This window comes from Mobula hypostoma, chromosome 21 (genome assembly GCF_963921235.1).
Source record: "Mobula hypostoma chromosome 21, sMobHyp1.1, whole genome shotgun sequence".
In the NCBI taxonomy this organism is placed as follows: Eukaryota; Metazoa; Chordata; class Chondrichthyes; order Myliobatiformes; family Myliobatidae; genus Mobula; species Mobula hypostoma.
The window spans coordinates 23,844,749-23,966,820 of record NC_086117.1 but is presented as its reverse complement, the minus strand read 5'-3'; the positions used below and the strand labels follow the sequence as shown (position 1 = coordinate 23,966,820).

General features: G+C 41.8%; 1 protein-coding gene and 1 non-coding gene across 5 annotated transcripts; both read left to right on the top strand.

The window, feature by feature from the left end:
* Positions 1-35,098: 35,098 nt before the first annotated feature.
* On the top strand, positions 35,099-110,929 carry prrc2b (proline-rich coiled-coil 2B). Of its 4 annotated transcripts, none has more exons than XM_063073635.1 (33): positions 35,099-35,492; positions 50,296-50,474; positions 51,730-51,907; positions 52,669-52,765; positions 52,908-52,986; positions 56,539-56,682; positions 62,461-62,705; positions 63,001-63,092; positions 64,611-64,756; positions 65,239-65,326; positions 66,001-66,175; positions 68,222-68,570; positions 69,500-69,678; positions 73,890-74,145; positions 74,670-74,880; positions 75,546-77,696; positions 78,834-79,054; positions 80,742-80,890; positions 81,611-81,788; positions 85,914-85,996; positions 88,007-88,234; positions 88,659-88,898; positions 92,484-92,570; positions 93,306-93,407; positions 93,971-94,163; positions 95,597-95,706; positions 96,040-96,167; positions 96,252-96,486; positions 100,458-100,637; positions 102,281-102,372; positions 103,013-103,118; positions 107,115-107,333; positions 108,554-110,929. In XM_063073635.1, the coding sequence occupies exons 2-33, from the start codon at positions 50,357-50,359 to the stop codon at positions 108,749-108,751; spliced, it is 7,257 nt and encodes a 2,418-aa protein (XP_062929705.1). In that variant the 5' UTR covers positions 35,099-35,492; positions 50,296-50,356; the 3' UTR covers positions 108,752-110,929. The 4 variants fall into 4 exon arrangements, with proteins under 4 accessions (XP_062929705.1, XP_062929704.1, XP_062929706.1 ...); XM_063073634.1 differs by having other exon boundaries at positions 35,099-35,507; XM_063073636.1 differs by having other exon boundaries at positions 35,099-35,875.
* Positions 83,116-83,201, top strand: LOC134360121 (small nucleolar RNA SNORD62). Its single transcript, XR_010021264.1, has one exon. It is a non-coding gene; the product is annotated as a small nucleolar RNA SNORD62 (small nucleolar RNA).
* Positions 110,930-122,072: the final 11,143 nt, after the last annotated feature.

The following is a 122,072-nucleotide window of genomic DNA, read 5'->3' as shown; positions in this document are numbered from 1 at the left end:
AATAAGCATGACTATTTTCTTGTTTATAGTCTTCATGCATTAAACGTGTTTGTATTCTGTAGTGAGACTGGGTGGATTATTTCCGTGTGAAGCTTTGGTTGCATTCTACTTTATGCAGTCGTATACTTGTGTGCCTCAGAAAGTTCTCAAGTATGTGGCAAGGGATTACCATTAAGAACAGTTATTGCCACTGTCCAAGCAGAGTCCGCTTGCAGTAAACTGATTTCCATTTGGTCTGCCTCTGGTGGTGTTGGTGGTGAGGGAAAGGATACTGGCCCAGGACACAAGGAGAACTTCCTGCCACTGAAGGAAGAAAGAGCTCGCATTTCGAAAGCACTTTCCACCACCGCGGCATAGCCTTTAGCACTTCACAGAAAAGGTAATTTCTGAAACGGATTCACCAGCATTGAAAGCAGCAGCCATTCCTCCACAGCTTACCCCCAACAAACTTCAGTACAATAATTGTTTTCTGGGAATAGCTCTCTGCTGCTATTCAAAACAGTGACCTCAGATTGCAGACGTTTGATTGGAGTTGAGTAAACCCAGCCTTTTAATATTCATTTGTAGGGAAATACTGTCACGTACAGGATTCTCCACCACCACACAACAGCCCAATTTGGAAATATGTCACCCTTCCTTCGTTGCCATTGGATCAGAGTCCTCGTAGTCACTGGCCAGCAGCACCACAACCACCGTTTTCACTCCACATCCATGGCGGGCTAAGAAAATGGCTTGCTCAGGATAACAAAAACTAATCTCACAAACTAAAACTTCAGTTCCAAAACTTATTGTACAGAATCCATTTCAGCTCAATATTGAGTCATTAATCCTGGTTTGAACAACCTATGCAAGAGTTTCGTGTACAGACTTTGGAGAAGTCTAAGGCTGTAAAATGTTTTTTTTTAAAAATAAAAGATCTCAAACTATTTCTGAAACAGTTTATTATGAAATATAATTGCCTCCCTTGCCCTAACAGTAAATTACAGCTTACATTGATTACTATTATAACTGTACAGTGTGATCAAAACAAAACACTGGATATAAAAATTAAAACAGCCAAGTCAGCCAGTGCCCGGTGGAAATGCCCTGCAAAGTGTGACTCAAATTTCAGATAAGTGCAGCTAAAATTATCTTAAAGCACTCCCACCCACCATAAACAGGAGCTACTCTGACATGCTTTTGCCCTTAATCTGACAAAGACTTGCTTACTGCCACGCCCGCAGTTACAGACCTATGTTGCCCCTGGACTGGGAATGCCCCCAGATTCCAATTCACCTGTTCAAATTCCTCCAGCGTTTGGCCTTCCCCATATCTGTCATCTTTCCCAATCCTCTAAGATCTCTCACTCCTCCAGTTCTGGACTCTTGCACATCCCTGTATTTCCTCACTCCACCACTGGCAGCCATGGAATTCTCTCTCTAAACTTGTCTGCTTTCCAACTCTCCTTTCTCATCAAAAATCATTTAAAACAAACTTGCTTCTCCAAGTTTTTGGTCCTCTGGTGTGATACCTCTATAAGTGCTTGGTCACAACATTTTAAAGCCGCTATATAAAGGCCATGTCTCAAATTGGGTTATATTGACATCAACAAATGAGGAGTGAGAAGGAGATGGGGACTAGTTGTCCAACTCTTGTGCTGCAAGATTCCCCTTCAGGTTTGGCTTTCTATAATCAAGTGACCATATTTTGCAGGTTGGGGCGCTGTTGCCTCTACAGTCCCTCCCTTTGGGACTGCCCAGTGGCGCGGCTAATAACGCCTCTGCCTCGTGGCACCAGAGACCCTGGTTCAATCCCGACCTTGGGTGCTTTCTGCATAGAGGAACCACACAGATTCCGCCCAGGTGCTCCAGTTAACTTGGTCAGAGTAATGAGTAATATATCGAAGAGAATAAAAAAAGTTTGCTTGACTCAAGGTTTGTCAGTTAACAGTTCCAGTCACCTTCTGGCTGGTATGAAAGATGCAAATGGACATGTTAGCTGACCGACGGCTGGAACGGGAATTCATATGTCAAAAGCTCTCACAGATCATCCAACCGCAGTTGGCAAGTCACCTGCGTGGTCACTGGTTGATATCATTTGGCTCATCACAGGCCTGGAACAGGGTAAGACATTTCCTCACAGAAAGGACAGGCAGATAGGTGGGCCAGAGGAGCGGTCAGCCTCAGAGTGCAGCATCTTGACTGGTCAGCTCCGGGACTGATAGAACTGCACAGGTTCCCTTCCTCAGGTAGGTGAGGGAGAGATTCAGACACACCAAATGAGGTGCAGAAACTTAATTGATTTGTCACTGTCACTGATTTGTTGTCTCTTTTTGTGCTGAGGAGTTTCAACGTTATTGTTAGTGGGAGTTTGCTGGGCAAATAATTGGCTACGGTCTTTCCTCCCTTTCAATGGTGACCACATTTAAAAAGTATTTCACTGTAAAGTGTTCTGGGACATTCTGAGGTCACATATAAATGTGAGTCTTTTTTTAAGATGCTCAGATTTATTTTCAAGCACAAGATTTTTTCAAAACAGACATACACTGTCTTCTAAACCTTTAATGGTAGTGGATTAAATTACATTGATAGTTTACAGGCATGACCAGACTTCCTTCTGGCTAGTGGGCAATGTTGAAAAATCATTACTTGTCCAGACAGTGACTGAGTATGACTTGAATTGTATACACAATGAAACGTCAACTTTGGCCAATTTTTTTCTACCTGTCATTGTTCTTCACCAGGCAATGTTATTAATTACATTTCCCAGAAGACTGTGGTTGACTAGTTACTTGCAGTTTACTAGACAGAGCTAGCAGGCTGAAGCATCATGGTCTGCCTTTGGTGTCCCAATTTCATTAGCCCTGATGTTGACAAGGAAGTGAGGAGGGAATAGGAAAGCTGGAGGTCTCTTATCATCGTAACATCAGGATTGTGTTTGAAGAATTCTTGACGGGTCCTCTGCCTGCCCGGCCGAAAGTTGGAAGGAGGAATATGGCAACTGGCAAGAGCATCTGTGGGAAAGGAAGCTTTACCTTGGTCAGCTGGTAGCTCTGACCACATTGCAACTCCTCTGTCATTCATACAGATCTGTGTGGTGGCCGCAGGTATGTCATCATCACCGAGCTATCCGGGAGGAGGTCACCCAAGACTAAACAGAACAATGGAGCAGTCCTGAAGGTAAAGTAATTTCAGTGTGTCAACCAGCCCTTTTCAAACCACATCAAAGATTTCCTTCACTTGAAAGGTACAAAGGCAGCAAGTGCATGTAAACACCAGTACCTCCATCTGATTTCCCACCTCCTTACACACGGTGCCTAATTAGACAGCCATTGACCACTTGTCATTGGGTCAAAATCCCGGAACTCCCTCTCTAACAGAACTGTATTTGTTTCTTCACCACTGATTGCAATGTTCCTCAACAGGGTACAAGGGGATTCCAATCTCACGTCTCAAATGGATTTGCAACTTTTGTCTTTAACATGTTGATTCATCCAATGTCTTTGAGAAATAGTGGTTTGTGTTTCCTGGAGGAGTTGTTAAGTCTTTTGTTATTCACCTCTATAAGTCATGAAGGGAAGCTTAAAGTGTCTCTGGGCCTCTCGCTATGAGTGTAGTGTCCAATATGATTCATTATGTCCTGTTATAGTTATTCAGGACAAAACATCTCAGCAATGAGGCAGTTGCTATAAAACACCAGACGATGACTCATTTATCATCCCAAAATGAATCCAGTCATCACATTCACTGTGCTGTTTTCCAGCATTTGTCCCTGGCTTATCGCATTTCACGATTTCTGACTATCTTTACTCAGAGAGTTTTGCTTTCAGCAGAAGCTAACACTTCTGGAGTATGTTTTTCCCTGACCCTTAATTTCTGCACTATTGTTATGTTTGTCCATGGTTTAAATCCACAATTGTGTTAGAAAATTACCCTCCTAATCCAGCATGTACTTTCTTACAAAGGCCCAACATAAAGGATGAGAAGTGACAGCCAAAACCTGTTAGCCTTCCGATGACTCATAAAAACTAGCAATTATTCAAAGGAACACTCCAAATTTTATAGTTCTTAATTCATACAATCAAGAACCATACTGTACCGAATGTATGGTTCTTGTAGAGCCATCCAGTTATCCCCATTGCTCTCCTCTTCCCCCGTGGTTCTACAATAGTATTGACACTTATTGCAACACAAGAGGTGGTCAGTCGGTCCACTGGGTCGATGCCATCTCCTAGCAGAGCAATCCCATCCATTCCACTGCCCTCCTTGTAGTTCATCAGCATATCCCCGCAACTAATGCCCATTGACTTGATTATTTACTTCCCAGTTAGCTGCACCAAGGGATAATTTGCAATGGCTAATTAATCTACTAGCACATCTTTAGTGAGATGGGAAGAAATCTATGAGGTCTCAGAGGAAACATACAAACTCCACCCTGACAGCATAATTGAACCCAGCTCCCTGAAATTCTGAGGGAGTTTGTAACCAATGCAACCTATATTTATCTATTTCCCTGATGGAAATTATAATGAATCTAAAGTATTGCCCTTTCCAGATCCTAACCACTCATTGAGTGATTGTTTAAATAAAAACCTTCCTGGAGCCTTTTTCACCATAAGATAAATCTATGTCATCGTGATACTAACCCTTCTACTTGTTTCTAAATCCCAACTTGTCTACAAAAGGCTGTTTGCCTGTATTAAGTATTCCTTTAACATTCCCTGGTCCCAACATTCCTTACCTCTGGTATCATTCCCATAAATCTCCTTTACAGACTTCCACAGACCTTACAACCCTTCTAACAGTGTGGTATCGAGCTGGGGAGACATCACCAGCCATTATTAGAGCTAAGGGTGGGGAACCCCATGGCACATGTGCCAAAAATGGTGCATGCAAAAATTCTGTTGACACTCAGCATGCGGTGATGCCCCTTGATTCTTTAAACCCTAAGAAGATATAAAATGATCAATGCTAAATGATGCAGCAAATGATGTTATACAACTCAAGAGCAGTGAGATAATTTTACAGGAAATGCTCATGCTGGTTTGGCATCAGCTAGACATTGTGATAGTATGAGACATTGGATGATATGTTTTGCAGACCTGGTGAATACATCAGCATTTGGACAGCAAATGGCCACATAAAATTGTTATTTTTAAGTTGTCTTTTTGAAATATTCATATTAATTATTTTTGAACAGCTTTTCTAAAATGCTTCTTTTATTTCAATCTGTGTCTGTTCTACTATTATTAATAGTAAAACAATGATACAAGTAAATAAGCAACAGGACTCATCTTTTTTCCCCCTTTCAGTCCATAATTATTGTTATTAATTCATTAATCAATGATAATCTTGTCACAAAATTAATATGGAATACAAGACATTTTAGAAGATTATCACTGAGTTGGGCACACACTCTCAAGAAGATTCTGCACCTCTGATCTCACCAATGATTCATTAACTACATTGCTTAGTTCACACAGTTCTTCCTGCATTGTGTATACTTTATGATAATAATTATGCTTTAATAATTACCATATCTTGGTGAAGGCAGCCAACACGAGCATAGACATTGTGGTCTGAGGAAAGGACGGTTTGAAGATTATCACCTCACAGTCCAGAAGTCATTTGTAGTGTATTGAATATTGCAGAAATATTTGAGTGATATTGTAAACATATTGTTTGATGAAGCATTCATTGTTGTTTATATTTTCATTCCGGGTTATATGTTAAAGTATGTGAATGGCATACGTCATCATGCCACCATGACATAAGTCCGTGTCTCACTAAAAGCAAAACTAAGAAGCGTACACGTTATTCTGGGCTGCGTGTTCTTTCGATTAGTTTTATGCTTTGGAGTTACAAAACATAACAGTGGCAACAAGGAAGTTTTAAAATGAACCTGTTGAAGCACAGAACCTTTTTTCTTCACAAGAAGAGAGAGACGGATTGAGATTTTTAAAATAGTGCAGCATGTGTCTCCTCAGAAAAGGAGAGAGATAGTCAAGTAAAAAAAGGCAGAAAATGGACGAGATTCATGGGTTCAGAAACAGTGAGTACCAGCTGATAATGATAATACATGTTTTTTAAAAAGCAGAAGTGGCTGGTACATCGGAAAGATAGATATGTCTGATTGCAGAGCTGTGTGATACATATTGAACAAACTGAACAGTATTTTAAAACAAATGGAATGGCTGATAAGAAATAAGTGCTAGTTTTGCTGAATATAGTATAGTTTGCTTAGAAGTTTAACTGCTACAACCAAACCAGCTGATATGAGCTTTGCTGATATCATGAACGTAATACAGGAACACTTAGAACCAAAACCATTGATGATTGCAGAACAATTTAGGTTTCATAAGTGGAATCAAAAGGAAGGGAAGTCCGTTTCAGCATATGTGGCTGAATTGAAGAAATTGTCCCTGAATTGTTACTTCAGTAAGGTGCTTATTAATGCACTTAAAAATCTTATAGCTTGTAGAATCTTACAAGAAATCATTCATAATGTGTCTCCTAACTGAAGCACAACTCACATTTAAAAGAGCAGTTGAAATTGCTGTATCTATGGAGACAGCAGACAGAGGTGCAATTGAGTTACAGTCAGGAACGAAAGTGAACATGAACAAAATTGCAACGTCTACCTACCTGACTGAACAGATTGTGTTACCGTTATAGCAGGGGCTCATATACACCAGACCAATGCAGGTTTAAGGGTTGGACTTGCAGATAATGTAACGAAATAGGACACATACAAAGAGCATGTCAGGCAGACAAAAATAAATGGACTGCATCAGGAAGAGAAAAAGCCAAGTTGCATTTCAAAAAGAGCACTGATCTGTATACTTTTGACAAAAAAAAATCTGACGATGATGAAAGTGACACAGGACTGAGTAGCCTTGAGATATACAATGTGAAAATTAACAATAGACAAGCAATATGGCTTACAGCAGAAGTGAACAATAAATTAATAAAAATGGAATTGGACATTAGCTCGGCTGTTTGAGTCATTCCATAAAATGAGTTTGAACAGCATTTCAAAGATACTGGGCTGAAGCCTGCAGATATCCAACTAAGAACATGCTACAGAAAAGAAAACTCCTGTGGGAATGATATTCATAATAGTGTAATACAATATCCAGCAAGCTACATTGGGCTTCTGTGTTGTAAAAACAGGAGGACTAACATTGTAGGGCTGTGATTGGTGACAGGACTATAACTTGACTGGAGATCCATCCACTATTTGCATGCCACATCCTCTGCCAAAGAGTCAACTGAAAGCAAGTTAGGAAAGGTGCTGGATGATGCAACAGCAGTGTTCAAGGATGGCACTGGAAAACTCAAACATATCAAGGGTAAAATAGTGTTAAATTAAAATCCCATACTGAAGTTTTATAAAGCCCATCTGGTTCCTTATACCATCCGTGGTAAAGTAGCCAGTGAGCTGGGTCCACATGGAGACTGAAGGAAGTTTTTCCAAGGTTGAGTGGAGTCTAGTGGTCACAGTAGATAAGAAGAATAGGTCAGTCAGGATCTGCAGTGATTTTAAGGTCACCATCAACCCAGTCCTCAGAGTAGATCAATACCCTCTGCCCAGGGTAGAAGATATCTTTGCAAAGCTTTCTGGAGGATAACACTTCAGCAAAGTGGACTTAGCTGAGGCCTATCTAGAGATGGAGATAGAAGTGTATCTACTGTAAACACTCACAAATGGCTTTATCACTATAATAGGTTTATTTTTGAAGCAGTATCTGCATTTGCACTCTGTCTGAATGCTAAGGAACAGGTGCTGCAAGGCTCCCCAGGCACTCACTATTACTGGTTAGGATAACAAGGAACATCTACAAAATCTCAAGACAGTTTTAAAAAGACTAGAAGATTATGGGCTCAGAGCATGACACAACAAGTGCAAATTCTTTAAACCAAGCATTACTTACTGCACTCACACCATTGATGCACAAGGACTACACAAGTGTGCTGAGAAGTGGTGAATGCCCCAAGGCCAAAGGATGTGTCACAGTTGGGGTCCTTTTTAGGATTTGCCAATCACTGTAGCAGGTTCCTGCCAAACCTGCCTATTGTGCTCCACTCCCTGATCTTTATACTACAGATCAAGAAGAAATGGCAATAGACAAAGCACTGTGAGGTGACTTTCTAAAAGACAGGAAATGGTGACATCAGACACCCTACTCACACATTATGATCCACATCGTCCAGTGAAGCTGTCCTGTGATATCTCACCTTATGGTGTAGGTGCAGTCATGTCACACGTGATGAGTGATGGAAGTGAATACCCTTGTAGCCTTTGCGTCACATCCCCATACTGCTGCAGAGAAAAATTACGCACAGATTGACAAAGCGGCCTTGAGTTTGGTTTGGGGTGTAAAACATTTGAACCAGTACTTATGTGGGAAACAATTTACCCTCATTACTTATGATCAACCACTAGTGTCCATTTTCAATACACAGAAGGCTGTTCCACGAACACTAACAGCACAAATGCAGAGATGGGCTCTGTTTCTTGGAGGACACAATTACAAGATTGAATTCAAAAGGACAACGAATCGTGGAAATGCTGATGGATTGTCTCATTTACCCATATAAAAGGAAATAACCAAAAAATGTACAAAAGAGGACACTCTTCTTGACATATTCTACCCACTGCAAATCAAAAGTTTCCCTAATACAGCAGAAATGATCCAAAGGAAACCAGGGAAGACCCCACACTGCCTCAGGTCTTCATGGCCACCCAAAATGGCTGGAATGTGCAGCAGAAACTCCAGATCCTCCACTTGCCCTTGATGGAGGTTGCCTAATATGGAGATTCAGAGCTGTTCGACCATCCAAGCTGAGAGCTAAAGTGATGGAGGAGCTACATGTTGGTCATCTAGGCGTGGTCAAAATGAAAGTGTTGGCTTGAAGCTCTGCCTGGTGGCCTGGGATAGGTCAGCAGATTGAGCAGCTTGTCACGCACTGTTCAGGGTGCCAATTCATCCAGAAGATTCCAAAAGCGGCACCTCTCCATCCCTGGGAATGCCCCTGCAATGCCCTTGCAGAGGATTCATGTGGATTTTGCCAGACCATTCATGGGCACAAGTTTCTTGGTAGTGGTGGATGCAGCGACAAAGTGGCCATAGGTGTTGCCAATAGCCTCCACTACAGCCTCACGCACAGATGATGTATTGAGAAGCCTCTTCTCAAGGACCAGTTTTCTAGAACAGTTAGTCAGTGACAATGGACCACAGTTTGTTGCAGACCAGTTTCAGTCATTCCTGAAAATGAATGAATTGAGACATCTGCACCATACCACCCTGCTACAAATGGCTTGGCAGAGAGGTTTGTCCAAAGTCTAAAGAACACACTGTGAGTGATGTCAGCAGAATACACTACACTGACACTGAAACAGAAGCTTGCCAATTTCCTCCTCGCATATCACAATGCAGCACAGTCCACAACCAACGACCCACCAGATATGCTGTTCCTGGTCTGTCCCTTGCATTCACACTTGGATCTCCTCAAACCCAGTCTCAGAAGGAGTTTGCAGGGCAAACAGCTGAGACAAACTGAGGGCTCCTCAAACAAGGAGGTTCGATGTTTCACTCCTGGACAAGCTGTTCCGACGAGGAACTGCAGAGGTGATCAAAAGTGGGTACTTGGAAACATTAAGGACCAAACTGGACCACTCTCCTATACGGTGGAGATTGTGTCCGATGTCATCTGGAGATGACACGTCGATCAGTTGAGGAGAGCAGCCTCAATTGTTGGAGAAGAAAGGTGCCCAGAGCTGTCAGAACCACTTCCTGCGGTCCCAGAGTCAACTCCTACAACCACCATGGTGGAGGCCCCAGAACCTGAGATTGTTTCACAGCCACAAGTCTCACCTGCCAAGCAGAGTGAACCTCCCTTGTCAGGAAAGATGTTATCCCAGAAGAGTAAGAAATCCTCTACAGCAATTAAATCTTTATGCCTTAATGGGACAAGTTAAAATTTACTATGCAGTGGATGTCTGTATAGTAGATATATATAACTAAGCAGTTAGTTACATATAACTAAGTTTATAACTAAGCACGGAGGAGTGTGATGTATTTAATATTTCAATAATATTTGAGTAATATTGTAAATATATTGTTTGATTAAGCATTCCTTGTCATTTCCATAATTCATTATGGGTTATATATAAAAGTATGTGAATGGCACACGTCATTACACCACCATGCCATTAGTGCGTGCCTCACTAAAAGTAAGACTAAGAAGCATACACGTTATTCCCGACTCTCTGCTTTTCTTTCAAGGTTACAAAGCATAACATCACGCTCTATCGATCAGCAGTGATCCCTGACTTCCTGCAAGCCTGTTAGGTTATCCACAAAAGGCGCCTCAAAGCACTACTGTCATGAAAGTTGATGCTTTGCAGCAGCTGTACACTGCAATAAGTGAAAAATGACTACAAGCTACAATAAGAAATATAAACAATATAAATAGTGCAAAAAGAGAGTAACATAATGAGGCAGTGTCCGTGGACCATTCAGAAATCTGATGGTGGAGTTTCTGCAACGTTGAGTGTGTGGCTTCAGGCTCCTGATGGAAGTAATGGAAAAAGGGCATGTCCTAGGAGATGAGGGTCCTTAATGATGGACGCTGCCTTCTTGAGACATTGCCTTATGAAGGTGTCCTCAATGGTGGGGAGGCTCGTGCCTTTGCTGGAGCTGGCTGAGTTTACAAACACCTGCAGCTTTCCTTGATCCTCTGCATTGATGCTTCCATACCAGACGATAGTGCAAACATTCAGTAGGCCCTCCAAAAAGTGCAAAAGGCAGCAGGAGAGTGCAAAATCCTAAAAATGTCCACCTGTCCTAGTTCTGTTTGCTCATTTTATCTTGTCGCTGCTTTTGGGCGACTTTTGAGTCAGGACAGCCCGCAGATGAGCAAAGAGCTGAGCTGAAATTGGCCTTTTGATTTTGTGTTTTATATTCTGTGTTTTTCCTTGTTCTTTGTTTGTTGCTGTTTGCACATGGGGGTGGGGTGGGGGGGTTGATATTTTTCCTTGAACGTGTTGGTTCCATGTCTCTTTGTTACATGGCTGTCCGTGAGGAAGACAAATCTCGGGGTTGTATACTGCATACGTACTTTAATGATAAATGTACTTTGAACCTTTTCTCCACAAGTGTTTACTGCTCACCTACATTGACTTTAGAGCCCACGGAATGGAATGGAAGTAAATTGTCCTGTCCGGGGGTCCTTCGGCAGATACCAATAGAAATGCAAGGAGTTTTGCTTTATGCTGTGGAATAATGGGTGTATCTGTCAAATGCCACATCACCCACCCCCTGTGTTAATTAGTGTGGGGAGATAATTGAAAACACAAATCTTCCAATTTTATACTTATGGTGTGAGCTTCATAGACTGGGAAGAGAAAAGTCTTTTGAGGTGTTAGCATACAAAAACTGTGCACATTCACTTCATTGTAGAGTTTTAGGATTTCCCATAAGAAAGATTTCACGAAAAATGTATGCAGTCATTAAATGCTCCTTCTACAACAGCAGATTTTTACTTGCATAACACCTTGCACATGCCATTATATCCTAAAGCACTTAGCAGCCATGAAGTACTTTTGGAGGACAGTTATTAGCGTGGATTTGTGGCACTTAGCTCCAGTGGGAGTAGCTGTGCTCATGTTAATAGCCAGATGATGTGTTCTGTGGGAGGTAGGTGAGGAATAAATATTGACCTCCGGACCATGGGGAGTACTCTCATGCACTTGCTCAGTCTAGTTTTGAGGGATGTTTCACTTGTGTCAAGAGCAGGTTGAAAATGGCACCTTCAACAGTGTGGTTTTCAGCTGGGGATGGTTCCTGCTCAAGTGGGAGCTTGAACCCATGGATTTCCAACTCTGAGGCAGACAGGTCCTTGACTAGTCAGGGCGTCAAAGGTTACGGGCAGAAGGCAGGAGGATGGGGTTGAGATGGATAATAAATCAGCCATGATGGAATGGCAGAGCAGACTCGATGGGTGGAGCCTAATTCTGCTCCTGTGCCTTAAGATTGAACGACAAAGTACCTGAGGGACAGAGGCTGGTGATACGAGAGGAATGGCCCTTCCAGACCAGCAATTTGTGGAGAGATTGTCCAGGATTCCACTGTGGTTTACATTTTAAATACTTAGAGGAACGTGTTTGGTTGGAAACAGGAAACCAGCCTTTGAGTGACTGTTCTTTGAAGAGAGCCAGATCTCTGTTTGAAAGCAAGGAATATATAGACAGGTCACACTGTCTTCCGATATCTTGCTGAGAGCTTAGATTTCCACATCAATTGGCCCCACACTGATCAAAATTTAAAAATATAGATGCTTACATAACATTGTTGAGAAGCTATTCATCTGGACAGTGGAGGTACTCCCAAGTAATAAACCATCTTGCACTTTTGATGGCTACAGACGCCGATTTTCCTGTTTGGAGACACAGACACGTCATCCATATCACTTTTGTAAATTAAAACTGAGCCAACTGTGTCATGTGGCTTAACTCTGGAGTCTGTGCTGAGGTGACTGCAAAAGTGCTTTAGAAACTGTTATTGACTTATCCGTTTCCTTGGGCAGCAGTCTCATTCCTGCCCACTCCCACCTACACGTGGCAGTGGGGTGAGGGGGTGGTGGTGCAGAGTTTCGATTTCAGGCTTGGGAACAAATGCAGCGCACCTTAGCAGTGGAATAGTAAACCCCACACCTTTCAGAACCGTCCTAAAGACCTGCTACAATTCATCGTGAGCACTAATGTGGCACGGCCTAAAAAGTTTTGCGCACTTTCTGAGGGTCAAATGCAAGAACGCTGGGGTTCGAGGAGTGTTGGTAGAGGAGGCTGCTCTAAGTACTAATTTCCTAAAGATCAAACGTATCCCAGCCATGGTGACGCCAAACCTGATCTGATCTTTTACCTTATTGTCACCCCCTTGCACTTGACCTCTATTCCATTATTCATTTGAAAACTCCCAGTTTTGAATACATCGAGTCTGCACAGCCCTCTCAGGCAGAGGTTTCCTGAGGCACCACACCTTTCGTCTGCTGAAAGGCTGACACTTTACCACAAGGATGGACACACCACTCAGGGGAAACAATATCCTACATCTACCCTTTCAAACCCTTGAAGAATTGTGTACATTTCACCAAAGTCACCTCTCACCTCTTAAACTCTGTAGAATATAGGCTTAGCAACAGACACAAATTGCCGGAGGAACTCAGCAGGCCAGGCAGCATCTTTGGAAAAGAGTGCAGTCGACGTTTCGGGCTGAGTACTCTTTTCCATAGATGCTGCCTGGCCTGCTGAGTTCTTCCAACATTTTGAGTGTGTTGCTGTGGATTTCCAGCATCCGCAGACTTTCTCTTGTTTGTGATTAGAATATAGCCTTAGGCGGTTTAATCTCTCCTCACAGGACAATCCCTCCCACCCCAGCAAACAATAAGATGAACCTTTGTTTTGCTGCCTCTATATGAAGCATCTTCATCCTTGGGTGAGGAGACCGGACTAGTACCATATCTCAAGCACGGTTTCTCCAGCGCCTGTTCCTCATGCCCTCTTCCCAGGGCATCTACACTTCTACATTACCGTTCTCCTGCAACGTACCATTTGCTTCCTAAATGCTTGTTACACTGATATGTTAACTTCAGAAGTGATTTGTGTAAAAGGACAGCCACTCCCCCCCCTCCTTCTCAGCACTAAGATTTTTAAATATCTCACCACTTAACGTAAGGTCCACTTTTCACCTTTTTCCAGCAAAGCATGACCCCACATTATTTTCCACAGCCCCATTAGATCACTCTCCCCCCCTCAAAGCCTCCTTGCATCCTCCCCACACTGCCAGTCCACTCAGTTAGCATCGCCGAACCCGTACGTATTCCTTCACTGATAGAGGTGATGCACAGATGGGCCCCAGTAGAAATGCCTGCAGCAACGCACCAGTCACAGCCTCCCAATCGGAAAATAAACCAAATATATCTTCTTTCTATTTCAAAGTAAAATTATTATTGAAGTACGTACTGTGCAGTGCCTGTAAAAAGTATCCCCCCCCCCCCCACCCGGAAGTGTTCATGTCTTATTGTTTTACGTTTAACTTGGCTTTTTTTTGACACTGATCAACAGAAAAAGACTTCTGTGTCAAAGTGAAAACAGATCTCTACAAAGTTATCTAAATTAATTACACATATAAAACACAAAATAATTGATTGCATAAGTATTCACCCCCCCCCCCTTTAATAAAACACACCAAATCATCATTGGTGCAGCCAATTGGTTTTGGAGGTCACATCATTAGTTAAATGGAGATCACCTGTGTGCAGTCAAGGTGTTTCAATTGATTGTAGTAAAAATACACCAGTATCTGGAAGGTCCAACTGCTGGTGAGTCAGTATCCTGGTAAAAACTACACCATGAAGACAAAAGAACACTCCCAGCAACTCTGTGAAAAGGTTATTGAAAAGCACAAGTCTGGAGATGGATACAAGAAAATTTCCAAGTCATTGAGTACAGTTAAGTCAATCATTGTGCGTCCTCAAAAACTGAGTGACCGTGCAGGAAGGGGACTAGTGAGAGAGGCCACCAAGAGACCTACGACAACTCTGGAGGAGCTCCAAGCTTCAGTGGCTGAGATGGGAGAGACTGCGTATACAGCAACTGTTGCCCGGGTGCTTCACCAGTCACAGCTCAATGGGAGGGTGGCAAAGAGAAAGCCACTGTTGAAAAAAAAGTCACATGAAATCTCAGGTAGAGTTTGCCAGAAGGCATGTGGAAGACTCTGAAGTCAGCTGGAAGAAGGTTCTATGGTCTGATGAAACCAAAATTTGATCTCTTTGGCCATCAGACTAAATGCTAATTTTTGGCATAAGCAAACACTGCACATTATCAAAAACACACCATCCCTACTGTAAAGCATGGTGCTGCTTGCATCATGCTGTGGGGACGCTTCACTGCAGTAGGCCCTGGAAGGCTTGTGAAAGTAGCGCGTAAAATGAAGAAGAAGAAAGCCCTTAACTCTGAGTGGAGTCCTTTTAGCAGGCTTTCTTATTTTTATGAGGCCGAGTTGCTAGCTCGATGTTCAATCCAGCACGGATGGAAAGGGTGCAAGGGAGCCGGCTGGATTCGGACTCGGGAGTCTTCGCTCTGAAGTCCGACACTGATGCCACCACGCCACCAGCCGTCTCAGGGTAAAATGAATGTAGCAAAATACAGGGAAATCCTGGAGGAAAACCTGATGCAGTCTGCAAGAGAACTGTGACTAGACAGCAGATTTGCTTTGCAGTAAGACAATGACCCCAAGAATAAAGTCAGGAATGGCTTAAAAACAGAGTTAGTGTCCTGGAGTGGCCAAGTCCGAGTCCAGACCTCAATACAATAAGAATTTGTGGCTGGACTTGAAAAGGGCTGTTCACTCACAATCTGACTAAGCTTGAGCAGTTTGGTAAAGAAGAATGAGGAGAAATTGCAGTGTCCAGATGTGCAAAGCTGATAGAGACCTACCCACGCAGACTCAAGGCTGTAATTGCTGCCAAAGGTGCATCTACTAAATACTGACAGGAAGGGAGTGAGTAATTATGCAATCAATTATTTTGTGTTTAATATTAGTAATAAATTTAGACTGATTTGTAGAAATTTGTTTTCACTTTGACATGCAAGAGTCTTTTCTATTGATCAGTGTCAAAAACGGCAAATTAAATCCACTGTGATTCAATGTTGTAAAACAATAAAACATGAAAACTTCCAAGGGGGGGGGGTTTGAATAGTTTTTATAGTATGTTACCATATACTAAGTTGAGATACATTTTCTTGCAGGTGAGAAACAGAATGGAATTTTGTGAAAGAACTACACGTAAATGGATGAAGGCTGACTAATATCAATGTGCTCTGTATTTTCTGTCCATTATCCAACCCTCAGTCCAGAACCAGAATCTGGTTTAATATCACTGATGTATGTCTTGAAATTTGTTGTTTTGCAGCAGCAGTACATAAAAATACTACAAATTATGTTAAGAAATATATACTACAAAAATAAATTAATGCGAGCAAAAACCACACCAGTATATTACTAATAATATACATATTGGAGTGAATATTTGTAAATAATGACGCACTCCTAGTGACTCTGTAGATAATAATTTGCTTCTTGGGACACTCTTCAAATGGTCACACACACACACACACACACACACACACACACACACACCCTCCTTCAAAATGTAAACTGTACTAAGATCCCTTGTGATTCCCTGAAGAGGTGCAGTTACTAACTCTGTAGAATTAAGGTCTTGGGGAACATATCTGAACATCATTTCTACATTCAGTGTTGTGTTAAGGCCCAGCTCCCAGTGCCCAATCTTTGCAACCTCATTCAATCCATTAATTCATAAATCATACTCTCTTTTCTAAAGTGAACGCTGTGAAATGAATGCACTAATAGCAGCTTCAATTTTCATTCTCTGCTGGATTAGCTAATTATACGGCAGCCTGCAAATCAGCCAGGCCTATAAAACAGAGAGCAGGCTGTGATAGAACAACTTCTAACCCTATATAAGATGAAAATTAACTTAACAAGCTGTATTGGGTGGGCTTCTCCTTTAGAAAGGAGTATGATAAGTGGACAAAGAGATTGACAATAGCAGACAAGGGAGATCATTTGATCTATCCAGCTTGTTGTTGATGCACGTGGATGTTATTTGGTTTTGAAAGGTCACTCCCTAAAGGGGAACAGAGTCTCAGGGACAAGTGGAAAATAAAGCAAATCCCAAGTGCTCATCCATCACAGGCAAGAAAGCTCCCATCCACGTTTGTAGTATCTTCAACGTAAACACAAATTCTATTTTTATGCCCTTCACTGGTGAGAATTCAAGGAGGATTTTAACACATGATGAGGTTCTCTCTGCAAGATTCACTATGGAAGTTGAGTATTAGAACCAGAGGAAGGGATGTGCTGACGTCTGAGAATACTGCTTCAACACTAAAAAGACAAACTTGTGTTAATACAATGTCCTCACAACCTCAAATAGCCCTGAGGTGCTTCACAGCCAACTACACTGTTCCAATATAAACACAAGTGTCAAGTATAAAGCAGACAGCACGCTCCAATAAACAGCAGTGTGACAAAAACCAGATCATGTGTTTCCAACATAGTAGGTTTAGACACACAGGAGAATAATTCTGTTCTTCTCTAAATTGGTACCTTGCTTCTACCTGAGCTCACCGCCTTTTATGCTCACTTTGAAAGGGAGAATAAAACTACAGCTATGAAGCAGTGGAGGCTACCTCAGTAAATATATTTAAGAGAAGGTTGGATAGATTTGTTTGCATAGTAGGGGAACTGAGGGCTATGGGGAAAAGGCAGGTAGGTGGAGGTGAGTCCATGGCCAGATCAGCCATGATCTTATTGAATGGTGGAGCAGGCTCGACGGGCCAAATGGCCGACTCCTGCAGCTACTTCTGTTCTGATGACCCCTGCAGCATCTGGTGACCCAGTGACCTCTGTCTGGGAGGCGGACGGCAGCCTGTCTTTCAAGAGGGTGAACCCTTGCAAGGCAACAGGCCCCAAAGGAGTACCTGGTAGGTCTCTGAAAACCGGTGCCAACCAACTGGTGGGTGTGTTCAAAGACATTTCCAATCTCTCATTGCTTCAGTGCGAAGTTCCCAACAATCATACCAGTGCCCGGGAAGAGCAGGGTGAGCTGCCTCACTGACTAGTATCCAGCAGCGCTCACGTCTATGGTGACTAATGTCCAGTAGCGTTCGCGTCTACGGCGATAAAGTGCTTTGAGATGTTGATCTTGGCTGGATTTAACTCCTGTCTCAGCAAGGACCTGGAGCCACTGAAATTTGCCTATCACTGCAATAGGTCTACGCAGCCTTGGATCACCTGGACAATATTATGTCAGGATGTTGTTTACCGACCACAACTCAGTGTTTAACACAATCATTCCTACAGTTCAGATCGAAAAGCTCCAAGACCTTCACGATCTGTGCGGATCAGAAACAACATCTCCACCTCGCTGACAATCAACGCTGTCGCACCTCAGGGACGTGTGCTTAGCCCACTGCTCTACTCTCTCTACACCCAGGACTGTGTGGCTAGGCACCGCTCAAATACCATCTATAACCTGGCACTCAACGTCATTAAGACCAAATATCTGATTGTGAACTTCAGGAAGGGTAAGACGAGGGAACACAAGCCAATCCTCACAGAGGGATCAGGAGTGGAGGGAGTGAGCAATTTCAAGTTCCTGGGTGTCAAGATCTCTGAGGATCTAACCTGGTCCCAACATATTGATGCAGCTATAAAGAAGGCAAGATGGCGACTATGTTTCATTAGGAGTTTGAGGAGATTTGGTTTGTCACCAATGACACTCACTAATTCCTACAGGTGTACCATGGAGAGCATTTTAACGGGCTGCATCGACGTCTCGGGGGTGGGACCAGTGGGCTACTACACAGGATCGGAATAAGCTGCAGAGAGTTGTAAACTTAGGCAGCTCCATCATGGTACTAGCCTCCAGTATGAATCCAAAGGAGCGGCAGAGACCAATACAGTTTGGCACCAGCGTCGTTGCAGGAATTGCCAGTAAATGTAGGGACTCAGGGACTTGAGCTGCAGACTTTCCCCCTTTCCCCTCGGGGTCTACTCCTGAAGCCTTCCCCCATGAGTACAGCCGCAAGGCAGCGAAGATTTGAGATCAGAGACTTCCTTCTCTTCGATGAGCTGCCAAGCTCCATCTGCCCGAAACAACTGGTTTTAAGGCACCAGTAACCCTAAAACTATTTGAAACACACACACCAATGGGAGCGTTTAATCGGCAGTGAGCTTATCCCCACTACCTCCCCTCCCCCCTTAGCACCACCCGGCTACGACAACCTTATGGAACCTGGACATATTTTTGGGTTTTCCATTTCCATCAATTTATTCCTGTCATTGGTCACCTAACATGTCAATCATCATAGCTTGCTCTTCCAAGCCAATTAGGTTGTCTCTTTGCATCACAAATAGATTATGGTCCAACTACGGAATAGTCTATCTCCCAGGTGTCGCTCAGAGTAGTGACCTGGAGAATAATCTTTGATCCCCAGAGACTCCAGGCCGTCCTGGAGGTTTGGCTGCTGAGGTCTGGGGGGGATGATTCTGCACGGGAGCCAATGACAGAAGTTGAGGGCTTCTTCGCTGAGGCTGGTTTCAAAGACCAGTGGGCACAGGCCAAATGCCCAGCCAGTTCAAGATGCTGTGGCAAAGGGTGGAAGCCTCTGCGCTCGTCAGTACCATCAGCAGGCTCGGTTTACTCTGGCCGTTGCCCAGCCAGCATGATACTTGCTTGTAAGTTCGACTTGAGTGACTTTATGAGAGGCAGAGAGGAAATGTTAAACCAGAGGTCAGTGGGAGGATGGGAGGCTGACGTCTGAAATTACAATTCACGTGCCAGCTCCTCTCATCTGCCCGATGTATAATTTAATGACCACGGGCGGCAGCCTGCACAAGCTTTGAACTCACTCAACCTGCTGTAGTCGTGGGCTCCTGGCAGTCAAACAGGACAGAGGCAGTAAACTGAAAGAGCATTAAAGATGTTGGGGAGCATCAACAGTAAGGGCACCGATACTGCAATACCAGGACTGGAGACACTGGCTGCAAGGGTGAACCCTCTTAATTTTATCACTGGAAATATTAATACTGGGTTGGCCTAATTCTGCTGCTATGATGAGAACACTAACAATGCACTGGAGATAACATTTCTGTTACTACTCATCCTTCAACATCCATTGAATAAAACTAAACAATGTAATCAATGGGAATATCAACTCTGGGAATATCAACAGGGGAATTTTCCCACTCTGGGTTGCTCTGCTACCCATGCACCCTACCCATCAGCTCCTAAACCACCTGCAGAGGTCTGATTGTGCTGTCTATCTGCACTCCTGGGATTGTTGGCGATGACAACCTGCTCCAGGAACGATCTGGGCTGCAGCTCCATTTCCTGCTAAAACAGAGGTTCACAACCTTTTTATGCCATGGACCAATACCATTAGTCAAGGACCCCAGGTTGGGAAAGGCTTTCTACGCTCTTTAAATATCTCTGACACTCAATAACTTTTATAAACTAAGAACGTTGAAGTAATTAATTCTTTAAAAAAACGATGAAAATATAAAGTTATCGGAAGTCATGAACACACACGCACCAATAAACGTTAAATAGAATTTAAATACTTTAATAATATTGCCAACCTATCCCATTTCCCCGGCTGAAGAGAATGGGGCTTTCAGTCTCAACTCAACTCTGATGGTGAAGGATCGGTGGGACCTGTCAGTCAGTTTGTCTGGGACGCACAGAAATCTGGGACTTGCTTGTGTAGGCAAAGTTAACTATCAAAGAGCAACTAACAGTCCCAGCCAGCAAGATTAGTCTAAAGATTCTATTAAAAGGAACATACAAATCTGGATTCCATAATGGGAGGGAAAAAATATGCAAGGAAATAAGCAAAACTAGAATAACACCAAAATGGCGGCATCTTTGGAGAGAGAATCAGTCACCATTTCAGATCGAAGGCCCTTCAGACATCTAAAACATTAACTCTGCTTATTTTTGAACAGATGCTGCATGACTTGTTAACTATTTCTAATATTTTCTCATTTTATTCAGATTTCCAGCATTTGTAGTTTTTGTATCTTTGATTTGTGGTAAGCCCCAATGAAGCCATTAATAAGGCCCTGTCAGGTTGCTGGAGCAGGGATCCAATCGCGGACCCAGTACTGTGCACGCAGTGATATTAATTGAGTAACAAATCCCGAGATGCAAACAAAGTCAGCATCAAAGTTCAGGCAAAGATCAAAACATCCAGAGAAATCCAAACACCAGAATCCGGGAAACAGGCAGAGTCGATATTCAGACAAACAGAGTACAGATACAAATGCTGGACAGGCTGATGAAAATTCACTGACACAACCTGGCAACAAACAGGTGAAAACACAGGACTGAAACACACTGAGCAATAAACAGAGAGGCAGGTGACAGGTGGAGCACAGGTGGCAGCAATGCAGGTAATAATGAGAGACGGAGTACTCAGTAATACAGGGGCTGGAGTAGGGCAGGAGCGGGGACAGGAGCACATGGCTGGCAGCCAGGGGGAAAACACACAAAAAGACAGCATTCAACTGGAGGTACTGACAGGTCCAGGTTGAATATCATGCGTGGCCTGGCTTTGGACGCATTTATGAGAATCTCAAGGTCTAAGATAGATGCAGCTTGGTTCTGGGTCTGGAACCTGTGTTGAGAAGGGGGACGGAACGCAGAATTAAGCAACGCTGAGCCTAGGCAGCAGAAACCACGGTGCTGCAGAATTGGAGAGGGGGAGGCACGCATGGGGATGGGCAACTCAGAGGAAAGTTCAAAGTAAATTTATTATCAAAGTACATGTATGTTACCATATACAACCAGCGCTGTTTCACGGCTACAGTTGCCCTGTGCCTTCACGGTGCTATTCCCTAGACGCAGGTCATTCTAATTTTTTTTTCTCTAATGGAAATCTGGAGCGATTATAAATAATGGAAAATATTAACTAAAGGAATAGCAACACACATCAAAGTTGCTGGTGAATGCAGCAGGCCAGGCAGCATCTCTAGGAAGAGGTACAGTCGACGTTTCAGGCCGAGACCCTTCGTCAGGACTAACTGAAGGAAGAGATAATAAGAGATTTGAACTTCCTTGAAATTCCAGCATCTGCAGAATTCCTGTTGTTTAACTAAAGGAAATTTTGGTTTGTCAGAAGTAAAACAAATGTTAATGATGAGAATCACCACAATCCACAGATTAGCCACTAGGTGCCACCATGGCGCCGTTTGCCGGCTGCAGTTCCCTGTACCTCCAGCAGGTGCCGCCCTGACGCCATTTCCTTACTGCAGTTCCCTGTACCTCCAGTAGGTGCCGTTCCAGCACCATTTCCCACCGCAGTCCCCTGTGTCTCCAGTAGGGGCCGGCCCAGCGCCATTTCTTGCTGCAGTTTCCTGTCCCTCCTGCAAGTGCCGCTGGCAGCATGGTTTCCCAACTGCAGTCCCTCACTTCTCCAGCAGGTGCCGCCCCGCGCCATTCCCCGACTGCAGCTCCCCATGCCTTCAGCAGAAGCAGATTGGTTTAGCTGGGACAAGCCCTCCGCATCGGCTTCAGGTGCTTCCCGGCGCTTTTCCCGGAATGCAGGTCATCCTAATAAAAAAAACTCCTCAAAAATGAACGTAGGAAATAAAACTCCTCAGCAGATTAGTCAGCATCTGTGCACAGTGAGTCAGTTGATGGTGGTCCACATTCTACATGTCACAATTCCAGCGTTACTTTCCCTTTCACTGCCCTCATTATCTCTCTACTTGCATTTCTCCAGACAGATCTGTGCTGACTTATAAGCATTTCCCCTAGCACCAATGTTATTTGTCACCTGGGCGTAATCACGTAATGGCATTCTTATTATTTTTCACCCCTCCCGCTTGCTATAATGTAAAACATGGTTGTTCGTCTGATTTTCCAGTTTCTGATGAAGAGACGTCATTAACATAAGACATGATCTTTCTTTTTGCCTCTCCACAGATGCTGCCTGACCTGCCAAGTATCTCCAATACTTTATGTTTTCGTTGCAGGTCCTCATACTTCTGCCTGTACGCAGTTCAAAGGGGGCTTCTCTGCGCTGTTTTGCGGGGTGCGATAAGCCCAAGGAAAGGGGGGTTTTGGAATTCACCCTCGGCACAGACAAACACTAAGGAAACAGCAAAGCTCTCGCCTGATGTGCCAAATGAGGTGCGGGAGGAACCTTAACCTTTACCTCACCTGTATTTTTTAAGCGAACACCCAATTAATGCTAATTGTGGTGTCCTAGTTTTGAGAACGTTATGTCTCACGGTGTTGCTGGGCCACGCCACTGATGTTTTGTTAGAACGCTTACGAATAAACCTCAGTTGCTGTCTCTACCCTGGAGTCTCTCTTTCCTCCGCGCTAGGGTTCCGACATTGCCAGCGCACATCGTGACAAAAGGTGCTCGACAAAGCGGTCCCCCACTCTGCGCCGGGTCTCACGACATAGAGGAGGCCACACCGGGAGTTGTAGATGACACTGATGGATTCACAGTGCGAATCTGCTGCCCCTCCTGAAAGGGCTGTTTGGAGCTCTGACTGGTGCTGAGGGAAGAGTGTAGGGGCAGGTGTAGGATTTCACCTGGGTGCAGGGATCAGTGCCTGGAGTGTGATTGTTAGGGAGGGCTGAACATACAGGCCTTGTGGAGAGAACAGTCCCTGTGGAAAGTGGAGAAGGGTGGGAACACACACCAATCCTCATAGAGGGATCAGAAGTGGAGAGAGTGAGCAGCTTCAAGTTCCTGTGTGTCAAGATCTCTGAAGATCTAACCTGGTCCCAACATATCGATATAGTTATAAAGAAGGCAAGACAGCGGCTATACTTTATTTGGAGTTTGAAGAGATTTGGCATATCAACAAATACACTCAAAAACTTCTATAGTTGTACCGTGGAGAGCATTCTGACAGGCTGCATCACTGTCTGATATGGAGGGTCTACTGCACAGGACCAAAAGAAGCTGCAGAAGGATGTAAATTTAGTCAGCTCCATCTTGGGCACTAGCCTACAAAGTACCCAGGACATCTTTAGGGAGCGGTGTCTCAGAAAGGCAACGTCCATTATTAAGGACGTCCAGCACCCAGCGCATGCCCTTTTCTCACTGTTACCATCAGATAGGGGATACAGAAGCCTGAAGGCACACACTCAGCGATTCAGGAACAGCTTCTTCCCCTCTGCCATCCGATTCATAAATGGACAATGAAGCTTTGGACACTACCTCATTTTTTTTAATATACAGTATTTCTGTTTTTGCATGTTTTTTAAATCTATTCAATATATGTAATTGATTTACTTGTTTATTTATTATTATTATTTTATTTAATATTATTGTTTCTCTCTGCTATATCATGTATTGCATTGAACTGCTGCTGCTAAGTTAACAAGTTTCACGTCACATGCCGGTGAGAATAAACCTGATTCTAATGAGCCTGGTACTGGGATCCCATTGCAGATGGCAGAAGTTATGGAGAATCGTGTGTTGGCTCGTTGGGTGGTTGGTGAGGACAAATAGAACTCTTTCACTGTTTTGTCAGGGATGGGGTGACGGTAACTTGCCTGAAATGGAGTAGATGTGGTTGAGGGCTGCAATGAGAGCAGGGGAGGAAAATCCTCGTTATCTTGGGGCGGGGGGGGGGGAGAGAACATCTCTGATGTCCTGGAGTGGAAAGCCTCATCAAGGGAACTGAGAGAAGGGAACTGCATTCTTGCACGTGACAGAATGGGAAGAGGTGAAATCAGGATAACTGTGGGAGTCAGTGGGTTTGTAGAAGATGTCAGTAGATAGCCAGGACGCTGTTTATCAACTGCAGCTTTGCATTTAATACGATCATCCCTCAGAAGTTGGTGAGTTAACTGTCCTTGTTGGCTCTCAACACCTCCCTTTGTAACTGGATATGGACCTTCTTGGCAGAAGGACCACAGTCAGTCTGTGTTGACAGCAACATCTCAAGCTCCATTACGTTGAACACTGGCATGCCCCCACCCCACCCCCAGGGCTGTTTGTTCGGCCCACTGCTGACGCATGACTGTACTGCTAGATCCAGTTCAAACCAAATCAAGATGGTCTCATCAACAATGACAACGAGACGGCTTACAGAGCCGAGATAGAGGGGCCAGCAGAATGGTACAAGCAGGACTTGAGTCTGAACGTGGACAAGACTACAGAGATGATTGTGGACTTTGGGAAGCTGCAGGTTTACCCCCCACTGCTCATAAATGCTTCCTCCATGGTGAGTGTTTGGAGCGCCAAGTTCCTGGGGGGGGGCACATAACCAACGATATCAACTAGTCCCTCAAAACCACCTCCTCAGTTGAGAAAGCACAGCAATATCTCCACTTCCTGAGGAGACTGAGGCAAACAAGGCTCCCTGTCCTCACCGTTCTAAGCAATTTCTGCAGGAGCACCTTCAAGAATGTCCTGACCAGTTGCATCGCCATCTGATAGGGGAATTGCAAGGCATCAGACCGCAAGACCCTACAACCGATAGTGAGGTCTACTGAGAGGATCATTGGGGTCTCTCTTCCACCATCCCAGATATTTATCAGGAGTGCTGCATAAACAGGGCCCTTAACATTGACATCCCTCCCATCCGTCCACTAACCTCGTTGGCCCCTTACCATCAGGCAGCAGGAACCATAGCATTAGGACAAGGACTGTCAGGGTGGGGAACAGCTTCCTCCCCCTAGACCAGACTGCGGAACTCCCTGCAGCCACCTGGGTCTCACCACTTACGAAGCTCCAGTGGCGTTATGCCATTTACTTTCAGAACCAGAATCCAGAATTATAAATGCACCTCATTATTTGTTAATTTATTTGTGGTAATATGATTTTATGTGTTGTGTGTAATGTGCTGTGCGCCTTGGTCTGAAGGAATGTTGCTTCATTTGGTGGTAGACACATCTACGGTTAAAAGGGCAATAAACTTCAACTTGATCGTGTTTCTCCCAAGAGAGGGAGAGAGATCAGGAAAGGGAGAGAGGTGCTGGAGGTAAACCAAGTAGGATGTAATTCTCCATCCCTACGGATGGAAATGGAATGAATTTATAACGGGGGAATAAGGAGAAAGCAAAGGCATTACACAGATAGATGGATACTTTATTGATCCCAAAGGAAATTACAGTGTCATTGTTACAGATATAAATTAGAAAAGAAATAAGAAAGACAAAAATGTTACTTCAAACAGTCTAACAGAAGGGGTCATCACTTCCCCGGCTAAAGTTTGACTCATTATAGAGCCTAATAGCCGAGGATAAGAATGACCTCATATACCGCTCTTTGGAGTAGCGCAGTTGTCTTAGTCTATCACTAAAAGTGTTCAGTCGAGGTGGCGTGCAGAGGGTGAGAATCATTGTCCAGAATTGCCAGGATTTTCCGGAGGGTCCTTTATTCTACCACAGCCTCCGCTGTGTCCAGTTTGACTCCAATAACAGAGTCAGCCTTTCTAATCAGTTTATTGAGCCTGTCGGCATCACTCGTGTTGATGCCATTGTCTGGGATGTTTCTATTCGCGTCCACGACATCCTGAAGTGGGAAGGAGAACAGCCAGAGGTCGTGGTACATATTGGTATCAACAACATACGTAGGTAGAAAAAGGGAGGAGGTCCTGAAAACGGAGTTAGGAAGGAAGTTGAGAAGCAGGACCCCAAAGGTAGTAATCTCGGGATTACTGCCTGTGCCACGCGACAGTGAATATAGAAATAGAATGAGGTGGAGGATAAATGTGTGGCTGAGAGATTAAAGCAGAGGGCAGGGATTCCGATTTCTGGATCATTGGGACCTCTTTTGGGGCAGGTGTGACCTGTACAAAAAAGATGGGTTGCACTTGAATCCCAGGGGGAACAATATCCTGGCAGGGGGGTGGGATTTGCAAAGGCTGTTGGGGTGAGTTTAAACTAGAATTGCTGGGGGGGGGGGTGGGAACCGAACTGAAGAGACTGGGGAAGAAGCGGTTCGCTCGCAAATAGAGAAAGCTTGGAGACAGTGCGAGAGGGAGGACAGGCAGGTGATGGAGAAGGGACGCGCTCAGACCGGTGGTTTGAGATGTGTCTATTTTAATGCAAGGAGTATTATGAACAAAGTGGATGAGCTTAGAGCGTGGATCAGTACTTGGAGCTATGATGTTGTGACTATTACAGAGACTTGGATAGCTCAGGGTCAGGAATGGTTACTTAGAGTGCCAGGCTTTAGATGTTTCAGAAAGGACAGAGAGGGAGGCAAAAGAGGTGGGGGCATGGCACCGCTGATCAGAGATAGTGACACGGCTGCAGAAAAGGAGGAAGTCATGGAGGGATTGTCTATGGAGTCTCTGTGGGTGGAAGTTAGGAATAGGAAGTGGTCAATAACTCTACTGGGTGTTTTTTATAGACCACCTAATAGTAACAGGGACATCGAGAAGCAGATAGGGAGACAGATTCTGGAAAGGAGTAATAATAACAGGGTTGTTGTGGTGGGAGATTTTAATTTCCCAAATATTGATTGGCATCTCCCTGGAGTGAGGGGTTTAGAAGGGGTGGAGTTTGTTAGGTGTGTTCAGGAAGGTTTCTTGACACAGTATGTAAATAAGCCTACAAGAGGAGAGGCTGTACTTGATCTGGTATTGGGAAATGAACCTGGTCAGGTGTCAGGTCTCTCAGTGGGAGAGCATTTTGGAGAGTGATCACAATTCTATACCATAGCATTGGAGAGGGATAGGAACAGACAAGTTAGGAAAGCACTTAATTGGAGTAAGGGTAAATATGAAGCTATTGGGCAGGAACTTGGAAGCATAAATTGGAAACAGATGTTCTCAGGGAAACGTACGGAGAAATGTGGCAAATGTTCAGGGGATATTTGCATGGAGTTCTGCATTGGTACGTTCTAATGAGACAGGGAAAAGATGGTAAGGTACTGGAACCATGGTGTATAAAGGCTATTGTAAATCTAGTCAAGAAGGAAAGAAGAGCTTATGAAAGGTTCAGAAAACTAGGTAATGATGGAGATCTAGAAGATTGCAAGGCTAGCAGGAAGGAGCTTAAGAAAGAAATTAGGAGAGCCAGAAGGGGACATGAGAAGGCCTTGGTGGACAGGAGTAAGGAAAACCCCAAGGCATCCTACAAATATGTGAAGAGCAAGAGGATAAGACGTGAGAGAATAGGACCAATCAAGTGTGACAGTGGAAAAGTGTGTATGGAACTGGAGGAGATAGCAGAGGTACTTAATGAATACTTTGCTTCAGTATTCATTATGGAAAAGGATTTTGGCGATTGTAGGGATGACTTACAGTGGACTGAAAAGCTTGAGCATGTAGATATTAAGAAAGAGGATGTGCTGGAGCTTTTGGAAAGCATCAAGTTGGATAAGTCACCAGGACCGGACGAGATGTACCCCAGGCTACTGTGGGAGGCAAGGGAGGAGATTACTGAGCCTCTGGCGATGATCTTTGCATCATCAATGGGGATGGGAGAGGTTCCAGAGGATTGGAGGGTTGCGGATGTTGTTCCCTTATTCGAGAAAGGGTGTAGAGATAGCCCAGGAAATTATAGACCAGTGAATCTTGCTTCAGTGGTTGGTAAGTTGATGGAGAAGATCCTGAGAGGCAGGATTTATGAACATTTGGAGAGGCATAATATGATTAGGAATAGTCAGCATGGCTTTGTCAAAGGCAGGTCATGCCTTACGAGCCTGACTAAATTTTTTGAGAATGTGACTGAACACATTGATGATGGTAAAGCCGTAGATGTAGTGTGTATGGATTTCAGCAAGGCATTTGATAAGGTACCCCATGCAAGGCTTATTGCGAAAGTAAGGGGGCATGAGATCCAAGGGGGCCTTGCTTTGTGGATCCAGAAATGGCTTGCCCATAGAAGGCAAAGAGTGGTTGTAGATGGTGACCAGTGGTGTACCTCAGGGATCTGTTCTGGGACCCCTACTCTTCATGACTTTTATAAAGGACTTGGATGAGGAAGAGAAAGATGTGTTAGTAAATTTGCTGATGACACAAAGGTTGGGGGTTTTGTGGATAGTGTGGAGGGCTGTCAGAGGTTACAGCGGGACATTGATAGGATGCAAAACTGGGCTGAGAAGTGGCAGATGGAGTTCAACCCAGATAAATGTGAGGTAGTTCATTTTGGTAGGTCAAATGGAGGCAGACGTGAGAGCACGGAGGAACATCTGGTGAAACTTCTGAAATGCCCGCTTTGCTGCCGCTGCTACTGTGTGATTGAGAATCTCCGGAGGGGAAGGCCCCGATCCTTGGCTTTGCCTGTTGCTTGGCGGCCGGGGACGGGGTCAAAGCGCTCGGCAGAGATTGTGCTTGGTGCTAGCTGTCAGAGGGCTGGTCGGAGGCTCGAAGTTTTCGGAGGGACTCAGAGTCGGACTGTGGTCGGGTGCTTCCAGGATGCTGCATCGGCAAGTTTGCGGTGCTGGGAGCTCGTGGCAGGGAGAGTTTTCTTCCTCTTATCATCTGCGTGGGATGATGGGCTATCGGGACTTTGAGATTTTTTTTTACCATGCCCATGGTCTGCTCTTATCAAATTACGGTATTGCTTTGCACTGTTGTAACTATATGTTATAATTATGAGGTTTTGTCAGTTTTAGTCTTGGTCTGTCTTGTGTTTCTGTGATATCATACCAGACGAAAATTGTATCCTTTTTTAATGCATGCATTTCTAAATGACAATAAATGAGGACTGAGTGTCCTCATAATCTAATCTAATCTAAAAAATATGATGGCAGAATATAGCATTAATGGTAAGGCTCTTGGCAGTGTGGAGGATCAGAGGGATCTTGGGGTCCGAGTCCATAAGACACTCAAAGCTGCTGCGCAGGTTGACTCTGTGGTTAAGAAGGCATACGGTGTATTGGCCTTCATCAATCGTGGGATTGAGTTTAAGAGCCGAGAGGTAATGTTGCAGCTATAAAGGACCCTGGTCAGACCCCACTTTGAGTACTGTGCTCAGTTCTGGTCACCTCACTACAGGAAGGATGTGGAAACCACAGAAAGGGTGCAGAGGAGATTTACAAGGATGTTGCCTGGATTGGAGAGCATGCCTTATGAGAATAGGCTGAGTGAACTCGGCCTTTTGTCCTTGGAGTGATGGAGGATGAGAGGTGACCTGATAGAGATGTACAAGATGAAGACAGGAATTGATTGTGTGGATAGTCAGAGGCTTTTTCCCAGGGCTGAAGTGGCTAGCATGAGAAGGCACAGTTTTAAGAAGCTTGAAAGTAGGTACAGAGGAGATGTCAGGGGTAAGTTTTTTACACAGAGAGTGGTGAGTGCTGGGAATGGGCTGCCGGCGACGGTGGTGGCAGATACGATAGGGTCTTTTAAGAGACTCCTGGATAGGTACATGGAGCTTAGAAAAGCTCAGATAGAGTAGATGGGAGCTAGGGGATCTGATGTGTTTGGATTTCCTTTAGCTTATTAATGAAGTCCCATTACTGAACAAAGTGAGACCACGTGACATGTGATTCACAATGAGGACTGAGTGTTCTCATAATCTAATAATCTAATACCAACACAGGATGAATATTGGTTAATAGGCAGAAAACAAAGAACTGGTAAAAGTGGATCTTCACATGTGACAAGCTGTTAACAACAATCAGTTCTTGGGCTCCAAGTATTCAGAAGTCAATTTGGCTGAAATGTGAATCGTTATGAAGCTTCATGCTCTGATTCCAACACAGGGGCCTATTTTTTCCCACTTCTTACACACTTGCGGAAACTTTCACTTTGATACATAGTTGGACATAGACGTTCCCTTGTTTTAATCCACCCTCACCCACCTTCTCAGCTACTGAAAACTAACTTGTTTTCTCTTGTTCCTAGTTCTGACCGAACGTCTCAGACCTGTCACATTTTAAACACAAGTGATTCTGCAGATGCTGGAAGTCCAGAGTAACACACATACAAAATGTCGGAGGAACTCAGCAGGCCAGGCGGCGTCTATGGAGAGGAATAAGCATCTGATGTGTTGGGCCATGGCGTTTCATCGGGGCTAGGAAGGAAGGGGGAAGAAGTTAGAATCAGAAGGTGAGAGGAAGGGAAGGAGGACTTTATAGGTGGGAAAGGTTCAGGGCTGTGAAGAAGAAGGCATCTGATAGGAGAGGAGAGTGGAGCATGGGAGGAAGTGGAGTCAGGGGAGCAGCAGAGGGAGGCAGTGGGCAGGAGAGGAGAAAAGGAAAGCCAAAGTGGGGAATGAGAGGAGAGGGAATGGGGAGGGGGATCTCAGAGAAATCAATGTTCATCCCATCAGTTTGGAGGCAATAGGAGGTGTTTCTCCTCCAGTCTAAGTTTGGCCTCATCAGTCGAGGAGCTGATGTGTCAGAATAGGAATGGGGGTTGGATTTTAAATGGCCAGCCACCGGGACATCCTGCTTGTTGTGGGCAGAGCAAAGGAGTTCGATAAAACCGTTCCCTGATCTACATCACTGATGTCGAGGAGCACCAGGAGCACTGGATACTGTCAATGACCCCGACAGACTCACAGGTACCTCACCCGGACGGGCTGTCCGGGGCCCTGAACGGAGGTGAGGGAGGAGTCGAACAGGCAGGTGTTCCGATTGCGGGGATAGGTGCCGGGAGGGAGATGAGTGGGGAGGGGTGAATGGACAAGTTAGTCACGGAGACAGCAATTCCTTCAGAAAGCCGAGAGTAAGGGGAGTTGTGGAGAACGATGTGCTGGAAGTGGAGGTTCATGGGGTGGTGGGTAAGACCATAAGACCATTAGATGTAGGAGCAAAATTAGACCATTGGGCCCATCGTGCCTGCTCCGCCATTTCATCACTGGCCAATCCAAATTTTCTCCTGGCCCCAACCTCCTGCCTTCTCCCCGAATCCCTTCATGTCCCAACCAATCAAGAATCTATCAATCTCTGCCTTAAATATACATAAAAACATGGTTTCCACAACTGCCTGTGGCAAGGAATTTCACTGATTCACCACTCGCTGGCTAAAGAAATTCCTCCTCATCTCTGTTCTAAGGACTCCCCTCTATTCTGAGGCCATGCCCTCTGGTCTTAGACCCTCCCACATTGGAAACATCCTCCCCACATCTGCTCTATCCAAGCCATTCACCATTTAATACATTTCAATGAGGTCACCCCTCATTCTTCTGAATTCTAGTGAATACAGGCCCAGAGCCATCAAATGCTCTTCGTAAGACAAGTCATCCTATCCTGGAATCATTTTCATGGACCACCTTTGAACCCTCTCCAGTTTCAGCACATCCTTCCTAAGATAAGGGGCCCAAACCTGCTCACACACTCCAAGTGAGGCCTCACCAGTGCTTTATAAAGTTCAACATTACATCCGTGCTTTTATATTCTAGTCCTCTTGAAATAAATGCTAACATTGTATTTGTCTTCCTCACCATAGACTCAACTGCAAATTAACCTTTAGGGAATTCTGCACAAGGGCTCCCAAGTCCCTTTTGCACCTCAGTTTTTTATTTTTTGTATTCTCTCTCCATTTAGAAAACAAGCAACCCTTTATTTCTTCTACCAAAGTGCACGGCCATGCACTTCCCAACACTGTATTCCATCTGACAGTTCTTTGCCCATTCTCCTAATCTGTCTAAGTCCTTCTGTAGCCTCTCTACTTCCTCAAAACTACCTGCCCCTCAACCTATCTTCATATCGTCTGCAAACTGTGCAACAAAGTAATCAATTCTGTCATCCAAATCATTGACCTATAACATAAAAAGAATCGGTCCCAACACAGACTCCTGTGGAACACCACTAGTCACTGGCTGCCAACCAGAAAAAGCTCCCTTTATTCCCATTCTTTGCCTCCTGCCAATCAGCCACTGCTTTATCCATGCTGGAATCTTTCCTGTAATATCACGGGCTCATAACTTGTTAAATAGCCTCATGTGTGGCACCTTGTCAAAGGCCTTCTGAAAATCCAAGTAAACAACATCCACTGACTCTCCGTTTTCTATCCTGTTTGTTATTTCTTCAAAGAATTCCAACAGATTTGTCAGGCAAGATTTTCCCTTGCAGAAACCTTGCTGACTATGGCCTATTTTATCATGTATCTCTGAATACCCTGAGACCTCATCCTTAATAATCGACTCAAACATCTTCCCAACCACTGAGGTCAGACTAACTGGCCTATAGTTTCCTTCCTTCTGTCTCTCTCCCTTCTTGAAGAGTGAAGTGACATTTGCAACTTTCCAGTCTTCTGAACCATTCCAGAATCTAGTGATTCTTGAGAGATGATTACTAATGCCTCCATGAACTCTTCAGCTACCTCCTTCAGAATTCCCAGGTGTGCAAGATCTGGTGACTTATCTACCTCTAGACATGTCAGTTTCCCAAGAACCTTCTCTCTAGTTATGGTAACTTCACACACTTCATGCCCCCTGACTCCTGGAGCTTCTACCATACTGCCAGTGTCTTCCACAGAGCCTGTTGCTACTGTTGCCGAGGTGAGGACAAGTGGAACTCTATCCATATTAAAGCAGTGGGAAGATGGGTTGAGGATGGATGTCCAGGAATTGGAGAAGATGGGGGTGAGGGCAGCATCAATGGTGGAGGAAGGGAACACCCATTCTTTGAAGAAAGAGACCATCTCTGATGTTCTGGAAAGGAAAGCCTCATTGCGGGGACAGATGCAGCAGAGACAGTGGAGGTAAGGAAATGAAATGGCATTTTCACAGGTGACAAGGTGGGAAGAGGTATAGTCAAGATAGCTGTGAGAGCCAGTAGGTTTATAGGAGATATTGTTAGATAGTTTGTCTCCAGAGATGGAAACACAGATTGGTGGGGGGGGGGGCGGGTTGCAGGAAGAGATGTCAGAATGGATGAAGAGAATTCAAGGGCAAGGTGGAGGTCAGAGGTAATGCTGATTAGATCTGGTTCATACCAATGTCTCTGGTGCATACAAGGCTGCTTCCGGCACCCACCTTGGATACTCTGACCTCTGATCTGTTACTCCTCTCTAAATGTCAGTGTTCTGGAATATATTTTACTATTTGTTAATTTATCTGTGGCAATATTAATTTATGAGCTGTGTGTGAGCTTTTGCATCCTGGTCCAGAGGTATGTTGTCTCCTTTGGTGATGCACACGTATACGGTTGAATGCCAATAAACTTGAACTTGCAATTGACGAAAATGAGAAGACCTGCAGATGCTGGAAATTCAAACAACACACACAAAGTGCCGGAGGAGCTCAGCAGGCCAGGCAGCATCTATGGAAAAGAGTAAACAGTCAACGTTTCAGGCCAGTTGACATTTCAAGTCAAGGATTTGAGTCCTGATGAAGGGTCCCAGCCGGAAACATCGACTGTTTGCTCTTTTCCACAGATCCTGCCTGGCCTGCCGAGTTTCTTCAGCATTTTGTGTGTGTGTGTGTGTGTGTGTGTGTGTGTGTTGTTTGAAATTGACAAGCTCAGTGTGGGTGCATGAAACAGCACCTCAATGTGCTTTTCAGAAGTCGTGTCAAGAAAACAACTTCTCCCTCAATGTCGCAAAAACAAAGGAGCTGGTTGTGGATTACAGGAGGAATGGAGACGGGCTAACCCCTATTGACATCAATGGATCTGGGGTTGAGAGGGTGAACAGCTTCAAGTTCCTTGGCATCCGCATCACCAAGGATCTCACGTGGTCTGTACGTACCGACTGTGTGGTGACAAAGGCACAACAGCGCCTCTTTCACCTCCGACGGTTGAGAAAGTTTGGTAAGGGCCCCCAAATCCTAAGAACTTTCTACAGGGGCACAATTGAGAGCATCCTGACTGGCTGCATCACTGCCTGATATGGGAACTGTACTTCCCTCAATCGCAGGACTCTACAGAGAGTGGTGCGGACAGCCCAGCGCATCTGTAGTTGTGAACTTCCCATGATTCAGGACATTTACAAAGACAGATGTGTAAAAAGGGCCCAAAATTGGGGACCTGAGTCACCCCAACCACAATCGATTCCAGCTGCTACCATCAGGGAAACGGTACCGCAGCATAAAAGCCAGGACCAATTGGCTCTGGGACAACTTCTTCCACCAGGCCATCAGACTGATTAACTCATACTGATTTGAGTGTAGTTCTATGTTAAATTGACTGTTCTATTTATTATAAATTACTATGATTGCACATTTAGACGGAGACGTAACCTAAAGATTTTTACTCCTCAAGTATGTGAAGGATGTAAGAAATAAAGTCAATTCAATACAGACAGTTGGAGAGTGCTACCATTGAAGGCTTGGAACATGGACTGTTCCACACAGCCAACGAAAAGGCTGGCATAGCTGGGGCCTTGGTGGGTGCCCATTAATATAGTTTTGCTTTGGAGAAAGTGGAAAGTTGAGGATGAGAACCAGTTGGAGGAGGGGTCTGTAGCCGAGGAAGAAGCGGAGAACTGTAAATCTATAGAGACTGGAATCCAGGGTGAAAATAAGGTGATCAGGGCCAGTGAATTGAAAGTTGTTGACGAGATGGAGAGAAAGTGAAAGCTAGTTGGGAAGAGACTGAACCAACTAACTAATTTTTTTTTTACAGATTTTGTCTATTGGCTGCGTGTTTCAAGCTTTTTATTTCAGATTTTCAGTATTTACAGGTTTTTTTAAGGTTGCTACTCTGTTTTCAGCGGCTAATTAGCCATCTCCGTGTTGATTGCTGCACTGCAAATCATCGCGTTCAGGCGGGAGACGCCACGGCGCCAGTTCCCCGGCTGCAATTCCCGGGACTGTCGCTAGGTGCCGTGACCGCGACTGCAGTTCCCAGAGCCGCCGCCAGATGTCGCCCGGCACGGAGGCTCAGTCTCTGAGCCCGGTTTCCGAGGCCGGAGTCGATTTCTCTTCAATCCTTTTGCTTAGGCCCTGGATCCTTCTCCATCCGCCTCCATCGGGCTGTCTTTCGGCGCCGATCCCCGTTTCCCGTTGTAGTTAAGGCTGCGGAAGCCCTGGGAACGAGCCGAGGTTGGTGTTTCTGAGGTAAAGCGCTTTTGCTAGGCTGCGATCCGGAGGTTTACTCCCGCTTTGTTCCCGGCGGCATCCCGCCGCCATCTTTTCCTCAAATTCCCACAAAACGGAGCAGAGAGTGCGGGGGAGAGGCGCGGGGACCCTTATCTCCGGGAGTGGAGGCCAGGCCGGCCTGCAGACTCTTCTGCTTGATTTCCTGGGCTGCGCAGAACGGAGAGAGGTTGTCGAGTCCGGGCCGACCCCACCGTCCCGTCCGTGGACCCCCGGGCGGACAGGGCCGGGCCGCTGCTGGCCGGCCTGAGCCTAAAGCGAGTCCCGGGCCCAGGGCATCGGGTGCTGGTTGCGAATTCCGGAGCCGGCTGTACGCTCTTTGTTTGGGGGTGAGGAGATGGAGGATCCCGGCCTCCCTATCCGCTTGGAACTTGGGTTCACCTCCTTGAGGCCGAGGGGCTCGGTGTCCTCTTGTCCTTCCCCGCCCCCGCAGCCCCGCTGGGTTTGACCGACCGGGGACGGGGGAGACATGAACAGGGCGAGGGTCGGGGTCTGGGATGGTGGGAGGAGGAAAGGAGCGGTGGCAGGTAACGATGACCTGAGTGTGTTTGGCTTACTCTGGATGGAGGGAGGTGACGGTGATGGCGGGGGTGGGGAGGAGAGGGAAGAGGCGAGTGTTTTGTTTACACTGAGAGATCAGGCGCCGTCTGGTTAATCCGTGGAGTGCGGGCGTCTGGTTTAACCTGCATTGGTATGCGGCGGTGTTTGCTACCCTCTCGGTGACCGATGCGGTTGGTTAACCGTGTTGTCATCAAGCAAGGCTTGGGGATTTATTCAGTTTACCTTCGATCCAGGAGAAGCCACTTACTGTAAATTTTGGTAGGGATTTGTGTCTCGTTTACCAACTGAGGATCTCGGGCACTGGATGGTGTTCACTCAGGATGTTAATGCGAGGTGAAGGTGTGCTCGCCTTATACACGACCATGAATCTGGGGGTTTTAAATTCGTCAGGGGCAACCTTATTAATTCTGGAGGCAGGTGTCTGTGCTCACTCCCAGAAAGGAATTGTTTGGTGTTCCCTGGATCTAAGATGGGAAACGTCTTGAGTATCCTTTGCTGGAGTGGTATAGTGAGTGTCCTTTCAAAATGATTTATACCAAATGGTGTACACAACAGGGATAACCTAGTGACTTTTACCCAATGCTGGGGCACTCTGGTGTGTCCACAACTCATCATGTAGTGTACCATTAGTTCAGAATGGGGCAGTGTGGTGTACCCTTGGTGCATGTGTGACCAGTAATAGAAAATATCTGATTTACTCATCTAATTTGTGTAGCCTTTGATGGTGGTCATCAGGTTTAAGTTCAACATTTAAAAAAAAATCATTACCAAGGTACGTATGCAGTGTGTTACTGTATAGATCATGGAATCAGTTCAAAATTATCTGTCCCAGTTCAGGATGTGATGGTTAATATTGTTCTGGAACTCGGTGGTTTGGGACCTGAGGTTTCTTTGTCTCCTGCTCAGTGGTGGTAGTGAGAAAAGAGCATTTCCTGCATGGTGGAGGTTTTTGAATGTTTTGCTTTCTTGTGGCACTGTTCCATGTGGATGCACTTGTTGGGGAGGGCTTTGCATAATTTACCACTTTCTTATACAAGCCTTTTCCATTCTTGGGCATTGGTGTTTCCTTACCACACTGTCATGCACCAGTTAGGATACTTTCCAATATGCTTCTCCAGAAGTTTGTCAAAGTTTTCTTGTGGGCATTCATAGTAAATACAAGAAACACAATAGAATCAATGAAAGACCTCAACCAACAGGACAGACAACAACCAATGTGCTTTTTTAAAAAAACAAACTGTAAATACAAAAAGAGAAATAATAAATCGGTAAGCAATAAATGTTGAGAACATGAGATAAATAGTCCTTGAAAGTGAGTCCGTTGGTTGTGGAAACAGTTCAGAGATGGGACAAGTGGAACTGAGTGAAGTTATCCCCTCTGGTTCAAGAGCTTGATGGTTGAGGGGTAACAACTGTTCCTGTATCCGGTGACGTGAGTCCTGAGGCTCCTGTACCTTCTGATGGCAGCAGCAAGAAGAGCGCATGGCCTGGATGCTGGAGGGCCACAATGATGGATGTTGCTTTCTTACAACAGCATTTGCTGTAGATGTGCTGAATGGTAGGGAGGGTTTTACCCATGTTGAACTGGGCCAAATCTTCTACTTTTTGTAGGCTTTTCCATACTAGAGCATTGGTGGTTTCATACCAGGCCATGACTCAACCAGTCAAGGTACTGTCCACTGCTCAAATTTGTCATGGTTTTAGACTTCAAGCCAAATCTTTGCAAACACCTGAGAAAGAACTGCTGCTGTGCTTTCTTTGTAATGGCACTTGTGTGCTGCACCCAGGACAGATCCTCTGAAATGATAACACTGAGGAATTTAAAGTTGCTGACCACCTCCGCCTCTGATCAGCCAAAGAGGTCTGGCTCATGGGCCGCCGGTTTTCTCCTCCTGAAGTCAATAATCAGCTCCTTGGTCTTGCTGATATTCAGTGAGAGGCTGTTGTTGTGGCACCATTTTAAATCTCCCTCTGAAATGCTGATTTGTCACCACCGTTGATTCAGCTTCCAACAGTGGTATTGTCAACAAACTTAAAAATGGCATTGGAACTGTGCTTAGCCTCACAGTCATAAGTATAAATTGAGTAGAGCAGGGAGCTAAGCACACAGCCTTGTGATGTACCTGTGCTGATGCAGACTGTGGAGGTAATGTTGTTGCCAATCTGAAGTGACTGGAGTCTGCAGGTTGAAGTGATGAAGGATCCAGTTGCACTTGGAGGTATTGAGGCCTAGGAATCAAAGGTTCTTGGTTAGCTTTGTGGAGATGATAGCATTGAATGCCGAGCTGTTGTCAATGAAGAGCATCCTGATGTATGCATCTTTGTTGTCCAGATCTTCCATGATTGAGTGAAGAGCCAATGAAATAGCATCAGCTGTTGACCCGTTGTGACAGTAGGCAAATTCTCCACCTCCGATCTCCCAGTGATGACTGGCTCATGAACCTACAGTTTCTTTCTCCTGGAGTCAATCAGCTATTTGGTTTTGCTGACATTGAGAGGTTGTTGTGGCAACCCTCAACGTTTTATATTTCCCTCCTATATCAAATCATCACCAACTACAGAAGAATCATTACCAAATCCCCTCATCTGTGAGGGTGTTTAGTTTACTTTTAGCCCAGGATGGCAAGGATGTTGCAAATGTCCAGGTTTGGGAAGTTATCTGGTCTACCTTCAACCTACAGGCCAAAGGACATCATATTCACCCTTGCCTGAGCATCCATTAGCTCTAGGAGGTTGTGGGGTTCCAAGTATTTCCTTAATCTTGGAGCCTGGTGAACTTCATTTGCCCCCAGCCTTGGGCAGATGTGGATACCAAGTTTTCCACTCCCTGACTTTTCCTAATCTGAGATTGATTCCAGTGGTTCAGCCTTGATTGGGAGAACATTGTTTATTCATAACATAAAAATGTGTTCAGCTAGTTTACCATTGAACCTGGGAAGATGGTCTTCTGATTTATCATTTGCCAGTTTGGCGGAAGTAGGGCATCTGGTTTAGCAGATTCTTAGGAATTGTATTGGAAGGAGTGGTGATGGAAGGTCTGTTTTGCCTCTTTTGTGAGGTAGAAACTGACCTGTTTCTGAGAAAGAAATTGTCTAAAAGCATCTCATTTAAACTCGGGGGTTTTTTTTACCCCTGGCTCAGGAGAGGTGTGCCTGGTTTCCCCTTTGAACATGTGAGCTTGCCTGATTTACCCTTGTCCTGGGTGTGTCCACTTTTTTTCTTGATGGGGTTGTCCGGAGATATGGGTGGTGTTCAATTTTCCTTCATTCCATGGGAATGGGATTGGTTTTGCCTTTAAGGTGGGTGCAAGATTTGTGATAAAAGATTTAGTGTGTTTAGCTCTGTCTTCCAGCAAGGCAATTCCATTTTTTGTTAGTTAATATTGGAATTGGAATAATGCTGATTTAGGACAGGAGAGAGCCACAAACCAGTAGTTAGCCTGATGTCTGTTGTGAAATTGCTGGGATACATTTGCAGGCCATTTGGAAAATCATTACACAACTAAGCGAATTGAGCATCATTTTATAAAAAGCAAATTGGAGTGGACAAATTTTTTTTAAAGATGTACTATAAAGATACATAAAAGGGATTCTTGGATGTATCCTATTTGGGTTTTCAAAGGTCATTAAATAGAGTGGCACTGAAATGCATAAGGTAAGAACGTGTTCAGATTTATATTATTGACATGGCTATAAGATTGGCTAATTAACAGAGTCCTTGCAATTGGATTTTTTTTACATTGGTAGGCTGCAGCTTGTGGGGTTCCATGCAATAAGGGCTGAGACCTCGGCAATCTACACTCTAGATGAAGGGTCTGAGTGATCGTAGTCAAATTTGCTGATACTAAAGCTGCTGGAAAAACAAGTTATGAGGAGTTCGTGAAGAGGGTGCAAAGCAAAAAAAGAACAAACAAGTGTGCAAGAGTTTAGTTGGGTATAATGAGAATAATGAGACATCATTAGAATAGAAATGCAGAAATTGTGTGATACAAAGGCTGTCCTTGTGCATGGAAGGGTAGTTTGCAAATTGAGTAAGTAATCGGGAAGTTGGTCATTATTGTAAAGAAGATGGAGTATAAATATAAGAGGATTTTGTTAAAGCTTTATAGGGTTTGGTGAAGCCATGTTTAGAGCATGCCATATGTTTTTGCTCTCCCTGTTTAAGGAGGTGTGTTCTGCGTTGAGTAGGCGGCTTTGGAATACAGGATTATCTTATGAGGAGTGATCGAATACTTTTGTCCTATTCTCATTGGAATGTAGGAGAATCAGCAACATTATTTTTGTAGTATAAAACATTCTGAAGAAAATTGATAGGCTAGATGCCAAGATGGTGTCTTCCCCGCAGGAGAATCTAAAATAGGAGACTTGGTTTCAGAATAAGGGGCTGTTCATTTAAGACTGGTGAGGAGGATTTTCTTTTAGCTAAACTCCCACCAATCTGATCAGGAGTATAACAGTTGCCACCGTCTCATATCAACCAAGGCTAAATTCTTGTGAAGATTTGGAATTCTCCATTCCAGAGAGCTGTGTAAGGTGAATCATTGAGAAAGTTGCAAGCCAAGAATTTTTGCCAACAGAACAGAGGAAAGTGAAGCTGAGGCCAAGAATCACATACACCAGGAGCCAAATAGCCTCTTGTTCCAGTTTCTTAGGTTCTTATTGTATTGCTGTTCTGGAGTTATATATTCTTAGTTTTTGCCTTTGTCACTCACTAATAAATCTGGTTTTCACTGCAATTTGCATTATTTTCATCCGAAGACAAGAATAATGTTGATGTTCATGATCAGTTCATCTGTTTTGGTGATAGTAAAAGTAGATAGCTTAAGACAACCTGTTCCTTGATTTCTGATAGCATAGGTCTTTTAACTTTTGGGTGATGATGCAGACTCCACCAAGGCAGCATTTGAGCTCAGACATGAACTTGGGTATTTGGAATAGTGTCACTCTGCTCTTGGTCATAAACTGTTCCGGGAGTAATTGAAGTACCTTGTCAATGTTTAATTTGAATTACCTTTGACAGTGGAGCAGTCTGTCATTTCCTGCACTGATTGAGGAGTTGAGTAGGGTTTCAGGTTTCATTCCCTTGACTGGGAGATGAAACATGCTGATAATGCTCCTAGTGTCTTTGCACTGGTGGTGTGTTAGGAGAAGGACGGAAGTTAAATCTCTGATCCAGAGAGTCGAGCTCAAGCTCAGTTTCTTCTGAAGGGTCTTTAACCTGGAACATTTAAACCTATTTCTTTTCCTGCAGTTGCAGGCTGACCTGCTGAGTTTTATCAGCATTTTCAGCTTTTATTTTAGATTTCTAGAATCTTCTTTGATTTTCAGTTACTGTATTTCAGGGATCCCATCAGTCCTTAAACCAAGAGTTTTTCTGCTGTGCTAAGTAGATGATATCCCCAGGCACCATTTTATAGTAGAGGAAGCTGTCAACAGTATTCCTGAACTAATGTAACTAAACGCTGTCAGGTTATCTGGTCATTACTTTCTAAAGGAGCTTGATGTGTACAAATTGGCAGCTGTGCTTACTACGTTGTATAGCGAGTACATTGTTTCATTGACTGCAAAGTACCTGAAGCATTCTAGGATTGTGAAAGGCATTGTAGAAATTCAAGTATTTTATTTTGAGTTATAAGTGCCTGTTGAACTTGTCTTGTGCAGCATTGAGGAGTCTTGTTGGTAGCTGCAGGAAGTAATTTTATGGAACACTCCCAAGAGATGCTAAATAAATTAATCTATTTATTTATCACATATGCATGGAAACATGGAGTGAAATGTTTGTGTTAACAACCAGCACAACCTAAAGGTACTCAATCGCAAACAAGATAAAATCTGCAGATGCTGGAAATCATCTGCAGGGTCTTGGTCCGAAACGTCAACTGTACTCTTTTTCCATAGATGCTGCCTGGCCTGCTGAGTTCCTCCGGCATTTTGTGTGTGCAAACTAAAAGTGTCTGGGAACAGTCACATGTTCCGGCACTAACATAGCTTGGCCACAGTGTTCAATAAAACAACAGCAAAGCAAGCCCCTTTCCTTCCTCCAATCCACCCATCAACTCTCACACACAGACCTCAACCTCAGAATAAGCAGCCACTGGCTTTCAGCCTCCAATAGTCTGAGAGGCATTGGGCTTCTGATTTCTGGACATGCCATCCCAGGACTTTGACCATTGGGCCTGGACTTTCAGACTTGCAAACATCAGTCTTCAAACTTTGGTATCGATCTCAGGACTCGTGGATGATGGTTCTCCCGATTTCCAAGCCTCGAACTCTGGACTCATATGGACCTCCACCGGTGGGACTTCCTGACCTGAGAGGAAGTCACTGGCTCTCGTGCCTCCTGCTTGCACTGCACGGACCTCCCATCCCAAGACCCACTGACCTCAGTCATTGAGCATGAGGATCTTTGGTCTTTGCCACAACACCTGCTGAACCGACATGCGTCCGCGGAATCGCTAGTGTTCAACTGCAAAGCACTCTAACCTAGACTCCAGCCTGACATCTAATTCCCCCTCATCCCTGTCCATAAACTCTGATTTGACTCCTAACTCCCTGCACTGTTCCAAAGCCATCCCTATGAACCTACAAAAACAGCTATTCTCGACAGACATCACTGCCGGGTCCATCTGAACCAGAAGTGATGACTGAACTCCATTGGGTTCTGATCCTTATTAAGAGCTACTGGGTAGGTACTTCCTTGTCTCTTTCGCCATTCCATCCAACATTTCTTACCTTGGTGATTCAGTTAACTGTGCATTGTCTGGCAGCAGTAGATTGTGGTAAGCGTTTTTTTTTTGGGAATTTCGTCCTGAGAGGTGGCAATTTCAGCAAAAGGCCTAGCCTTTGCTGGGAGCGAATCCACACAGTCATGGCAACAGAGGTACTGTACCCAGTTATGAACATGATGTCTGGTGCATGCATTATTTCACTATGTGCAATTCTTTGTCCCCCACTTGGTGCTTTTAGTATGTTTTATAGGGACAGAACAAATGCATCTGGCATCACACAGATCAGGGATAACCAAGCAGTCATGACTGCTTTTCTGGAATATTGTTACTTCAGGAGATCAACATCTATCTTATTTGAAAGTTTCTAATGATCCCCACCCACTTTTTTTTCTGACAAGAGGAGACATTCTAGAAGTCTGCTGCTGTGGTCACTCTAAGAGCAAATTAAGGTTGAGGGGAGATTTGATAGAAGTGTACAAAACTATGTCATTTAATTGGGTAAGCCTTTCCATTTACAATATAATTCAAGGACCAGAAGACAAAAATACAAAGTGATGAGCAAAGAATGCAGGAGAAATACAGAATATTAACAATAAAGCCTTCTCTGTAGTAAGTGTAGTAGACCTTAATCTTCCAGTCTGTAGGGGTGACGGAATCTGAGGCTATGTCCGCACTAGACGGGATAATTTTGAAAACACTGGTTTTGAGTAAAAACGATGGGCGTCCACACTAGGCGTTTTTCAAAATATCTCTGGTCCACATTAAAACGGATATTTGGGCAAATCTACTCCCACTGGGCATGCGCAGACACATCTACAGAAAACAAGCGAAGAGGAAACGGTATAATATTTACGTTTCTGCGGCGGCGTTGTGCTGTTTCCATTGGTCAAAAACTAGAGTACCAACAACAACAGCAAAAGAAAGTTTTCAACAATGTCTTCGAGGAATACAAAGAAAACCTCCACTGGAAAGAGCAGACCGGACTTCTTTGTTTAGACAGACAATGAAGTCGAGCTGTTTCTGCGAGTTACAAATGACTACAAAGTCAGCAAAGCAGTGGAGAACATGGAGATGTTTACCTCCAAACAAGCTATTAATGTAGACAATAAAGTAAACAACACACACACAAAGCCATCCTCTACCCAAGATCAACAAGAGAGTGGAATCTTCTGCCACCAGACCTGCGCAGTATTTCTGACATGAATATTTTTAAAGTAGACTCAATCAAATCAATTTAGGGGATCTAGTCAAAAGAGCTCACTTTACAATATAACTCCCACGCCGCTCACACCAACTGCATGTTATAACAGCCGTCCGGCAGTGCTTGCGCAATACCAAGCAGAAAAAGCATTGTTGTTGTGGTGTCATAACAGCGTTTTTAAATATGTCCGTTTACCCCGTCCACACTACAACGCGCAACAATCGTTTTCAGATTTACACACTCTGGATAGTGTTTCAGAAAAGCTCCGTTTTCGGGGGATGAAAACACCGTCTCAATATGGACGGAGGGTCAAAACGAAGAGAAAAAGCTTCGCTTTCAAAATTATCCGGCGTAGTGTGGACATAGCCTGAATTGATTTCTAGAATTTGGTAGGAAGGTAATGGATGGAAAATGATCTGCATGACTGTAAAGTAAGGGTGTGAGATTGGGACTGAGCAGGTAGCTTCACAGAAAGCAAGTGCAATCTCGGTGGACTAAACGGACACCTTTGGTGCTCCAGTGTGAAAGATACACTTTAGGAAATAGTTCTTGAAGCGCTCTGCTTTAATTCTGTCCAATTCTTTCTCTGCCAAAGGTTTCTATGTATCTTGATTATATGTCTTTGTTCTTATGCAAAGTCTTTACTGGCTCGTTATTTGAACCTGTGCTATATGGAAAGGAAACACAAATTGGGCTATTTCTCCCATTTTCCTGAGGTAACATTTTTGGGGAAATTGCAGTTCACTCTTTCTTGTTGTTTTCCCCTCAAACTGCATCTTCAGAGGTATGATTGGGGAGGATCTTTGCTGCTTTTGAGGGATTGTTTTCTGTACCATGCTAAATTTCACAGTCACAAAAACAAAGTCAGAAGTTGAGTTTACTGTCATATGCACAGATGCAATGCAAAATGTGCCTGCAGCAGTAAGTAGCAGCATTCAGAAGAAAAATATAAATTCAACAAAATTTTTAGAAGGATGAACACAATTAGAATAAAACAATACAAAGCTCGTGGTCTGTGATGTACCTTATTCAATTGGTGGTTCTACTGTGATGCCCAAACACCCAAAGATCCCCACTGACATTCAGGAGCTGAAGAAAGCTTATCAAAAATAGAGGTACATCAGACTCTGCTGGAAGGAGCTCTTCCTAGGATTTGGTGCTATCCAGACTGGCAATAGGTCGAAAATGCCTTCCAGCAGCTGAAAACCTTTAGGCCTCAAGATCACAGAAGAAACCCCTGCGAAAGTACTAGAACTTGGCAGAGAGGTACTTCTAGCATGTATTGGCATCTCATTTCCCTCATCTTGGTAGAGGAGAGCATAACACCAACCTCAGACTTGCTAATAGTGAGTTTCTTCAACAACAGTGACAGTTTTGATTGTGGTAGTTACAGATAGTAATCATGCTATCTGGTGTGGGGATATCATTGCAGGGATCCTCCTCACATTCTTCTCCAAATGGCCAAAGAGCTCCTCTCAGTATCACAGCATTGATTCTGCCCAGCCAGGGTCACATTGAGCATAATCTTTACCATGTGACAACCCCAAGAGAAATAGAGGTCAACACTAACCACTGTACATGGCCTTTTCAATATCACAAAATTCTTTAAGGCCTCTAATCACATGGGTTTATAATGAACCCTTCCATGTTGACCTTCTGTGGACATTAATTCTGATTCTACATACAAGCCAAGATCTAAACCACTGGGTCTACCACAGACCCAAATCCGTTACTTCTCCATTGTTTTAGCAATAGTGTATCTTGCCATCAGTTTGATTGTAGCTGGAGTTGAGTTAATCTACAGGGCTAGCAAGAAAAGAATATGCCTTCAGCTTCACTCCATGAGCTAAAATTATAATTAACTTGATAATACAGTTCTGGTTAATTGGTGCACTTGCTTATTTGGGACAACTCTTAAAGAACAAAAACTAATCAAGAAAGTAGCCAGGAGACTTGTCAAACGGTTTCTAATAAGTGTCAGTTGTGTGCACTTGCGTGGCCATTAGACACTACACTGTGCCTAGAGCAAATATTTTTAAGATAGTGTCAGTGTGTGTGCTTGTGTTTTTAAAAAAAAACAATTATTTTTGTCACTCATAGTTGGTGAGAAATAAGCAGTAAGACAATTCAGAACTGATTTGCTCACTGTGGTTTCAAGCATTCAGGCATGTGGATGACAGAATCAGCTGGGAGTGAAAATGAAACAGTTTCATTACTTCAGGTTAGGTACGGAAGAATCTGATGGCATCACCAGTTTGTATCCCAGCAAAACCTATAGCCAAGTGAAGAAAGGGGTGAGCAAAAAATTGACGAACATTGGATATTTGGAGCTAAAAAAGGAAGTTGATAATTTGAAATTGTGCATTCATCATTCTCTCCATTTTCTATTCTCGTGCTTTCTGCATCTTAGAACACTTATTTAATTCTAATGAAAGGCCCTTAACCAAAATGGTCAACTCTTGAGTTCTTCCAGTACTTCTGTTCAGTTGAGGAAAGGGATATTTGTAGACCATGGCCATGTAGCTCAGCAGCTAGCTGTTGATTGACTAAGCAGCAGTTGTCTCTGTCCTCTTGTATACTGTGAAGTCCTGAGCAACCTACACTAAAGCACTGGATAAATATACCAGTGCGGTCTCTGCAAAATCCCCAAATCAGTTGCTTTCTTGGGTCAACATTCCCACTACCGAGGCTTAGTTGTGCTTGACCAGTCTGGTGGTTTGGCCACATTCTTTACATACTCAGCAGCACTCTGGAGACAAACATGCTAGCCCAGTTTCTGCCAGGAAAGAGATTTCCTCGAGGACATTGAGGATTATTCAAAGGAAAATTCTTCTGTCTCCTTGATAATATGGCAAATGCAGAATACACGTTTACTGTTCATGAGGGTCTGACTGCAGAACAGAGGAGCAACTGAAAGGAACGTATTCGACTTTCCACAGCAAGAGCAAGTGGAAGCCGCTTACCGAAGGAAAAGATGCTAAAATCTACCTATCACCTGTAGGTCAATTTTCACCTGCCTTGCCTGTGAGATAGCTTGGCAATTCAATATATGTCTCTTCAACCGTTTTAGTTCCTACAGATCTGGAATGGAAGCAATTCTTCCCTGAGCCTGAGGGACAAAGAAGAAAAGGAAATGTAGACTGCATTGCTAGTGCTGAAGTCCAAACTGTTAAACTGTAACCTCTTTCTCGTGCCAGATCTGTTAAATTGATATTCCAAAGGAATTGGAGCCTATCCAAACTCTGGATGTCAGGCGTTGGTTAGATACACTTTTCTGTGCTTAGACGGTGAACTTGTGAACCAAACTGTACAGGAAAGCAGAAACAGCAAAGAAATGGGATGATGTTTCACTGTGGTCTTTAAATGTAAATGTTGAGACAATATTCCAAACACAACAGGGGACTAAACATCAAAAATAATTTGCAAAGCATAAAGTTAAAGGCAGACTTTAGTCAAGGCAAACATAGTCAGGAGCAATCTCTGAAGACATGAGACTGCAGATGCTGATATCTGGAGCAAGAAAATATCAGATTGCTGGAGGGATTCGGCAGGTTGAGCAGCATCTCGACGGAGATGACAGTTGACGTTCCTTTCAACTGAAGCTTCTTCACTTGAAATGTTCACCGTCCATTTCCCTCAGCAGATGTTGCCTGAAGAACAATTTCTGTTGCTTCACTTAGAATGAACTGCTACCCCTGAACACCGTCCTTTAATGGGGAAAAGTTGCCATTAAGATGAAATTGTGATTAATCAGTTGTGCCCATCTAATTGTGGCAGTGATTTGGGGGATATTTAAACAGTTTCTGTAATGCAGCAGCTTTTAAGCTCTGAAGGTCAATGGTGTCAGAACTTTATTATAGAGACAGCATTATGAATAGCATCTTGTATGTAGAAAATGGTGTTAGAGGCTGAATGAGCACAACCTTTCATATAGGATGCATTCTAATATTGTACCTCAGATTATTTGGGGGAGTATCCACAATTATGGTGAGTGAGAAAAGCGACATAGTTCAATGAGGCATCTTTCTAGCCTCCTGTCCTCCCTACTACCCTCTGAAGCTGTTAAAAATTGAGCTCTAATCACATTATTTATATTACTGCAAGTTTGCAAGGGCTTAATTGTGCATTGTTCTAAGAATTTTTTTGTTATACCTTAGTCATGATAGCAGTTAAATGGCTGCACAAACATAAATAAACAGACCTCTCTTTATTTTGCTACTGATCTCAGGACAGTTGTCTGGGAGTTGAAGGAGAATCGTGACTGGATGACCAGAAATTGCAAATAATTGTCATTTTGCATTTTGGGTAGTTTGTCTTTTGCATATTTTCAATGCTCACCAATGCTGCTAAGTTAACGTATTCCACCTCACAAGCCGGTGATAATAAACCTGATTCTGATTCTGCTCAAATTAATTGTCTTGATCTTGCTGACTTGGTCTATGTAAAAAAAAAAATCATGTATTGTCCCACATCTGTACTTACCAGGTGCAGGGGCCGTGCTTGCTGGCTTAATGTATCCAGCGTTAGAGCTCGGCAGAACTTCCAGTGGCTCAATGAGGAGGCTTTGCTCAATGGGCTGGCACGGTATTGTAGTGGTGAACACAATACTTCACAGTACAGGCAACCTGAGTTCAATTTCCGCTGCTGCCCATAAGGAGTTAGCTTGTTCTCCCCGTGGTGGTGAGTTTCCTCGGGGTTCTCCACTTTCCACCCATGGTCCAAAGATCTACCAGTTGGTAGGTTAATTGGTCATTGTAAATTGCCCCGTAATTAGGTTAGGATTAAATCTGGGGACTATTGGGCGGCGTGGCTGGAAGGGCCCATTCCGTGCTCTATCTCAGTAAAATAAAACAATAAAAACAAAAAAAAAGCTCAGAAAACATACTTAAATGTATAACATGCAGTGTTATGACAACTGCATGCAAGGCTGCAAAATCCAGTGATGATCAGCTTCTAGATTCTGTAATTATTATCTCCAGACTACAGTTCATAATTTATGTAGCATTCCAGATTGTTGTGCACAGGAACTAAACGCTTAATGGGAATTTTATAAGGTATGGTCCAATCTTGCTCCTGTGTTATTGCCTGATTTCATCACTATTGATCCAATATTGATGAACATATAACTTACATTTCTAGCTTTATAACTTCTTCTTTATCCTGACAGTATTACCTGAACCAAGAACTGGTCACTGGAGGATTGATGTCACCTTTACATCAGACCTGGTACAATGACAATGTCAAGGATTTAATGAGCCAGTTTAGGTTTCATTATCATTTTCTCACAGTCACCCACATGTTACCGATTGTGTTAAGTTGAAAAACTCAACTTATCTTGGAGGGATCTGAAGTTGAACAGGCGAGTCACTCCGTCATCACCTATTTTTCATAAGAGCATTGAAGAGAGTACGGGTACAGCACAGGTCCTGACTGGATACTTCACTATCTGCCACTTTGACTTTCTGAACTGTTAGCAAAGTTTGCCTCACTGCAGTCCTTGATTTTTCATTGATGAAAATACACAAATTAAAATTTGTACTGGGAAAATAGTCAAGGTGAGCAGTTTTGAACTCTTGTCTGTGCTGGGGCACAAAGATCAGAATTCAGCAGAATCAAGCAGCTGAACCTGGTCTGATCCCTTGGGCAGCTATAGTCAGGTTTCAAGGAGTTAATATGAAAATCCGTGTCCATCCTCATTGAGAATAAGGGTAATGAGTGATACAAGGTTTTCATATTGTTCTCGCTGCCCAACCTGGACAGCTTGAATATGGAAGGAGGTGGATCCTTTTGCATTCCGGTTGAATTGTGGAACTAGTATTCATTAGCTTACTAATTCTATTCTCCTTTGTGCTATTCCTCACTGCTGTTTCAGAGGAATAATGCAGTGTTCATTTTAGTTTCATTGGGAGATGGCTTCTTTGGAGAACAGTAATTTATATCAGGAGATGAAAATCATCTTTTGCTCTTGAGTGATGTGTAGAACCCTGCTTGTATATTGGTCATACATTTGTTGAGATATATTTTAATTGCAACTCTTAGTTGTGTCCAGTACATATCCATAAAAGGTAATAACTTCTCCCTCAGACATGACTTTGTGCTAATCAATTTATCTTTACTATTTATAAGCCCTTACTTTATCATTGCTTTGTTTCCTTTCTGAAAGAGTAATTTTTTTGTGTGAAGTTTAAAAAGCCCTTGTTTTGAAACTGTGAGCAAAGAACATACTTGTTTCTGTTTTTCCTCCCCTGGCACCCTCTCAGCGAGCGGCACGTTCTCAGTGGTGCTGAAAACAACCAGGGTACTCGATGACATTCCAGCGCGATGTCAGAGCGTTTGGGGCCAACTACCAAGGGGAAGGATGGAAAAGCGAAATACTCCTCCCTCAGTCTGTTTGATAAGTATAAAGGAAAGTCATTAGAAACCCAGAAACATTCAGGAAGTAAGTAACAAGAAAGAATTTGTTGTTTTTTTTACCAGATATAGAGTTTTCTGGTGTTTATAATTTTATGTATTTTGGGAAAACCCTCGGATTCAGGATAAGAAACACAATTTTTGTTTCCTGGTGGTGATGAGCCGTACTGGTATTTACTGCCTATTACACCACTGGCATTTAGAGCAGCAATAAAGGTCATCTATCTCAGGCGGCATTCACAGCTTCCTTCATCGTGTGAGGTGCTTCCTCTCGGTTTAGTCAGTCATGCAAGCCCTGACTCCAGCCAACACAGCTCTCCGGGGGTTATTGAGGCCACAAGCCTCCAAACCTAACGACAAGCTTGTGGTCGGTCCTCTTGGAGGGAGCCAAACTGGGTCCTGGTTTTATTGGTGACTTGTCATTTTCTAATGTTCATATAACAGCCATAATTATCTAGAATGATTCTATTATTATTTGTCCTTTTTCTGCCCAAGTAGTGTTATCACAAAAATGTGTCCAGTTGCACATGGGAGAGATTAACAAAGAAACAAGTCATTTTTGAGGCAGGGAGATGATGTCAGATGTTTTCTGATTTTTGTTTATATCATTGATGGGAGTTGTGCCATTTCTATTTACCCTTAAGTTGAATGCTTTGCTAACCTTCTTCAGAACTAACTACGTTGCTGTCATTGATGTCCCAAAAAGGACTGCGTGGTTAAGGACAGCATATTTTTTTCCTTAGAAGGCACTGTTGAACTGTCTTTGGGTTTTTGCTACAACCTAGTGCTTTCAACATCATCATCATTATTACTGATTACAAGCTTTTTTTCTAGAAAGAAGTCAACAGAATTTTAAGCAACACACATAAAAGTTGCTGGTGAACGCAGCAGGCCAGGCAGCATCTGTAGGAAGAGGTGCAGTCGACGTTTCAGGCCGAGACCCTTCGTCAGGACTAACTGAAGGAAGAGTGAGTAAGGGATTACTCACTCTTCCTTCAGTTAGTCCTGACGAAGGGTCTCGGCCTGAAACGTCGACTGCACCTCTTCCTACAGATGCTGCCTGGCCTGCTGCGTTCACCAGCAACTTTTATGTGTGTTGCTTGAATTTCCAGCATCTGCAGAATTCCTGTTGTTAACAGAATTTTAATGCTACTGTAGTGTCATTGCTCTATTCATTGTACATTTCCTGGTTGCTTTTTTAAATTTCCTCCTTGTATTGAGTACCAGTTTTCCACATAATCCTTTGTTCTCCAGACCACCCTAAAGTTTGTTTTATTTTACAGTTGTTCCTCGACATGGCTTGCAAAGTCTTGGTAAAGTGGCTGCTGCTCGGCGCATGCCACCGCCTGCAAATCTTCCCAGCTTGAAGGCTGAAAACAAAGGAAACGATCCAAACGTGACAATTGTACCAAAAGACGGAACAGGATGGGCAAGCAAACAGGAGCAGCCGGACCAAAAGAAGTAAGATCTCTTAATTACTTATTTAATTTGGAGGGTTTTTAAAAACAAGTCTCTGGTATTGCCCATTACGGTTTCAGTGTAAAGTGGGGAAACTATGGAGCCTTCCCTCTTTTGCCACTGTTGCATGAATTGACATCCCTACAGAGCAACTTCTCTGCCTTGATTAGTGGGAACGGAAGGTTAAATAGCTAATTAGTCTGGGAACACCAAGATTGAGGAGTGAGTGGTGTACCCCTAGGGCAGTATATAGGAAGTGGTAGACCATGAATTGCCCTTTTCTTCTGTCTCATCATCTGCTAGTTGCTCAGAGTTGTTTCGTCATGCATTAAGAAATTCCTCTTAAATGTGTCAGTTTCTGTGGAAGATTGGTGGGACCCACAGTGTGATTTCCTTACCAATGAAATTGGATTTATCTTGTATATTGGAAGCACCTGTTAGAGCTACCATCATCGCTCAGGACATATGACACTAAACCCATAGGGCGTTTCACCTCCACTAGTGTCTTTTAAGCGCACAAGGCCTCTTGTCTTCAGTGCTGTCCCTAAACTCAGGTGTCACTCATTGCCTCTGGACTTTGGTTGCTGGTCCAGTAATCTTTACTATTACTGGCCAAAATGTAAATGTTTCCTTTTACTTTCCCAGTTGTCTAATAGAATTTACTTGTCCTCTGTTACATGACGGAAGGGTAATTCAGTTTTATTGTTTAAACTTCTGAAGATTCTTGCAGGTGTCTCATGTGATGATAACATTGTATTTTACAGTACCAGTGTATCAGCAGCACAGCAGCCAGAGTCGCTGTCACAGCCAGTTTCACAGACGTCTGCCTCCAATGTGGCAAAAGCAGCTCCAGTCCAAGAGGTAAGATGAGCATTTGACAAATATTTATCAAATCAAAGGAGAGAAAACAATCTATCAAAATTCTGCTTTGATCAGTATCGTTTCTCTGACATTTGAACTGTTGGTTGATTAAATGTAACCCATTTTGCTCAATTGATAACAGAGCACAAATTCAACACAAGGTGGAGTAAAGTCGTGGGCACAATTAAAAGCAAAGCCAGTAGGACCAGGGCCTGGAGCTGGTGAGTTAATTGCTCTTTAAGATATTCTGATGTATTCAAGTATTGTGAATCAAGTGGATTCGTTTTGTGACATTGATAAGTTTTTAAAAATTTTTTTGGGATCTGCTTGTCAGTGTCAAAGTAAACATTTATTTTAAGTGGCTAATTGTCCTCAAGATGGTTGTGCAAGTTGCATTCTTGAACTGTTGCGTTCCATGTGGTGGTAACATCCCACTTTGCTGTTAGGTAGGGAGTTTCAAGACTTTCACCTAGTGTTGAAGGAATAAGGATATAATTCCAAGTTGGAGGGGACTATGTGCAGGTGGTAGTCTTTCTGTGCACCTGCTACTGCTGTTCCTTTCAGATGATCGCAATCAGGCATTTGTGAGATGCTCTTATGGATGCCGTAGCAAGGTTTTCTTATGGATGATTTGCTACGTATTCCTGCAGAAAAAGAATCTCAGGGTGGTGTGTGGTGAACTCTGAAAATAGATTTTACTTTCAATTTTGATGCGAGTGGCAGACATGTTAAATATTGGAATGGTCTCCTCAAGTTGTCTCCACCATTTGATAAGATCGTGGCTGATCCAATTACCTCAGCTGTACCTTTTTATAATTTAAGTGTCAATCAAATGTGGTCAATTTGTCATCACAAATGGGCCAGCCTTTTTAAGGATGGCTGTTTTGTTCCTCAACAACAGTGACTTAAATGGGTCCCATTTGGGCATTTTTTTTCTTGTATAAGTCATTACTATATTAGTACTGGAACATCTTGAGAAGAGGGACCATTCTGGACCTTAAGCTGTGTTATTGTGAAAGCTCGAAACTTAGCTATATCTGCTGGTTTCAGAGGAACTGAATTGGTGGACTAACCACTAGCTTCTGTGATGATGGAGAATTTGACTGGGGTAAATGGGATTATTATAACAGCATACCTCTTGTCTGAATATGGTTGTAGATGCTTTACCCTTGGTTGTAACAATAACATGGTTTATTCTTTAGCTAAGAAGCATAGGGATCTTTATGGAAGCACCTTTTACCATAAGATGTTTACAAATCACAATTGGATGCGCAGAACTATGAATTTCATTGTTGGTTGTGGGAAAACTAACAATGCTCTTTTTATTGTTAGGTTGGTTACCCCTGCTTTTTTCCCCCTCTCTCTCGTATTTACTGAAACATATCTGGCCTGATGGTAACAGTAGATTATGAACCAATAGGTTTCAGTAGGTGCATTTAATGTCAGAGAAATGTATACAATATACATCCTGAAATTCTTTTTCTTCTCAAACATTCACGAAAACAGAGGAGTGCCCCAAAGAATGAATGACAGTTAAATGTTAGAACCCCAAAGCCCCCCAACTCTCCCCTCCCACGCACAAACAACCAAACAACAACCCCCCCCCACCAGCTAAAAAGCATCGGCACCCCTCACCGAGCATTCAGGCGTGCAGCAAAGCATCAATAAAGGCACAGACTTGTAGTACCCCAAAGACTACTTGTTTACCCAGTAATCCAACATACGACAGGCTCTCTCTCCCACTGATAAGAGAAAAAGAGGTGCCCCCGTTTCACAGGGATAGGGGACACCTAACAAAGCAACTCACTGATTTATTGTGTTAAAGGTCTGTTGCACTGCTCTTTCCAAGCTCTGTGCCCAAAGAGCTCAGGTCTCTGGGCACACAGCCAGCAGCCAGCTTGCTGCTTTCAGTCTTCCGTTTCCTCCGACACATCAGGCTGCGGCACTGGCCTTGAATCTGCCCGCCTCCAGAGCCATGAAAATCCGGCACCCTGAAGCCATGCTAGTCTTCCAGGCCACATCCTTGGCATATCAAAAAGTGGTCGGTCATGAGGCTCCGAGAGTGGGTCCCATTTCCACAAAGAACTAAAGTCAGCATGTAACTCCAGGTCAGGGTCTTCAAAAGAACCTTGAAAAGGGGGGGAGAAAAAGAGATATCAAAGTTAGAAATAGAGCTGTTGCTGAAGGTGCGCAATGCTCTTCAAGACCTTGCCAACACAGTCAGAATTAATGCTTCCTCTTGGTGATGGATATTGAAGCCTTGCATCCAGAGTACATTCTGTGACTTGGCTACTCTCTGTTCCTTCTAGTGATTTACAGTATAGAATTGTAGTGATTCATTTGCTGATAAAGTACTTTAGATATCCTATAGTAGTAAAGTTGATACTTTTCATTGCTCATGCTTGATGTGAGATCATTATGCTTTGTGGCATCTGGGATCATTGTTAAGGACTTCCAGGGTGTTGTTTCTTTATTGTACACCAATCTGCAGCAACCTCTGGTGACTCATTCCAAACATACCCAGGTGGGAACAGAAAGACCATACTCGATGATGATTTAAGAAGCTGCAATGTTGCTTGATATGTAAGATTCTTAGAATATCATAATCAACTTGTTGCATGATTACTTTATATGTACACTCTCTTAATTTAGGCTTAGTTCCCAGAGGATAGGAGGCATTGCAGTTGGGTATGGTGGTCTGAGTTGATACTGGATGGGTCTCTTGATTTTATTATCAGCGTCCTTCATGACGGTCTGATAAAATTGCATGGTAATTTAGTTAACTGCACTGGTATTATGAAGTAAGTCCAATAGTTTCACGATCATCATTGCTTTGGCTAGCCTTTTTTTTTTGTTCCAGTCGTAGTTAATAAACCAAGTTCAAATGCCCCAGCAACTATGACGAGATTTGTACCAGTGTGTTGGAATTATCAGTCCAAATCTGGTTTGCTTTTCCAGTAACTTACCTGCTACTTTCCCGGACTTAATCAACATTACTGAACTGTGCTTTTGTAAGCATTGATGTAGTCATCATATTTGGCACAGGAGCCTTGGTCCTTTTGGTATATAATTAGTTTCCATGCCATTTCCTGACTTGCACTGGAAGAAATGGTAGCAAGCAGGTTTTTGTAATGAGGGCTGAGTATCAAAAGTTACTGCTCCAAAGGCAAATGAAGTCCATTATTTATGCAGACTTTGTTTTCTCTCAATCTTGCCATAACATATGAGCATGCTCTTTTAAGTTTCTAGATTTTAGAATACTGAGCCAGCCTTATGACTAACTCGAACCTTCTGGATCTTTCTGCAGTCATTCTTGTTGCCAATAATGGGGTTGAGAGAAAAAAAATCAGAGAAATTGGTTTCTGGTGTACAGATCTAAAGGAGAGCTGGTACCTCAGGACAAAATGACTGCAGTCTATGTTGAAATATCCAATAATGCTTCATAAACTCTGATTTCAGCTGTACACCTTTTCCTGTCTCTGCTAAACCTTTCACTCATTAAACCCATAATTTGAGCTGCGTAAATATTTTTCTTTCTTTATTCCATTTTATCTCAGCAGTTACTTTCACACTTTTCATGTTTATTGCAGGCTTTTGCCACCTTGCTGCATTGCAGAATATTTTTTTCAAATTTTCCCATTGTCCCCCAATTCTATAGCTATTGATAACCAACATTGCTAAAGAGAAACCTGACACATTGAAAAGCTGTTTGAAAAGTGTAATAAACATGCTTGTGATCTGATTGAGAGTTATGTTGTTGCTGTTTGATTTAGGCACAAAGGGATTAAACAAGCAGTTACCATTCTCTCACGAGGAATTTCCAACACTGAAAGCAGCTGGAGACCAGGAAAAGGCTGGAAAAGAAAAGGACACCACAGATCAATCATATGGGCCAGGACCAAGCCTCCGCCCACAAAGTAAGTTTTTCTTTGCGGTTAGTCGGGACAGGACTGCGCAAGCGCGTGTAAGTCAGTCCGTGAGGCAGTGGGAGTATTTAAAAAAGAGCAGTTTGACGGAGCAGGTGACAGAGTAGAGGGAGACGGAGTAGGAAGCCTTTGTCTCGAGAGGCTGAGGACGAGCTTCGCTCCAAGTGAGGTAAGGCCGGGTAAGTTCCTTTAAAAGGAGAATGGTGTGCAACGGTATTTTATTTGAAGCAAGGAAGGCGACGAGGCTGTAGCGTATTGGGTAGGTCATGACAGCTGAGATCGGCCCCTTGGTTTGTTCACCCTGCAGCATGTGGGAAATCAGGGATACTTCCAGTGTCCCTGACGACTGTGTGTGCAGGAAATGTGTCCAGCTGCAGCTTCTGGCAGACCGCATTGAGCAGCTGGAGCTGCGACTGGATTCATACTGGAGCATCCGCGATGCTGAGAAAGTCGTGAATAGCACGTTCAGCGAGTTGGCCACACCGCAGGTAAAGGCTACACAGGCAGAAAGGGAATGGGTGACCACTAAACAGCGTAGCAGTAAGCAGGTAATGCAGGAGTCCCTGAGGTCATCTCCCTCCTAAACAGATATACTGTTTTAGATACTGTTGGGGGAGATGTCTCATCAGGGGAAAGCAGCAGCAACCGAGTTCATGGCAACATGGGTGGCTCTGCGGCACAGGAGGGAAGGAAAAGGAGTGGGAGAGCTATAGTGATAGGGGATTCGATTATATGGGGAATAGATAGGCGTTTCTGCAGCCGCAAACGAGACTCCAGGAAGGTATGTTGCCTCCCTGGTGCAAGGGTCAAGGATGTCTCTAAGCGGCTGCAGGACATTCTGGAGTGGGAGGGTGAACAGCCAGTGGTCGTGGTGCACATAAGTACCTACAATATAGGAAAAAAACGGGATGAGGTCCTACAAGGTGAATTTAGGGAGTTAGGAGATAAAGTAAAAAGTAGGACCATAAAGGTAATAATCTCTGGATTACTACTAGTGCCATGTGCTAGTCAGAGTAGAAATAGAAGGATATTTCAGATGAATACATGGCTTGAAAAATGGTGCAAGGGGGAGGGATTCAAATTTCTGGGGCATTGGAACCAGTTCTGGAGGAGGTGGGACCAGTACAAGCAGGACAGTCTGCACCTGGGCTGGACTGGAACCAATGTCCTAGGGGGAGCGTTTGCTACTGTTGTTCAGGAGGATTTAAACTAATGTGGCAGGGGGATGGGAACAAGTGCAGAGAGACAGAGGAGTGTAAAGTGAGGATAGAAGCAAAAAGTAGTAAGGTGAAAAGTAAAAGTGGCAGGCAGGTAAATCCAGGGCAAAAATCAAAAAGGGCCACTTTTCAACATAATTGTATAAAGGCTAAGAGTGTTGTAAAAGCAAGCCTGAAGGCTTTGTGTGTCAATGCAAGGAGCATTCGTAACAAGGTGGATGAATTAGAAGTGCAGATTGTTATTAATGAATATGATATAGTTGGGATCACAGAGACATGGCTCCAGGGTGACCAAGGATGGGAGCTCAACATTCAGGGATATTCAATATTCAGGAGGGATAGACATGACAGAGAAGGAGGTAGGGTAGCATTGCTGGTTAGAGAGGACATTAACGCAATAGAAAGGAAGGACATTAGCTGGGAGGATGTGGAATTGATATGGGTAGAGCTGCATCACTAAGGGGCAGAAAATGCTGGTGAGAGTTGTGTACAGGCCACCTTACAGTGGTAGTGAGGTTGGGGATGGCATTAAACATGAAATTAGAAATGCGTGCAATAAAAGGAACAGCAGTTATAATGGGTGACTTCAATCTACATGTAGATTGGGTGAACCAAATTGGTAAGGGTGCTGAGGAAGAGGATTTCTTGGAATGTATGCGGGATGGTTTTCTGAACTAAAATGTCGAGGAACCAACTAGAGAGCAGGCCATTCTAGACTGGGTATTGAGAAATGAAGAAGGGTTAATTAGCAATCTTGTCGTGAGAGGCCCCTTGGCTAAGAGTGACCATAATATGGTGGAATTCTTCATTAAGATGGAGAATGATATAGTTAATTCAGAAACAAAGGTTCTGAACTTAAAGAAGGGTAACTTTGAAGGTATGAGACGTGAATTAGCTAAGATAGACTGGCAAATGATACGATTAGACCGGTTAGCCTGACATCGGTGGTGGGGAAAATGCTGCAGTCAGTTATCAAAGATGTGATAACAGCACACTTGGAAAGTGGTGAAATTATCGGACAAAGTCAGCATGGATTTGTGAAAGGAAAATCATGTCTGACGAATCTCATAGAATTTTTTGAGGATGTAACTAGTAGAGTGGATAGGGGAGAACCAGTGGATGTTGTCCTGACGAGGGGTCTCGGCCTGAACCTCGTCGACTGCTCCTCTTCCTACAGATGCTGCTTGGCCTGCTGCGTTCACCAGCAACTTTGATGTGTGTTGCTTGAATTTCCAGCATCTGCAGAATTCCTGTTGTTTGGCAAATGATACTGGTGGATATGCAATGGCAAGCATTTAAAGATCGCATGGATGAACTACAACAATTGTTCATCCCAGTTTGGCAAAAGAATAAATCAAGGAAGGTAGTGCACCCGTGGCTGACAAGAGAAATTAGGGATAGTATCAATTCCAAAGAAGAAACATACAAATTAGCCAGAAAAAGCGGCACACCTGAGGACTGGGAGAAATTCAGATCCAGCAGAGGAGGACAAAGGGCTTAATTAGGAAAGGGGAAAAAGATTATGAGAGAAAACTGGCAGGGAACATTAAAAACTGACTGTAAAAGCTTTTATCGATATGTGAAAAGAAAACGATTGGTTAAGACAAATGGTAGGTCCCTTACAGTCAGAAACAGGTGAATTGATTATGGGGAACAAGGACATTGCAGACCAGTTAAATAACTACTTTGGTTCTGCCTTCACTAAGGAGGATATAAATAATCTTCTGGAAATATTAGGGGACCAAGGGTCTAGTGAGATGGAGGAACTGAGGGAAATACATGTTAGTAGGGAAGTGGTGTTAGGTAAATTGAAGGGATTAAAGGCAGATAAATCCCCAGGGCCAGATGGTCTGCATCCCAGAGTGCTTCAGGAAGTAGCCCAAGAAATAGTGGATGCATTAGTGATAATTTTTCAAAACTCTTTAGATTCTGGATTAGTTCCTGAGTATTGGAGGGTGGCTAATGTAACCCCGCTTTTTAAAAAAGGAGTGAGAGAGAAACTGGGGAATTATAGACCGGTTAGCCTGACATCGGTGGTGGGGAAAATGCTACAGTCAGTTATCAAAGATGTGATAACAGCACACTTGGAAAGTGGTGAAATTATCGGAATAAGTCAGCATGGATTTGTGAAAGGAAAATCATGTCTGACGAATCTCATAGAATTTTTTGAGGATGTAACTAGTAGAGTGGATAGGGGAGAACCAGTGGATGTGGTATATTTGGATTTTCAAAAGGCTTTTGACAAGGTCCCACACAGGAGATTAGTGTGCAAACTTAAAGCACATGGTATTGGGGGTAAGGTATTGATGTAGATAGAGAATTGGTTGGCAGACAGGAAGCAAAGAGTGGGAATAAACGGGACCTTTTCAGAATGGCAGGCAGTGACTAGTGGGTTACCGCAAGGCTCAGTGCTGGGACCCCAGTTGTTTACAATATATATTAATGACTTAGATGAGGGAACTAAATGCAGCATCTCCAAGTTTGCGGATGACACGAAGCTGGGCGGCAGTGTTAGCTATGAGGAGGGTGCTAAGAGGTTGCAGGGTGACTTGGATAGGTTAGGTGAGTGGGCAAATTCATGGCAGATGCAAATTAATGTGGATAAATGTGAGGTTATCCACTTTGGTGGCAAAAACAGGAAAACAGATTATTATCTGAATGGTGGCCGATTAGGAGGAAGGGGAGGTGCAACGAGACCTGGATGTCATTATACACCAGTCATTGAAAGTGGGCATGCAGGTATAGCAGGCGGTGAAAAAGGCGAATGGTATGCTAGCATTCATAGCAAGAGGATTCGAGTACAGGAGCCTGGAGGTACTACTGCAGTTGTACAAGGCCTTGGTGAGACCACACCTGGAGTATTGTGTGCAGTTTTGGTCCCCTAATCTGAGGAAAGACATTCTTGCCATAGAGGGAGTACAAAGAAGGTTCACCAGGTTGATTCCTGGGATGGCAGTACTTTCATATGATGAAAGACTGGATCGACTAGACGTATACTTGCTGGAATTTAGAAGATTGAGGGGGGATCTTATTGAAACGTATAAAATCCTAAAAGGATTGGACAGGCTAGATGCAGGAAGATTGTTCCCCATGTTGGGGAAGTCCAGAAGGGGGGGTCACAGTTTAAGGATAAAGGGGAAGCCGAGATGAGGAAAAACTTCTTCACACAGAGAGTGGTGAATCTGTGGAATTCTCTGCCACAGGAAACAGTTGAGGCCAGTTCATTGGCTATATTTAAGTGGAAGTTAGGTATGGCCCTTGGGGGTATGGAGAGAAGGCAGGTACAGGGTTCTGAGTTGGATGACCAGCCATGATCACACTGAATGGTGGTGCAGGCTTGAAGGGCCGATTGGCCTACTCCTGCACCTATTTTCTATGTTTCTATGTTAAAAGTAATTGAGAAGATAAAACTGCTCGTGTGTGATGACATGTACTGGAAAAGATTTGGGGTCTGCGTATTTGAAAATGTGCTGAGTACGGGGGGGGGGTTGGAGTTCATAGGGAAGAAGAATGTTACCTTATAGGGAAGAATATATAGGGAAAATGCAGAACTCCATATGGACGACACCAGAGGAAAAGACTGAACCTGCATCACTGGATCTGTGAGGCAGCAACTCTACTAGGTGCCCAAATGTGCTGACCTACATGATAGCATGGTAGTTTAAACCACTCATGTCAGGATTTAACATTTTTATGTAATTCCCTATTTAATGCCAGTTTTGATTTGTTTTTTGATCCTGGATTATAAAATAAATAAATATAATTTGAAATCTGAAAATTTGCCTCCACCACTGAAAATTTTCAAATTTTAAACTGCTGAACAAAATGTAACCCTATTATTCCTTGAACAGTGGCATTTATTTTTCCACAGATCCAATTCTGATCCCTTGATTGGAAATTGGGTCCAGCTGTTAGAAGTAGTTTTGAATAGAGCTGATTGATGCTGGGTACTGAAACTAATGTGCAAGTATGAAATTAATTTCAAGTAAGCTCCATTTTACTTCTGATGTGTAAAATACAGCTTAAATAGATGAGAGATGTTCACCTGTGACACTTGTATTTCATGAATGCTAAACCAGTTTTATAGAATTATAGCTACGGGAATCTATACAGTTCTGTGCAAAAGTCATAGACATATAGGTAGGGTGCCAAAGACTTTTACAGTAAGTACTGTATTTGTCAATTAAATCCACTGTGATTTGATGTTGTAAAGCAACAAAACATGAAAACTACCAAGGGGGGTAAATACCTTTTATAGGTAGTCTATATGTGCCTAAGATTTTGGCACAGTACCGTGATTAGATGTTGTCACTATTTCTCATCTTAACAAGTAATTTCAAAACATCTAGGTCACCTTAAGTGTTTCTTTTGCCAAAAGCTAGCCTGCATAGGTAAATAAATCTAATTTGTTTGTAAAGTAATTGGTTTGTCCTGGGACCTCAAAATAACATAGTAGAATGATTTAATTGCCATCTATTTGGAGACTTTTTAATGGAGACATTTTAGGCTTGAAATCCACATTACAGGACTTTTGTGATGTTTTCTCTTTCAGATGTAGCTATTTGGAGGGAGGGTGGTGGTCGAAACCTAAACCCCACAGCAACATCAACTGTATCACCACCAGAGATGGAAGCCAAAAGCTCAGGCCAAGATGAACCGGTAAATGTGCCAGTGTCATCAAATGAGCCAAAGGAACCCTCCCTGCGGCCTGCTACTCCACTGAGGAGAGGATCGGGAATGTTGCAGACTGGGTCTCACCAGTTCCCACCTACCTACCGTGATATGCTGCCTACATTTGTAAGTCATGTACCCTCTTGTGGAGTGGGTGAGGTAGAGGAATTGGTTTTTCTGACAAGGATTGAGGTGGTTCTTCGGGATGGGGTTAGTCTTATTGGTTGCGTGGTTAGGTAGTTTTCAATTATTTGTTAAGGAGGGTAAATAGAGTTCACGGGGAATGGGTGAGGGTGGTTATTATGGTTATCTTCTGCAGGAGGAGATGGTTGAAGACTTGGGCTTGTGGAAGGGAGCTACTCATTATTAAGTGATACTTCTCTCTATTAGTATCTAAAGTAGATTCTTTTTTTCCCTACAGATGTGCCCACCACAATCACAACCTCAGTCTACCCCTGTCCTTGGTCCACAAGGATCTTTACAGTACCCGTTCCAGCCACCTGAGCCAATAAAGTAAGGATATCTATGATCTCTGCAGTATATTTTGTATGTTTGTATTTATTATTGATATTGAATTCAGTGGAATATACTCTGTGATTGTCTAAAACATTTCCAGCTGCAAAAATTAGATTCTCCTTTAAACTGTATGGATTTTACAAATATATTGTGTAATGAAATTTGTACTGCCTTCCCTCAATTTCAGCAGTGGATATATTATTGGAAGATAATTGCATGAGGTGAAAATTTATAAATTGATAAAGCTTTTCCCATTAAACATGTAAAAGTTCTGTGATTCGGATCTAAAGAGTTTTAATCAAAAACATGCAAACACAAACAAAATCAATAAATAAATTCAAAGTAAAATTGTTCTTTGCTAATGGTTTAATTTTATAATCAGGTGGTAAAAACATAAATGATTGAAACAAACAAGATGGCTCTCTTGATCTCTCTCCCTACCAGCTTTCGCTCTCTATCTCCCAGCTTACACTGGCCAATGATTCCACTGATGTTGACCAAATCTTGGATTCACTATTTCTTGCAACTTACTGTAATTTTTATGTATTGTATTGTACTATTGCCATAGAATAACAAATTTCACAACAAATGTTAGTGATGATAAAGCTGTCTGATTCTGATTTTCTTCCTTATTCTCTTGATGGTTGTTTCTCTATCCACCAGGTCCGGCTGGACTTCCCTGCCTCCCTTCTCACTTCACCTGCCAGCTCTTTCCCTTTCCCCAGGCTCTCACTGGTCCTCTTTCTCTCCACACTCCCTCCCAAAACTACAACCTCGTTAGCCTCTTATCTCTTTTGTTGGGTCCCCTCTCAACTGTTCAACTGATCCTCTGTCCTCTACCACACCCTCAACCCTTGTCCACGTTTTCTCTGCTGTGAGTCTCAACTTCCCACTCTGTTTTCCCCGTACTCTCCCTAAATTCCCTTTGCCTTTCCCCCAACACCTTTCCCCTTCCACATTCTCCTTGCTTCCCCTTCCACCTTCTCCTCACTTCCCCTTCCACCTTCTCCTCACTTCCCCTTCCACCTTCTCCTCGCTTCCCCTTCCACCTTCTCCTCGCTTCTTATTCCATTTTCCTAACCCCACCAATTCTTGGGTAACTATCAACAAAGATTGCTGTTTACTGAAATAGGCTTCTAGTTGCCTGGGACTTCAGTTGAACCTTATTTTGTATCATTAAGCATGGTCCATTACAGTGAAATGGCCTCATCACAAGGGTGCACAGAAGAGTCAATTGCTTTATAGTGAAAGTTCATAAACTGTTATGTTGAAGAATACCTGCACAGTCGTAAACCTAGTCAGTCTGTGTTAGATAGTTCATTCAGCCTAAGCTCTGTACAAAGTAATATTGATCACTGTGGTGATCACTTGTTTCAATATTTCACTTTTGTTTCCTTAAAGTCTGCTCTTCTAATACTGCAAATATTTGATTTTTATTGTCTCTAAGAAATACATAAGCATGAGCCAAGCTGCGTAGGTGGCCCATCCTTTAATTCAGATTGTGGTTATCTTCAGATATCCCCGTGGAGTTTCTCGTTCCGTACGCCCAGTTAGGCCCGCTCGACGACCTGGCGAGCCTACTGATCGACCTGCCATCATTAATCCTGATGACCTGAAAGAACTGGATCAGCTGGATATTGAAACAGAAGATGGATGGGCAGGTGGGAATGTAGTAAAATTTAATCCATTTGTTTCAAAACAAATTATTTCAAAAATGCATTGAAATCTATTAAAAACTACATGCACCATGAGGGTCATTATAAATATTACAATTGACAAAGTAGATGACGGACTTTGAGTTGATAAGAGTCTTAAGTACTGATGGTAATTTAGCTGTGTTTTGCTTTCCTCTCATAAAAATGATTTTTCTGAATCATGATTGTTCAAATATAGAGACATTGTCTTGCCAAGTTCTTTGGTCATTATTTTCTGTTCAACCAAAAGTGTATTTAATGGCTAACTGCCAATTTGAAATTAATTGATGTGCTGTTAGAGCTGCAGTGCCTGCCCTTTCCTGTATTGTGGTTCATATACATTGTTGGAGCTCCTAATTGTTGTATTGTGTGCTTATTTGAATTTGGATTTCTAGTTCTTATGATGTAGGATTCTGATCCGTTATCCGGTAATGTTTAATTTCGATCAGGTGAACACGAGGAAGTGGATTATTCTGAAAAACTTAAATTCAGTGATGACGATGATGAAGAGCTCTCAAGAGAGAGAAAAGAAAAATGGTGTGTATGCCTTGAAAAGTCCAGAGACGTTGATTATTTTTGAGGTACATGACAGTGTAGCAGTGTCTTTAGGTCATTAGCTCATCTAGTTTTGAAAAGAAAAAAAAAATCATTTCTATTGATGTCTTTGTGACCTTAGGAAACCCCAGAATGCTTAATATTCCAGTGAGATACTACCTTATCCCCCTTTGTACTCAATTGCCACCCTCCCACCACCGCTGCTCTCAACATGACTCTCATGATGCGCACTGTTCCTTCTCTATGTACGTTGTCTCCTTCCTTTAAATCTAAATCAGATCTACCCATTAAATTATAATCCCTTCCCCAAAACTCCCATATCCCTTGAAATTTTTGATAATCTTTGCATCCCAAGATTGTGGTAATTGTCATCCCAGTTCCCATTTAAGATCACTTCATGCTTCTACCCCCTCCAACAATGCTGAAATAATTCAGGATAATTGCCAGTTGCGTCTTTCTTCACCTTGTCTTTAGCCTTGTCTCTGTTACTTTGCAGTACAAATTTAAATTGTTTATCAGATACCAGATAATGCATCCTTCATAGTGATTAGGGGCCTTTACTTGTAATTGGTTAGTTATGCTTGAGCTGTGTCACTTACAGAATCTACATTGACATTAAACATTAAACTAACACTCATATACTTTATGCCTTCTAGGGAAAGGGATATGAAAGTGGTACGCCAACGCTCTTTAACTGCTAAGCTTGAAGCAAAGGTGGAACCATCCATTTGTAGTGAATCCATTTGGGGTAACGCATTATCTTCCAGCCAACCAGGCCATGGGTTTCAAGATGCTGAGCCACGTTGGAGCTTGAATACTACTGAGACAAGGGTATTTTCTGTTAAAAATCTGTTCTGTTTATTCATGTAAACTGAACTTCTAGCTGAAAGGGCAAACTATCTTCCAATGTTATTATTGCAGGAATTTCATTCAATATGGTACAGATTTTTAACACTATCAATATTACGTTCTTGACTAGTAAAATTGGACAATTTACAATGACCAATTAACCTACTAACCAGCATACATCAAAGTTGCTGGTGAACGCAGCAGGCCAGGCAGCATCTATAGGAAGAGGCGCAGTCGACGTTTCAGGCCGAGACCCTTCGTCAGGACTAACGAAGGGTCTCGGCCTGAAACGTCGACTGCGCCTCTTCCTATAGATGCTGCCTGGCCTGCTGCGTTCACCAGCAACTTTGATGTATGTTGCTTGAATTTCCAGCATCTGCAGAATTCCTGTTGTTAACCTACTAACCAGTACATCTTTGGATTGTGGGAGGAAACTGGAGCAGCCGGAGGAAACCTATGTGCACATGGTACAAACTGGCTTACAAAGGATGCCAGAATTGAACTCCAAACACCAATGCCCCAGGCTGTAATAGTGTCGTGCTAACCGCCACACTACCGTGGCACCCTTTTTTTTTAACCATATAAATCAAGCAACACACACAAAATGCTGGAGGAACCCAGCGGCCCAAACTGCATCTATAGAAAAGAGTAAACAGTCAACATTTGGGGCCAAGATACTTCATCAGTCCTGGCCTGCTAAGTTCCTCCAGTATTTTGTCTGTGTGGCTTGGATTTCCAGCATTTGCAGATTTTCTTGTGTTTCTTTATAAATCAATTTGATTTTACAAAGTTATTACTTAATCTGTTTCTATATTACTGTCGGGCAGTATTCCAAATCAACATTAATTGCTGTTAGAAAAAAAGCCATATTTGCATTTTTTTTTCTTAATTTGTGTCCTATTTCCCCTGCACCATTTTCTGTAGTTTCCACATTGCTTATTGATGTCAGGCCTGGCGCCATTTTATGACCTCCATAAACCCATGACATTCTTTTCACGGTGTGCCAGGAAATGGGTCACAATGCTCTAGATGAAAATCAGATAGTGATTTATTAAATTTTAGTCAGACTTATTTCATTCTTCCTAATGTGCAAGTACCCAAATTAACAAAAAAACTACCGAACATTTAAGGTTTGAATGGTGGGGCAGAGATACTAGTAGAGGCATTTTCAATTCTAGCATTCAAATGGGAATTGATTACATATGTGAAAGGAAGTAAATTACTGTGTAGGGACAGGGCAAAAGTGTGGGTCTTTTCTGGGTTGCTGTTACATCTGAGATTCCTGGAATAAATTCTTGTGCAAATGTCTTTATTTTGAAACTATGCCCCTAGCTCGATGAGGGGAAACATTAAAATCCTGGCAGACTAGTCTTTCAAATGTTTCAATAAAGCCTCCTCTATTTCTTCTGAACTGCTGAATGTTTCTTTTACACTGTTTTGATTATTTCACAGTCTACCAAAGGCAGTGAAGCAGTCTTGGAATGTTTTCAAGGCAGAGATTGATAGATAATTATAAGCAAGGAGGTGAAAAGTTACTTTGGGTTGATGGGAATGCGTGTTGAGATTACAGTCAGTTTAGCCATAATAAAATTAAATGGTAGAGCCAGTCTGACAGGCCAAATGTCCTATTCCTTCTTTTTTGTTTGTTGGTATAAGATGGCCCTTAATCCCTGGAATCAACTTGGTGAAACTTTCCTGAATTGCTTCAATGCAGGCATAACCCTCAAGTAAGATGAGTGAAGCAGTTGTCCAGTAGTCTCACTAGTGTGCTTTACATACTGTAGAAAGACCTTTTTTTTACCCCATTACCTTGTAATAATTTAATTAATAAAATTTACATATTTTGGATTGTTTCAGGGATTAATAAGTTTGAGTTTCGGAGGAGTATTACAAAATTTGGAATGAATTTGGATGTGGAATAAATGAAAGAGTTGATTAGCTAGATTATTGTGCATTGGAGCACTATGGCATATAGAGCTTCAGTTTGACCAGTACTGAAGTTGCATTTTTTTCTGTTTCTCTCTTCAGACTGGCGTCTTCCAAAAACTGACAGGAGCTAATAGGTGGGCAGACTCTCATGTTGAGAAAGACGAAGTTTGGCGACAGAGGCCAAATTCTGGTACTAATGAACGTTCTGAGGCATTGGAGCGAGTCAGGAGGAGGCGTGAAGAAGAGGAACGTCGAGCTCAGGAAGAGAGACTAGCTGCTTGTGCTGAGAAATTAAAGAAACTCGATCAAAAACGTGGAGTGGTAGAGAACTCTGTTAAGTTTGACATGCAGAAAAAAGATGATGTTGAAACTAAGGAAAGCAAGGACTCTGTACCTTTGTCTACACAGCAGAAGCCCTACACTGAGAACAAGCAGAATTTACCAAAAGGTGCAGTTAGTAACTAAGGAACTGGATTTAAAGGAATTTCTTGTATTAAAACTGTTGCTTTTCAGGAAATATAGATAAATTTACTGAAAAGTTGTGGGAAATCTGCATAACAGTGGAACTAAGTATGATATGACTGCATATGTTAAATCAGGATCATTGAATCCTGCATTGTGTTTTTTGTGCTGTACTTGCAACCAGTATTTTCACTAAATTAAATTGGGTAAATGTTAAAAGTGTCATTTTAAAATGAATGGGAGTGTGTTATTTACAATAGTTGCAGTTAAGTGTGAACCAATCAGTAATGCAGTAGCCTAGAAAAAAGTATCATCATGCATGAAAAAAATCTACATCATACCAACTTCATTGTCCATTGGTCAAAACTTGCCGTGACAAGACCATTATTTTATGCATAACATTATAGTCAAACCACAGGTGTTTTCATCCAGATTTACAGCTACTTTCATGTAAGGCACTTTGCAAAGCAAGCAGACTTTCAAGAAGTTAAGGAGGGTAGCCCCGGGTACAGTCAGTTGGGTAAGTTTGAGTGAATTTCCATGAGAAACTTCCGTGGAGCAGAATGGAGAAACGAGGAGGATTGAGAATATTTTGAGATTCTGAATCTAAACAGTGGCAAGGTACTGAAACCCCAATAGAGACTAGCTGTTACGACAAGAGATGTAGGAGAGTCCTTTGAGAAATTTATGAGGTTGGGGCTAAGGGTGTTGTGTATAGATTAATGTTAATGATTAAGGATGCTGTGGAATTCAACAGTCTATATTTTATATAATACTGTTCCAATATTCTCAGGGTAGTAGAAAGTTGGTGTTTATACAGGAAATCTAAGTAGTGCTGGTTTTGTATTGACCTCATTTCGATTTGGAAGGTTGGATCTTTGAACTAACAGTTGATTTTTCTGGGATGAATTTCAGAAAAACGTGAGCTGTCTGTGGAACTCAATGCTGAGGACAAAGTGAAAAAAGAAGTTCCTGCAGCCACTGCTGAAAGCGATGATGAGAACAATACACAGGGTATTGAGCCTGCACCGCCAATTCAGAGCTATGGCAAGTTCCACAAGTCTTTGCCGCCTAGGTTCCAACGGCAACAACAGGTAGCTATCAATAAAGCAGACCAGTTGTTTGATTTGATCACTTCAGGTTGTGAATGTGATCACAGATGACTGCTTGCCCTTTTGAGCCTTCTCAACCATTCAAAGAGATTGTGCCTCTGTAGCTGTGCAGCTTTCTTTACTACTTGTCCAGTGCTTTTTAAAAGCCATTACTAAATCTGCTTCACTAGTCTAACATACTCTAATTTCTAAATCATGAAGTTATTTTTCTTTCCAATTATTTAGCCTTTTGTCAGTTGTCAAAAATTGTGTCTTCTTGTGCTTGACCCGACTAAGGAGAGCAAACTGAATTTCTTGGTCTATCAATGGAACTGGAGGGGCTTCAGCAGCCATGCTAGTGACTCTTTTGTGCTTGGAAAGGATGAAGATTATCTGTCTCTCCCAAAGTCATCCAAAATAAATTTTCTACTCTTTAACAAAGAGCAAGTCCACTGTGCCAACCTCTCAGTTTTTCGAGTATATTCCAACCCTACCTGATTTGTCATCCGCTTTATTAACAGTTATACTTGTGGTTTATCCTGTGCAATTTCTCCCCCTCCCACTCTGAAGTTCTTCCCCTATAAGATGTTTCTTAAGAACTTCTTTGTTTAATATTTGAACAAGACTTTGTGCCTCAGTGTTAAATTTTGCCCAATGATGAACTGGTTTTATTATTTAAATATGTTATGTAAATGAAGCAAACAGGTAACAGTTGTAATTAATGAAAGAATTAAAATGCTTACAAAATAACCGTTTTAAAATCAGTGCCCTTTCATCTGCTTTTCAACTATATAACTCACATCTAACTCTTTTCACAGAAGCACCTCCACAGCAATTAATTATCTATGTGATGTTAGCTGTTTACATACCTGCAATGTTTACATTTTCCTTCTGCACAGGATTAATTGCCACGGATGACTGTGAAGACCAAGTCATTGGGTATATTTAAAGCAGAGATTGATAGGTCCTTGGTCAGTAAGGGCATTGATGGTTACAGGAAGATGGCAGGAAAATGGGGTTGAAAGGGATAATAAATCAGCAATGATGGAATGGCAGAGCAGACTCGATGAGCCGAATGATCTAATTCAGCTCCTATATCTTGTGATAAAATTTAGTTATGCTATTCAATTAGGTAGCAAGCTAAACTGCTCTTTCACCAGGAAATAAAAGATTTGGAGATTAGAAATCTGTGTAGAATAAATTCTCCCAATATTTTCATACTTACACTGAAAATTTTTGACGATAATGTAACATGGAAAGGAGAAGTGAAATAAAAATGTAGTTTGTTAACAATAGGAATAGCATCAATTGATGCCGAAAATTTGTTGGTCTAGTACTGCCAATTTTACGTTTTCTAGCTTACCAGCTTGGCACAGGGTTCGAACATTCCAAGTGGCAATTCGCAGTCTCTTGTTCTTGCAGACAGTAGTGGTATGACAATCTGGGCTCACCTGTCTGTTTATATGATACCCCGTACCGAACGAGGTGTCCGTACTATTTGGAAGTGGGCTGCCATTCACGCTGTTGTCTTTTACATTTGTGTATGTATTAACCATGGTTGTACTAGGGATAAAATACAAGAAGTAGCTTCCCCTTGCTTGCTTCCGATGCAGTGTTTTTACAAGATAGGTGACCCTGAAAATTCTCCTGTTAAAAGGATCGACTGCTCAGCGTCTGAGAAGCAGGAACCATCGATTGTGTTACTCACAACTTGCCTTCTGCTTCATCCACCACCTGCATTCTGTGGCTTCACGGTAACCCAAGTAGGGAGGCTAACAGGTGCAGCACCTTGCTTAAGGGTGACCTGGAGGTAGCTGAATATATAACAAAAACAGACCATCAAACTAAGAGACAGCGAAGAATACAAACAACTTGATAAGAAGTGAATGCTGGACCATTTCTCCAGCAATGGAAAAAGAGACTAGAAGCAGCTGAATTATGGTTCTACAGGAGAATGTTAAAAATATCATGGACCACACACGCATCAAATGAAGAAGTTCTCGGAAGAGCCCAAGCAGTTCGATCACTCATACCCACAATAAGAGAAAGACAACTCAGATTCCTAGGACACATCATGCAGAAAGATGAACTAGAAAAACTCATACTCTCTGGAAAGACTGAGGGGAGCAAACCTAGAGGAAGACCTCGGCTAATGTACATCAAAAGCATAGCCAGGTGGCTACACATCGAGGAAATGGAAGTCATCGAAAAAACAAAGGATAGATCTATATGGAAAACCATGGTCACCAAAGTCCGCATCGGATATGGTACCTAGACAGACAGACAGTACTGTCAAAGACCTGTGCTGGAATTAGCATTACTGGCAGTCGAAAAGTGATATATTGGGTTAGGGGGTTAGGGTGTTGTCCTATTATGAAAAAGTAAAAAATTTTGATTTATCCAAGGCACATAAGGCTTTGGACGAAGTGCTGTTAAGTGAGATTAATAAGCAGGGTTTTTTTTAATATAATTTTTATTGGATTTTCAAAATGAATACATGAAAAGATAGTGTCTACCCTCCCCCCTCCCCCTCCCCTTAATTCCCCCCCCCCATATATAGTCCTACCTAAAAATGAAGAAGGAAAAAAAAGAAGAACCACCTGGGTGTTGGAAGGTTTCCACATGCTCCATGGAGTTCAAAATAAATTTGGTATACTTATTCGTTACTTTCCCCAAGGGACCAAGATCTTTATCGGAGCACTCAAATATGCCATCCTATCTTTTGTAAATAAGGGCGCCAAATATTCAGAAATGTTACATATTTATCTCTTAAATTATAAGTAATTTTTTCGAGTGGAACAGAACTAGCTATTTCATTATTCCAACGATTCATACTTAAACACGAATCAGATTTCCAAGTAATTGCTATAGTCTTCTTAGCTACTGCCAATGCAATTTTTATAAATTCTTTCTGATATTTATTCAATTTAAGTTTCGGCTTTATCCCTTCAATATCACCTAATAGAAATAATACAGGGTTATGTGGAAATTGAGTTCCAGTACTTTGTTCCAATAAGACTCTTAAATTTATCCAAAAGGGTTGAATTTTAAAACAAGACCAAGTAGAATGTAAAAAAGTACCAATTTCTTGATTACACCAAAAGCATTTATCAGATAGATTTGAATTTAATCTATTTATTTTTTGTGGTGTAATATATAATTGGTGTTAAAAAATTATATTGTACTAATCTAAGTCGAACATTTATTGTATTTGTCATACTGTCAAGACAGAGTCTTGACCAATTTGTTTCATCAGTATTAATATTCAGATCTGTTTCCCATTTTTGTTTTGATTTATGGATTCCTTGTTTAATTGTCTGTTCTTGAATCAAATTATACATACAAGAAATAATTTTTTTAATTTTCCCTTTTTGAATTAAAGTTTCAATTTCATTAGGTTTTGGCAAGAACATTGTTTGACCCAGCTTACCTTTTAAGTAAGCCCTTAATTGAAGGTAACAAAAGAAAGTATTATTTGATATTTTATATTTATCCTTTAATTGTTCAAATGACATCAATATACCTCGTTCATAACAATCTCCTATAAATTTAATCCCTTTTTGGTACCAATTATATAAAAGTTGATTGTCCATTGTAAAAGGAATAAGTCTGTTTTGGAACAAAGGTCTCCTTGCTAATAAAGATTTTTGTATTTCATTATCAACATTTATCTTATTCCATAGATCAATCAAATGTGTTAATATAGGAGATTCTTTCTTTTCCCGTATCCATTTAGATTCCCATTTATATATAAAATCTTCAGGTCTATTTTCTCCTATCTTGTCTAATTCTATTTTAATCCATGCTGGTTTTCGATCATCGAAAAAAGATGCAATAAATCTAAGTTGATTTGCTTTATAATAATTCTTAAAGTTTGGAAGTTGTAACCCTCCTAACTCAAATTTACATGTCAATTTTTCCAATGATATTCTTGACATTTTACCTTTCCAAAGAAATTTTCTCACACATTTATTCAACTCTTGAAAAAATTTCTGTGGCAATTGTATTGGTAATGTTTGAAACAAATACTGTAATCTAGGAAATATGTTCTGTGCTGCATGACTTATAATTTTTGGATGGGGATTGTATTTTTTTATGCAGGGGAATGTGAGCATTTATAAAAAGAAACTAATATACAAAGTAATAAGGGTGTACACTTAAATACTTAAATTTGTAATATTTGTCTTTCCCTTGGTCTGTTTGTGCACAATTAGGAACAGCTGTTAAAGATGCAGCAGAGGCAACAACAACAACAACAACAACAACAACAGGGACCTTTAATACCACCACCGGTTGCACCACCACATTCCCACACTCAGAGGCATGTCTATCCAAGTCCAGTCGGCCCACCCCCTCCACACATGCTTGGCTATGATCCTCGTTGGATGATGATGCCTTCGTATATGGATCCTCGACTGACCCCTGGGAGGGCACCCATTGACTTTTACCCATCGAGTGTTCTTCCCTCTGGTAAGTTCTGAGATGGTCAATTTTGTGCTGTTTTCTCCTTGTGACAAAATCTGCACTTTCCCACTAAAGCCTTAAGCTTTGCTTAATACATGTAGATTTGTTAGTTGTTGTCTACAGTTACTATTGTTCATGCTATGTTTGATAGAATAATGTGGCTACAAATGTGGAATTCAAAGTCTTATTTGTCTATCACCAAGTTGATCAGAAATAACTTTATATAATAGAGGACAGGATGATGATTGTATAAACTGTTTTTCCTTTGTGCACCACACCATTCTGGACCATCCACAAATTAGAACCAGGATAGCTGGCAAGCTACAGTCTAATCTCTTGTCCATAAATGTAATTCACAAAAGCAAGCCACTATCTGCCGCCTTGTCCTCTCGTCTAGTGCTGATAGATTTGATTTAATGGAAAGTCATCAAGACTTAACCAAATCAGAAACATTTTTGGACCATATTTAAGTTGAGGATATAGATAATCTCAAACTAATTTTCAGTTGATTACATATTAATTATTTGTAGGAATGATGAAGCCGGTGATGCGGCCCGATCACTCTGACAATGTTACTTCAGGATCTGAGCAGCAACAGAGGTCCCCCATATTGTTACAGGAAAAAAGAACTCCACCAGCAGAGCCACAGTTCAGTTGGAGTCAAGACGACTACTCAACTGCTCAAAACAGGGCTTTTATGTTAAATTCTCAAGATGGTGCTGCAGAAGAGAGAGGAACGAGGTGAGTATCCTTGCTTTACTGGCATTAAAATGTGTCCACTTTGGGATTGGACACATTTTTGCATTAAAACCCTACAGTAGGTGAGATAGAACAGAAAGTTTCTTTCACAATATTTTTAATGTGGCTCTGATAACAGAAGAAAATACTGTCATTTCCTAAATCTGAGAGTAATTTTTTACGAACTTATTTCTGTTTAAAAATGAATTTGAAGTTCTCATTTGTCAGGCCAGTTGTGCTTGGTTAAATATCACCATTGTATTTTGAATCACAGGTAGTACTTGATTCATTTGCAGCCAGTTAAAGAGCCATGGCTGGTTGAATTTTGGTTGGAAAGGCAAATGTAATCTACTGTTCTTTAGAAGCCATGGTTCAATCTCCACCAGTCAATGGGGCAGCTGTAAGATATTATAGCCATGATATTATTACTTACAGCTCCCTATTGTGGAGAAACAATTGGTGTAAATAATATTTCTGTGGATCCTTCTGGGCCTCCTATTACTGTACTTAAAGAAAATCTTGCACTGATAATACCAACAAAAGAGAAACAATTGGCTTGATAATCCTGTGACACATCAATTATATTTTCTGAAATAGGAAAAATTAAGATTTTTGTTCTGTTAAATTCAAAATTTAATTAACTCTCTGGCAAATTTTCTTTATTGTAGGAATGAAAGACTTCCCACTCCACCTGTGAGAGCCGATCCGATTTCCCAGCAAACCATGAAGATACAGAGAGATCCATTTGAGGAACAGATTGAAGAGTATAGGGTTGCACCAGCAGACAAATTGCTAAATATAGTTCGTTTAGAATCACAGGCTGAGCTAATAAAAGATCAAAGACCTGAAGTGGCTCCAAATGTGTCAGCAGTGCTTGGAAGGGATGTTCTTTTCCAGCATCAAACAAATCCCCCATTACTTCATAAAGAACTCTTCTCATCTGAATCAGAGCAGGATGGACTGAATGGGCCTTCTAGAGACAGCACTGAGGCAACAAAGTGTGTTGAAAATATCGAAGAGATTGTGTCTCATACCTGGGATTATGTGCATCAGAAAGAGCATCCGAGCCCAAAGGATGATGAACATGATGATACCAGAGAAGAAAAAGGCTTTAGAACTGAAATATGGCAAACTGATAAGTTGTCAAAGATAGAGTCTAAACCTGCATCTCAGTGGGAGCCACTAAAAGGAAACCATGTTGATCGTCGTGAGACTGTTGGGAAAATGATAGGTAGAAGATCAGGGCCAATTAAAAAGCCAGTTCTAAAAGACCTCAAGACTGAAAAGAATGAAGAGGCCGATAAAGTAAAATTGGAATCTTTTCAGAAAACCCTTCAGAATAAAGTTGAACAGATAAAGACTGAGGGTAAGGTGATGAAATCTAATGGAAGCATTGCACCTCCATCACAAACTGCCATGTCATGTTTGAACATCAGACATAAAGAACTGTCTGTCTCACCAGTGCCTCCAGCTAAATTTGACTGGGAAATAGAGAAACCACAAAGAAAGGAGAATAAAGCATGGGAAATGAGACCTATGAATAAAGAGAACATTGATTTCCCTCCGCCACAGAGGGGAAACTGGATTGAAGATGAAGATCAACAAAATTTTAGCAATCGAGGCCAAGGGCGTGGAAGGGGTAGAGGTCGAGGAGATTTCTCTGGCAGAGTTGGAGAGATCAGAAGCTCTTACAATAACAACTTCAGCAGAGGAAGTCGGCAAAATCCTAAGGAGTACTGTAATTCATTAGAAGATGGACAAAAGAACTCCAACAGACGTCGAAATGCTAGTGAGACACGCAGTGAAGGGTCTGAGTATGAAGATATACCAAAGCGACGGAGGCACAGGGGATCAGGAACTGGCAATGAGGCCACAATTGAGTCAGCATATTCTGACAGAGAGGGTAAAAATATGTTCAAAGACCCTCTGAGAAGATCCAAGAGGATACCTGATGGGACTATCGTTGGTGAAATGGAAGATGAAAGGGGACCATCAAAAATGTTTGAGAGGGCATTACCTCCTCGGTTAAGTAACTCTGGGAGAGGGCGCAACTTTGTTCCTCGTGGAATGCCCTCAAGACAAAACAGAACAGGTATGTTCAAGCTAAATGGTACCTATCAACTAAATGGAGATGTTTCATCTTCCCTGATGTTGTCTAAGAGGCAGCCTCCAAAGGAATCTACAAAAACACTTAACAGGGCTTTGGAAGTAGCACTAGAAAATGCTGGAGAGGAAAATGGAGTGGTCGACAAACTCTCATTTTCTGGAACCTCGGCCACAGAAGATCAACCACCCAAAAGGGAGCGATCAATGGATATGCCACCACGAAGAAGGAGACCTCCTCGACAGGACAAGCCTCCACGATTCAGGAGACTCAAACAAGAAAGAGATGCAGCCACTGAGATAAACAATGATGTATGTGTTCCTGCAGACAATTATGTATCTAGTGTGACTACAAGAACAGATGATCAGGAAATGGCTTCCCTTGTTGCTGGAAATAAGTCTCCAGATCTATCTAACCAAAATTCTTCGGATCAAGCAAATGAAGAGTGGGAAACGGCTTCTGAAAGTAGTGACTTTACTGAGAGACGAGATAGAGAGAACAGAACATCCCTGAATAACTTGCCTCCTGAGTTAGATGTGGCAGACACCGGACTTGGGCAGAGAAAAGAGTTGGCTAAACGCAGTTTCTCTAGCCAACGCCCAGTTGATAGACAAAACCGTCGGGCAAATCCGGGATACGGTGGAAAATCTCCGAAGACGAATGGAACTGGTCCCAGAAATGAAAAAGCATCTGGGCAACCACCAAGAAACAAACGGTAAATTAAATTGTATTTTGAGAGGGCAGGTTGAAATGTAATTTTGCACCGGCTCTTATTTTTTTAGACTTTGCTTGCTTGGTACTGTCCAAGCTGTGATTATTGTGATTAATAGCTGTGATTATTAATTGACTGATTATTAAGTGGTTTAATTTCATCCTTCTCAAAATGCCTTTTTAAAAGATTGAATATCTTTCCGATGTACTCCCAGTGCCCACTGAGAGTGTGTTCGTAGTCTTCTGCTGTAGCCAATCCACTTCAAGGTTTGACGTGTAGTGCATTCAGAGATTCTCTTTTGCACACCACTGTTATAATGTGTGGTTATTATAGTTATTGTCACCTTTCGTCAGCTTGAATCAGTCTGGCCATTCTATAACTTCTCTCATTAACAAGTTGTTTTCACCCACAGAGCTGCTGCTTACTGGATATTGTTTTTTTTGTTTCTCGCTCCATTCCCTGTAGACTTCAGTGAAAATTCCAGGAGATCAGCAGTTTCTGAGATACTCAAACCACACTGTCTGACACCAACGGTCATTCCGTGGTCAAAGTCACTTCCCCATTCTGATGCTTAGTCTAAACAACAACTGAACTTCTTGACCAGTCTGCATGCTTTTTTGCATTGAGTTGCTGATTAGATATTTGCATTAATGAGCAGATGTGTCTAACAAAGTGGCCACTGAGTGTATAAAGGTGACTAAGAATGGCAGTTTTATACCTGCCACGTTCTTCAAGATATATTTGTGGCAACTTTTTCATGCCCCTCTTCAAATGTGTAATTTCACCTTTATATGTGAAATGTACTTTTTTTTCCCCATAATGCATACTACATGGTGTTGATATCTTTCCTCTTTTCTTCTTCATTTTAAAGTCCAAAGGTCATGAAATGTGATCTCATTCACCAGCTCTGCATTGCTGAATTTGAATGAATAGCAGTGCTGGGCTGAGTAGCAAAGTAGTCCCTGTGCTAGCTTTTATTTCTACCACCAAATGAGAACAACTATCAAACTTACATTGTGCTATTACTCACAAGGAAATGAGGTAATCCAGTCAGTTTGAGGATTAAATCTAGGTTACATATTGGTGTTTAGGGAATAGCTATTTTGTGCTGGAGTTTCAATAACCTTTTGATTTAAATAGGTTTGTAGAAGATCAACTGTGTGATCAGGTAGCTGTCAATGGAGGGAATGTCAACACAGTATATTGTATAGAGCGTGTGGTTCCCAATGACCCAGCAGCTGTACAAAATGCAGTGAAGGACGTATCAAATAAAAAGAAGGAGAAGGATGTAAAACCTGGTGTGAAAAAGCCAAAAGAGAAGACTGATGCTTTGGCTCAGTTTGATTTAAATAATTATGCAAGTAAGTACAGATATTTATATGCACTTCCATTTACTGATAAGCATGGTTATAATGCAGATTTATGTGCATCATCAGTATTAACTCTCATTTAACAATATTCCTATTCATTCACTGAGTGTCTAATATATCTTTGTTATGCATTTATCTACAAGTGGTTGAAAGTAGTGAGAGAAAGGATCTGCATTTGACAGGGTCCCTCAATATGTCAGTGTTCCTTTGCTAATTTGAAGTTATAATATTGCATTCAGGACTAAATTTTCCTCAGATAATTTCTCCAGTGGTACAGCGATAATAACTAGATAATCAGCTTTAGCTTGGTTGAGAAAAAGGGGCTTCCCTTCCTCCACTATCAACTCTGCTCTTAAACGCATCTCCCCCATTTCACGTACATCTGCTCTCACTCCATCCTCCCACCACCCCACTAGGAATAGGGTTCCCCTGGTCCTCACCTACCACCCCACCAGCCTCCGGGTCCAACATATTATTCTCCGTAACTTCTGCCACCTCCAACAGGATCCCACCACTAAGCACATCTTTCCCTCCCCCCCTCTCTCTGCATTCCGCAGGGATCGCTCCCTACACAACTCCCTTGTCCATTCGTCCCCCCCATCCCTCCCCACTGATCTCCCTCCTGGCACTTATCCGTGTAAGCGGAACAAGTGCTACACATGCCCTTACACTTCCTCCCTTACCACCACTCAGGGCCCCAAACAGTCCTTCCAGGTGAGGCATCACTTCACCTGTGAGTCGACTGGGGTGATATACTGCGTCCGGTGCTCCCGATGTGGCCTTTTATATATTGGTGAGACCCGACGCAGACTGGGAGACCGCTTTGCTGAACATCTACGCTCTGTCCGCCAGAGAAAGCAGGATCTCCCAGTGGCCACACATTTTAATTCCACATCCCATTCCCATTCTGACATGTCTATCCACGGCCTCCTCTACTGTAAAGATGAAGCCACACTCAGGTTGGAGGAACAACACCTTATATTCCGTCTGGGTAGCCTCCAACCTGATGGCATGAACATTGACTTCTCTAACTTCCGCTAGGCCCCACCTCCCCCTCGTACCCCATCTGTTACTCATTTTTATACACGCATTCTTTCTCTCACTCTCCTTTTTCTCCCTCTGTCCCTCTGAATATACCTCTTGCCCATCCTCTGGGTCACCCCCCCCCCGTCTTTCTTCCCAGACCTCCTGTCCCATGATCCTCTCGTATCCCCTTTTGCCTATCACCTGTCCAGCTCTCGGCTCTATCCCTCCCCCTCCTGTCTTCTCCTATCATTTTGCATCTCCCCCTCCCCCTCCAGCTTTCAAATCTCTTACTCACTCTTCCTTCAGTTAGTCCTGACGAAGGGTCTCGGCTTGAAACATCGACTGCGCCTCTTCCTATAGATGCTGCTTGGCCTGCTGCGTTCACCAGCAACTTTGATGTGTGTTGCTTGAGAAAATATTGTCTGGGCAACTTCTCTGCTTTTCTTTGAGATCAGTACCATCTTGTCTGATAGGTGACACTACCACTGATGTTAGTCTGGATCGTGTGCTAAACTCTCAAATGGAACCTTGATGCAGACATTTCTCACTGAGCTAAAAATGTTGTTGCTATTCATGAGGAAGTTCCTCTTTATTCAGTCATCTGTGAACTAGTTCATCAGTGGTGGCTTTCTAATGGTTTATTTTCTCTAAGGTGTTGTCATTATTGATGATCATCCAGCTGTAGCTGTGGAGGAACAACAGTCTGTATCAGCTGTGAATGATGGTTTTACTGAAGTAATCTCAAAAAAGCACCGTCGTTTGCTTGAAGAAGAGCGCAGGAAGAAAGAGCAAACTTTGCAGGTAAACAGGCTAGCTTCTATGATGTAAGAGTAACTGTAAGCTAAGTAGTATTCCATTATTATATATCAATTGCAAAGTTGTTTAAAATGAATTTTACATAGCATCACATCATTCATGCAATCATTTTGAGAATTTTATCTTTTTTCATTCAGTGTGCTTAAGTTAACATAATTTGCAATTTTATAGTAACTTTAATGTAATAAAAACATCAGATTTGGTTGCAGGCTGCAAAGTAAAATATTAGAATGCAAGTAAATTTTATTTGAAAAAGAAGATTTTAAAAAGTTCTTGAATAAAAAGAGTTGGAGATAATTCCGTAGCTAAAATCTAAACAGCTGAGAGTATGATCACAAAAGCAAAATTAGAGAAGCTCAAGAGACTAGAATTGGAGTAAAGCAGAGCTCTTGAGATTTTATTGAACACAGATTCAGGGAGTATGTAATCGGTGAATGGATTTGGGCACAATTTTGATCATTTAAAATGTGAGCTGTTGTATACCCACAGAAAAGAAAAGGGCCAAGTTATGATATGATAAAAGGGTCATTGTAAAGTGAAAATTGTTTTCTTTAAAAACAATTCTGTGTAGAATGCAGAAGGAAGTGTAGTATCATTTACTTTAGAGATACAAACTGACAAATGCTTTTTTTTTGAGGGGGTATTGTGTGAGATGGTGGATGAGGATAAGAATTTCTCATTTTCACTTTTGGATTTTCAAATCAGGCACCTGGGAAAAGTCGGAACGAGAAGAGTTGGACATCTTCATCCAAGATTCCTCCTCGTTTTGTTAAAAAGCAGCAGATTTCCAATGCAATAACTGAACAGACAGAGGAAAGCTTCTCTAAGGTGCAGTCCACATCCAGCAGTCTAGGAACAGAAATCTGGGAAAGCTCCAGTGCAGGTAACTTGGATACGAGTGTAGAATTTGACCTAATGTAGACTTCTTTCACTCAATGAATATGGGCACAAAACAAAACAGGACTGGAAATACTGTACGATGAAGCTATATAAAAACACCGATTAAGCTGTAACTGAAATAGTACATTCAGCAGGTCACTGCCCCAATTAAGTGGCATGGTGTCCCAAATAAACTAAGGGAATCCCAGCTATTTTTTCGATTGTTTTTTGTCCCAAATAAGCAGCTACTCTGATTAACTGATGGCCCAATTAACAGGAATCCACTGTATTACACATGTTGAAAATGTGAAGTTAAAGCAGAAAATAAATATGACAGATCAAAGAAATTAAATCATTCACTGACTTTTTCCAGATAAAATGACTTGAGTCTTGGACCTGAGCTATTAACTAGATTAGATTATGAGGACACTCGGTCCTCCTTTATTGTCATTTAGAAATGCATGCATTAAAAAATGATACAACGTTCCTCCAGAATGATATCACAAGAAAACACAGGACAAACCAAGACTAAAACTGACAACGCCACATAATTATAACATAAAGTTACAACAGTGCAAAGCAATACCATAATTTGATAAAGAGCAGACCATGGGCACAGTAAAAAAAGTCTCAAAGTCCCAATAGACTCATCATCTCACGCAAGCGGCAGAAGGGAGAAACTCTCCCTGCCATGAACCTCCAAGCGCCGCCAACTTGCCGATGCAGCACCATTGGAAGCACCTGACCGCAGCGGGCTGTGAGTCCGTCTGAAAACTTCGAGCCTCTCTGAGCACCATCCTCTACCGAGTGCTTTGACCCCACCCCAGCTGCCAAGCAACAATCAAAGCCGAGGACTCGGGGCCTTTTTCGGAGATTCTGGACCACACAGTAGCAGCAGCAGCGAAGCAGGCATTTCAGAAGTTTCACCAGATGTTCCTCCATGCTCTCACGTCCGTCTCCATCAAATTAGGATTGTGCACGGGACCCTACTTTGACAAATAACAGACATCACCACCGGAGTGGCCGCTGCGAGCTGTGTTGCATTGCCATCTTCTCCTCCCACATTAAATGATACCTAAGATGATCTTTCTAGATTGTTACAGAGAGTTAGCTTGGATATATGCATCAGCACCTGAAATGGAAATTGAAATGTAATATTTTGGTCCTTTACAAGTCTTTGGAAGTCAGTATCAAATTAAAAAGCATATTTTTCCCCCAATTGACAAGGAAAATATGAGGTAAACTTTATATAAGGGCGTGGTGTTCACATAAACATTTTTGCATTTGTGTATAGTATTGGATGCATATGAAGCCTGTTTTGCATGTGTAGGTGTAAATGATGTTCCAATGGATCCTTCTGATCCTTCCTTTGGTATACTCGAGGAAGTGGATATGAGGAGGAAGATGTACTGATACACCAACCAAAAAGAGTAATTGTTAATCCAGTACTAAGTTAATTAAGTGAATGAGAATGCTGTTTGCTCTTTGTAAAATACACCAAGTATCTTTATACATTGTAATTGAATATTTGGAAATGTATATCATCTAAGCAGGAATGTATTTTTTCTAATTATAGGTGCAACCTGACAGTTCAGATCTAATATATTTTAAAAAAACACATACAGTTGCAAGAAAAGGTTTGTGAATCCTTTGCAGTTACCTGGTTTTCTGCATTAATTCCTGATGGTCTGATCTTCATCCAAGTCACAATAATAGACAAACACATTCTGCCTAAACACACAAACAATTGTACTTTTCATGTCTTTATTGAATGTTTTGTTTTATCATACGCAGTCGTGGCTGGAAAAAGTATGTGAACCCTTGTACTTACTAAATGGTAGAACTTCCTTTTAGCAGCAGTAACCTCCACCAGACATTTCTGGTAGCTGCTGATCGGACTTGCACAGCGGCAAGGAGGAATTTTTGACCATTCCTCCATACAAAACTTTCAGTTCATTAATTTTTCTGGGATACCTTGCATGAACAGACTTGTTCAGGTCGTGCCACAGCATCTCAATTGGGTTAGGTCTGGATTCTGACTTAGCCATTCCAAAATATAAACTTTTTTCTTTTTAAACCATTCTGTTGTTGATTTACTCTTGTGTATCGAATCATTGTTGCATCATCCAACTTCTAATAAGCTTCAGGTGACGGACCACGACCCTGACATTCTCATGTAAAATGTCTTGATACAATTTTGAATTCATTGTTCCCTCAAAGAATGCAGGCTGTCCATGCCGTGAGGTAACAAAGCAACCCCAAACCATGATGCTCCTTCCACCATGCCTCACAGTTGGGATGAGGTTTAGGTGTTGGTGTGCATTGCCCTTTTTCCCAAACATAGTGGTGTACATTTCTGCCAAAAAGTTCAACTTTTGTCTTACCTGGTCACTGAACTTTGTCCCAGAAGCATTGTGGAACATCCAAGTGGTCTTTTGCAAACTTGACACATGCAGCAATTTTTTTTTTTGGGGAGGAACATGGATTCCTCCAAGGTGTCCTTCCATGAACACCATTCTTGTTCAGCGTTTTTCTTATAGTGGACACACAGAGATTTTAGCAAGTTCCAGAGATTTCTGCAGATCTTTTATTCTTACCCTTGAGTTCTTTTTCACCTCCTTCAGCATTGCACATTGTGCTCTTAGTGTTGTCACGTGATCGGCAACAATGAATATGTTGTCAGGATTTATTAACAAACAAACGTTTATTAAACCCTGATAAACAATGAAAAAAAATGATGCGGCCATTCAGTAAACTGCTACTCAGTACTAGTTCTTAAAGTGATAATGCGAAACCAGTTCTTAAAGAGATAAATTCAAACATGGTTTTTCGAATGATAAATTTTAAAGTCCAAGAGATTTATATAGTCAATTAGGAGAGACTTTCATGAAGTAACGAATTCCTCGAAGACACGACATCACTGCCACTCCCAGTCGAATTCTGCCTCGTCCACAGAATTCACGACAATGGAAATAAAATTGTTTTAAAGGCACTGACCTTCGTCCATAGAATAGATACTGCACAGCCTTTCTGCCACTTTGTGCAGAGGCTATCTCATGCAGATCACTTTCTTGAACAAATTCAATAATGGTCGATCCTTTCTAAACCCGTCGAATGTCTCCTTCAGGGTCCCATCTTCACTCTCCAATGTTACTGAAAAGATACATTAACAAACCTGGCAGTGATTGGTCAAACCACCAGTTCAGACTTCTGTAGCTTACATTAGAACATATAACTCCATTTAAAATCAAAACTGCGTCATAATGCAAATACACAGCGGAGCGGAGTATCCCATTGACGTTCTAACTGGAAAACTAACTGCGTCACCAGGGGTCTTCACTTTTATACCTGTGGTGAACATGTCATCACGTGATCTCATATCGGTGGGAAAATTACATCAGGTGACCTCCAAAAGACTATTACATCATTCTCACAAGAAAGTCACAAGATCTCCTTGAGGTATGTAACAGTGTGATCTTTGCAGAGCAACCACTCCTAGGGAGAATAGCAACAGTGCTGAATTTCCTCCATTTGTAGACAATTTCTCCTACTGTTCACTGTACTGTGTACTGTGCACTGTGTACTTTTCCAGCTTTATGCATTTCTACAATTCTTCTAAGGTCCTCTGAAAGTTATTTTGATCGAGACATGGTACACATAAACAGATCTTTCTTGAGAAGAGCAGGCTCTGTCAGTAATCTGACTTTGTGTGTCTTTTTTATAGGGTGGGCCACTTCTACAGCTCGCATCTCCAATCTCATCTCATTGGTTGCAACACCTGACTCCAAATAAATTTTGTCGAAGGCATTACCCCAGAGGTTCACTTACTTTTTTGAACCTAGACTGTGATGGTGTACTCAGTATTGAGAAGAAGTACAATTGTTTGTGTGTCATTAGTTTAGGCATATTGTGTTTGTCTATTATTGTGACTTTGAAGATCAGACCACATTTTATGAGTAACTGAAGCAGGAAACCAAGTGATTGCAAAGGATTTGCTATCATTTTGTTGCAACTGTTTATACTTTTGAATTCATTACAGCATTCAATTCATTATTTAATTTAAGCATTTCAATCAATATGACTTTATAATGAAATGCTAATTACTTCTGAAACTACTTGTTTTATGCAGCTCTTCCTGTTCAGGCTACCAGCAGTGATGTTTGGGCAAAACCTTTGAATTCTTACACAGGGTCTGAATCTACTTGCACTGAAGTAAGTATATTCATATCGAACATTCATGATTAGCGTAAGAAAAATGAAGATACTATATCTTGTACAGTAATATTCATGAAAATCCTAGATGTTTTACATTGTTTAACAGTTAGTGGCTGTATACCAGTTTTACTTTGAGGTAATTCTGAAATTCAGTTGCTCTGTGACATCCCCATATCCCTTAATACCTCTGTGAAATAAAGTTCCAAATTCGTTAGATGAAAATCATAAAAAAAATTTGCATTTATTCGAAATCCGAAAGGAACTGAGTTAATATTTCAGGTTGAAGGTCCTTTTTTAAAAACTGGAGGAGAGAGAAAGCAAATTGATGAATGTAAACACAATGCAAACTGCAATGCTCTCGTACAGGTCAGCCAGTGCTAATAGAGAGAAGGAAAACTTGAGTCAATTTAATTGATGTAGTGACCTATTCTGATACAAACAGAGAAAATAAGTTGTAGAATTTGATATCAAGACAAGAACACTAGAATGGAGCACTCACATTCAATCTACATCGGCAAGATTCTATTTCCTGAGGAGACTGAGGTCCTTTAACATCTGCCTGACGATGCTGAGGATGTTCTACGAGTCTGTGGTGGCCAGTGCTATCATGTTTGCTATTGTGTGCTGGGGCAGCAGGCTGATGGTAGCAGACACCAACAGAATCAACAAACTCATTTGTAAGGCCATTGATGTTGTGGGGATGGAACTGGACTCTCTGATGGTGGTATCGGAAAAGAGGATGCTGTCCAAGTTGCATGCCATCTTGGACAGTGCCTCCCATCCACTACATACTGTGCTGGTTGGGCACAGGAGTACATTCAGCCAGAGACTCATTCCACCAAGATGCAACACAGAGCATCATAGGAAGTCATTCCTGCCTGTGGCCATTAAACTTCACAACTCCTCCCTTGGAGGGTCAGACACCCTGAGCCAATAGGCTGGTCCTGGACTTATTTCCTGGCATAATTTACATATTACTGTTTAACTATTTATGGTTTTATTACTATTTATTATTTATGGTGCAACTGTAATGAAAACCAATTTCCCCCGGGATCAATAACATATGACTATGACTACAAGATTCATCGTGCCTGCTACTTTAATTCTTCAGCCAGTATCGCTGTATCTAGTAAATCTGTGATGTTGACTCAGTTTTCTTCTTTCCATTAACACAGTTGGGTTTGCTGGGTAAGTCCTACGGCTTTGCATTCTGCGATTTTTATGTTCCATTGCTGGTGTTCTCATTCTCTAACTGCCCGTATTAATCTATCAACCAGATAACTTCATTTACAGCATGGCAAGTCTGACTCCTATCTCAAACATTCCTTCTGTCCTGTCCACTCACCTGTCACCTTCTCTACCACATGTAATTACTTTTTTAAAAATCCCTTTCCCAGTTCTGATGAATGGGCTCAATATTTAGTTAACTTTCCGCAGATGCTGCCAAATGAACTGACTATTTCCAGAATTTTCTGTTAATATTTTAAACTGTTTTACATCTCAATATTTGTTTATTTATTGAGGTACAGCCTGGAGTGGGCCCTTCTGGCCCTTCGAGCCATGTTGCACAATAACCCACCAATTTAACTTTAGCCTAATCACAGAACAATTTACAGAGACCAATTAGCCTAACAACCGGTAAGTCTTTGGACTATGGGAGGAAACCAGAGCATCTGGTGAAACCCACACAGTAACAGGGAGTTCCTTACAGGCAGTGTTGGAAATTGAGGTCGCCTGTTCCAATGCATTGTGCTAGCCACTACGCTACCATGCTCCCTCGTGCATCTGTAAGGTGGTATACGGAAGTAGTGTGGACATGCAATCTGTGACCCAGTAGCATTTTTAATACTCTCTCTTTGAAGAAAGGCAACCTGGGAAATACATTAAATATATGTCAATGTAGAAACATAATTTTAATTTAATTTTATCATGTACACAAGATACATGATTGTATTTTTGTGTCTTAAGCCGCTAGCGCATTAACTTTTTTGGTATTATTTCTGGTAGAGTTTCAAGGCAAGTCAACCTGACAGTGGAGTTGAACTCAGTGCTGATTCTCAAGGTTCATCTGCAACATCATCACAGCGAAGCTCACCGTATGGCGCACTGAAGCCAGAGGGAGGAGTGGTGACTGAAGTAAATGGAGCCAGTGCAGACACATCAGTAGATAAATCAAATGGAAAAACAGAAGATCCGAAGGAACAACGACAAAAGTCAGAAAGACCAGAGAACAAGGTAACAGCAGTTGGGGGAAAGTTCTTAACACTGCACTAAATCATTGCTTTGTTGTTTATGTTGGTTTGCATGTCAATGGTTCACAGAGCAATCAAAAATGCTACCACATTTGAATTAACGTAAGATGGCAAGGATTTGGATAACTGGGTGAACTGACTTGGTTCACTTTATTGATGAGATAATTTGGGAATCTGATGTCTTGTGTGGGATTACTTAGCCTAGTTTTGTAGAGTGTTAGAGTTGTGGGGGTACAGAGTGTGTTATGATTTCACTGGATTTAACAATATTATAGGTTACATAATGTCATTCTAGTTCAGTGGTACATCTGAATGAAACTGCTAAGTTGTATAAATGAAATGCTTTATTTCTAGCATTTAGAATCATGCAAAAAGTGATTTTATTTCCCTTATTTGTGTTTTAAAAGATTCCAGACCCAGCTGAAGGGCAGAGCAAAGACCACAAACCTGGACCAATAGGAAATGAACGATCTCTGAAAAACAAAAAGGCTAAAGAGTGTCTGGAACCAGAAGGAGCAGAGCGAAGTGATGGGGGCATCAATTCGAAAACTGCAGCTGATAACAGAGCAAATTCCAAAACAGGGCTGGATTTGCACGTAGACTCTGTTATTCCAGTTCCACCAATAGAGTTTGGAGTAAGCCCAAAGGTAAATTCTATTTGAAGGCTGAAGTCATAGCTAGTGTTACTGTCTCAAATCCATGAATTGTCAGTGTGCAACTCTGAAGTGTGTAATTTTTGCTAATGTAAATATTGAAATCACAAAACAGTTGCTTAGAATATTTAGTGACACCTCACTAATGTGTGCAAGTAATGTTTAGCACTGTATATTGTAGATGAGAGAGGAGGAGATTGAAAAAAGAGACTGGTGCATTTCATGCATAGCATATACATTAAAGTCAGAGAATAGAGTTTTGGCCGTCATCTTTGTGCTTTTGTTGGACTCCTCAGAATTCTGCCATTCATCTGTCTCATCTCATCTTTTTCTGCATATTCTGTATAGTTCATAGTTGTATTGCATTAACCTATTCTAGCAGTAATGATTTTCACTTTCTAGCACTCTTTAAAATAATTTCCCATTTCTCTATTTAAATTGTTAGTAACTTTTGTATGTATAGTGTCTTGTTTATTCCCCAAATGTACTATCCATTCATGGTTTTAATAACTTTTTACAGTTCACCTTAATGTCTTCACTTTTCTAGAGCACCAATCAGATCACTCTTTCCTATTTAAACTTCCAGTTCCGGTACCATTGCATTATCTTCTATATGTCACTGTTCTTTGGAACGGTTGGAACTGCAGATGGCTTTTTTTATGCATGGCTGTCCTTGATGTTCAATGACTTAATTGCTTTTTAATTCTATCCTTGCAGAGGGACATTCTCATATTTTATATGTTGCTTTAGTTGGTATATGAACTTGTGATGTTGGTTTGCTGAGTTATTTCACCTTTTGAGAATGCATTATAATTGAAAGGAACTCCAGAGACACTGTGTTATAATGTCTTCAGCATGATGGTCCACCATGCTTTTTACTGAGCAGCTGCCTAATCATGTGATATAGGCAACGGTAAAACCTGATCAATATGATCAGGGCAACTTAAGATGGAGAATTCAGATAATGGTGTTGTACATATCTGCCCACCCTTTCACATTCTTACTTAGCTGCAAACTTGACCAAGTGACCACAATAATCACAATTGTTTACTACAACCGGGCTGTTGTACATCTTTAGCAAGCTTCAGTCTTGTATCTTGTAGGTCTAAGTGTACTTTCTGTTGGCCGTATTTACAAGTGAAGTGTACAATTAAATTCTCTCCACACAAGGCATGATAGCTTAAATCAGTGGTCCCCAACCACCGGGCCGTGAAGCATGTACTACCGGGCCGTGAGGAAATGATATGAGTCAACTGCACCTTTCCTCATTCCCTGTCACGCCCACTATTGAACTTGAACGCATGTGAGGTCATTACCCATGCGATGTCATCAGTCGGTATAACCTACAACTACTTGATGAGTGGAAAAACAAACGCCGCTTGAGAGTTTCTTTGGAAGAGGTGGTAGGGGACATAAGAGGCCTAACGATGATGATAACTCAGAGACAGCTGAGGCCGAGACTTCAAAAAAAAAAGAAAGCTTCCTTCAACAGGAAATACGACGAGTCGTACATAAAATATGGCTTTATTGCGACCGGTGACCTGCACGTTCCAAGCCCCCTGTGTGTGATATGTGGAGACAAGCTGTCTAATGAGGCAATGAAGCCCTCACAACTGCTTCGGCACCGTGAGTCCAAGCACCCTGCACTTAAAGACAAACCCGTTGAGTTTTTTGAGCGGTAAAAATGTGAGCAAGCAGGACAGAACCAAGTGCTGAGAGCCATCATCTCCACAAATGCTGCTGCTCTGAGAGCGTCATACATAGTGGCTAGCCATGTTGCTAAGGCTAAGAAGCCTTTCACTGTTGGTGAAGAATTAATTCTGCCTGCTGCCAAGGACGTGTGCCGTGAACTGTTGGGAGAAGCTGCAGCTAACAAGATGGCACAGGTTTCCCTTTCAGCTACCACAGTTTTAAGGAGAATCGATGACATAGCGGAGGACATCGAAGCACAGCTGTTGGAACGGATTAACGAGTGGTTTCACTACCCGAGTCAAAGAGGTTGCTCCTGAATGCCAGTCTATACACTGTCATACACAGGGAAATGCTGGCTAGCGGAAAAATGTCACCTGATCTTAACAGCATATTGAGTGACATTGTTGAAGTTATCAATCATATTGAAGCAAAAGCCCTTAACTCACGTCAGTTTGAGCAGCTTTGTGAGGAAATGGATGCAGAGCACAAATGCCTTCTCTTTCACACTGAAGTCAGGTAGCTATCAAGGGGGAGAGCCCTGGCCAGGGTTTTTGAGTTAAGAGAGCAGCTACAGAGATTACTTTCAGGAAAAAAGTCACCGTTGGCAGCATACTTCAGTGACGAGGAGTGGATAGCAAAACTTGCTTATCTGTGTGACATCTTCAACCTGCTCAATGAACTCAATTTGTCACTTCAGGGGAGAATGACAACTGTCTTCAAGTTGGCAGATAAAGTGTCTGCTTTCACAGCCAAACTGGAACTTTGGGGACAGCGAGTGGACAGGGGCATATTTGACATGTTCCCAATATTAGTTGGGAATTTGGGAGAGACTGAGGCTCACATCTGGTGCGTGAACACCTATCTTCGCTGTCGACAGAATTCGAGCGTTACTTCCCAACCGCAAATGACCCAAGATGTGTAAAGGAATGGGTCTGTGACCCATTTGTGAATGTCCCCGGTGAATCATCCTTGAGAGCGCGGGAAGAAGATCAACTCCTTGAGCTTGCAGATGATGGTGGGCTGAAAAGTATGTTTGACATAACATCTCTGCCAGCATTCTGGATCAAAGTCAAGGCTGAATATCCTGAGGTAGCCACACAAGCACTGAAAACGTTTCTTCCATTTCCAACATTATATCTCTGCAAAGTGGGGTTTTCTGCAATGAATGCAATGAAAACTAAATTGGGGAATAGACTGGACATAAGGAACCCCCTTATGACTTATAATTGCCTTATCACTATATGCATGCGAGGAAAATATGCACTGTGTGTTTAATATTAAATTCGTTAGATAAGCCCTTTTAGGAACGAAATTGAGTGTATTAGCCGCTGATAAGTGACTTATAGTTGACTTATCACCTGTATTCCGGTCGTGATTCTCACCCCCCCCCCACCGGTCGGCCTGTCCGCAAGAATATTGTCAATATTAAACTGGTCCGCGGTGCAAAAATGGTTGGGGTCCCCTGGCTTAAATGTTGTGATTCATAATGCTCTTCAGTTATCGGAAGCCAGAACTGGGATTGTAAAAAAAAGAGGGAATTAACTGCAGAAGATACATTTAATATATGATATTGAAAGTTTTCTGTGTATGATGAGTAGTTGATGAGCAAAGTGTATTTCTCCTGATCTAGCATTTGCTGTATTAAAAAGAAATTACCCTTTTCATCAATTCAGGTTTATTTTACACTCATAATGTGGAATCATTCTCAATGAAGCTTTTACTTGATGACACGGGTCAGGATATTTTTTAGTCAATTTGGTAATTATTATAGAGGTCTGAGTCAATGATGTATGTAGTCAGCAATGTTTAAGGTTTCTATTTCTGACAATTGGTGTTGCTGTTGATAGTTTTGCTTCGTTGAACTAAAACATTTGTTTGGTATTTTAGGATTCTGATTTCAGTTTGCCTCAGAACTCCATGCCGAATTCTGTTTCCAACTCAATCACTAAATTGCAGGATGTATTGGTGAACAATGTGAGTATTATATTCTGAAAGGATTGAAACATCAAATTTTCAATTCTCTTTGAAGCCCCAAGACCAAACAATGGAAATATATTTGTAGTTTTAAAACCTGATTTAAATATCTTAAAAACAATAGTTTTTCACTTTTTCCCTTCAATATATCATTTTGTTCAACCTTTGTGAAATTTTCATGTGCAACTTTGCTGAAATTAAAATTAAAAAGCTTTGACTGGCATGTATGCTTCATTTTGAATTTTTCTCATTTAAATCTATCAATATAACTATTCCTCTCTCCCTGTGTGGACATGTAATAAATTAGGGACAGAAATATGCTGCCTGGTCCCTCAAACCTGTTCTACCATTTATTAAAATCATTGCTGATCTTATTTTAACCTCAGTTTCATGTTCCTGTCTACCCATTGTAATCTTCATGTCAAGAATTCATCTACCTTTACCTTTATTGAAAAACTTTGTCCCTCAAAGAGTGGTGGAAGCAGAGTTTCAAAGACTGTCTAGCCCCAGAGAGAATTTTAACTCACCTATGAATTAAATGTGAAACCTTATATTTTTAAACAAATTCTATTTTTAGATTCTCTCACAAGAGTAATGTAATTTCCATTATCCATCTTGCCATACCACTCAGGTTCTTGTGTTTCTAAATGCTAGCAGACTCAAGCCTGGCTTGTTAAATATTTCCTTGTGCAAAGCTGGGTTGAAGTCCTTATTTAGTACGATACTGTTTTTCAGGTGACGCTGAGCCAGTCAATCCCTATTCTGCGACGAGAGCATCTCCAGCAGGGTCCCAATCTCACTCCTGTTTCCCTATCAAGCACAGATCTTACATTAAAGGTAGGCTGGAATAAGCAATTGCTCCATTTAATACCTGATGTCTCAACTTTTAAAAATCATTCAGCGCAGGATGACCATAGTTCATCATTTCTGTGCTTGGCTTTGAAAATGCTGTCATTTAACCTTGTAAATTATTTTTCCTCAAATGCATATTCACTTGTCTGTTGAAAGTTTCTGAGGAATCTGTCCCACCACTCCAGATTACAACCTTCTTGAGAAATAAATTCTGGTTTTACTTCCTTTGATTCTTTTGCTGTTTATGTATCTGATTACTAATCCATTTGCCACAGGAAACTCCCTGCTGTATCAGAACCCTTCTTTGAAGGGTAGATCCTTATGAATGAATGCTTCATTATGTCTTTGAGCTAAATGAAATTGCAACTCGTTCTTGCTTATACAACTGCTTTCATTAGACACTTTTCTGAAGCAGCCTGTATTCTTGTGACCAATACCTTGCAAATGAGTGTGTTGATTAATCATGGTATTTGGGAGAAAGTGCCTTTGCATTTAAGGCTTTTCAGTTAGTATTTCTGTACTTTATACTATTCTCTATATTTGAATAGATGGAATCTGCTCGCAAAGCCTGGGAAAATTCTCCCAATGTTGCTGAGCAGAGTTCTCCCGGTAGCAGTAGTGCCAGTACACAGACTCCATGTAACACTGGCCCACCTAGTGGTGTAGGCTACAGCTCAATTGGATGTTCTTCTGTGCCACCTATGCCTATGGTGTCAGTTGCACCTTCAGTATCTTTGCCAGGTATGTAATTTTCTGTGCTTATTGATATTAGTGCTTGCCTTTTGATTACCTTAAAGGACAGCTTGACTTTTAATTCTGGTAGTCAAATTATAAAACAATTAGAGTAATGCATGATTATCCTATGCTTTCTTGTTGACTTGCATTCTATTCGATTATCATACTACAGTATCAATAAAGCATTAGTTGTGGGAAAGAAGCCTCTTGGATTTCTGTCTGCCAAAGATTGCATGTTAGTGACTTATTTACTGTTAGCATAAGTAATTAGAATAGCCCATGCAAATATAAGTCCCTATAATTAAAGGAACTTTATGTATGTTGCTTGTTTAAAAAGAAGCTAAATATATACATCCTTCCAGACGTGGCTAATTTCTGGGCTACAGCACAGATTGAATACAGTGTAGGGATTGCACTTTGATACAGGAATACAGGTATAGAAAATTTTCTCAATAAGGAGCAATTTCAGAAATTGGTGCAAAGGGACTTAGGAGTCCTTGTACAGGATTCCCTAAAGGTTAACTTTGCAGGTTGAGTTGGTAGTAAGGAAGGCATTCATTTTGTGAGGACTAAAATATAAAGGAAAGGATGTAATGGTGAAATGTTATAAGGCATTGGTCAGATCACAGAGCAATTTTGGGGCCCATAAATAGGAAAAGATGTGCTGGTATTAGGGTTCAGAACAGGTTTATGAGAATGATATCAGGAATGAAAGGATTAACCTGTGAGGAGTGATTGATGACTTTGGCCTTTACCACTGTAGTTTAGAAGAATGGAGGAGGGGCGGATCTTATTGAAACCTATGAAATATTGAAAGTCCAAGATAGTGGATGTGGAGAGGATGTTTCCAATAGTCAGAGTGTCTAGGCGCAGAGGGCACAGCCTCAACATACAAGGACATCCTGTTAGAACAAAGATGGGAAGGAATTTCTTTAGCCAGGTGGTGTTGAATCTGCAGAGGCTAAGTCATGGGATAAATTTAAGTAGTTTAAAGTTACAGGGAAAAGGCGGGAGAATGAGGTTGAGGGGGAAATAAATCAACACTGATTGAATGCCAGAGCAGACTTGATTGGCTGAATAGCCTAATTCTGCTCATATGTCTTGGGTCTTAGTTCCCAGGATTCACGCTCACAAATTAACTGGGTAGTGTTTTTTTTTATTACTGAAAGCTAACTAATCGTACAGAAATGAATTTGCTTTACAAATTGGCCTGTTTTGTTTTGAAGAATGTCCTCTATTAGTTTTAGGTAACTAGATCAAATCCACTTTTACTTGATTTTAAAGTTTCCAGTGATTGTGGGGAGTGAGTGTTTCACCTTTTTATCAGAATAAAATGACATATCATCTTAGGAAACTAATATTTGTTTTTAACTTAGGTCTTTGTAAGTCAGACATTGAGCCTGCAAATAGGAAAAAGACATTTTCTTGTGGTTTTTCAGGGAGCCATATTTCCCCTTTGTACATGGATGGTCATGTTTTTGCCAGTCAGACCCGACTCCTTCCTCAATCAATTCCACAGCAGCAAAATTTCCAGGCTGGACTCTCTCAGGTAATGGTAGCATTTTCATTCATATTTTAAATGACAGGCCTATTACCTGTATTTGCAATTTAAAGTCTGAAAATCTTTCCAGTAATAGTTGAGTGTGTCAGCGCCTGCTACCTTCTGAATGTGGTGTTCTGAAACACCTGACATTGTTAGGTGCAGCAGTTTGAGTTCTTCTGTGACATTGTTATCCTGAAGCACTATACAAGTTGACAGATACCAGCATTTCCAGTTATAATTATGTTACCACTTCAGCGTATAGTGGGACAAAAATAAGTATTGTCAGTTGTAACAGGGTGCAGTGCTTGTTATCATGGCTGATTGCTTTTCCCTCTTTAGGCTGCTGCAGCACATCAGATTCCAATGCCCGTACATACATCCTTACAGGCCCAGGCACCCCTTGGATTGAGAAATGGATTGCCTGTCTCCCAATCTCAAGAGATATTTGGTTCAATGCAGCCGTTCAGGTACTAGTCATATTATTTCAGAGTAATACGGAAGTGTCTATACAGATACAAAAACAATTAATCTGAAGTTCATCTTGTTCACAGGTCACAAGTATATATGCATGCCAGTCTGTCTCAGCCATCCACAATGGTCTTGTCTGGGGCTCCTCTGAAAACTCCATATACAGCTTTCCCTGCAGTTCCGACCTCCGATATGGTAAAGCCACAGCCAGGGTCTCATTATCAAGCCATTGGAGGAAATCAAACGCTCATGTATGAAAGTCAACTAAACCAACCTGGGCTCACCACTTCACAGATCCTAGACTCTCAGCTGATACAGGTTTAAGAGTTACTATGATCTTTGTTCAGATAAAATGCAATTTTATTTCGGTAGTAATTTGTTGCCATCAAACAATTTAATCTTAAGGTTTTCACTTGTGATGTGCCTCGTTTGAACACAATGTATTGTACTTCTCTATGAACCACTTGCTCCCATGTTTCCATTTTAAAACTTTATTTATGTGCTCTTTTAATTGAATTAATTTGAAAACCTGGATTTACCTAGAAGAAATCTACATTGATTTTTTAAAAAATTCAATTGATTCCTCTTAGAAAAGATTGCGTGAAGAGAGATTGTACTCTTAATTCTAATCATTCTCTGCTTTAGAAGAGTAGCCTCACCAACATTTTGAGGACCTAACAGGGAAGATAATATTCTTGAAAGTATAGAATTCTTTATTCCAAAGAGCTGTGGTTACTAAGTTATTGAATGTATTCAGGATTGAGGTTGATAGATTTTTTTTAGATCCTAAAGATATCGAGGAACATGAGGATAAGGGAGAAAAGTGGAAGTGAGCTCTAAAGATCAAGCAGGTATAATAGGTTGTAAAGCCTGTGTTACTGCTATGCCCTGTGGTAATACAAAATTTTTGCGAAGTCTTTTTGTAGCACGTTATTTTATTTCTGCGAGCAATTACACTTTCATAGAGTTGTAGTGTCGTACAGCATTGAAACAAGCCCATCAGTCCAACCTGTCCACGCTGATTGTGCTAACCAGTGAGATAGTCGCGTCCACCTGTGCCTGGCCCTCAGCCCTCTACAACGCTCTCATTCATATACTGATCCAGATAGCTTTTGCATGTTGCTAATGTGTTTGCAGCAACCATTATTTATGACAGCTCGTTCCAAATACACACTACCCTTTGTGTGAAGAAGCGGCCCCTGATGTCCCTTTTAAATTTCTCCCTTCTGATGTTAAACCTATGCCTTCCTGTCTCTAATACCCCCTCCCTGAGAAAAAGACAGTGCTTCCACTCTGTCTGTGCACATCATGATCCCACATATCCCTGTCTAGTTACCCCTCAGTCCTCTACATGGCTTTGTAAAATTTTATTACAAGATAGATAAACATCAGGCTACAAATAAACAGAAGAATGATTGTATATTTGTGGAGTTGGGAACATGATTGATCAAGGGTAACACAGAAGCTAGTGCTGCTGCCACACAGTTCTGCCAACCCCAGGTGTGATCCCATTCTGAGGTGCTGATGGTATGCAGTTTACATTCTCTCCCTGTGACTGGATGGGTTTCCCCTGGATGCTCTGGTTTTATTGTTTATCCAAAAGGTTTTTGGTAGGCCAGTTGGTTGTAACTGAGTAGCAAAAGAATCTGATAAGTGGGTATGTGAGAGTTAAATAGTCACAAGAAAATGAGAGCAGAAATGGGAATACTCCAAGAGGCCTCCTGTGTTATGGGGAAACTGAGAGGATTGTTAGGAAGAGCAGGATGCCACATAGTGGAAAAACTGAAGAAAATCAGATGTAGCACTGAGTGGGGGAGAAACAAATATGGTGAAGCACATCTTTATCATACTGACTTTCAAATCTCGATCTTGGTTCTTTTACTACAATTGGGTTTTACCAGTAGATAAACCAAAATTTATCTTGTATTAAGTACAGCATGTTCTTCAGTCCTCAAGGACCTTACCCCATTCATTTAGAATATGCTAGATTTGTAACTTCACTCCAGTCCCCAGCTCACTTTGGCTGCAGTGCTTTTTGTGTCCTGCTTTAATAAAAACAATCTGTCTTGGATCTAAGGTAATTAAATCAGAAAACATCTATTGCTTTTTATGGTTTCAACTTTCTTCTATCCACTGCATGTGGACATTTTTTCAACTTCTTTTGTGAATGACCATACTTTTGTTTGCATTCTCTTGTTCAAGAAACCAACCAACAGAAAAGACTCTAAACTTGTCATCTCAGATTTTAAATCCTAAGATATCAGCATTTTCTATTTCCATGCACATGCACCTATGATTTCTCGTTGATCTAACCCCTGGCTTTACATAATATTCATTTGTTCATTGTGAAGGTTCAAGGTACAGTACTGTGCAAAAGTCTTAGGTGCTCTACATTTTAAAAATAAATTTCATTTTAGACGATTATTTTTTGCCTTCTGCATTAGTATGTCAGTAGAAAAGTGCAAATTTTAGATTTCCAGGCATTCATTTTCTTAAAAAATGGCATGTTGCAGAGAATTTTTTGTATTAAAGGAAGTAACATATTAAGTAATAAACCACCTTTTCAAATAAAAACTTGATTACTTTGTAGACATATAGCCCAGTGTATGATTAAACAAAGTTAACAAACAGGATGTTAATGATCAATGATAAAATAAGTTGAATGAACTAAACTGATTAACTGAAACAGAAATGGGTGTAGAAAGAATCAAACTGGGCAAATGACAACTAAACTAAAAGGTGAGAGGTGTGGCAGATGTGACAGTTTAACCTTCAAATCATCAATTCTTACACCATGGCAAGAATGAGCATTGCAACAAGACGCAAGTTGGTCATCCTGCATCAGCAAGGTCTCTTCCAAGCAGAAATTTCGTGGCCAACAGGAGTTTCGAGATGTGCTGTCCAAGCTCTTCTGAAGAAGCACAAAGAAAGGGGCAAGGTTGAGCACCAGAGACACGGTGGTTGGCACAAACTGAGTGCAGCAGACAAGAGGTACATCAAACTGAGGTCCCTTGTAAATCGGAAGAAATCCAGCACTGAACTCACCGAAGCCAGTGAAACCCAAGTACACCCTCTGTGGTCCGGAGAAGTCTTGTCAGAAGTGGTCTTCATGGAAGAGTTGTTGCCAAAAGGCCATTTTGAAGTGGAAACAAAGCCAAGCAACTCACTCACTTGCAATAATACAAGAACTGGGTTGCTGAACAATGGCAGCAAGTGCTCTAGACTGACAAATCAAAATTTTAAACATTTGGCTCAAGCAGGAGGCAGTTTGTTACAGAAGAACTGGAGAGTGTTACATGGATGAGCATCTGCAGCCAAAACTGCAGAGATTCCATGCAGGTTTGAGGCAGTATTTCTGAAAATGGAGTTGGTGATCTGGTCGGAATTATTTTAAACCTCAATGCTAAGAAATGTAAGCAGATTCTCATCCATCATGCACTATCATAAGGGAGACATCTGATCGGTCCCAACTTCATTCTGCAGCAGGACAATGAACCCAAACACATGGCCAAGGTCATAAAGAAGTATCTTCAGCCAAAAGAACAAGGGATTGTACAACAGATGATATAGCCTCTGCAGGTCCCTGATCTCAAAATCAGCAAGGGTGTCTGGGATCACCTGGAGAGACAGAAGCAAGCAAGACAGCCACAGTCTGCAGAAGGACTGTGCAAGTTCTCCAAGACGCTTGGAACAACCTATCAGCCAATTTTTTTTCTTACAAAACTATATGACAGTGTAACTAAGAGAATTGATGCAGTCTTGAATGCAAAAGATGATCATACCAAATATTGTTTTGATTTGGTGTTTTATTTTTACTGTTTACTGCTCTTCAAAATTTTTTTGATATTTAGAAACTTTCATTAGTTTTGCAAACATTTTGCTTTACAGATTTTTTTTACATAAGCCTAAGACTTTTACACAGTACTGTAAAAGGTTTGTTTCTTTTTGAGTGAACATCAGTATTCACTAAAAATGATTTGTGATAATGGTTACACATCAAAGTTGCTGGTGAACGCAGCAGGCCAGGCAGCACCTCTTCCTAGAGATGCTGCCTGGCCTGCTGCGTTCACCAGCAACTTTGATGTGTGTTGCTTGAATTTCCAGCATCTGCAGAATTCCTGTTGTTTGTGATAATGGTTAACTGTTTACTACTTCCAGTGGCATTTAGACATGGTAGATTTCTGTTGTGCATGCAGCATATTGAATCTATTGCATGAATCGTGTGGTTTACATTGGTATGATTAGATTCAAACATTAAATTACCTTTACTTTTCTTTCTGTGTTTACAGGTGACCATGTCCATGCCTGGATCCCAGTTGTCACTACCTAGATTTGGCTCAGGCCAGCAACAACTGATTGCATTAACTCAGTCCATCCAGCTTCCCCAGGCGCAGAGCATGAGTGTTGGAGGGACCAGAAGGCTCTTGCCCCCAGGATCACAACCTCCTATTTTACCTACTGGCAGAGAGGTCAGATCAGTTGCTTTCACTTTGGCATGTGGAGATTTAAAATAAAAAGCAATCAAAAAATCCATTTGGGCCTGTGTTAGTGCTTATTATATCCATGGGCAATCACCTTTACACTGAGAGTTTTGTGTCTGGGATTCATTCCCATGGCAACACACACAAAGTTCTGGAGGAACTCAGCTGGTCAGGCAGTATCCATGGAAATGAATAAACAGTGGACGTTTTGGGCTGAGACCCTTCTTCAGAACGTATTTGGTGGTTGAGTCAGGATTGAAGATGGCATTTACAGTCCGTATAAAAAGTATTCACCCCCCTTGGAAGTTTTCATGTTTTATTGCCTTACAATACTGAATCACAATGGCTTTTTTGACATTGATCAACAAAGAAGACTTTTCTGTGTCAAAATGAAAACAGATCTCAACAAAGTGATCTAAATTAATTACAAATATAATATGCAAAATAGTTGATTGCTTAAGTATTCACCCACTTCAAGTCAGTCTCCCTACAGCTGCGACTGATGAGGCACCCAGGCAACAGATGTATGCACAGTCTCTCCCATCTCAGCCACTGAAGCCTGCAACTCCTCCAGAGTTCTGGTGGCCTCCTTCACTCGTTCCCTTCTTGCACTGTTTGCTGTGCCATATTATTTCCATTTCTTAATTATTGACTTAACTGTACTCCAAGGGATATTCAATGATGTGGAAATTTTCTTTTATCCATCTCCTGACTTGTGCTTTTGAATAACCTTTTCACAGAGTTGCATGGAGTGTTCTTTTGTCTTCATGGTGTAGTTTTTGCTGGGATACTGACTCACCATCAGTTAGACCTTCCAGATACAGGTGTATTTTTACCACAATCAGTTGAAACACCTCGACTCACATGGGGCTCCAAAAGCAGAACTAATTATGTGACTTCTAAAACCAATTGCCTACACCAGTGATGAATTGGTGTTTATATTAAAGGGGGTGAATTTTATGCAATCAGTTATTTTACGCTTCATATTTGTAATGAATTTAGATCAATTTATAGACATTGTTTTCACTTTGACACGAAAGAGTCTTTTTCTGTTGATCAGTGTCAAAACAAAATTAATTAAATCCACTGTGATTCAATGTTGTACAACAATAAAACATGAAAACTTCTCGGGGGGTGAATACATTTTATAGGCACTATAGGTTGGATTAGACGTGTGTTGAAGGAATATTGAATGAAGAGTTATTGAAACAGAGCAGATTAATGTAAATAGGATGGGTTGGCTGTAAACAGGTTGGTGATTCCTCATGAAAGGTCTTAGCCCGAAACATTGACTGTTTATTCTCTGCATAGGTGCTGCCTGACTGTTAGTTTGGCTGGCATGGAATATAATTACCGATATTGACTATTTACACTGATGTTCCTGCTTTGATATCTGCATTACCTATGTAAATAAACATTGAATAAAATTCCGAAGGAGTTAAACTGAATGCTTAAGGAAAGTTATTGCACGTTACAAAGGGTAGAAATGTAGATCTTCACTGTCAATCTAGTACTGGTGCTCGACAAGTATAACTGCAGTATTATGAGGTTGTGTCACAAAGCACAATATTTTTGTAAACATACTTATGTGAAGAGAAGATAGATTCATGTCAAAATGTTTTTTTTTCCAGATTCCCCAAATGGATCTGAAAGCTTTTCAATTTGCAGACAACAAACAGATTTCCTCTGGGATCTCTGGAGGTCCTATACCAAACCTCTTCAGGTAGTTGCCTTTTGAAAAATGTTTAGGGAAGTAATTGTTTATTTTTAAATTCAGTGTCGTTTTGTCTTATAATAGAGTTATGATTTATACTGTTTGTGCCAGATCTGATGTTTTATGCTAAGTGTTATTTCGTTATCATGTGTAATAAATCTGGTTTTATTTTGTGAATGGACTGTTCCATGCACAGCTCACTTTAATTTGATTTAAGAGGAATGGAGTTGAACTTATTAATAAATTACTATATGGATTGTTGATATTTCATTTTAGTATAATAATCACTTGTTGACATTTTGGCAGCACATATTCATGGTTATTCAGATGCTGATACCCATTTAAAGCCAAAGTACAGATTTTCAGGAGTTCAGCATCAAATGGGGAGGAGAAAATAAATTTAAAACAGACTTGTATCACACCTGGTGAGGGAATATTTCATACGCATTTGTAAAATTGGCCAGTGGCTGAACAATGAAACCTGACCAAAGGAAGAATTAATCAAATTAGATAGTTTTTTATAATTTCACGAACCATTAGACCCTGTGCTATTTTATATGTCTGTTAATTTAAAGATAAGAAAGATTCAGGGTTTGCACTTATTTTTGCTTTGTGCTTCAATGTGTTCTGGTTCACTTGTATTTTTCAGACCTAGTTGTTCAAGCCCAAGTGGGAAAACTTCTGGACCTGGACCAGCTGCTAACACAATGGGCCTAAATATTCCCGGAACTATCCAGGGCCACTATGCCCAGCAGGTTTGTGATTACACCTGTGAATGTAAAAATGTAAGATATGACAAAATAGTGCACAAAGTTCTTTGAATAAAATCTGATGATGCAGAGATGCAATTAGTATATGCTGGAAGCATATAAGAGGAGATGTTTCAATCAAGCCCACTGTTAAACTTCGTAAGATAATCTGCCCATTCCAGGTATTCATTCAGTAACAACTACTACTACTATGTCGGCTAAGGCCTAGGGGGCCGGCGTTGGGCACAATGACAGACTCTCCACTTCTCCCTCTCCCTCATCAGTGTGTTCAGTTCATCTAGATTAGCTGTGCCGCTGTCTTCTAGGAACGTTTTGACCATAGTCTTGGGATGGCGCCCAGGGTTCATCCTCCCATGTGATGACTAGACTGGCAGGTAGCTTGGGGTGGCGTAGACAGTGCCCCGCTAGTTGTGGTCTCCTTGCGGGGCAATACAGAGTGACCTGAAAGCCAGGATCAGGGAGGCTAAAGACAGGTACAGGAGGAAGCTTGAGTGGAAACTCTAGCAGAACAACATGAGAGAGGTCTGGAGGGGGATGAGGACCATCACTGGGTTCCGGCAAACTCGCAACAGAGGAGCGGAAGGCAGTGTGGACAGGGCCAATGAACTTAACCTGTTCTTTAACAGATTTGACAGTGTGGCCCCTGCCCATCCCACACATGAGCCATCTGTTGTCGGCCCCCAACCAACACATATTCCACTCTCCCCTCCTACCCCTCCTCACAGTCCCCCACCCTACTGTCATGACTATACCCCTTCCCCACACGAAACTACCACGGTGGGCTTCACAGTTGTACAAGTGAGAAGGCAGCTGAAACGTCTCAGCCTAAGCAAGGCTGCAGGACCGGATGGTGTCAGTACCAGGGTGCTCAAAGCCTGTGTCCCTCAGCTATGTGGAGTACTTAGCCATGTATTCAACCTGAGCCTGAGGCTCCGGAGGATTCCTGTATTGTGGAAGACGTCCTGCCTCGTCCCTGTGCCAAAGACGCCGCGCCCCAGCGGCCTCAATGACTACAGACCGGTGGCATTGACCTCCCACATCATGAAGACCCTGGAGAGACTTGTTCTGGAGCTGCTCCGGTCTATGGTCAGGCCACACTTAGATCCCCTCCAGTTCACCTACCAGCCCCGACTAGGAGTTGAGGATGCCATCATCTTCCTGCTGAACCATGTCTACGCCCACCTGGACAAACCAGCGAGCACTGTGAGGGTCATGTTTTTTGACTTCTCCAGTGCGTTCAACACCATCCGCCCTGCTCTGCTGGGGGAGAAGCTGACAGCGATGCAGGTGGATGCTTCCCTGGTATCATGGATTCTTGATTACCTGACTGGCAGACCACAGTACGTGTGCTTGCAACACTATGTGTCCGACAGAGTGATCAGCAGCACGGGCTCCACAGGGGACTGTCTTGTCTCCCTTTCTCTTCACTATTTACACCTCGGACTTCAACTACTACACGGAGTCTTGTCATCTTCAGAAGTTTTCGGATGACTCTGCCATAGTTGGATGCATCAGCAAGGGAGATGAGGCTGCGCACAGGGCTATGATAGGAAACTTTGTCACATGGTGTGAGCAGAATTTTCTGCAGCTTAATGTGAAAAAGACTAAGGAGCTGGTGGTAGACCTGAGGACAGCTAAGGTACCGGTGACCCCTGTTTCCATCCAGGGGGTCAGTGTGGACATGGTGGAGGATTACAAATACCTGGGAATACGAATTGACAATAAACTGGACTGGTCAAAGAACACTGAGGCTGTCTACAAGAAGGGTCAGAGCCGTCTCTATTTCCTGAGGAAATTGAGGTCCTTTATCATCTGCCGGACGATGCTGAGGATGTTCTACGAGTCTGTGGTGGCCAGTGCTATCATGTTTGCTGTTGTGTGCTGGGGCAGCAGGCTAAGGGTGGCAGACACCAACAGAATCAACAAACTCATTCGTAAGGCCGGTGATGTTGTGGGGATGGAACTGGACTCTCTCACGGTGGTGTCTGAAAAGAGGATGCTGTCTAAGTTGCATGCCATCTTGGTCAATGTCTCCCATCCACTACATAATGTACTGGGTGGGCACAGGAGTACATTCAGCCAGAGACTCATTCCACCGAGATGCAGCACTGAGTGTCATAGGAAGTCATTCCTGCCTGTGGCCATCAAACTTTACAACTCCTCCCTTGGAGGGTCAGAGATCCTGAGCCAATAGGCTGGTCCTGGACTTATTTCATAATTTACTGGCATAATTTACATATTACTATTTAACTATTTATGGTTCTATTACTATTTATTATTTATGGAGCAACTGTAACGAAAACCAGTTTCCCCCGGGACTAATAAAATATGGCTATGACTTGCCTCGATTTTCAGTAAACCTTTAAATTACTTCCAACATACTTGCATTTTTCCTTAAGCAAGGAGACAAATAATGTATATCAGTCTCCCTGTATAACTGAGTAATTACCTCTCTGCTTTGTATTCAGTATCTCTAGCAGTAAATAATTACGTTAACTTTTCCGTATACTTCCCTTCTGCAAAGCGTAAGGGAAGTATATGGGAAAGCTAACAGACACTTGAGCCTCTCTGCATCTCAGGCTTCTGTGATCGCTCAATATTCAGGTAATTTCCATTTTTTTCTGGCAAAATAGACATACATTTCGCTTTCCTTTGTCCCTTAGAACTACCTGCCTCCTTCAAACAACTTACTTGGGTACATTTGTGTATGGAGCAAAATTAGGCTTAAGTTTAGTTGTTTCAGCACTTTGTGAATAGAGAGGCTATTTTAGCTATTCTCAAATCTGATGAAAGTGCGTTCATACTAAAAGGATTTGGAATATTAAATCCACTATCTCACTGGCTGGAGGTCTAGTAAAGTTTAATCATGGTGTGCAGTGTTTTGCCATAGATTACAAGTGGCATCAAAGGAAAATACTTAAGCTGGAATTGGTCTTGACTCTCCTTTATAATTAATTAAGATCATAAGATATAGGAGCAGAAGTAGGCCGTTCAGCCCATCGAGTCTGCTCTGCCATTCAGTCATGGGCTGATCCAGTTCTTCCAGTCATCCCCGCTCCCCTGCCTTCACCCCCTACCCTTTGATGCCCTGGCTAATCAAGAACCTGTCTATCTCTGCCTTAAATGCACCCAATGACTTGGCCTCCAAGCCACTCATAGCAACAAATTCCACAGATTTACCACCCTCTGACTAAAGTAATTTCTCCACATCTCATTTCTAAATAGACGTCCTTCAATCCTGAAGTTGTGTCCTCTTGTCCTAGAATCCCCTACCATGAGAAATAACCCATTTAATATTCTTTTAACATTTTAGGCCTTTTAACATTCTGAATGTTTCTATGAGATCCCCCCTCATTCTCCTGAACTACAGGGAATACAGCCCAAGAGCTGCCAGACGTTCCTCATATGGTAACCCTTTCATTCTTGTGAATCTTCTCTGAACCCTTTCCAATGTCAATATATCCTTTCTAAAATAAGGAGAGATTGTGGCTGGTCTTTAACTTGACTGGCATTGCCTGCACTAACCCCATTACTTTTTATTTCCTTAATATTGAAAGATCTATTGATCTGTGGCTTGAGTACATTAGGAAACAACCTGCATAGCTCTTATAGATAGAAAAGCACAAAATTATGGTTGAAAACCACTTTCTTATCGTGCTACTGAATAGTCACCAGACACAGCACCCCTCACCCCTTATGTTAAGACTATAAAAGCTGTTTCTAGACTCCCCACTGCAGAAAATATCAAATCTGCATCTGCCCTGTTAAGCTTCTTATGAATTTGTTTCAGTTCATACTTTTAAACGCTAAAGAGCTTAGGACTAGTCTGCTGAATCTCTACTGCCATGCCAGGAATGGAAATGGGTTATGCACAATTATATTTTACCAATATATTTATTAAATTGTTGATATCTAACATGAAACTACTTAAAGGCAATTAATTTTGTTTTATTTCTCCGATTTCTTGTTCAATTTGCTCAGATACCACCTCCACCCCAAGGCAACATGATCATGCACATGAGGCCTCCCAATGTAGGAACATACCCAACTCCAATACAGCGTCCTGTAATGCAAATGAACAAAGGGCCCATTGCACCTTCTATCACAGTACGCCCGCCTCGAATGCACAGCTCCAGTCGAGAAAATTCTGTCCCAGCAATTCGAGCTTGCAACTCTGAAAGAGGAGAAGAAGATATCAAGGTGAGCATGTCTAAATGGTGCAAAAACACCAAGATCTTTCCGCTTCCTGTCTCATTCGTAACCTGTCAGAAAAAGGGAAATTCCTCCTTTTGGGTGTCTGTTTTCTTCAGTTTTCTACTCTACCCAGATTTTACAATGTCCACGTTGAAGTAAGCAAGTTGGATATTGATGTTTGCAACTTATGCAATTGCTATAAATGGAAATAAATAAGAACTGTGTATAATGAGTTTCTTCTTGATTGGGAAAGCTGACTTAAAGCTCTTCATTGAGCTCCATTGGAGGAAATCAATGAGTGGCACAATAAAAACATAAAAAGGGTTAGGTCCCTGTGCCTGCTCTGCCATTCAGTAAGATAGTAGCTGATCTTTTATCTCAGTATCTCTTCTTGCGCAAACTCTTATATTCTTTACTGTGCCTTCAGTTAGGTAGTGAATTACTAAGCTTCACCAACATCTGAAGTGACTGCAACTCCCAGTTTGAGACACCCCAGGCAGGATTCAGGAGGGAAAATGTAAGCTTTGTATCTAGTTTATTGAGCCTTTATGAATTGATAAATGTGATACGGAACCCCTCATGACAAAGCCTCTCATTTTTCTAAAATGAAGAGATTACTGGATTAATCTGCTTAATCTTTCCTGTTGGAATGTGCAATGTCCCAGGCATCAATTTGATGAACCTTTCCAAACTCCCACAAAGTTGTTCTTTTTTTTCCATGACTGCAATGTCAAGAAACCCACGTACAGCTACAGTTCAGTGGGAATTATCCTACATTGATTATAAATTATTAACTACCAGGATATAAAAATATGATTATACATGTTCTCCCCAGGTTATGGACGGACAAAATTGTTGAAATTCTAAAGTTTGGCCTACGTACATGAATTAGTTCTTATGAACAATAGAACTAACATTTTCTCTCTTTCGCTCTCACTCACTCACTCACTCTCCACATTTAGTCATTGATCCTATCATATTTAAGTGCTTTTGATGCTGTTCATTATGATTACCATATCAGGTGTTTTTGTGTATTTTGCAACCTGTGGACAAATTTGACTTGTGGATATATGTAAAAACAGGACCTGTTCATTACCTCAAGACAGATAAAGGACAGTTTGATTCTGAAGACAACATTTCTGGTTCAGAGCCATTTTTGTGATAATCCTGTCGTGGGCAGTCTGCTGTATAATGAAAGTATTAAGTGTCTTTATTTATTTTCATAGGCTAAACAGCGGGCAGAGGTGCTACAGTTGACCCAAAAATTCTTTGAACAGCATCAGCAGGGGAAGCTTGCTAACCTGACCCAGAAAGTAGAACCAGCCACTTCTAATGCTGACCATGGAGAAGAAAGCTCAACCTTAAATGTATCAAACATTCAGGACCCAGCCAGCGAGGCTGTGACACAGGAAAGAGCTCTTTGAACTGGACCAGTTGTACACATTGGCATTAAAGCAGAAGATGGGGAAGCATAAGGATCCCCTACAGTTTAAAAAAAATGATATATATCTAAATATATATGTATATAAAAATCAGAAAGGACCCGGGATATCTGGAATGCTAAGACTTCATTTTTTTTAAATGCTGTTTCATTTGCTGCTCAGTCTTTAAAGCAGAGAGTAAAACTGATACCAGTGCAAGGTAATGTGAACTTGAAGTTTTTGTACTTCTCATTATAAATCCACGGTTGAATTCAGGATATGTATCCAGCTTGGGCAAGAGAGTATCCATTTGAAATGGTGCAGGATGGCTGCATAGAAGAATTGTACTGAGTTCTGGTTGTTGATATGCTGGTTTCCTTTCATATACAGTAAACTGCACCTGACGTCACGGCTTTATACAGCATGGTGCATCAGCTAACTTCTAATCATTGGTTCTTTTGTGATGGAGGAAAGAAATCAGAAAATCAGAATGTATAAATTATTTCTGTGACAGACTTGCAGAAAGACATAGTTGCTGAATGTCACTGGATAATCCAATCATGTTTATTTTGGCCATGTTACACTGAAAAATCAGGTTGACCAAGACGTAGTGCATTTCAACTTGTGATTTTCATAATGACTGAAATTGCAGTTTCCACAGTAGTAGTAATTTTACCTGGAGAAATTGCAGCTGAATGCAGTTTTGTTAGATGCTTGATGGCTTATTTCATTTTGTTTCATTTTGCCACAAATGTGTAGAATTAAGGATACATTATTGAAATCCTCTACAAATACAAAAATCAAAAGTACATATTTTTCCTTAACCACCTAAATGGTTTGTTAATTATTTGCAACTGAAGCTGGTTGGCAACTTTGATAACAAGTCTACAGTTTGACTGTTAAACTTCATTACTTGCATCATATTTTCTCCTTTACAATGAAAAATGGGTTATGAACAATGCTGTATTTCCAATGTAGCTAATTGGACCATTTGAATTGGACTTTAGCAGACATATATTACTGCCCAAAATATAAATCCTTATCCAGCACTGTAGTTTCTGTAAGTGCTAAATGTTGAGAAAAATTGTTGGTTCTGCAAAGTGAGAATCCTTTCCTGGAGGAGCATGACACCAAAATGGAATAGGTACTCATTTGTTAAAAATAGTACCATGCTTACAAGTCACGACCTGTATAGTGCATGTGGGTAAATATAATAAATGAATGTGCATACGTAATCATGCGCATTGCAATAATTTAGCAACTTTGGCATCAATGTTGTCGGACTACTGCAGGGAGTCCTGTAAGGCTGAACTATCCTTGCCTTTGTTATTTAGAATTCTGTACTCCACTGTACATAGTTCACTAGTATACAAGTATATCATGAATATTGGCCTCCATTTGTCTAGTGGACTGGATTCTCTTGATGAGATGTGCATTTTGAATCCAAGAGTTTAAATTTTATGAGTACATTTTAGTAAATGACCTTTGACATTTCACCTTCCATTATGTTGAATCAGATGTGGGTGGAAGGATTTAATTCAGTTTATTTGCAGTCATCAGTTACGTTAGTAGAAACAGGTCTGTTCGACACTGTTGCAGGGTTTAAGTTATTACTGTATGTGATGATACTGAACGTGTTGTATGTGGCACATTCCAGCTGACTGCTGGCTTCACTTCATTAACATTCTTATTGCCAGTGAACTGATCTAGACAACTACAAGTATGTGCATATGTTAATTCGCCCACACGAATATCTTTGTTGATAGATTGGTTGTTCAGTTCATGTATCTCTCACAACTGAATAGGGCCTCTTACTGAGCTCCAGAGCAGATTTTCTGTCTCTCCACTGTCGGTTTCTTAAGTGAATTGACCTTCTCATTCAGGTTGTTTGCTTGAACATAAGAGGGTATAACAAAGGTTGTCATACTAACATTTCTACTCTGGGGGTTTCCAATTCATATATTTTGGTATCACTTTTATACATTTGATTATAATTTTCAAATTTTATGAAAATCAGCAAGATTTAGTCAAAGGTCTCACAGGTTCTTCCTGTGAGGGGAGGGGGTTATCATCTCACATTTTGAAGTAGTCATTAGTGTTAACAGACAGCTAATTTATATAAAACAAAATGATCACATTGATATTTTTATTGTGTTGTGTAATCTTGACATCCCATAGCACTGTGTGAATTTGTAAGGAATCCAACAATGTAGATCAATGTTTTACAAAGTTGTGGCATAATTTAAGTTGTCTGCAGATGATGGATTTAGAATTTTCAGTTTATATTATGTAATTTGTTGGAGAAGTGGGGGAGGGATCAGATAAGAGACAATGATTATGTGATAGGAGAATCTGAAAAGCAATGAGGTATAGTTTTTAAAACTGAATTTAAGAAACAACAGATATTGTTTTGATCTTGGGCTCATCTTGAGTTGGTGTTGAATGCAATCTCGCACTATTTTCCCATTATTTCCATTTTCCCATCAAAAGCTCATAGTCTCTGTCAAGTGCATGCACTTATATAATTCTAGCCTGTCAATGCAGATATCAGTTTCTAAGCTGCTAAAATTTTACACCAATTTTTCAATGTTTATTTACCTTGATAACTATATGCTGAAGTGAAATGCAGCAGAGTAATCAGAGAAAGTAACTGGTACCTCCAGTTGCAGTATCTTTTCAATTTACTTTGGTAGAAAAGTGACTTGCATTGTCAATTTCAATAAACAACACAACTTTTAAGAAAGGAATTAGAGCAAGTGAATGGGAGGGGCATGGTTGACAAAAATGTTATTAAAGAACCTGAAGCTATTCGAACAGCTTCTAGTGGAAAATAATACTCTGTGAATTGTTCATTATCAGGTATTTATGTAGCATTATGATTCTTTGTAAAGGTGCCTGCACTTTAAGAGATTCAAGTCCACAGCCTGAGAAATAGTTGTCCTCATTTTGTTTCGTAGTTTCAGAAGGTAGCAATGCATCATGGTGATCTTTGCCTCTGCAGTTAAATGAAAGCTTTGTGTACTGACAGAAGTTCAGGTTTTGGTAAAAGAGGATATACCAATGAATTGTTTATTAGTAAGGTATCAAGTGCTAAAGCTCTCCATGATGACTATCGTAAAGCTCGTGTTATCTAATCAACATGTGCTTATAATCTGAGTGTACCATTTGTTTTCTTCTCCTGCCAGTGAAGCCACATGCGAACCAAGGTGAGTTTCCAAGGAGTTAGCTGGTGGGCAAATTTAGAACGTGGATCTTTGTGACTGTCAACTTGACTATCTGGTTTTCCGTTATCTGTCATTGGTATTTTAATCTCTTTACAAACAGTGTGGTGTTCCATAATTTTAAGCACTACGCATGGGCTTATTTTCTTGAATACTGTAAGGATATGCAACACTTCTAAAGACCTGCCCCTTTAGCTCCTGCAACCATAACCCAATTTGCCACCTGATGGATGATTCTCTTTCCCAGCAGTCCCCTATTGTCTAGTGCTTCTGTTTGACAATATTATAGGCAAGAAGCCTAGAGTTCTCAGTCTTTTTTCGTACAGGAATGTTTGCCCCAATTCAACAGGGCAGACAAAGGAGAATGGTTTCCTTATGTACAAAATGAGATTCCCTCTTTAAAGATCAACAATTTTGCTATAAAAATAGATATCCCTGTAATGCATTTCTCAGAACACTTGTGTAATCAGTGAAGCAGTCCCATTGGTGAGTTCTTCTGAATCAATGGTCTCCTGAACACTACATTATTTAATATGTACTGATGTGTTGAAACGTACCAGCATTGGGTATGTTTTACAGTGATCAATTATTTATATATTGTCTTGACAACTCTGTGTAATGGTGGGGCCAAAAGACCGTGCACGTTTTCAGAAATTTGTTGATGTTTATCTTAAATAATTCATTAACAAATGTTCACTTGAGTTTCTTCTCAAGCATCTGACAGAAACTGTATACAACATTAGGTAGTTATTTTACATGTTTTAATTGTAGTTTTGAATGTATAGTGTACAGTGGCTCATTTAACAAAGAGGCAGTAATTTTGAAATTGAAGAAAAACATATCCAAGATTATCTGGAGAGTGCGGTTGTCAAGATTTATGTAAGAAATCCCCTCAAACTGCCTAAATTTTATTGTTAAATTGTCCTTTGCAGTGCACATGTCCAGCATGATTTTAATTGATGCAAAATCACTTTCAACTTTGTCATTATTTGCCCCTGCTATGGAGATGATTGTTTTAATTTGTCAATTGATTGAGTTTATATTTTTTGGTTAAAAATGTGTGTTCAACTTGGCAGGCAGAAATATGCTAAAGATGCCTTTTATGTTCATAACTAATAAAATTCATATCAAAACCTGTTGTGTTGTGGGGGTGGGGAATCAGAGGCTTTTTTTTACATCATGTATTTTAAAGTGTATTTTTTGAGTATATCTTTTCTGAACCATGCAACTCAATATCTTTTTATATTTTTTTATAAATGTTACACTTCTATTTCAAGAAGAGTTAAAAGCTCTGAAGGATTACCTTAACACATTTACCATTTTTTTTTGTTTGTAACCAGAAACGTGCATAATAGTCTTTTGGCCTTATCTGTTGTGTTTTCGTGTAGATTTGATATTTGAAAGGGCAGATAGTGGATATGTTGTGTACACTGAGGAGTTATTTATTAATGAGGCTGAACTGGTTGGGTGGGTGTTAGCCTCTGGTTTACAGTTCAGTACCTATTGTTTGTCCTTTCAAATATGTGATTTGTAATAGCTCTTTCCATATGAAAGGATCTGGTTTATTTAAATAAAGCAGCTGATGCTTTTTTCACTTGACCAAATAAAGTGTTAACTTTTTTTCCTTCCAGTGTGTTTGATTAAAATGGAAGCGGCTGTCAGGTACAGTTTTTAAAATCAGAAAAATACCTTCAGTCGTGGTATTTCAGCACAGAAATTGGCTCTTTAGTCTACTGGGTACACACAATCCAGTAGGGATTCTTCTACATTTTTACACTATTCACACATTTCTATCAACAATCAGGATCAGGTTTATTATCACCGGCATGTGTTGTGAAATATGTTAACTTAGTAGCAGCAGTTCAATGCAATACATAATATAAAAGAAGAAGGAGGGAAAATAATAATAAATAAATTACAATATACATATACTGAATAGATTAAAAATAATGCAAAAACCAGAAGTAATAAAGTGAGGTAGTGTTCACGGGTTCAATGTCCATTTAGGAATTGGATAGCAGAAGGGAAGAAGCTGTTCCTGAATCGCTGAGTGTGTGCCTTCAGGCATCGGTACCTTTTTCCTGATGGTAACAGTGAGAAAAAGGCATGCCCTGGGTGCTGGAGGTCCTTATAATAGATGCTGACTTTCTGAGACACTGCTCCCTGAAGGTGTCCTGGGTACTTTGAAGGATACTACCTAAGGTGGAGCTGACTAAATTTACATCCCACTGAGGCTTCTTTTGGTCCTGTGCAGTAGCCTTTCCGTACCAGACAGTGATGCAGCCTGTCAGAATGCTGGCCACGGTACATCTGTAGAGATTTTTGAGTGTATTGTATATTTGTTGACGTACCAAATCTTTTCAAGCTCCTAATGAAGTATAGTAGCTGTCTTGCCTTCTTTATAAATGCACCAATATGTTGGGACCAGGTTAGGTCCTCAGAGATCTTGACACCCAGGAACTTGAAACTGCTCACTCTCTCCACTTCTGATTCCTCTTTGAGGATTGGTATGTGTTCCTTTGTCTTACCTTTCCTGAAGGGTAGGGAACGGACCCAAGTGCAAGACCCAGACACTGAAGTACTAGGGACCGAACTAGGATACATTGTGAGGGCTAGGACATGGACATGAAAACCGGGAACCTGGAAACAGGACAGGACAAGAGAGTTAAGAGCCAGGGCTTGAACTTCAAGCCAGAGACTGGACAAGGACCCAGAACCTGGGTCTTGCCTCTGGCTCAGACCCCAGAACTAGACAAGGACGTGACTTGGCTGGCAGGCAGGACGAGGCTGGAGTCTCAAGGCTTGAGGCTTGGGGTGTTGAAGCTTGGCTTGGGGCGAGGCTTGGCTAGAGGCTTGGGGTCTTGAAGCTCCTCCTGGGCAGGGCAGGGCACAGATCTCCACCCGATGGAGGCAAGGGACAGGAAGAGACAGCACGCATCGCAGGGTAACGGCAATCTGGCCTGATTTACCCGGCGGAGGCAAGGGACAGGAACGGACCTAGATACAGGGTGGCTCCAAGACAAGACTTCAGGCAAAGCGAGTTACCGGCAAGTCAAGGCAAAGCTTCCGGCAATGCAGGGTGAGAGTTACTGGCAAGACAAGGCAAGGCTTCAGGCGAGGAAACAGAAGGCAGGGGAAGGGATACAAGGAATAAGGACAAGAACAATTCAGCTCCCACGTCCTGGTCTCTGGAGGTATTTATGCAGCCAGCCCCAACGAGAATCAGCTGCCTCAATTAGTACTCAACAGGACCAGAAACAGGGTAGACAGGAAAACCTGGAGCAAGGGTCGATGGACCGGAATGCGGACTTTTAAGGACCGGAGGATGACAGTACAAGGTTGTGGCGACACCACTCCACTAGTTGGCATATCTCACTCCTGTATGCCCTCTCATCTCCATCTGAAATTCTACCAACAATGGTTGTATCATCAGCAAATTCATAGATGGTATTTGAGCTATGCCTAACCTGCTTTCTCCCAGTGGCCACACATTTTAATTCCACATCCCATTCCCATTCTGACATGTCTATCCATGGCCTCCTACTGTAAAGATGAAGCCACACTCAGGTTGGAGGAACAACACCTTATATTCCATCGGGGTAGCCTCCAACCTGATGGCATGAACATTGCCTTCTCTAACTTCCGCTAATGCCCCACCTCCCCCTCGTACCCCATCCGTTATTTATATACACACGTTCTTTCTCTCACTCTCCTTTTTCTCCCTCTGTCCCTCTGACTATACCCCTTGCCCATCCTCTGGGTTCCCCCCACTCCCCCTTTTCCTTCTCCCTGGGCCTCCTGTCCCATGATCCTTTCACATCCCTTTTGCCAATCACCTGTCCAGCTCTTGGCTCCATCCCTCCCCCTCCTGTCTTCTATCATTTTGGATCTCCCCCTCCCCTTCCCACTTTTAAATCTCTTACTAGCTCTTTCTTCAGTTAGTCCTGACGAAGGGTCTCAGCCTGAAATGTCGACTGTACCTCTTCCTAGAGATGCTGCCTGGCCTTCTGTGTTCACCTGTTAGGGAGCTGGAGCTGGATGAACTTTGGATCATTCGGGAGGCAGAGGCAGAAATAGACAGGAGTTACAGGGAGATAGTCACCCCTAAGAGTCAGGAGACAGGTAGCTGGGTGACTGTCAGGAGAGGGAAGGGGAACAGACAGAATGAGCAGAACACCCCTGTGGCCATTACCACCAATAATAAGTACATCGTTCTGGATACTGTTGATGGGGACGACCTACCAGGGACAAGTTGCAGTGGTTGTGTCTCTGGCACCGAAACGGGACCTTCAGCTCAGAAGGGAAGGAGGGAAAAGAGGAGAGCAGTAGTGATAGGGGATTTGATAGTAAGGGGGACAGATAAGAGGTTCTGTGGAAGAGATGGAGAATCCCGGATGGTCCGTTGCCAAGGTCCACGATATCTCAGATCGAGTTCTCAGTATTCTCAAAAGGGAGGGTGAGCAGCTGGATGTCATGGCCCATGTAGGGACCAATGACGTGGGTAGGAAGAGTGAGGAGGTCCTGAAAGGTGAGTTTAGGGAGTTAGGCACCAAGTTAAAGGACAGGACCTCCAAGATAGCAATCTCAGGATTTCTACCAGTGCCACGTGCAGATGGGTTTAGAAATAGTAAGATAGCGCAGATCAACATGTAGCTGAAGACATGGTGCAGGAGGGAGGGCTTCAGATTTATAGATAATTGGGCAGTTTTCCAGGGAAGGTGGGACCCGTTCTGGTGGGACGGTTTACATCTGAACTGGAGGGGGACAAATATTCTTGCAGGTAGGTTTGCTAGAGAGGCTCCAGTGGATTTAAACTAGATATGGGGGGGGGGGGCAGGAGGGGAACCAGAGTGTAGGAGTAGATGTAGGGGAGAAGGGAAAAAAAAGAAAATAGTTTGCATCGGTAGTGATAAACAGAGAGTAAGAGGGTGGAAAATTTCTTAAATGTATTTATTTTAATGCAAGGAGCATTATAAGAAAGATGGATGAGCTTAAAGCATGGATTGATACCTGGAAGTATGATGGGCTAGCTATTAGTGAAACATGGTTACAGGAGGGGAGTAATTGGCAACTAAATATTCCTGGATTTCATTGCTTCAGGTATGATAGAATTGGTGGGACAAGAGGGGGAGGTGTTGCGTTGTTTGTCAGAGAAAATATTAGAGATGCGGTACTCTGGCAGGATTGATTAGAGGGCCCGTCAAGGGAAGCTATTTGGGTGGAATTGAGGAGTGGGAAGTGTGTAGTAACACTTATAGTGGTGTATTATAGACCACGAAATGGGGAGCGAGGATTGGAGGAGCAAATTTGTAAGGAGATAGCAAATATTTGTAGTAAGCACAAGGTTGTGATTGTGGGAGATTTTAATTTTCCACACATAGACTGAGAAGCCCATACTATAAAAGGGCTGGATGGTTTGGAGTTTGTAAAATGTGTGCAGGGTAGTTTTTTGCAGCAATACACAGAGGTACCAACTAGAGAAGGGGCAGTGTTGGATCTCCTGTTAGGGAATGAGATAGGTCAGGTGATGGAGGTTTGTGTTAGGGAGCACTTCGGGTCCAGTGATCACAATGCTATTAGTTTCAACATAATTATGGAGAAGGATAGGTCTGGACCTAGGATTGAGATTTTTGATTGGAGAAAGGCTAACTTTAAGGAGATGCAAAAAGATTTAGAAGGAGTGGATTGGGACAATTTGTTTTATGGGAAGGATGTAATAGAGAAATGGAGGTCATTTAAAGGTGAAATTTGAGGGTACAAAATCTTTATGTTCCTGTTAGGTTGAAAGGAAAGGTTAAAAGTTTGAGAGAGCCAGGGTTTTCAAGGGCTATTAGAAACTTGGTTCGGAAAAAGAGAGATATCTACAATATAGGCAGCATGGAGTAAATGAGGTGCTCGAGGAATATAAAGAATGTAAAAAGAATCTTAAGAAAGAAATTAGAAAAGCTAAAAGAAGATATGAGGTTGCTTTGGTAAGTAAGGTGAAAATAAATCCAAAGGGTTTCTACAGTTATATTAATAGCAAAAGAATAGTGAGGGATAAAATTGGTCCCTTAAAGAATCGGAGTGGACAGCTACATGTGGAGCCAAAAGAGATGGGGCAGATTCTGAACAATTTCTTTTCTTCGGTATTCACTAAGGAGAAAGATATTGAATTGTGTAAGGTAAGGGAAACAGGTAGGGAAGTTATGGAAACTATGATGATTAAAGAAGAGGAAGTACTGGCACTTTTAAGGAATATAAAAGTGGATAAGTCTCCGGGTCCTGACAGGATATTCCCTAGGACCATGAGGGAAGTAAGTGTGGAAATAGCAGGGGCTCCAACAGAAATATTTCAAATGTCATTAGAAACGGGGGTGGTGTCGGAGGATTGGCATATTGCTTATGTTGTTCCATTGTTTAAAAAGGGTTCTAAGAGTAAACCTGGCAATTATTGGCCTGTGAGTTTGACGTCAGTGGTGGGTAAATTGATGGAAAGTATTCTTAGAGATGGTATATATAATTATCTGGATAGACAGGGTCTGATTAGGAACAGTCAACATGGATTTGTGTGTGGAAGGTAATGTTTGACAAATCTTATTGAATTTTTTGAAGAGATTACTAGGAAAGTTGACGAGGGTAAAGCGGTAGATGTTGTCTATATGGACTTCAGTAAGGCCTTTGACAAGGTTCCACACGGAAGGTTAGTTAGGAAGGTTCAATCATTAGGTATTAATATTGAAGTAGTAAAATGGATTCAGCAGTGGCTTGATGGGAGACGCCAGAGAGTAGTGGTGGATAACTGTGTGTCAGATTGGAGGCCGGTGACTAGTGGTGTGCCTCAGGGATCTTTACTGGGTCCATTGTTGTTTGTCATATACAGTAATAATCTGGATGATGTTGTGGTAAATTGGATTAGTAAGTATGCAGATGATATGAAGATAGGTGGAGTTGTGGATAATGAAGTAAGTTTTCAAAGCTTGCAGACAGATTTAGGCCAGTTAGGAGAGTGGGCTGAAAGATGGCAGATGGAGTTTAATGCTGATAAATGTGAGGTGCTACATTTTGGTAGGACTAATCAAAATGGACATACATGGTAAATGGTAGACATTGAAGAATGCAGTAGAACAGAGGGATCTAGGAATAATGGTGCATATTTCCCTGAAGGTGGAATCTCATGTGGATAGGGTGGTGAAGAAAGCTTTTGGTATTCTGGCCTTTATAAATCAGAGCATTGAGTATAGGAGTTGGGAAGTGATGTTGAAATTGTACAGTGCATTGGTAAGGCCAAATTTGGAGTATTGTGTACCGTTCTGATCACCGAATTATAGGAAAGATGTCAACAAAATAAGAATACAGAGAAGATTTACTAGAATGTTACCTGGATTTCATCACCTAAGTTACAGAGAAAGGTTGAACAAGTTGGGTCTTTATTCTTTGGAATGTAGAAGGTTGAGGGGGGACTTGATAGAGGTAATTAAAATTATGAGGGTGATAGACAGGGTTGATGTGGATAGGCTTTTTCCATTGAGAGTGGGGAAGATTCAAACAAGAGGACATGAATTGAGAGTTAAAGGGCAAAAGTGTAGGGGTAACATGAGGGGGAACTTCTTTACTCAGAGAGTGGTAGCTGTGTGGAATGAGCTTCCAGCGGAAGTGGTTGAGGCAAGTTCGATGTTGTCATTTAAAATTAAATTGGACAACTATATGGACAGGAAAGGAATGGAGGGTTATGGGCTGAGTGCAGGTGAGTGGGACTAGGTGAGAGTAAGAGTTTGGCACGGACTAGAATGGCCGAGATGGCTTGTTTCCGTGCTGTAATTGTTATATGGTTATAACAGCATCCTGACATAGATGTTTGTGTTGTCCAGATGGTCTAAGGCCGTGTGAAGAGCCATTAAGATTGCATCTGCTGTTGACCTATTGTGGCTGTAGGCAGATTGCAATGGGTGCAGGTCCTTGCTGGGGCTGGAGTTCAGTACGCTCATGACCAACCTCTCAAAGCATTTCATCACTGTAGATGTGAGTGCTACCAGGCATTAGTCATTAAGGCAGCCCACATTAGTCTCAGGCACTGGTATTATCGTTGCCTTTTTGAAGCAAGTCGGAACTTCCACCCATAGCAGTGAGAGGTTGATAATTACCTTGAAAACCCCCGCCAGTTGGTTGGCACAGGTATTCAGAGCCTTACCAGATACTGCATTGGGACCTTCCACTTTGCGAGGGTTCACCCTCTTTAAAGTCAGCCTTACATCGACCTCTGAAGCAGAGATCACAGGGGCATCAAATGCAGCAGGGATCTTCACAGCTGTATTTATATTCTCCCTTTCAAAGTGGGCATAGAAGGCACTGAGTTCATCTGGTAGTGAAGTATTACTGCGATTCATGCTATTGGGTTTCGCTTTGTAGGAAGTAATGTCTTGCAGACCCTGCAAGAGTTGTCATAAATCTGATGTTGCCTTCAACCTTGTCTGAAATTGCCTCTTCACCCTTGAAATGGCCCTCCTCAAATCTTACCTAGTTTTCTGGTGCAGGCCTGGGTCACCAGACTTGAATGCCACGGATCTAGCCTTCAGCAGACGATATACCTCCTGGTTTATCCATGGCTTTTGGTTTGGGAATGTACAGTAAGTCTTTGTTGGCACACACTCATCCACAGAAGTTTTACTGAAGTCGGTAACAACTGCAACATTCTCATCCAGATTCGAAGATGAACCCCTGAATACAGTCCACTGATTCAAAGCAGTTCTGTAGGCGCTCCTGTGCTTCCCTTGTCCATACCTTTGTGGTCCTCACTACTGGTGCTGCAGTCTTCAGTCTCTGCCAATACTCGGGGAGTAGAAATACAGCCAGGTGATCAGACTTCCTGAAGTGAGGGTGTGGAGTAGCACAGTAGGCATTCTTGATGGTAGTGTAACAGTGGTCCAGTGTGTTGTTTCCTCTGATATTGCAAGTGATCTGCCCCCTCCCCCCAACAAACTGGGTTCTATCACTCCCATACACAGGCGCTATTCAGTGGCCAGCTAATCTACCAGCACATGATGGATGTGGGAGGAAACAGGAAGGCCAGGAGGAAACACTAAGATTATTTGTGTAAACTGCACACATGTGACACCCAAGGTGTCACATCTGGACTGCTGGAGCAGTGAGACAGCAGATCTGTTAGCTGTGCTGCTGTATTTCTCCAAAATTTTAGGCAACTGTTGAAAATCATGAGAATGGCCAGAGTTGAAAGTTCTCAAAACCTGTGGCAGAAGGCTAAACAGCAACTCGGCCCAAGACTGAACTGAGGACTTTTCACGTGCAAGACCACCATCGATATACAATTGGTTTAACGGCCAGGTGAACCTGATGCGCACAATTTTTCAGTGTCTCCAATCTGAGTAAAAACCCCAAGATTCTGCAAATAGGACAGGATTTTGCCAGAAGCTTATTCTAAGACATAAAGCAAAACTTTGAATGAAAATTTAACAAAGCAGATTGTTTTGGGATGGGGTAGAAAATGATACAATACCTGTCACAGAATGCACAGCCTGAAAATAGGACATTCAATATTTCAATACTTTGGTTTTATTCTGAATCTAAATTCATGACTGAGCAAGTAGTTCTACACATTTTGCTAGATTCTGTAGTAATTAAAATCTTCAACTGTTACAGGTAGTTTGGGATAATACGAAATAAAATAAGTTTTCTTCTGCTTACTTTCCATGAATATCAAGATTGCTGAGATTTTTATTTGAAGCTGGATTTCTGGTCCATTAGCTTAGGCTGTCAAATATTGATGGTTAGTTTAAAAAGATTCGTCTCTTAATAACATTTTCATTCCTTGAGCAGTATTCATTTGTTATGAGCAAATCCTTAGGATTAGCTTCCTTCAGTGTCTTGTAGTTCTTGGTATTTTGGATCACAAATTTTCTTGGAGGTCATTTTGAGTTCAGATATGCAAAAAGAAAGCTGCACTAATTAAACACAATGCTAAGTGTAAATTGTGGGCCATTTTGTACTGCATTATCTGAATCAAGTTCAGATATTTAAGAGACTTCAGGGTTGAAACACAGACTGAATGAAACTTCAGTACATTAGGCAAAGCTGCTGAATTTGGATGAGGCAGTAAACACACATTC

Excerpts from the sequence above, each read along its gene's own strand:
- prrc2b (XM_063073635.1), top strand. The coding sequence starts at position 50,357 with ATGTCAGAGCGTTTGGGGCCAACTACCAAGGGGAAGGATGGAAAAGCG. Across the intron at positions 77,697-78,833 it reads CAACCACCAAGAAACAAACG|GTTTGTAGAAGATCAACTGT; the intron begins GTAAATTAAATT and ends TGATTTAAATAG. Across the intron at positions 95,707-96,039 it reads TCCAGGCTGGACTCTCTCAG|GCTGCTGCAGCACATCAGAT; the intron begins GTAATGGTAGCA and ends TTCCCTCTTTAG.